This window comes from Amphibalanus amphitrite, unplaced genomic scaffold (genome assembly GCF_019059575.1).
Source record: "Amphibalanus amphitrite isolate SeventyFive unplaced genomic scaffold, NRLGWU_Aamphi_draft 001616F_arrow, whole genome shotgun sequence".
NCBI classification, from domain to species: domain Eukaryota; kingdom Metazoa; phylum Arthropoda; class Thecostraca; order Balanomorpha; family Balanidae; genus Amphibalanus; species Amphibalanus amphitrite.
Window position 1 is genome coordinate 1 of NW_024883109.1, and position 138,594 is coordinate 138,594.

General features: G+C 49.2%; 10 protein-coding genes, 2 long non-coding RNA genes and 1 other non-coding gene across 22 annotated transcripts; 8 read left to right on the forward strand and 5 right to left on the reverse strand.

The window, feature by feature from the left end:
• Nucleotides 1-19,059: 19,059 nt before the first annotated feature.
• On the forward strand, nt 19,060-27,604 carry LOC122374175 (basic salivary proline-rich protein 2-like). 2 transcript variants are annotated; one of them, XM_043352773.1, is made up of 5 exons: nt 19,060-19,188; nt 19,788-19,946; nt 20,271-20,400; nt 24,878-25,070; nt 25,411-27,604. In XM_043352773.1, exons 1-5 carry the CDS (start codon nt 19,175-19,177, stop codon nt 27,114-27,116), a joined length of 2,202 nt encoding a protein of 733 aa, XP_043208708.1. In that variant the 5' UTR covers nt 19,060-19,174; the 3' UTR covers nt 27,117-27,604. The 2 variants fall into 2 exon arrangements, with proteins under 2 accessions (XP_043208708.1, XP_043208709.1); XM_043352774.1 differs by lacking the exons at nt 19,060-19,188; nt 19,788-19,946 and adding an exon at nt 21,971-24,663.
• On the reverse strand, nt 27,462-52,728 carry LOC122374176 (zinc finger protein 764-like). Of its 3 annotated transcripts, XM_043352779.1 has the most exons (7): nt 37,869-37,899; nt 37,384-37,448; nt 31,586-31,867; nt 30,745-30,974; nt 30,205-30,317; nt 29,624-29,841; nt 27,462-29,223 (listed from the first exon to the last, which is right to left on the reverse strand). In XM_043352779.1, the coding sequence occupies exons 3-7, from the start codon at nt 31,742-31,744 to the stop codon at nt 28,528-28,530; spliced, it is 1,416 nt and encodes a 471-aa protein (XP_043208714.1). In that variant the 5' UTR covers nt 31,745-31,867; nt 37,384-37,448; nt 37,869-37,899; the 3' UTR covers nt 27,462-28,527. The 3 variants fall into 3 exon arrangements, with proteins under 3 accessions (XP_043208714.1, XP_043208713.1, XP_043208710.1); XM_043352778.1 differs by lacking the exons at nt 37,384-37,448; nt 37,869-37,899 and adding an exon at nt 51,506-52,728; XM_043352775.1 differs by lacking the exon at nt 37,384-37,448 and having other exon boundaries at nt 37,869-37,934.
• Nucleotides 52,729-54,629: 1,901 nt separating this feature from the next.
• LOC122374183 lies at nt 54,630-58,566 on the reverse strand. The gene is made up of 2 exons (XM_043352787.1): nt 57,558-58,566; nt 54,630-55,164 (listed from the first exon to the last, which is right to left on the reverse strand). Exons 1-2 carry the CDS (start codon nt 58,564-58,566, stop codon nt 55,112-55,114), a joined length of 1,062 nt encoding a protein of 353 aa, XP_043208722.1. The 3' UTR covers nt 54,630-55,111.
• A 1,721-nt stretch (nt 58,567-60,287) lies between these two features.
• Nucleotides 60,288-64,300, forward strand: LOC122374177. The gene is made up of 4 exons (XR_006255168.1): nt 60,288-60,754; nt 61,822-61,985; nt 62,354-62,431; nt 63,222-64,300. It is a non-coding gene; the product is annotated as an uncharacterized LOC122374177 (long non-coding RNA).
• A 9,643-nt stretch (nt 64,301-73,943) lies between these two features.
• Nucleotides 73,944-74,995, forward strand: LOC122374179 (CCAAT/enhancer-binding protein alpha-like). The gene has a single exon (XM_043352783.1). The coding sequence runs from the start codon at nt 74,188-74,190 to the stop codon at nt 74,689-74,691; it is 504 nt and encodes a 167-aa protein (XP_043208718.1). The 5' UTR covers nt 73,944-74,187; the 3' UTR covers nt 74,692-74,995.
• A 49-nt stretch (nt 74,996-75,044) lies between these two features.
• Nucleotides 75,045-83,202, reverse strand: LOC122374178 (trimethylguanosine synthase-like). 3 transcript variants are annotated; one of them, XM_043352782.1, is made up of 8 exons: nt 83,050-83,202; nt 79,828-79,951; nt 79,451-79,594; nt 78,840-79,118; nt 78,488-78,648; nt 76,772-76,930; nt 76,431-76,570; nt 75,045-75,261 (listed from the first exon to the last, which is right to left on the reverse strand). In XM_043352782.1, the coding sequence occupies exons 2-8, from the start codon at nt 79,926-79,928 to the stop codon at nt 75,145-75,147; spliced, it is 1,101 nt and encodes a 366-aa protein (XP_043208717.1). In that variant the 5' UTR covers nt 79,929-79,951; nt 83,050-83,202; the 3' UTR covers nt 75,045-75,144. The 3 variants fall into 3 exon arrangements, with proteins under 3 accessions (XP_043208717.1, XP_043208715.1, XP_043208716.1); XM_043352780.1 differs by having other exon boundaries at nt 83,041-83,200; XM_043352781.1 differs by lacking the exon at nt 83,050-83,202 and adding an exon at nt 80,271-80,455.
• A 2,926-nt stretch (nt 83,203-86,128) lies between these two features.
• LOC122374180 (protein FAR1-RELATED SEQUENCE 2-like) lies at nt 86,129-97,480 on the reverse strand. 2 transcript variants are annotated; one of them, XM_043352784.1, is made up of 4 exons: nt 97,053-97,480; nt 89,692-90,620; nt 87,499-89,377; nt 86,129-86,873 (listed from the first exon to the last, which is right to left on the reverse strand). In XM_043352784.1, the coding sequence occupies exons 2-3, from the start codon at nt 90,589-90,591 to the stop codon at nt 87,500-87,502; spliced, it is 2,778 nt and encodes a 925-aa protein (XP_043208719.1). In that variant the 5' UTR covers nt 90,592-90,620; nt 97,053-97,480; the 3' UTR covers nt 86,129-86,873; nt 87,499. The 2 variants fall into 2 exon arrangements, with proteins under 2 accessions (XP_043208719.1, XP_043208720.1); XM_043352785.1 differs by having other exon boundaries at nt 96,977-97,294.
• A 9,760-nt stretch (nt 97,481-107,240) lies between these two features.
• LOC122374182 (E3 ubiquitin-protein ligase MSL2-like) lies at nt 107,241-109,487 on the forward strand. The gene has a single exon (XM_043352786.1). It carries the CDS (start codon nt 107,348-107,350, stop codon nt 108,770-108,772), a length of 1,425 nt encoding a protein of 474 aa, XP_043208721.1. The 5' UTR covers nt 107,241-107,347; the 3' UTR covers nt 108,773-109,487.
• Nucleotides 109,488-110,019: 532 nt separating this feature from the next.
• Trnar-ucu lies at nt 110,020-110,094 on the reverse strand. Its single transcript has one exon. It is a non-coding gene; the product is annotated as a tRNA-Arg (tRNA).
• Nucleotides 110,095-110,415: 321 nt separating this feature from the next.
• On the forward strand, nt 110,416-111,392 carry LOC122374186. 2 transcript variants are annotated; one of them, XR_006255169.1, is made up of 3 exons: nt 110,416-110,559; nt 110,987-111,136; nt 111,310-111,392. It is a non-coding gene; the product is annotated as an uncharacterized LOC122374186 (long non-coding RNA). The 2 variants fall into 2 exon arrangements; XR_006255170.1 differs by lacking the exon at nt 110,416-110,559 and adding an exon at nt 110,625-110,690.
• Nucleotides 111,393-111,394: 2 nt separating this feature from the next.
• Nucleotides 111,395-120,404, forward strand: LOC122374187 (skin secretory protein xP2-like). 3 transcript variants are annotated; one of them, XR_006255171.1, is made up of 9 exons: nt 111,401-112,283; nt 113,413-113,642; nt 113,913-114,091; nt 116,729-117,214; nt 117,531-117,707; nt 117,864-118,013; nt 118,139-118,404; nt 118,796-119,044; nt 119,573-120,404. XR_006255171.1 is itself a non-coding variant. In XM_043352791.1 (6 exons), the coding sequence occupies exons 3-6, from the start codon at nt 113,468-113,470 to the stop codon at nt 117,792-117,794; spliced, it is 1,104 nt and encodes a 367-aa protein (XP_043208726.1). In that variant the 5' UTR covers nt 111,395-111,407; nt 111,650-112,283; nt 113,413-113,467; the 3' UTR covers nt 117,795-117,833. The 3 variants fall into 3 exon arrangements, 2 of the variants coding, with proteins under 2 accessions (XP_043208726.1, XP_043208727.1); XM_043352791.1 differs by lacking the exons at nt 117,864-118,013; nt 118,139-118,404; nt 118,796-119,044; nt 119,573-120,404 and having other exon boundaries at nt 111,395-111,407; nt 111,650-112,283; nt 117,531-117,833; XM_043352792.1 differs by lacking the exons at nt 117,864-118,013; nt 118,139-118,404; nt 118,796-119,044; nt 119,573-120,404 and having other exon boundaries at nt 117,531-117,834.
• Nucleotides 120,405-126,652: 6,248 nt separating this feature from the next.
• On the forward strand, nt 126,653-129,182 carry LOC122374184. Its single transcript, XM_043352788.1, has 4 exons — nt 126,653-126,890; nt 127,060-127,155; nt 127,897-128,022; nt 129,144-129,182. Exons 1-4 carry the CDS (start codon nt 126,834-126,836, stop codon nt 129,180-129,182), a joined length of 318 nt encoding a protein of 105 aa, XP_043208723.1. The 5' UTR covers nt 126,653-126,833.
• Nucleotides 129,183-129,734: 552 nt separating this feature from the next.
• On the forward strand, nt 129,735-133,582 carry LOC122374185 (extensin-like). Its single transcript, XM_043352790.1, has 4 exons — nt 129,735-129,809; nt 132,439-132,924; nt 133,241-133,364; nt 133,571-133,582. The coding sequence occupies exons 1-4, from the start codon at nt 129,793-129,795 to the stop codon at nt 133,580-133,582; spliced, it is 639 nt and encodes a 212-aa protein (XP_043208725.1). The 5' UTR covers nt 129,735-129,792.
• The last annotated feature ends 5,012 nt before the right edge of the window (nt 133,583-138,594 follow it).

Here is a 138,594-nt window from a genome sequence, read left to right on the forward strand (position 1 = left end):
TGGAATGATAGATGACAAGGATGCTGGCCAGAGATAACATTGTTGATTATTTATGAAAAACTTAATTGCGATGTCTTACGCTTATCATTGAAACGTATACGCTTTCAGGATCAAGCGTCATTGGTCAAGTGTGTTTCGATCTTAGTCATGTTCGTGTAAATGTGAACAGCTATGAGCCGAAGAAATGATTGCATTTGGATTTATTTCATGTGTTTTAATCACTGATCAGATTGTTTCTGTCTGGTCTCTGGAAACGCGGTTGATTGCGAAATCAACTGCACCTACATCTCACCCAAACACACTCCTGTTTCAAGCCCTCCACGGGCCCAAGAACTAACCTATCTGCGTGACGCGACTCACCCACAAACAATTATCCCATGCAAAAATCACTGTCGTCTAAAAACAAACAAGGGTCTGGAAGGGTGCACATTACGCGCTCTGGCGTGGCGTGGGCAGCCTGATGGCGGCCACGAGCGAACCGAACGCTCCAAATGCCGCCACTAATTGGAAAATGACAGGGTATCGGCCATAAACAAGGCGGAGGGCGGACACGGCAATGTCGGCCTGACGGCTCGACTGGCTGCCGACCGCAGAACTGCCCCCGGGGCGGGAGGGAGGTGCTCCCGTGGCCCGCCCAGAGACCCAGTGGCCGCGGTGGGCCGGCACGGTCAGCGTGAGAGGAGTTACTCAAATGAATGGGGTAGGAGTTGCAAGGAACATGTTTTATTTTGTTGAACGGAGCTAATATTTAAATCGCTTTAGTTGTATTTATAGATTCCTACTCAATTTGTGTTTTAAATCCATTTGCACACAATGCGCACCAATTAATCGACAAAGTAGTAAATACTACAGTTATCGGTAAGCAGCATAAAGTGCTATCTAATGCTATAACATGATAAGGCATCATTCACTTCTGAGCTACAACCAGACACTGGGCAGCTCCCTGGTGAGGGACATTAACTGACCGTTTCATGAACTAACCTCGCCAAGACAAAGATCGACGCACTCTTATTTCTCTGCAGTTACGCTGGAAAACAGAAGCCAGAAATTGATGGGATTTACCTGGTTCACTTCGCCTTCTAAAAGATTCGATCGATCTCTAAAGGAGAAACTGAAACCTGATAAATCGCATAACCTGTGTTACGGATGTGGGCGAGCCGGTTGCCATGGTTACCATGTAGCAGGGGTCAGTCGGCTATCTCCCGCGGCGATTCGGAACTGCTACTGGATTCTACCTAGGAACAAAAACGCTCAGATAAATTGCCCATGAAAATCGCCGCAATTAATAACCATGGCTGAACAAAAACGAGCCATAAATTGTTTGGCAAAAGATGGCATGAAATCATTTGCTAGCTTTCTTTTATGGATGGGCTCGAATGCACGTCCGAAGTGCTACAATGATGCTTATTGAGATAGGCATTGCAAACCTAAGAAAGTCACGTAACAATCATAATACTATCATATACTATAGGCAGTTAAAGTGAAGCGATTTCGACATAGAAATGCCATAAAACACAATGGACGCTGTACACTATAATATACACTGTGCTGTACACGATGGACAAAAAAAAAACTTTATTCCATCCAGACGCAAGGCTCGTTTCGGTTGCGTTTGCGGATGAGTCGCTAGCTCCTGGGGACAGCGACTGCACGAATGGTGACGCTTGGTGTGTTGGTAAGGCTGACGGCAGCTAATTCGCCCTTTTCCGTCGAGGTTTTCAGCACAGCACCATTTGTTTTAGTATACACAACCTACATATTTAACGAATAAGGCACTGCCATTCTTGAATATAATCACTGATCACTTTGTAAACAAACGGACACCTTTTTAGGCCAGAAGATGCATAGCCTAACCACCCGGACATATTTCACGAGTCATGACCCACTGTGTCCAATTTGGAATCTAGTCCAAACAAGGCACGGCGGTCGGAATTCGCGGGCTGATCAGGCCACTGATTACATTCCTAGGCGCGGTGGACGGTACTGGCCCGACTGACCCCTGTTTATCCGGCCATTTATACACGGGCGAGCCCCTCTGTGGACGGGTTGTGTGCGAGGAGGCGCGCGTCTCCACTCGGCATGGCGTCTGCCCGGAGAATGTGTGGTGCGCGTGGCACGCAGGGTGCGGTCTCCGCTCATCTGCAAGTAAAGTAAAGCACTCAGTCGACATGTCTGTGCTCTCTCTGGTCTCTGGGAGTTAACCACGCAGTCACCGTAAGCTGTGCGGCCGCCGTTGGACCATAGCACCGCGAGCCGCCCTCATACCCGTGGGAAGAAACCAGCACCGGCCCAGATTGTATCTCCGTGACTCACTACGACACACTACGACACGGTACGACACGGTACGACACGGCCCGACATGGTGTGACGACGAGTGGCGCGGCGTCATATGGCAGCCGGGAGCTCAGAGACGGATATGGCAGCGTCGTTCATCACCGTAATCAGTGGGATGTGGAGCGTGGAGGAAACTGAGTGGGTGTAGGCATGCAAATTGGTATAGGAGATATGCCACTAGAGAAAGAGAAACTTTTAGATTTAAACAAAAATGAGTTTTATTTGATTTAGATACTCCCGAACATAAACCTCTGAATGCCGCGCACCGACTGGGGTCTGCGCCAACTTCGCACCGACGGGGGGGCGGATGACCGCCCCCCCCCCCCCCTGAGATCTCGAGAACGAAGCAAGATAGCGACAAGCGGTAAACGGTAAGGGATACGCACGGACAAGGTCTACAATTTTTACTAAGGTCATTTTCAGGTCAGGTCAAAGATGACGTCACAGGGGTCAAAAAAGTCAAAATGGCGGCGCTAGGTATGGAGAGAGTTTTTCTCGAATAACTTTCGAACTAAAACTAAGGGCAGCATCGTGATCCTCTCGTCAATCCGCATCGAATTATATATATATATATATATATATATATATATATATATATATATATATATATATATATATATATATATATATATATATATATATATATATATATATATATATATATATATATATATATATATATACATATATATATATATATACATATATATATATATATATACATATACATATATATATACATATATATATATATATATATATATATATATATATATATATATATATATATATATATGTTGACCTCGAAAGGTCAAGGTCAAAGGTTGACCTCAGGTCACGTGACCTCGAGGTCATCATGTATTTCATTCGATGCGCCTTGACGAGCTGAACACAATGAGACCATCCGCGCAGCTGTAGCTTGTTCCTGTACGGAGTTATTGTCAAAAAACCGCTGGTGACCTTTGATGACGTCACATGACCTTACAGCTGCCCAACAGCAAAACAGACCTCAAGGTAGTGAAGGTTGATCGTAAATGAGGTCATGTATGGTTTATGGGGCCATTCCGACCCGTTTTAGAGGTAAAAACAGGGAGTTGATTTTTCCCCCATTGACTTATAATGGGGAGGTCGAAAAATTGACCTGACCTTAGGTCACCGATATCAAAATTCCGAGATAAAAAATTGTAGCTACTAATGACTTAATAACATCCTGCGACTTTCAAAGGCCTCCGACATCTACTGTAGCTCTGGCACGGTGACAAAGTTGCAAAAAAGTGACTTGAGGTTGGGTCATTTAAAGTGACCTGGTGACCTGACCTTAAAAGTTAGGAGGTTCAAACTTGCACACCATGTGTAAAATTGATGAGAAAATAGTCGTACGAAATTTCGTGGCGCTACGCGTCGCGGTTTTTCCGCTATTCGCGAAAAACCTCAGGGGGGGGGGCGGATATCCGCCCCCCCCCCCGTCGGTGCGCGGGTTAACGAGCGGGCTGCCTTTATCAGCGATATACAAAGCGCGATCTATTTGTTAATTAATTTCAGTGACTAATCGACTTGTTTTCAGCACTAAATCACGTCTCTTTTTCATAAGAGTACAAGCTGCAGTGCCATCCTGCTCAGCAGGTCAGCTGCCGTCAGTCGTCAACAAATCATCCAACATTCACAACCTCCAACGTCTATACATCGCCCAGCAAACTCTGAGCTTCATGAATCCGACCCTCTACCACTCTCCACACCCCCGTGGTGGCCCCCCTCGACCCCAGCGGACCTCTCTCGCTGTACCGCCTCCCGACAACACAATACGACAAAAAATCACCCGCGACACACGCACAATGGTGTAGACGGCCGGCGCCGAGACACAATGCGGGGGCGGCACAAAGGGCACCCTGCCCTCAGGTAAATTAACTGTATCAAAAGTGTCGCCGGGACGCCGTGGGGGATGGTAGGGGGAGGGAGGGGTGGCGGGATGGGGAGTGATGGGAGAATGGTGGGAAGGGATGGGAGAGTGGCCACGCTTGCTGGTGAGCCAGCGCGGTCGTTAGAGGGAAGGGGTTGTTAGCGTGATACTGTGAAGAGTCCGCATGGGCTTAGGTCAAGGATAGGCATTAGGCACATTACGAAACAAAGTTGGAACTCTTCGGAGATGTTCTTGAAAGAGACTTCTATTTAGAAGTAAAAATACCGGCAGACGGCTATTTCGCTGTTGGTAAAACTGGCCTCGGTTTCCTTTCCTGGTGTGACACACTTCTGGCTCGAATAACAAAAAGGTGCCATTAGGTCAGCGGTTACACGAGGTCATTACAGGTCAGACATCACGTAAGGTGGTCATGCTAACCAAAGGTCTACGGTTTCCATGAAGGAGTTTAGCTGTTCAGATGATTGCTGCACCCACGGGTCACTTGCCTGATATTCCTGTCAAGCGGTAACTCGCGTGTATCGGAGTCCGCTCGCCCCCATGAGTCGACCCGGTGCGGCGGCGCGGCTCTTCACCTTCCCACGGCCGGACCGCCGCGCGCCGCGTCACAATCGTCACAATAGCGGCGCGGCACCATCCATCGCGGCGCGGTCACAACACGCGGCCATTTTGGCGCGGCGGCGGCAGGTGACGCGCCGCCGCGTCAAGATGGGTTCATCTGGCCAGCGCACGGCGCCGATTCGTCACCGGTGCTTTATCCGCGCCACTATTACCGGCGCCGCATGAAAACTCGGCCGCCGCGCCGGCGCGCCACTTTTGTGCCACCTTTGTGACGCGCCGCGGCCGCGACAATCGCGCCGCGGCGCCGCACCAGCCGGCCGGCGACGTCAATGGCGCACCGGTGGCAATTAATCGCCGCCGACAATCGACGCTCGCCAACGATGAAAACCGGGTCGCGATGAAACTGCGCTTTGCCGCGGCGGAAACGGAGCCGTCTCTGAAAAGTCGCCGCCCGTGGAATGTCTGCCATCGCTTCCTGCGACGTCCGCCGTCCGTATATCTCTTTATTCGCTGTCGGTGAGACTCGTTTGGAGCGCCACTGAATGTTTGGGGCCCGACGAGGGTGGTTTGGAGGCGAGGGGAAGGCTCACTTCACACTGAGCATTCAGGGGGTGGGACAGTCAAGGGCGAGAAGTAATGACTGTAACTGGGGAGCGAACGGTGAAATATGACTACGGGACAGCGCTGAGCGTCACCGGACGTGGAGGCAAGCCATTCACCGGGGCAACGAAATGGGTCATCTCGATTAATTTAGACTTCTGTGGAAGAAAAATATTGCAGGAAAAGTGTGAGAAAAAGTCATACATCCTGTATTGGATATATAGACAACTGGTGATCACAAAGGAACGCCTTTTAATTATGTTACTCTCCACGCCATTAAAAAATTGCTGACCTCGGCGCATATGCAAGGTGGTCAAGTATGTAACTTTCAAATATCTATGCGTGATGCACTGCCACTGAGCGGAGACGGCAAAATTTGTTGCGTCGAAATGCTTTTCCAAAAGGCATCTAGCTTTTGTATGTGAGATAAACATCTTATAGAAACAACATTCTCTCCTCCGAGTTGGGTACCTAAGTAAAGTAAAGTATAAGTAAGTAAAGTACCTGAGTAATGACTAATGATTAAGTATAGGTACGTCGATGTTATCTAGTAAAAGACAACTCTGTCTAATTCGTATGTGCGGCACTCGAAACCATTACTCCTAGAGCCAGACATTTTACAACTTCCCAAAGGAGGCGCGGGCGGTAATGGTTTGTGTCCACCGCTCCCGGGCCGCGGCACTCGGTGACTTCAGCTCGAAAATACGACCATCATCATTGTGCTTCCTCGGTGTCCGATTGATAGGGGGAACGATTAGGGCGGCGGCGGCGAGTACCCAGTGGCGGGCGGCGAACGGGGACCACCCAGCGAGACACCCGCCCCCCCCCCCCTCCCCGCCCCCGACCCCTCAGAGACCCAGCGTATGGGCAGTGTGCACGCATTGGTCCTATGTGAATACTTGCAAACAACATGTTAAACACTGGACAACAGAGGGTGATGAAGCAAGGAGCTGCAAAAATTGTTGATTTATTTTTATGCATGAGAATCGACGTTGTGACAATAATCGAGACACGAAGTGGATGTCATAGGACTTGGGCCAAAGTCCCCTGCGGTCCCCCGTTTCCACCAGTGCGTGCTGGAAGACATAAAGGCACGCTACTTGAAAAAGAATACCTAGCATCTACGAACCTAGCCAACCTATAGGTACTCGCACATATGGCAAATAAAATGCCGACGAACAAAATTATGCGCCGTTCGAGTAGGTTTTACAACTGAAGAGCTATATCAGTGGTTATATGGCAATACGCGACCGTACGTAACCCCACCCAACCAACATCCCTGCTGAGATTTTGGGTCTCCATATCACATCAGCCGGTGTGTGTGTTGACCGTTCCTCTCGTGCTACCTGCAAACAAAAGAAGCCTCAGCGCCATCTAGCTCGCTAGGCATACTCGTAATTGTGCTGCCACCTGGAAAAGAGCCGGCCTCAATGCGAGGCGAGGGTCTCACTGACGTGGCTGTTACATAGGTACATTTTCCAGGAATGTGTCGCAGCTAACAGCTGCATAGCTACACGCGACTTCAGTGCATTCCTCAGACGCCTTTGCATCATCGGGATCAACCAATCATGCTTTCGTTCAAGTCATTCATCAATTCATTCATTCCATCATCCATTTAGTCAATGGTTTACCTATTCATTCAGTTCATTTATTCTGTCAGTGAGTACTGTACCTTTTTACCTACCTTATTAAGCTTATGTATTCAGCAATTTGTACAATGCATGCCATCGCTGCCTTTAATTTGATGGGTACCCGCTACCCATTCAACCATTTCCTTACGAGGAGGAGGCCGGTCCTATCCACAATTTTCACGATAGCTTAAAACGCGTTGGCGACCGAGAGCTGAAAGTTCGCCGCCGAGGCTTTTCACACTAGCCGCTTTTTAAGGCCTATCATTCATTTTTAGGTTAGGTCGAAGGACAGTTCACCAGAGGCCACCAAAGGTCAAATTTTGACTATCTCAACTTTTTCTCTACAAATTGACGCATTATTAGGAACTAATAGAAACGAATATAGGGAACGAAAAGAGCTATATCGGCGCAGAAAAGTCCATTCAATAGCTATTTTGTCGTTCTTTCTGGATTACCTAACTCTCAGATTTGGCCTGAGATAAAGAACTTGCCTTATTAGGCCAAAAGCTCTTACAATTGACGTTCTTAGGGAACAAAACTTTTTCTGCAATGCCTTTGTCTCAAAACTGGTAAGACATTGATTTCGCCGGCATCGAGTTCCTCTTGTCGAGGCGCGGCGAATACACTATGATTTGACCTTTAAAAATAATTTGGAAAATACGACTTCAGATCAAGGTCATTTTGCATATCAGTTGATCCGTATTGTCGAGCTGACCCATGCAAGGTCTCTATCAAATGGTCAATTAAAATGACGTTAACCTGCGCCGTGCTGGGAGTGGGACGTATTTTCGCCCCCCCCCCTCTCACTCAGGTTTTTCGCGAATCTCTCAGAAACGGCGGTGCGCAGCGCCGTCGTTTTCAGTACACCTGTTTGTGTTTATACATCATCTCCGCACATGTGAAAATTTCAGACCCGGGTCGTTCAAGGTCAGGTCACCAGGTCACGTCAAGTGACCTTACCTAAGAAAAAGTACAAAGTCTCGCTTTAGCTACACCGACCGAACGAGCACTCTAATACTTTCAGCGGTTAACCCGCGCCCCGTAGGGCTATCGGCGGACCCTAACACCCGTAGCGGGGGGGGGGCTTTCGGCCACCCCCCTAATATCTCGGAAATTTACCGGCCGATTTTCAAAATTCAAACGGCGTTCGATAGCCCCACCAGGGTTCTACCTTGTGACCGAATTTCATTGAAATAGGTCAAACCGATGACGTCACAGGTCAGGACAAAGGTCGGATTTTCACCGTTCACAGGCATTTCAAGAAATGTGTTGTGAAATCGAGTAAATAGGTAATTTATTGAAAACCATCGATGGTATATTGTTCGTCAAACACATACTTTGCTATCTGAGGTCACTGATGCCAGGTCAGGTCACAGCGAGGTCAGGTCACTGGGGGTCACAATATGAAAGTGTCGTGTGATACATGTTTTATGGTCCATTTTACATGAAAAATGCGATTATGTGGGTTAGGCAGTCTTTGGGGCCAGCCTAGGTCCCGTTTTGGTGAAGGTCAGGTCAAGGTCAGGTCAAATTAGGTCAAATTTCAAAGTTGTTATTTTTGCAAAAAAAAAATGGGTATCGATTCGATGCAGCTCGTCACGGGGAGTCTAATCGTGGTCTTTGTTTTGCTCTACGTGGTCTAGAATTGCCAAAAATTGAGTTTGAAAATTTGACGTCATGATTTTTGAACAGTTTTTTTCGCTATACCTAACTTGGCCAAAAAAACAAAGTATGGATCTGAAGTTTGGTATGTAGATAGAAGACGGTAGGTTCTATCTCATATGTTCCGTTTTTTTTTTTTAACTCATAAAACTTTTTGGACTTTTTGGCTAATATAGGTATCCAAAAAAACAACACTTTTTTAATTTTTGGGGGGTCAAAACTCAAAAAAATTTAAAAATCCGAGATATCAGTTTTGTAGCCCTGTCAATTCTACACCTCTTATGTCTTTATCATTTTTCTGTATCTTCAAAGCTGTAGGCCTGACAGGTCTTCTCGCGAAGGTCTTTTTTCGGTCGAAAATGACAGAACATGACGTCATTCTGACGTCATTTGTGGCCAACCTATCACAACCTCTGAAAAAAATTCTCACAATGTGTAAAATTGATGCCCGGAAGGGTCCTGAAAGTTTGGTGACGATATCTTCAGCCGTTTAGGAGATATCGACGGAAAAGGACAGGGGGGCCGTTTCGCCCCCCCCCCCCCCTACGGGGCGCGGGTTAATAGGAGTAACAGTATGTATAAAATGAGCATCTCGGACTTCTAATAACTGTGACCAAAGGCCAGGTCAATTTTACGACCTCTCCATCATAAGTCAATGGGAGAAAATTGAAAACGCCTCTTTCGAACCAATGTTGTTCAAAACCCTCTCAAACATCGGTTCATATAGGTAAACGTGACACACTGAACCGAAAAAAAATGCACCTGTGACCCCTATGTATGCCTCTGAGGTCATCTCAGGTCATGAACGGTCACCAGCAGCTTTTTGGCTATAACTTTCGATAGAGACTCGCATAAGCGGTGAAAACATGTCAGATGTGTTCAGCCCGACGATACAGATCGACTGATATGTAACATGACACTTCCCAGCCAGGTTGTGAACTTGATCTGACGTCAAATTTTCAAAATGACCTTTCAAGATCAACAAATAATTCATTCGACGCGTCTCGACGAAAGGAACTCGATGCTGCCAAAAGTACCTAATGTCGTGACTCTTTTGAGTCAAAAGTTATGGTCGAAAAACAATTTTCTTGAAAACGGCTATTTTTTACAGTTTTTGCCCTCTGGAGGCTAAACCGTTGACCTGAGGTAAAATCTGAGGGCATTCATTGCTCAGACAGTCTGTAAAAGTGCTATCGAATGCGCTTTTCCGCGGCGCTGTAGCTCCATTGGTTCCCGAGTTAGCCGTTGGCAGTTTCCAAAATGATTGAAATGGACTAAATTTGATCTTTGATGACCTCTGGCGACCTGACTTTTGACCTGATTTAAGAAATGACCGAGGTGTTCCGTCATTATTTTGACACTCCTTCGATTGCCGCTCACCACGTGTCGCTGCGTGGCCCAGGAGCCGAGCTAGAGGGGGCCTGAAGACCCCCACCCCCCAGCACGACACGGAAAGCACAGGCCACCAGCACGGCGCGGGTTACTTTTGAACCGGGCCTTTGCTCTGACCTGGTCTTTACCTTTGTCATACGAAAGCCAAAATTAGTCATGAGAATTGAGAAAGCATATCAAATGCACTGCCACCATCTTTCTAGTTGTTTGCTCAATGCACGCATTGAATGTACTTGAACTGCAGTTCATATTTATCTTGGTCCTTTGGTTGAACTACCTACATATTGCTAGCAAAGCACCCGTTGCGCATGTTTATGCTCCGTCGCCTGTGGTGATGGATTCAATCCATATTTAAAGCGGCGTGCCGAAAGGACATCTATGTGCGTCATACTGCATGTTCTTATGTATAATGTAGTCACCTTGCTCTACATAGGTGATAAATGGCTGCCAATGTGTTGTATGAGGCTTTCAATAGATTCGATCTTACAAATCGCGTGTCCGCTCCGTTGTACTTTTCAGGGGTATTCACGAAGCTTATGTGATTTGTTATCAATTGTAGCCATTTCAGTATACCGAATGAACTATTATGTAATCGTGATGAGTCACGATTACATAATATAGTCAACTTTCCGATATACCGATAGTCAACTTTCGAAGAGCACCCATGCTCACATGATTTACAGAGCTTGTGGCAATGCTTGTCACACAAGCCCACGCAGTGCGAATATGAACGCCCGGCGGGACCGGTAAATCGGTGAAAATAAGCCGGTTTGTAGACTACCCTGTTATTTAGTGCAATTTTTCAAAGTTTGCTTTTCAAACCCTCACAATACCTACACATACTTTATCAAACAATTCAGTGTCGATGAAAAGAAGCTCCTGCAAATACACAAACGAACTGGTGCATGGCGTTATACATAGTTAGATATAAAGACGGCACCACTGCGTTTATGTGCTGTCGGCGGACTGGGCGCGGACACACGCTCCATCGCCGTCAGCGCGGCAGGTTGTGTCACGGGACGGCCATTGCAGCTGTAACACACGTACCGAGGGGAGCATACTAAAGGTGTTCTCCGTCAGAGGGGGCACGTTGCGCACTTCACCAGTGCATTCCAGCCCTGAGGTGATGAGTCTCCTGGCGCATGGAGCGCTGCTTTTGCTGGGGACGCTACTGGCCAGTACTGATGCCAAGTACGGTAGCGGCGCGCGTCGGTCAGGTCTCAAGCTGTTGACCGAGCCCCTGGAAGAGCGGCACGCGGCCTCTGTCACACAGTGTCTGGTGCTGTGCGGCGCACTGGCCGGCTGTGTGGCGCTCAACTCAGGCACCATCTCCGAAGGGATCAACTGCCAGCTGCTCGGTCAGCGCGCCTGCGATGGCCTGCCGCTCGTCGCCGACGCCGCCGTCGACTACTACGACGTGTACGACGGGCCTCAGAACCTGACCGCCGAGACCCAGATGCCATTCTGGGACGACCCCGGCTGTGTGCAGGACGGATACTGTGCGGTGGACTGCGCGGCGAAGGAGGCCGGCGAGTTCTGCACGGTGGACGCCCATTGCCGCGTACACCTGCCTATAGGCGTTTACGGATGCGTAAATGACAAGTGCCAGTTTTTCGGAGGAGCGTAATAATGGGAGTTTCGCCCCGGAGTTGCACTGCCGCGCTGGCGGATCTTGAGGATGGACCTGGAAGTTTGGACCTGGAAGACACTTAAACCTGGCTTTTGCACTCTCGACATCTATGTTAAACTGGGCGGCAACGCTGAAGTAACTATCACGTCCACGGTTATAGATGACTTGGTTGAATCTCGGCATGCATTCACGTTCGGTATGAAGTTCACCAGTCTCCATTTCTTTGACAGTAACAGCCAAGGACATTTACTGAATATGAGCACCAACGCCACAAGAATGATAAGCGATATACAGGCCTCACTCTGCTGCGGCTCTCCTGGTATGGAGGAAACATGGCCATCGGACCTAAAACCAACCCAAACCTGGTCACGGCAAACGCGGCACTCACTCAGTCAATCAACTTCGTGGCGGCGGTCAGTCACGGGGCAGACTCGTGGCTGTACGTGGACTCTGGTATGGCCGACCGCTGGCTGTTCGAGGACATCGATCTGTCGGTGTCGTCATGGAGATTCCTCCCATTCAACTCGTATGCCTTTCGCGGGATCAGCCCTGCCAACAACGTCATCCTCAAGTACGACTGCATGGCAGGAGATGAGTGCAACATCAAGCTGCGCGGAGACGAGTCCCACACGCTTTCAATTTTCCTCGGGTACCAAACGAACTACAGCAACGGTAACGTGCCGCCACCGCCTACTGAGGCGTAGACGATCCCATGGAACGCCGCTCGGGAGCCGAACGACGCAACGAGGCACCAAGAGGGACGGACGGACGGCGATCGCTGCTCGTGTTATTTGAAAGATGCACTCCGAGAGCACTGTTCGACCCGAGGGGGGATATTTAGGACATTCGCTTCTCCCACAGCGCCCGACATTGACGATGATTTGCAGTTTTCTTCGCGCAGAACGCTTCTATTGTGATCAACTTTGTAGTTAACTGAACAGCAAGGCACAAGGAAGCGGAATGCGAGAAGTTTTTTGGGGGGAAATTGAGGAACTTCTTTGGGCGAGCATAGCTACTCCTCCCCCCCCCCCATGCAACATCGGAGGCCACTTTTTCTGAAGCCGCCAGTGTCCGAGAGTTATCCTAGTTTGAGTTAGGGTGTATCGCAGTGTATCCGAGGCTGACGTTTATCACTGTTACATTAACAAGCAGGTACCTAAGGCACTATTCAATTAAGCAGTTACCACTTGTAACTACACAAGTAGGTACTCCTCACACATAGGTCGGCACCTAAAAGGCACCATATCCCAGCCATATCCTACCTTACAGGTGCTTTCTAGGTATGGGTACAATACAATATTGCACCCTGCATTTTGTCGGATGTCATTTAGATTTATTGATAGACGTGTTAGATCACTGAAAAGCAGCCTACATATATGTAGGTTTAGAAATTAGAAACAAGAAGCCTTTCGTATTGTTTTCAGTCGATGATTGGGCTTACGGACGTCAATGAATTGCAATGTGTTCAAATTCAATAACTTACCTACCTAAAGCCGCAAGCTAAATCGCTTAATAAACGTTTACCTATAAGAGCACGAAAAGAGCGAAAAAAGACTTGACGGCTTAGACGTTCATCGTTCATAGGATGAAGAGGCCCACTCGACAGGCGCTGATGAGTCAGGATACTGTACTTTCGCTTTGGTCAGGTTACTTCAATCAGGCGACGCTGACTGAAAGGTTCTGAAGAAGGTGACACTGCAAGATGATACGCACAAGTAGGTAATCGTAGCTGCCTTGATTGATCCTGGAAGGTATTCGAGGTAGTGTGAACGAGTGCCCCTCAGGTCTAAGTCCAAAATCTCCTTTTTAGGACTCTAGTCCGAATGTTATGCATATGGACTTCTAAGCCGACAGCATAGGCATACAGCCTACAGAGCTTGCTGCTCACAGTTCGACCCACGAGCTCATACTCTGGAAAATTAGGGTAGGAAATTAGGTAGGCCGACGCTGCCCAAACACGATCATCCCCCCCCCCCCCAGCAATTTTGTCTCGTTATGCGCCAGGCGCGGCCATAGCGCGGGACGCGACGCCAGCGCCGCCTATCGGCAACGCCAGAGAACTAAGGTCGGTGAGAGCACGGATTTTGATGGGTGATAGCGCAGTGTGAAAAAATAGGAAAGTTACATGAAAATGTCGCTATACTACGGTATAGTTCACCATCTGAGCGACATATTTATGTATTTTTATCCATGGCGGATAAAAATTGGACCCGGGATCTGGCCATGGAAGAAAAAAATATTGGTCAGTGTAAGCACGGATTTTCGTGGAAATGAGCACAGTATGAGAAAATAGGGAAGTTACATAAAAATGTCGCTATACTACGTTGTAGTTCGCTATCTGAGCAACATATCTATGTATTTGTTATCCATGACGGATAAAAATTGGACCTGGGATCTGGCCATGGAAGAGAAAAATGTTGGTCAGCGTAAGCACGGATTTTCGTGGAAATGAGCACAGTATGAAAAAATAGGGTAGTTACATAAAAATGTCGCTATACTACGCTGTAGATTACCATCTGAGCAACATATTTATGCATTTTTTATCCATAGCGGATAAAAATTGGACCTGGGATCTGGCCATGGAAGAAAAAATATTGGTCAGTGTATGCACGGATTTTCGTGGAAACTAGCACAGTATGAAAAAATAGGCAGCTTACATAAAAATGTCGCTATACTACGCTGTAGCTCACTAACTGAGCAACACATCTCTGCACTTTTTATCCATAGGAGAGAAAAATTCGACCCGGGATTGGGACATGGAAGGAAAAAATATTTGCACCACCAAATGAAATTAAGATACATCACTCCCGTTATATTTGTATTGAGTCTTTCATGAAACAATTTCGCTATACTACGGCAAACAGCATGACGTCTCGCATATATTGAGACATATTTTGACAATGCAATGTAGGTATAATACAATTTGGAATGTTCATAAACATTTTATCTTCTCCTGCCAAATCCCGGTGCCAATTCTCCCCGAATATTGGTAAAAAATACGTCAGGGTAAACGCATATTACTGAATTGAATTGCATTATATCGCATTTTTCAGTTTATCGTTAAGTCTCCACACAGGGACGTTTTCATCTGAAGTTTGGCCGCCGGAGCCACCGCGAGGCCTAGTTGCACGAGTAGCCGATAGTCGGCGCCACCGTCGCACTCGGCCGCAGCCAGTATAGGGGAGAGCGGGGCCAGTTGAACCACTTTTTATATATTGACATGCACAGCGAGATCTAGTTGTCATATCGAAAAATGCACAATACCATGAAGAAATATGCTCTTTTGGCTTTATTTTAAGATATGTAAAATTATGTTTCAAACATATTTTACTGCCAAACGCATGCTTATAAAACAGCTCTACGCCCGTTTCAAATGACCCCGATGCGAGGGTCAATTGAACCAGCCCATGGGGTCAATTGCACCTATCCTTAACAATGGGATGTTTTCCTCTTTAAGGCCACTTTCTTAAGGAGATATTTTGTCCGGTTTACTTTTCCAAATGCTACATTCAATAGGTCTTTGGAAAGCTAAAAGTGCAAAGTTCCTCATAATAGGTGACATAAAGTACATAGACTATGGTAAAGTGGGCTGATGAGGAAAATGAGAAATATCTCAGGCTATAGTGTGCTTTCAAGCAAAAGACTGGAGAAAAAGGGGTCAAAAATTAAGCTCTATTAAACTACTATTTCAGTTTAAAAGCTCATTTCAAAGGTGGACTATTTCCTTTAATGTTTACAGCCCCTGAACAATAACCATAGCAAAGGTCACCGGGGTCCATTGAAACGGATTGTGGCCCTGTTTCAACTGACCCTCAGAGAAGCGTTTCAATTGACCCCATCCGCTCCCGCCATCTCGCACGCGCCGTGAAGCACATGTCAAACGAGCTGGAGGGACGGCATCATGCTGAATGAAGGGCCAAATAAGGTGTTATTCCGGAGCCAGGAGTTCTTCTTTCAGCAAACAAAGGTATATGCGATATCACAAAATATTCATAAAAACGATTTCTCCCAAACGCCCCTCAAAAACACAAAAACAAGTGTCAAATCTAAATTACCGTCCGTTTGCCGCCCAAACGCCGTTGACAAAGGAAGTGGTCGAGCGCGGATGCGCAGTGGTGTCGGCAACGCCATATGTTGCATACTGTTGAAAATAAAGCCATGTTTCATCTGACCCCGTGTTTCAACTGGCCCCGCTCTCCCCTACTGCCAAAAATGGAGCTATTATGATATCGCTCGTTGGTAACTAAGTGTGGCGTGCTTCATAAATGATCGCCGCATAGAGAAACAACCGTTTAATGAAGAAAATGACTTATATTTTACTCATAATAACAATCTGAACCCCAATGTCCGCTTCTATATGGAGTTTGGCGCATAACGTTGCCTATTTACCACACTCACTCCTAATGACCTGAGACCATTAGGCAATAGGTAGGGGTAAGTACCAACCAGAGGTGCCCTTTTTCGACCCGCCAGCCCGCAATGAGCGGGTAGACAAAACCCGCATGGGTTTAAGCGGGTTGCATCACCAGAGAATACCTTGGTGTGGGTTTTATACGGGTACCAAAAATATCAGAAACTTCTCAACTAAAACAAAAACAAATTTCCTCTTTAACCCACGCCGGGCCGGTGCTCCGAGACTTCTGCGGGGCCGGGGGGTGTCTGAACACCCCCCCCCCCTTCTAACTAGGCTCCTGGGCCACGTAGCGACACGCGGTAAGCGGCAATCGAAAGAACGTCCAAAATAAGGACGAAAACACATCAGTCATTTTCTGAGTCAGGTCAAAGGTCAGGTCACCAGAGGTCACCAAAAGAAAAATGTTGGCTATTTCAACAATTTGGAAACTGCCAACGGTTAACTCGGGAACCGATAGAGCCACAGCGCCGAAAAAGCGCATTCAATAGCTCTTTTAGCGCTCTTTCGCTTATAAGTCATCAGATTTGACCTCAGGTCAACGGTCTAGACTGCAGAGGGCAAAAACTCCAAAAATAGCCGTTTTACGAGAAGTGTTTTTTCGGCAATAACTTTTGACTCAAAAAAGCCACGACATTACTTTTGCCGGCATCGTGTTCCTCTCGTCGATACGCTTTGAATGATCTATAATTGGACCTTGAAAGGTCAACTTGAAAATTTGACCTCAGGTCAAGGTCATAACCCGACCGGAAAAGGTCATGTTGCATATCAGTCGATCCGCATCGTCGAGCCGAACACATCTAAGGCGTTTTCATCGCTTTAGCATGCCTCTATCAGAAGTTATTAGCGAAAAACTGTTAGATACTATTCGTGACCAGAGATGACCTCGGGGACATAACGAGGGGTCACAGGTGCCAGTTTCCGGTTCAGGGTGTCAATTTTATTTGCATTCCGATGTTTGAGATAGTCTAGAACGGCGTTTGTGCAAAAGAGACGCTTTTCAATTTTCTCCCATTGACTTACCTACCTATACCTAATGGAGGAGAGGCCGCAAAATTGACCTGACCTTAGGTCACCGATATTAAAATTCCGAGATAACATTTTATAGATACTGCTACTCTTATCAATCGCTGAAAGTTTGAAGGCAATCATTCACTCGGTGTAGTTATAACGAGCATTCTAATTTTTTCTGAGGTGGGCGTCACTTGACGTGACCTGACCTTGAGCGACCTATAGGTCTGAAATTTTCACATCATGTGCGGAAAAGGTCACGAACATTTCCATTTTAACCCGCGCCGGGCCGGGGGGGGGGTGTAACACCCCCGCCACCCCCCCCCCCCCGGCCCGGCGCGGGTTAAAATGGAAATTGAATATGCTCGAGCATGGCCTTAGAATACTTAGCATATGCAGTCAGATGTCCTGGAAAAATATGGCTAGAAAATGGAAAAGGTATTTGGCTGCTATGCGGGTTTTTGCGGGCTGCTACCACTGAAGTTCCCCATGCGGGTAGTTGTGGGTACGGGGACCCGCAGTTGCTACTGTACAGCGACCCTGAGTAAATTGTCCCAGCGCACTCACAGGGAACAAAAATAAGCTGTCAGAGGGCACGCACATAAAATCTCAGCTGCTCTTGTAGAGGGACCAGCAATCGATATCAATGTTATCGGTTGTTACTGGACAGGACAGACGGCTAGAGTTGGGGTTCGTGTACAGTAGCAACTGCGGGTCCCCGTACCTAAATGGTGAAGGGTTGCGGGGCGAGGCTGGTTACCTGGATCCCCAAAAAGGACACCTCTTTTACCTACCTATCGTCGGGAACAAATAGCGACTGATACGGCAGTTGAACCGGGCCCCGGAACAAAATCACATTATCACCGTTCCCTCTTTTCCATGAACACTCAAATCCTTCTTCTCTACACAACAACAACAACAACAAGGCCCCCTGTTCCAGGCTAGGCGGGCAACTTTATACCATGCGGTAATGCCTGCATAGAACGCGCCCGTAGCCAGTGGTGGCGGAACACCCTCAATTAACCCGCGCTCCGCTGGGCTTTTCAGCCATAGGTACGCGCCCTGCTGGGCGGGGGAGGGGCAGATTCTGTCCCCCCCCCCTTGTCTAACTTCCGAACCGATGGTCGTAGAAAGACTGGGAAAACGGCAATCGAAAGCTCTCAACAAGGCGGATCTTAAGAGCCCAATTTTTTTGCTCAAGTAGGTCAGAGGTCAGGTCAAGGTCAGGTCAAGGGTACAAAATGCAAGTTTCTACAGTATCGGCCTTGCACCGTAGTTGCCGAAGAACGGACTGAGACTGATTGCCCATTGCCCAAAACGTGTTCTTAGGCTACCAAGACAATATTCGTTGCATACAATATCATTCAAAGGACAAGCTCAAGGTCAGGTCAGGTCAGGTCAGGTCAGGTCACCAAAAGCAAAATATAGAAAAGGACATGTGCGACACATGTTTTATGGGTCATTTCATTCATATAATTCAATAAGCACACTCAATAAGTGGTATGGACCACCTCTGGATGAATTTCAGGTCGAGGTCAGGTCAAGGTCATGTCAAGTGAGGTCAAATTTTGAAGTTGGTTGTTAAGGCCGAAAAAGGTGTCTAGCTGATGCAGTTTTCCACGGCGAATCGAATGGTGCTATTTTTTGTTTCCGTGCGAGATCAACTTCCAAAAAAATCATTTTTCAATAAATTTGTGTGTCATGACGTCATAAAATGTTGAAAAACTCCCGCATTTTTGAACCAATTCTTCTAAAAATTGGTATCTAGGCATGGACGTATAAATAAACATACGATATCATCCGTCATCGTGCTCATGGTATATAGATCGTGCTATTGTAAGGAGCGGCTTTCAGAATTTGCTTGCATTTTTACTAGTACATTAATAAATGCCACCTAACAACGTCTTGCGCTGCATTCGTCCCATTCGTCTACAGTCTAGTTTTGAAAGTTTTTGCGTGTGTTGTCTTGTGATAATATGCAATTGTTTAATTATTAATTGACGTAGGACCCAGGATATCGCATAAAAATGAATCCCCTTACGTAAGTATTGTCCTGTGCATGCTTTTTTACCATTTTGTATCGGTGTAGACTCTGTAGAGTGTGGACTGTACTGGGATCAGGGATATCAATGTGGTCATTGCTCATTTCCCTTCCTGTTTTCACAAAAGTAAATCAAAATCAGTAACTAGGGTTATATTTTCGGAGAGCACACATGATATTTATTACAGAAGAAACAGTTTATCACAACCATTGCATTCAAATGCTGTTGTTGGACATATTTGGTGATCTGGGACTTGGAGTGTGTGTATTTTGTTCTATATGACAATCGGATTGGTTTGTCTCAATTTTGTTTGATTTGTTTTGATTCGTACCATCTATCTAAGCATGCTATAATATTTTAACAGCCAACACAAAATATATAGCAATGCATTTCTTTATTTGCCTTGATTACCTTAACTTGAACTGGCACCAATGGTTGCACCTTGGGGCTTGGTCCCTTTGTAGGTAGGTACGTACTTACTACGTATGCAGGTACAGCGAGGTATTATTTGAAAAATAGTTGGGGTTGTGTTAATATTGTTTGTCACAAGAATTTGAATATGAATTTCCTTCTCTAACCCATATTTTTTTTTCCTCAGGAATATCAAGAACATCAGGAAATTGAATGAGAGGGAAATTGAACTAGGGATTGATGAGAAGTCATCCTGGCACAACCAGTACAAAGACAGTGCCTGGATCTTCATTGGAGGACTTCCCTTTGATCTGACAGAGGGAGATGTCATCTGTGTCTTCTCACAGTAAATATTTTTATTTGCTTGCAGTTATTTTTACATGGTGATGTGCTTCAATTTTAATCTGCAGTTTGCATTGTGCTATGCTATATTTCCTTCCAAGTTCCAGTGTGAAGTTATTCATGAGATAAATTAGAAACAAGCATTAGAGACAATGTTCTATAAAAACTGTTTTTTGTTATTTTTGATTGAGATAGGTAACATCAAAATAGGTACCTACCATTTAATTTAATACCATGCAACTTCCTTTCAGATGTCTGCTGTGCTATTAGAAATCACTACATACCTAATTTTCTTTGATTTGATCTGTACATTTTCCTTTCCCAACAGGTATGGTGAAATAGTAAATATCAACCTGATAAGAGATGCCAAAACAGGCAAATCTAAAGGGTACTGTTTCCTGTGCTATGAAGATCAGCGGAGCACCAACCTTGCTGTGGACAACTTCAATGGCATAAAGGTAAATAGGCTTTGTCTCAGGCCACATCACATTACATCATAGCATTGCTTCCATTACATAATGGCATACCTACTATCAATTTTCCATTGCCCACATTGTTATTCTCAATCTTTCATTCATTTTTTACTTACAATGATATCGCATACTTGTTGACTTATTATCAATGGCATTTATGCATTTATTTTTCTTTGCGATTTTTAATTTTCTCGTTTGTTTTCATTTCTATAGATTTTGAATAGATCTGTGTAAGAGTGACAGGTCAGAAAGCAAATTAAAAGGCACATTACCTATTGGTATTTGATTGTTCATAACACCCATAAATTGCTGGTGTGTGTTGATTTTCATTGTGAAATATCATAGTCCATTGTATATTTCATTTCATATCATTGTTTATCATTTCAGCAGGCATGCATCCATTTCGCAGCCTTAAGGTTACAGTTCTTTTTCTTTTGTTATTGGGAATCTGGATTTGTGAACACATACACATATGTACTACATAGCTTCCTGGCTTTACATGCCAATAATACTGATTGCAACAATAAGGTCAGATAATTATCAGTGCTGTTTTTGCTTGTGAATTGTCCAGATATCAGAGCACATTGATACATGATTGTCAGTAAATAACAAAACCTTAACTTTGCTGTCACAAAGAGTGTCTGAATTTAGCTGGACCAAGTGCACAATCAGCAGGGTGGCACACACAGTTAATTTTGCACTATTCAAGCATTGCTCAATCTGCAAAAGGATTTTACAGGGCACACACAGCGTCATCAAATCTGAGGTGTGTAGGTAGGTATGTCCTAATTTAGTTGAGGATGCAAGCAACCCACGTGAAAAGTTACAGGCACAAAACGTCCACTGACAACTGCTTTGACGTCCAACACACTTGGAAAGCTGAAGTTTATCACCTTGCCAGCTTTACATATTTTTGTCTATTTTTTATCATGGCCAATAGTCCTCAGTGAATGAATTAAGTTTCTATTTAGGTTATGTAAAATGCGGCTGTAATGCAATTTAAGTACATCAAGAACAATGACCTCATCACTCATGGCATTGAGAAACTTGACTGTCGGATTTGATGTGGGTGCATTAATTGTTTGTTTTGGAGTTAAGCCAATGGTCTAACCACGCCCATGCTTATTAACTTGGCTTGAAGCAGATCTTTGCTATTGTAAACAGTTAGGATTATTTATGATTTGTTCGTAAATGAACACATCAAATTGATAATTGAGATGAGCACCTCATCACACATTTTACTTTTGTTGGTATTTAACATTGGTGAATAAAGGGCAGAATTTTTTATGGCTTGCATGCTATCCAGAGCCCTTCCAGTGACTTTCTCTCATTATTTGGGAGTTTGAAACCAAAGCTCATGTAGTTACCTATGCTAGGTGGAACACTGGCTATGTTGGACACAGGTTATGTCAGATTGTGTGCACTGACCACTGTGCACCTTGACTATGATTTACATATGTCGCTGTCACGTTAATCTTCAATTGTCAGACTGTCAGCAGCTGTTTGGTGTTTGCTCCGTCCCGAGCCACGAGTGACGCTGCGTCGAATCCCACAGAGGTCAAACTCCCCATTGGTGGGCCGATGCCCCCGGCAGATCGTCCACGTCTCGGCTGCGCCCGGGCGACGACAGCCGCGGCGCGGCGCGCCCGCCACGTACGCCGCACTGGCGCGACGCCGCCGCCGCCGCGCGACCTGGCCGACCGCGTGTCGAGGCCGCCCGTCCGACCGGCACGCGCGCTGAGCCCCAGCGCAGGGCCGAGCCGGTGCTGCCTGGTGCGTCCGCTAAGGGAGAGCGCCCCTGGGCTGTGCTCTCCACAGCGCGGCGCGAGGAGGCTCCTGAGAGCCCTACCGGCGCCGCATGGCGGCAGCCAGCGGCGCTGACTGCCCGCAGACCCTGCTGAGGTCCGCCGTCAACGACGGAGCGCTGGCTGGCTGGATGGAGCTCTCGCACACGGAGTTTGACTCCCACGGAGCTTCCGATGCAGCAGCGAGGACAACAATGGCAGCAGCAGCAGCTGTATCAGCGCGGTGGCGGTGAGGGCAGCGGCGGAGGCGGTGGTAACAACACGAGGAGCACTGACCAGCTACGAGTTCAACGGAGCAGCACCTACATTCTGCAAACAGAAGCTGAAGAGGGCAGCAGACCGGCAGGCAACACAAACGCTGTCTGCCTGTTCCTGAACTAGCAGCAACAGCAGAAGCGAGAGGTTCGACAGGATCCTTTTTCGTCAGCAGCTGGACCAAGCGCCTGCGGCTTCCCCGGAGCCAGGCGGAGTGAGGAGCTTCCGCCCGAGCGGAGAGACTCCGCACGCTCCGCCGGAGGGCCCGCAGCGCCGCCATCTGCCGTCTCCCGCTTACCGCTCTCCGCCCGCGCCGTCCACTGCTCTCCGCTTACCGCTCTCCGCCCGCGCCGTCCACCGCCCGCTGCCAAACGCCCACCGCCGCCGCCCGGCCCTGAGACGGTGACCAGGCCTCTCCGGTCCTGGGGTGGCGGTGGTCAGTCTGCTTGGCTGGACCTGCCTCTCCGCTCATCACAGCGAGCTGTCGGCCGCCCGGCCTGCCCGAGACCGCACGGCACCACGACCGCAGTCGCCAAGGCTGGCGGCAGTCCCAGCTGCAGCAGCTGCTGAACTGATGTCACCAGAGCTGCCATAGCGGACCAACGAGTCACTGGAGCTGTTTGCTTTGACTTTGGTAGACCTACCCAGAATATTGCCAGGTGTGCATAGTTTTGGTACCGTTATTTTCTTTCATTGAGCGAATTCATCAAATGATTTTAAAAGAACATTATTTGGAAAGTTTTTTTTTGTAACCGTCTTACTGAATATCAAGTTATACAACGATGCGTCACCAGCGCTGTATAAAATATGCATTATTTTATGACACTGTCCTATTCAACTCAATTAAACCTCGAACGTGAACCTAAAATAATTCAGCCTCACTTTTTCATTCACCATCCCCAAAGTTTTTAAACGGGCTCAGTTAAATATTCAGAAATTTCAACTTAAGAGGTATAACCGGCTGCAGCTTCCAGTCAACATAGGATGCTGTCGCCTGTCACCAACGCTTTTCGCCGTGGCTACCATCGCGACTAGCTTCAGTCGTTGGCACTCGACACCTTCGCCTTCATCAAGACTCCGTCGCCCGTCCCGGCTGCTCTCCGGATATTCGTCTCCCCGAGACCCGAGCTCCGGGCGTGGCTGCCGGGCCGGCGGCCTGTTCTTCGCAACTCCAAGTGGAGCATCTCGACATCAAGTCACCGAGTCGTCGACGCCAAATAACCGCTTTCTCCAAGGAGCAACGCGTGCTGCTGTCCTCTCCGAGCTGTGAAGCTCGGAGCGGAGCGGCCTTGCCGCTCGCCAGTCTACCGCTCTAACGCGACTGACTCCGCCATCCCGACACCGCCGTCTCCTCCGTCGTCGCAGCTGACTGAGGCTTGGCTAGCGGCGGCACCTGATCAGCGCCCGGCTCGGCCTGGTGGTGAGACGGAGTCGGTGAGCTGAGCTCTGCGCCTGATGGTCAGTCTTCGAGGAGGACCACCACCGGCCGCCGATGAGCTTCCAGATCAACCCTGGCTACACGTCTAGCCAGACACCGGCTGGGCCTCCCAGCGACGCTCAGCAGGCTTTTGGACCTCACGTCCCCCGCGCTGGAGACATGCCTGGAGCGGGGCCAGTCGCGATGGTCAAGTCCAGCTCGCCTGTTCCCGCTGCGGCGGTGTGGACCGGTGGCTCCGCGGACGCCGGGTGACGCTGGTCACGCTCTGGCGAACACTATAATTCTTCCCTGATGTCTTGGGGCATCGTCGCCCGCCGCCGGCGTCTGGTACGCTCGGTCCTCTAGACGCAGCGGACAGCCGGCGTCAGAACAGGACTGGAGCGGAACTGGTGGACTTCTGACGAGCTGATCGCGAAGGCAGCCGAGGCAACCCCTGACAACAGCTGGTGTGTCCCGGCGCCCTGTCACCGCCGCCGCCGCTGGCACCCGAGCCGTAGAGACCTTGTCTCCGGCCGACGCAGCGGCGACTGGACGACGCCGATGCCGGTGCGGACGCCTCCCGCCGCTGCAGCTGGCCTCGGCGCCGTCCCAGGCCCGGCCACGCCGGCCGCGGGCTCTGCCGACACCCCAACCAGCTGGGTGAAACACATCGCTGAGTATCACCACCCCTGGTTGCTCAGAGTGGCGTCGGATCGGCGCGAGCCGCGTCTGAGCTGAGTCGGATGGCCTCGCCGAAGGGTGGGTAAGATGGTGAGTAGAGTCGCGCACCAGCGACCGGTGAGTATCGTGCGTTAGAGTATCCCGCGCTGTTATTCGATATGACCCAAAATGTGGGTCCTCCCAGACCGATCCCTTGCGACCGCCCTTCTGAGGGTGGTCTAACGCAGTCAGTCCCGCCACCCGCCCGGCCGGAGCGGCCTGCTGGTACCTCCCTCGCTGACATACGTTCACGTGCTGCCGCCAGCTGCTGAAGCGGACCATCCGGGTGGACCACGTGCGAGACTACAAGCCGCCCAAGGACAACGAGGATCTGGACGACATCACGCGTCGGCTGCACGAGGAGGGCGTGGCGCCGCGCACACCGAGCCCGACGCGGCCGGCCGAGCCGCCCCCGGAGCCGGAGCCGGAGCACAAGTCGCCGGCCAGCGCGCACAAAGGTGGGTGGAAAGTGGGATAGGGGCGACTGGAGGTTTTTGACAGGTTAATCGCAAGGAGTCACTTTTTATCTCATGACTAGATCATTCGAATAACTGAGGGTGGATTTATTTGAAAGCGGAAATGGCGAAGATAGACAGCGTAAGCCTCGCCGTGTTAGAATCATGCAGTTTTTATATGGGAACGTTAGTGGCTTGAATTCCATTGCGTGCCCGCTGTGCTTAGGCATCAGCTATCAACATCAACGTCGTAAAGTTCATAGAGCGTGTTTAAACGTCATTGGTGTTTTACGACACATTGGCAAGTGTCCAATGATTTGATGCCATTTTTTATGTTTTATAGTCAAAAAGGAGAAGAAGAAAAAGAAGAAAGTAAAGAAAGAGTCTGACGAGTCTTCGGACGAAGAGCGCTCCCCGAAGAAAAAGAAGTCAAAGAAGAAGAAGAAAAAGAGGGAAGTTTCATCTGATTCTGAAGACTCACTAGATTCTGACTCTGAGGAGGAGCGCCGACGGAAGAAGAAAAAGAAACAGAAGAAGAAAAAGAAGCGTCGCCATTCATCGAGCAGTGAGACGGAGTCGAGTGCCGAGCAGTCGGAGGCCGACTCGTCACAGAGCGAGGACGAGAGTCGCAGCAGTCGCCGTCGCAAGAAGAAGTCGCACCGTCACCGGCGCCACAGCTCCTCACAGGAAGAGGAAGAGGAGGAGGAGTCTGTGTCTGAGAGGAGCGAGTCTCCGTCCCCTCCGCCGCGCGAACTGGAGCGGCGCGACTCGAGCGGTGCGCGCCGCGGCCCGCCGATGCGCTCCGGCGTCCAACAACCCAACGGGAATGGTCGGCCGTTCCCGGGCCGGCAGGCCAGAGGACGCGGCGGTGGAGGCGGCGGCGGCGGCGGAGGAGGAGGCGGAGGCGGCGGTGGCGGTGGCGGCGCCAAGAGACGGGCGCGAGGCGGGCGGGCGCGTTTCAGGCCCCGGGACATGCAGCAGGAGCAGCAGCGGCAGATGCGTGAGGCCCAGCTGCCTCCGCCGCGTATGCACATTGAAATGGACCAGGTGAACGCTCGTGACCGGCGTCTTCTGGAGCTGGCCGAGTACGTCCCGAGCCACCCTGTGCTGGAGCGGCACCGACAGGCGCCAGAGTCGCTCGACCAGCTCCGCGAGGAGGTAGAGTCACTCAGGGAGCTGGTCAGCTCGCAGGCCGCGCCCTCTCCGCCTCCACCGCCGCCCAAACGCAGGATGCTGTCGCCGGAGTGGCGTGGCCGCTCCCCGTCGCCGCCGCCGCCGCAGCGAGGCCGCTCGCCCCCGCCGCCGCCCCGCGGCCGGTCACCTCCGCCCAGAGGGAGGTCACCGCCCCCGCCGCCGCGGGGCAGGAGGGGTGGGCCGCGCTCGCCGCCGATGCCGCCGCCACCCCCTCCCAGGAGCGAGGGGAGACCCATGGAGCGCAGAGATCGTCCGCCAAAGATAAGACCCGCGAGCCCGCCGCCAGACCGGCGCGACCGCGGCCCGGGCCAGCGCTACAGGAGTCCGGACGGGCCGCCCGATCGGAGAGACCGTGGACCAAACGGACCACCGGATCGGAGAGACCGTGGACCAAACGGGCCACCGGACAGGCGGGATCGCGGACCGAACGGACCACCAGACCGGCGGGATCGAGGACCGAATGGACCACCGGACAGACGAGATCGAGGGCCAAACGGACCACCGGATCGTCGAGATCGAGGACCAAATGGACCACCAGACCGGCGAGATAGGGGGCCTAATGGACCACCGGACCGTCGAGACAGGGGTCGCCCCATGTCACCCGACCGTCGCGACAGAGGACGCCCAATCACCCCCGACAAACGCGACAGGGGCCGGCCGAGCTCCCCCGACAGACGCGAGCGGGAGCGTTCCCCCGTCCGGAAGAAGGCGTCTGAAAGCAGCAGGCGAGGTTCAGAGGACTCTCGGCGGGGAAAGCCATCCAATGGCAGGGCAGAACACCGCTCCGGCTCCCGGTCCCGGTCTCCGGTCCGACGCGAGTCGTCTGCGTCGGACGGTCGTCGAGGGCGACGCTGATCGACGCAGCGGCGCAGGAGGCGAGCCGGGAAACAAGTTTGAGACTGCCAGAACTTTTGTTGGGCCGGGGTGGAGATGCGAGTTGGGGACGTTAGCGACTATCGTAAGTCGGAACGTTGTTGAGTATCAGTTATAAACGTTGCGAGTATGGAGTCGAAATGCGAATGGGATGTTCTCGACCACCATATGCCGGGTTGATGTTTGTATGCGAGATGTTGTGCGAAGTCGAGTGTGAGAGTGCGTGGATGATCGTACTGTAGCGATCAGGTGGGGCGTCTCGATGAGGGCGGGTTTTGATCGGGGTTTGCCGGGCGGGGTGGGCGGAGTGTTCCAGAGACGCACTTCTCTTCTCCAGCTGGTGTATTTAGCCGGCGACATGAACACGACGCACGCGCTCACCACATAGGAAAACACCAAGCATGTGTGTAGGCATAAGAGTGTGTGCTACATGCAGTTCTGGGACGAATACATATGGCTTCACTGGACTAGCACTGTAATTTGGTTCGGTTTTCGGGAGAACCGTCGCGCTTTGCCCGTTACGCAACTCACGCCGAATGACACCGGTGACCAGCAAAAGCTATGACTAGATTTCACGCGACAGTCCGGTGGGCTTCAACACATGCACGCACACAAACATACACACACAGCGCTATTCTAACGAAACAGAAACGCACACACGAGTCGGACGCAGCACCCGCCGGCCGCGGTCGGCTGGCGGGGCGCGGTCGACTGACTAGATACGCTACAAGGACTAGCTACGTGCATGGCGGGCGCGCCATTTGACTTCCCGCGCACACTGCGCGGACGCGACAACAAAAAGAGGTGCGACAAACACAAACACGACGCGGGCGCGACACAGGCGGCGCAATGAGTGAGAGGGTCCGCCGAGCGGCACCCCCTAATTGACGATCAACGATTGACTAGTATGGGTTATTTGTGCTCGACGTCAAAGCCTCGCATTTCATGACTAGGGGTCTGTCTGACATTTCTTCAGAGTCACCGTCTCGCACATACACACACAGACAAAGGCGAGAGCGGTATGCACGGTAAACATGCGAATTAAGTTAGAAAATAAAGATTCAGAATAACTTAAGTAAGCGCGAAAGGCGACGGGCGCCAGCGATCTGAGGTGTAATCGACTACAACCCAGTATCGTGGGCGCTCTACCTGATCGGTTCGTCCATGACTCTCCTCTCTCCAAGGCGTGCTCTGTTTTCAAGCGTCACACTCGCACGTGGGGACGCCGCGAGGTCTGCCCGCGGCAGCCGCGGCCCGAGGCTGTTTGATGATGATCTGACTGGGCCGCTCGCGCTGGCCTCTGGAACCCGTGCTAGTCCGTCTCGGCGCCTCAGCTGACGGCCGTCAGGGGCAGCGCGGCTCGTCTGTCTCCGTTTTCTCCGCTCTCCGCGCGCTAGTTGACGTTGAGCACGTGCTCGGCGATGAGCGGCGCCTCAGCGAACACTGTGCTCTCTCCGTCCTGCAGACAGACGAACCGGTGGCCGTTGCTCTCGCCTGCCGGGTACAGGGTGACGTAAACATCCTGTCCGCCGGCCACCAGCGGCTCGGCCAGGGTCAGCGGCAGCAGTACGGTCGGCTGCTCGACGGCCACGGCGGCGGCCTCGGCGGCCGGCAGCTCGGCCGGGACAGCCGGCTCCAGCGCGTGCAGCTCAACGGCGTCCACCGGCTGCAGCTCCACGTGGTCTCCGGCCGGCGCCGCCTCGCCGTAGCGCCGCGCAAACTCGGCGAACTCGTCCTCAGCCGAGGCGGCCGCGAATTCGTTGGTCTCGTCGGCGTCCAGTTCCATCTCGGCGGCGGCGGCGGCGGCGGCCGGGTCGGCCTGCTCAGCGCCGGCCGGCGCCGGCTCCAGCGGCTGCAGCGGCTCCAGCTTCACCGGCTCCAGCTTGATGGTCTCGCCGGTCACCCCGGTGACGGCCGTCACGGCTGTGACGGCCGTAACGCCCGTCACGACGCTGGCGGCCGGGGCGGCCACGACAGAGATCGTCGGCGCCTCCTGCAGGTCCACGCTGACGGCGGCCACGCACGACTTGGCGTCCCGGTGTCGGGTGTAGTTGCTCAGGTCGTAGAATCGACGCAGGCACGTCTCACACTGCCGAGATAGACGCACGGCTTAGAATAGTTTTCTCGGCATTCAAAACATTGCATTTATCAGAAAAAAAAACATCAGCCTTGACAGCATAGAGTTATTCCACTCGCACACAACACAACACATCGTGGCTTCAGCCTCATCAAAACCGTGGTGGTAGGCCAAATATAAATTAATCCACATAGTGTGCGTAGTCACGATAGAAATATAATGTCTGCAGCTGCTAGGAAGTCAATATAAAACTCGCGCAAGCTATGGGACACGCTCAGGTTTCCAATCAATATATTCGTCATCACACCCCATGGCCAGTCCTGAGTACCCTTTATCATGATATGGCACGTCCAGTGCCCACCCAACCATCCCTTCACCTCTAAAAAGCACAACTCACCATCCCCTCCCTCACCTGATACTGGGCGTGTCGGTGCATGCTCTGCACGTGCTTCCGCAGAGCCTCGGCCGATGAGAACGGTTTCAGGCAGAGCTGACAGTTGTGCTCGGAGGCGGTCGGCGGCGCCGGAGCTGCCGCCGGTCCCGTCGAGTGGCGCCGCTTCACGTGCCGGTTCAAACTGTGGCTGGCGCCGAACCGCTCCTGGCAGTACTGGCACACGTGCGGCTTCTCACCTGTGGGAACGGAGCGATGCAGCAGGGCATGATTGGGCTGATTGAGATAACCCGGGATAAGATTATAGCAAATACAGAAGGTAGAACAATGACTGATTTTGACGGCAATTTTGAGTTTCATTGTAAGTAACGAAAAAGAGGAAATTGACAACGCCGTCCACCATCTACGATTCCATCTCTCAAGTATCTAAAGCCTATCATACAAATTTCGCAGGCAGGTGTTCAAGATGCTTCACGAATATCCAAATTCCAGAATAATATCACCAAAGAGAAACATCAGTAAAATCGATCCCGCGTTCGTAGCAACAGTCCGTCCATTGCACCGACCGCACCCCTCAGCATCCCTCCCACTGCGTCACGTACCCATGTGGACCTGCTGTCTGTGACGACGCAGGCTGTCCCGGGTCGGGTAGGTCTTCTCACAGTCCTCACACACGTACACACCGCCGAAATGGGAGCGGGCGTGCCGCACCAGGCTGGGGGCGGCCGGGCGGGGAGAGAGTGTCACGCAGGGTAGTGTGGTGGTTGTGTGTGTGGGCACGCTCTGCTCAACGTATCGACACAGCGAGTGATGAAAGTGTGGTGACATCGGGCAGGTCAGAATATGACTCGGCGCACTCATGAAGTCACCCAGCATATCCTGATGAGTCAAAGGAACAGACAAGACACTGTTGCATACCAAAACCACACACAAATCAACAAATCAGCCCAGCAAACCAAACAAGAGAAAACATCGCTGACCAGTCGAGAGACAGTGCTTCTTCAACGACCTAGCTCAGTCACATATTAATAATCATTATCAATGGGTGCACCATTCTAAGAGAATCCACTCTCATCCATCCATATTGACCGCTACAGCTACCCCACCCTCTCAGCTCCCCGCGCTCACAGCTCCCCACTCACCCGGGCTTAGTCATGAACCTCTTGCCGCACGTTTTGCACGCGTGTACCACTCCCCGATGGGTGGTCAGACGGTGGTAGTTGAGTGCGCCCAGCATCGAGTACCTCTTACCACACTCGTCGCAGTCAAACGGCTTGGTGATGCCGTGCGCCTCGCGCATGTGCTCGTGCCACGTGCTGCGCAGAGCAAACAGCTGGTGGCACACCGAGCACGGGTGGCGCGGCTTCAGCTTCTGTCGAGGGAGAACAAACGTACGGGAGGGTTAGATTGAGATCTTAGGGGCGGATCGCGGGTTGCTTTTTTAGGAGGCCAAGAAGGAGAATTGCGCAATGTACGTAGAATGATACTCTGTTCGCTCTATGTGTATATGTGTATATGTGAAGTGTGATCAAGAAGTCTAGATTTCTGCGATACAGTCGGATGCTAACTATCTGTTGGGGAATGATGCAAATGTTTGTGAAAAGTAAGCAGTGCAATGAGCAATAAGTAGTAATTCACCCCGTAAAAATGAAAGAGGTAGCGTCAACATCTGTTCCTAAAGCCGAAACTTGCGGCTGGGTGAAAGGCTCCACTGATATGTAATTGTGCTGGCAATCGTGTTGTGTGTGTTTTTTTAGATTCAGATTTTTCTTAAACTGTTATGTGATGGGTCGTATATTATAATGTCATCGATTAAACGCGTTTAAGAACGCGGCGGGCCGGTGATGATAACTTTAATTGTCGATATAAATTGGGCACAGTTCAAACCATTTTGGCGCACTGACTGAGATTCACCAACATAATACCCCGAGCCCCCAAAAATAACCCGAGGGTTCAGTCGTCCCGATGTCGCCCATTACGTACCGGATCCTCGGGCGTGTGCAGTGTCTTCAGGGGCCGGTCGTGGCCGTTGGAGGGCTGCGCCGGTGCCGACAGCAGCTCGTCGTCGATGGGGCTGCCGCTGTCGGCAGAGTCGGACGAGGTCGCCGGCCCCGAGCGGCAGTGTCGCACTGGTCGCATCATGCCGAGCGCTGCTGGCGCCGCCGGGCGGTCTGTTCCGTGACTAGTGTCGCGCTGCTCTCCTCCGCCGCCGCTCGCCGCCGCTCGGTCCTGACGGGTACGTGCAGCCACCGGACCACCCCCGCCCTGCGGCACAGCGGCACCATATGATCACAGTGTGACCAAATTGGTTTAGCGTTAGGGGGAGGATGTATAAAAGTCATACGAGGATGTCACTATTTAAAAAAAAACTCGTCTTCAGCCTCATTTTAGGTGCAGTTTTTACAGATAATGTGGAAAAAACTATACCTGACGTCAAGTTCTGGTGGAAAGTAAAAAAAAAATAACAAAAACAAATATTATCATTAAAGATGTAAAAAACGACATTGCAAGCGCGACAGTACGAGTATGACGATGCGAATCGTACATTGGAACATTTTCAGTCTTTATTCCTACACTGGGTAGGTATGCTTTCACGACAAAAACGTTGTGATGATGTATGTAATTTTAAAATTTCTGAGGATGTCATTATACTTTTCATTGGGGGTGACTTTCCCCACTACATCACCAATTTGGCCACACTGTATGATCAGTTCACTGTTCAGTGCATACAGATGTGTGTATTGGGACCTTTACACTTATTTGAAATTGTTGCATACACTCAAACAATCTAGCATTGTTACTAATTATGTTGATTCTCCAAATGCTGCCTGAAAGGTAAAGCATTGGAGAAAGCAAAAGTACATGGTAATGGCCAATGGGCACATGATATCAGGCATGCACCTAGACCAAAAATATTATAATCAAACAAGAATAGGATGGGGAAAAATAAGTGATGAGGTAAATACAAGGTGGGCAAACATTGTCACTTTTCAATTTTCAGCAGTAACTTTTCGAAAGTGGTACCTAACAGGTATGAAGAAAAAACTTTCACAACATAAATCGTTTGACAAATTATATAACACACATTTTATGGAAAAGTTTTAATCGAACTGATGTCGACATCATCATTTAAAGGTAGTGTGCCACCTTTGAAAGATTTCCCATTTTATTTTTCCTAGGATAAGAAGCTTCTGTTTTTACCTAATATCGCAAAAAAAATCAAAAATGGGCCTGGAATAGTGCCTTTTTCGCCTAAAAGTTTATCGGTTTTTCGATATGTATAACAACTGTAGTGGGATGACCTGCAAACAGGCGTCGGCAACAATCGCGAATGGGGCGCACAGCAAAGGTCATTATAGAGTTACGACGTACGGGAATGAGTTATCAGCTGTCTAATCGTAGACAACACAATGTCGAGCCTTAAACTGTAAGCCTGTATTGGTATTGTTTCTTTTATTTGGCTGTCAAACATTATTTATGGTTTGAAATATGATTTTATGTAAAATAATTTATATGAAAAAGCCGTCTCTTAAGTTATGACCCCATTTCACCACACGCAAGTGGCAGAAATGACAATGATCAGCTGACGCATTTATCTTGGCCGAAGTCAGAGCGCGCGGCCCGACGCACCACCACCGCACCACAAAGTATGAGCAGAAGCCGCGCCCAAAGCCAGGGCCCCGCCGCCCCGGTAACGTGAGGTAGCCGAGTCGGGGCAGCGTGCGCTGACCCAAGCCGGGGCCGCAGCTTTGGGCGCGGTCTACCGCATCCCCGCGGGCAGCCCCGGGCTATCACATGACACCGGGAGGACGCGCGGCCCCGGCTTGGGTCAGCGCACGCTGCCCCGACTCGGCTACCTCACGTTACCGGGGCCCTGGCTTTGGGCGCGGTCTACCGCACCACCTAACAGGCGTGTTCGAAACCGCAGGAGATGATGATGAACGGGTTTATCGAAACTTGATTGGATGAGCATATCGGTAATAGCGATTTCAGTGTGTGCATTTTTTGTTCATAGTGGTGTGAAATGTGGTTGGGGTACGACCGACAACCCGTCGGGGCGAATTTCGCACTGGGGTACTCAAAATTTGAAGAATTTAAGACGTTTCCATGAGTTTTGAAGGTATGGATAAGTTCTAAAAATCCGGTTTTCCTTATCTGGGCCATTAACTCCATACGGTCCAGGAAAGCTGGCACACTACCTTTAAAAACAGGGTCTGCGCGTCTCACTTTTATTTGCGCATGTGCGCGAAGAGGGGCACCTCCACGCTCAAGGCACATCTGAACGCGCCCCAGGAAGCTGACACCCACCCTCTCCGCGTGGCAGCTGGCACTTAACGCACGTACTGCTCGACGCTGAGACGCAGCTCCTCCAGGCCACCGGGCTTGTTGTGGTGCCGCTGTCCTTGCAGGCTCCCCAAAACCAGTAGTCCAAGTGCTTGAGGTCAGGACTGTGAGGACAGCGTCTACCGCAACAGCGGTAGAACCAGGGTTGCGGAGTCGGAGTCGGAGTCGGAGTTGGAGTCGGTCGTAGTCGACAGTTCTGCCCGGAGTCGGAGTCGGAGTTGGAGTCGCCAGTCTTACCGACTCCGACTCCGGAGTCGGAGTTAACGCTGCATGTCTCAAGGACATGCACTGCACCTATTTGATTGGCGGTACTGCGCTCGAGATTAGGTTTTGTCGAAAAAATGTCATTTTGTTGTTTTGGACGAACGTTTTCAGCGATAGAACCAGAAGACGGTGAATTCCCTTCCCTAGAACCTGCTTTTTAATTCTGCATGTTATTTTTAATGCATATTTGCAACGCAAAGCCTGGGAACGCACAAGGGATCGTTTGAGGCAAAATAAGAACATCTCCAATCTCCATTATGAACTTCAATATCATGATATGGATTTTAATAGGACCGTCCGGAGTCGGAGTTGAAGTCGGAGTTGGAGTCGGAGTCAGAGTCGATTTTTTAAGGCAGAGTCGGAGTCGGAGTCGGAGTCACCCTAAAATCCATCGACTCCGCAGCCCTGGGTAGAACAGCGTCTACCGCAACAAGCCCGGTAGCCTGAAGGAGCTGCGTGTCAGCGTCGAGCAGTACGTGCGTTAAGTGCCAGCAGACACCGCGGAGAGGGTGGGCGCCAGCTTCCTGGAGCGCGTTCAGATGTGCCTTGAGCGTGGAGGTGCCCACTTCGCGCACATGCGCAAATAAAAGTGAGACGCACAGACACCATTTTTAAAATGATAATGGCAACATCAGTTCCAATGAAACTTTTCCATAAAATTGGTATCATATAATTTTTCAAACGATTTCCTTAAAGTTGTGAAAGTTTCTTCTTTGTATCTTTTGCCACTTTCGAGAAATCACTGCTGAAAAGTGACACACTTCTTTCCCGCCATCTATAAGTGATAGCACAGCTGTGCCTACCTTCTTTAAGTTAGGTACTTTCGTTTTCTTTTGATAAAGCTATTGAAAAATTTTCGAGCTCCTAGAAGTCAGCAAATATCTACAGACTATCATGCAAAAAAGTGTCACCAGACAGCATCCACAGAATCAGATAACTTGACTTATAATTAAGTAAATATACTTTAAATGCAGGCATAATTTGTCAATTTTCTAAGCCAAATAATGACTCTTAAAATTCAGGAGACAAGTGATTGAAAAGCAGAAAAAAGGTTTCAATAAAATAAACATGAAAGGCACAGCCTACAACATTCAAAAAGAAAAAGAACAAAGTGATTTATTGAGAAGCAAATAAACATTAGATACTGAAGCCACAGAACATGACAACATTGTCATGTTAGCATGATAGCTCAAAATATCAAGTCATTTGTGATTTTTTAAGTTAAGGCAAGCATATATTTACTATGCAGCTAGTGGCTACAATAAGTAATTGCCATTCGTTCAGATAATTACAGGTGATTCCACATTTATTCATAAAAAAAAATTAACTGTTATTGAACAGAATTAATATTGTGTGTGTAACCTCACCGAAAACAATTAGGGGAGAGTGGGGCACATTCGTGCATGGGGCACATTCGTTTTCAGCAGTTTATGGGAACACGAGTGACTGCACGAGCTCAAGGTAAATTATGGAAATATGTCTATCATTGCCGCCCTTCGTTCACCGTAGAAGACAACACTGTACCTGCTGTCATGCTTGATAAAAACGCAAATTTGTAATATTCGTGAGCTTTCCAAACTTTTCTCATATCATCCATTTTCGTGATCCTGACTCGGAAATGTGGTTCAGCTTTTCAAAATTGGGGGTGAAGAAGCCCACTCTATTCACGGAACTGCTGCAAACTTGTTTGTTGAAAAAGTGTCATTTTTTCCAAAAGAAATTTTGAAATATATTACTAATAACGTTGTGGGGCAGGTTCGTGTACGCACTGCCTGGGGGCACATTCGTGCATATTTTTTTAGTTTTTGCGATTCATGACTTTATCTGTAGTAGGTTTCTCTAATGACGCTCGCCTGACTCAGTCTCGACTGCTTGCGACGTCGTGACGAGCAATTCACGCGAACTTGGCGAGGTCACGGAGGCCGGCAGTTGGCACATTCTTGTTGGCCAGCCCATTCTTTCTACATTTGTTGTGCAATGCATTCTTGTCGAAAGGAATCAAGTGAAATGACCCCCTGCCAATTTCCTTTGGTAAATTTCTGGTAATGCCCGGTAATTTCTCGAATTTTGCCGGGTGAACGGAAGTGCCCCATCTCTTGAACGAATGTGCCCCATAGGTGGGGCAGTTTCGTGCAAATGTTCAGAGTTAATAAAAGTCATTTTTTCTAATGGAAGCAATAATTTTATAGGATAACTTTTAAAGAGGAAAACTATCTGCAATAGTTCCTTTCCATACTACAATCAACAATTTTGCCATTGCACTAACCAAAGAACAGATATATGGGTTTATCCATTTTTTGCACGAATGTGCCCCACTCTCCCCTACATTACCATCTGCAGAAAAGTTCAACATCTTTTAGATGAATAAGTAATAGGTGTAAAGTACCATTGGTATCTTGAAAAAACTTAGTAATGTACCTGCATATTTGATGGATAAGCTTTTCCAAAATGCAATTTCTACTTGTTGTTTTACATAAAAGGAGAAATATTAGCATTGTTTAACATCAAACATGTGCCATCATAGCCATATTTATTGGTTGAAAGCTTTTTAGTTAAAAAAAAACTATTATGTAAGTAGGTAGTGTAGCTAGGTAGGTAGATAAATACCATGCACCCATTAACAAAATCAAACATAGTTTGCTAATGTGTCTTCTTGATTCAGTAACTGGTAAGCAGTATGAATCCCCATTACAATCATGTGTAAAAATCCTGGCTAATGTATGGATATCAATCAAATCTTTGACACCAGTATTTCTCTATGGTTTGCAGGATTCATGAACCATGAATTTCATGGTACCTAAAACTAAAGCAGAGGTCAACAATAAAATGATTTTCAAAAGATAAAATTGGAACCAACATATATTTTTAAGTCCTTGTAAGTGAATGGCCACAAAGTCAAATCTTATATTTTTGTTTTCATGACTATGAGCAGTACCTACTATTAACGACCATCAAATATTGAATCAGTATGTTGAAACATAGGTACCATATCCATAGTGAATTTGAGGCTGCTGCTGACTGAATGTGGACCTCAGCTTTGGAAATTCATATCTTTCTGGGCTTACTCCAGCAATGCAAAATCATAAGCTTTGAGTGAAATGGTCCATCTAAAATTGGCCAAAGATTGTCACAAGTTTGAATGGCTCATGCAAGTCTACGGGTAAGTTACTTGCCTCTAGATTCAGCCATACGGGTTCGATTCCTGGGCAATGCACGTGGCGTTGCCACTACCTGACCTCTTGGAACAGCGTGAGAGTTCCGGTTAGCACCTTGGTCCACCGGATATGGTGCTTAGCCCAAACCAACCAACCAACCAACCGAATACCTTATGCCTTTTCAGTCCAATTGGGACACATTCAGGAAACATTCATTAAAATTACAGTTAACATTCAATCTTTCAAACACAGTACAGATAAAAATTGAAAATTGCTCCCAAGAAAATTCAGTCCCTATATTTTTATTTGTGATGACCTATGACAAATGCATAACAAAACACGCCATCTTGCATCCAAAACAGCACCGCCAGAAAACGGCTACTTTTCAAAGCTTCAAGGCAAAGATAGTATCAACAAACTGGACAGCGAAAAAATCGTGATTTTACCCACGCATGAGAAAAATAATTAACAGATATTATCTAAAAATATAGCTAAAAACCTACTGATCCCCCGCAGCTCTCTTCGATCCCTGAGTGATTTCTCGACAAATACGACGCATATGCTCTGAATCGGATCAGCTGTCTGTTCAATAGCAGGTATCGACAGCTATCTAGCATTCGTAAGCCAACAGCGACCAATCAGAGCATCGCGTTTAGTTCTTCCCAAATTTATCTCAATATATTCAATATAATATTCATCGCTGTATTTTCCAAAGTATTTTCCTATTTACACCCAACATTTGTTCTAGCATCGCCATGGCCATTTGCCATCGTAATTTCCTTGACGCAAAGTATACTTTCATCTGTGGGCTTCGAAATAAAGTAAAGTCTAGTGCCATGGGCCATGGCAATCGGTACCGCTTGCCGACCGCCGTTACAAGACGCAGCGACTGGTTGATCTCTGGTCTCGGATCAACCAGTGGCGGTCGCATGGGGGGCATCAGGGCCATGCCCCCCCCCCAAGGCAAATCAGGGGGGCCATCATATCACTTGCCCCCCCCCCCCAAAAAAAAACCGACAGGCTCCTATGGGCGTATGGGGCCCTCACCCTGGCCCGTATTCGATTGTCACGAGGCTCGAGAAATCCACGCCAGCTATGAACAGCTCCCATACCGGTCTTTGAGGGTCCTACACTGACCTCTGAGGGCCCTTCAGTGGCGGTCAAGCACCCACATAAATTGACCGCTGAAGACCCACGTTGACCTCTGAGGGCCCTCCACTGACCTTTGGGTGCCCCTAAACCGGCCTCAGGGGCCCAACCAGTGGCTGAGGGCCTCACACCGGCCTCCGGTGGCCTCATTACTGTCTTAACTAGCCTTTAATTAAGTGCCTCTGGGGGCCCGCACTGGATTCTGAAGACCCGATGTCTGTCTCTAAGAGCACGGGTCGGCCTCTGAGGGCCCATCTTGGCCTTTGAGGGCCCTCCGCTGGTCTCTGGGGTCCAACGCCGGCCCATGCCGGTCTTTTGCCCCACACTGACCTCTAAGGGCCCCATGCTGGCCTGTAAGACTAAGGACCCACATAAGCCTCTGAGGCCCCCCCCCCCGCATTGGATTCTGAAGAGCCAATGCCTGCCTATAAGGGCCCGCATCGGCCTGAGGGCCCATCTTGGCCTTTGAGGGCCCTCTGCTGGCCTCTGGGGTCCAACGCCGGCCCATGCCGGTCTTTTAACCCGCGCCCCGCTGGGCTATTCAGCTATACGCGCCCTGCTGGGGGGGGGGCATATTCTGCCCCCCCCCCCTGTCTAACTTCCGAACCGATGGTCGTAGAAAGACGGGGAAAACGGCAATCGAAAGCTCTCAACGAGGCGAATCTTAAGAGCTTAAATTTTTTGCTTAAGTAGGTCAGAGGTCAGGTCAGGGTCAGGTCAAGGGTACAAAATGCAAGTTTCTACAGTATCGGCCTTGCACCGTAATTGCCGAAGAATGGACTGAGACTGATTGCCCAAAACGTGTTCTTAGGCTACCAAGACAATATTCGTTGCACACAATATCATTCAAAGGTCAAGGTCAGGGTCAGGTCAGGTCAGGTCAGGTCACCAAAAACAAAATATAGAAAGGGGTATATGCGACACATGTTTTATGGGTCATTTTATTCATAGAATTCAATAGGCACACTCAATTAGTGATATGGACCACCTCTGGATGAAGTTCAGGTCAAGGTCAGGTCAAGGTCAGGTCAAGTGAGGTCAAATTTTGAAGTTGGTTGTTAAGGCCTAAAAAGGTGTCTATCTGATGCAGTTTTTCACGGCGAGTCGAATGGTGCTATTTTTGTTTCCGTACGAGGTCTAGAACTTCCAAAAAAGTCATTTTTCAAAAATTTTGTGTGTCGTGACGTCATAAAATTTCAAATAACTCCCACATTTTTGAACCGATTCTTCTCAAAATTGGTATGTAGGTGCACATAGACCACTTCTCTGATATATATTCCGGTTTTTTCGATACACTCAAAATTCTGGATTTTATAATTATTTTCCCAAAAAAGTCGGTTTTTTGAAAAAAATTGGGCCAAAATCCAAAATTTTCAAAAAAACCGAGATAGCCATTTGATAGACAAAGTAGAATCACGTATAACCTTTTTTGTTACGTCTTGATCCCTTTAAAAATGAAGATGTTAGCGGCGTATGAAATTTTGCGATTTTTGAGGCGAAAATGGCGAACATGACGTCACTAAAACGTCATTTTCTTAAAAATTTTCCGACGGATTTCGCTCAAATTTTCAGGGAACGTGTCAAATTGATGTATGATAAGGTACTGAAAGTTTGACGTCGCTGGCGTAACGCGTTTAGAAGTTATTGGCGAAAAACGGGAGGGGGGGCAGATTCTGCCCCCCCCCCAGCGGGGCGCGGGTTAAGATCCCACCCACGCTAACTTCTAAGGGTCCCATGCTGGCCTGTAAGAACCCACATTAGCTACAGCGCCAAGTAAATAGGTACGCATTCGATAGCTCTTTCAAAGTTCTTTCTGTTTGCTATTCCCAGATTTGATCTAGACTCAACGGTTAAGCCTCCAAGTCCAGAGTCCAGTGAGCAACAACTCAAGATTTGACGTTTTTGCGGAACACGTTTTTCTGCAGTAACTTTTGACACCAAGGTCAAGCATATTACGTTAATTTTACCGGCATCGCGGTTCTCTCGCCGACGGCCGAGACGCGTCGAAGAAACTATAAGTTGACCCTGAAAAGATCAACTTAAAGTTTGATCTTAGGTCGAGGTCACGTATGCCTACCTTAAAGGTAATGCGCATATCAGTCAATATTTGGTGACACTTAAGCTGAACGCAACTTCAAGGTGTTTTCATCGCTTTAGCGTGTTTCTAGCTAAAGTTATTGTAAAGAAAACTGTTATAGACGTTGCATGACCTGAGGTGATTTCAGGGGTATAAAAGGGGTCACGGGTGTAATTTTCTGATTCAGTGTGTGTGTCATGCTGACCCTTTTCCGACAGTGTGTGTGTCATCTGACAGTGATGTTCGAGTGTCTTTTCGTCCAAAAGAAAGGGAGTTCAAATTTCTTCCATTGACTTATACGACACTTAGGTATACCCATCTTATATATAGTGAAGAGATCGCAAAATTGAGGTCTAGCTTTAGGTCACCGATATCTAAATTCTAAGATAAACAAATTATTGATGATGATTCCATTGTCAATTGCCCAAGCCTTCAAACAGGATATAGTCTGTAAGAATGCCAGATTCACAAAGTTTTTAGAGGTATGGTTACTTACCTTGCCCTGGTGACATGGGTTTACTCAGAGGTCATCTGCGAAGCGCTCCAAAGACCTTGGCGGTAGCGTGCTTAAAATATTCGACCGTCAAGTAATCAGAAGGCAGTGCCGGCAGTGCGCATTTATGAGCAGTGAGCAGCAATTGTTTCTATTATCTATATACTCTGGTGGCTGGTAAGTGCAAACAGAGCGTAGAAGAAAACCCTTTATTGTACCTCACATTATTTCGCAGGGGATTTAGACAGACCCTCCGACCGCCATTGACGCACAAGTAAAGAGGGTCTCGGGCTAGCTCAGGCTTAACCCATTTACGCCCTTCGTTGCGTTTTCGCAACACAAGCAAGCGTCGACGTGATCAAATCTTGAGAAGTGTGTAATGGCGTCTCACCGATGAGACAAGTTTCAGCGCGTTTAGCATGGTTGTGCGCATGATGCTACGCAGTTACAAGTCTGTGCGGCCGGTAACTTACCGTCCAGAGCTCCCAGAGGGAAGTCGAAGGTCCCGTCAGTGATGACGTCACGAAAACCAAAATAAGTAGATTAAGTGATTAATTATATCGTAATGAATAATGTGTGAACATATTCTGCAGAGTCCCTACAATAGCTAGAATATGCATTTTATTAACAAATTATGTTGCAAATAGGGTTTGTGACTATTTTCAAATATGACTACAGTCGTGTTGCGGTAACGCAACGTTGGGCACATCGGAAAGACAGGGGTGTTGCGAAAACGCAACGAGGGGCAAATTGGCAGCAGTGGCGGATCCTGGGGGGGGTCCACGGGGTCATGACCCCCCCCAAAAGGTCTGAGAGGGTCATTTGACCCCCCCCAAAAGCCGAAGACCTAAATGCGCTATAGACGCCGTCTTGCATACTCAAAATCACCTATCAAACACTTCTGAGCTAATACCTTTGTTTTTCTGGATCGTGTTGCGTGAAAAGGCGTATTGAAGGCCAGAATCTTACTCGTTTTTGTCTCAAACGTGCGAGCACCAGGGGATGATCCAGGAAAACTCCAAGGGGATGGTCATGAATTTAATTCGTGGTGCCCCTACCTATACGCAAAATTAAAAACTCAACGGATTTCGGCCACTTAATTTTGGTGATGTCCTATTTCCATTATTCTTATTTTGTTTGTTTTATTTTTAGTGCTCCTGGGCCCTGGCAGGTCAAAATCACGTCGGAGGCGAAAGAAATTCACGGGAATCCCAAAAATCACGTCAGGACATTCAGGGCCCTCTGACCAGCCTGACAGCTAGGGCCCTTCTTACTTCCTGGGGCCTCCAGTGAATAACCGCTATAGTGTCTGTGTCTGACCGCTAGGGTCCCTCTGACTCCTCAGTAGGTAGGAGGCCCTCTGTAGAGGAGGCCCTCTGTAGAAAGGAGGCCCTCAGTAGAGAGGAGACCCCTTTAGAGAGGAGGCCCTCTGTAGAGAGGAGACCATCTGTAGAGAGAAGGCTCTATGTAGAGAGGAGGCCCTGTGTAGAGAGGAGGCCCTCTGTGGAAAGGAGACCACCTGAATGCAGAAGGCCCTCTGAAGAGAGGAGACCCGCTGTAGAGAGGAGGCTCTCTGAAGAAAGGAGGCTCTCTGTAGAGAAGAGGCCCTCTGAAGAGAGGAGGCCCTTTGCAGAGATGAGGTCCTCTGGCTCTTTGAAGAGAGGAGGCCCTCTGTAAAGGAGGCCCTCTGAAAGGGAGAGACCCTCAGTAGAGAGGAAGCCCTCTGTAGAGAGGAGGCCTTCTGTAGTTAAGAGGCCCTGTGAAAAGAGGAGATGAAAAGAGGAGGCCCGCAGTAGAGATCGGTGGTCCTCTGTAGAGAGGAGGCCCCCTCTGTGTTTTGACAAATGTTTTTGCAAATTTTTCGCGGCGCTTCGCGCCGCCGATTCATGTACATACGTACAGGTCAATACGAAATCGTGACTGTAATTACATAAACCAACCGTGTCAAATTGAATCAGAATTCATATATGTACTGTGAAGGAATTCCGGCTTGTACTGCCATGCTAAAAGGGTGGTAAAATTTGTGTTTTGGAACTGTGTTTTGACACAGTCTTTTGCAAATTTTCTCGGCGCTTCGCGCCGCCGATTTGTACACCAATCAATAAGAGAGATCGTGACTGTAATAACACCAACAGTGTCAAATTAAATCGGAATTCATATGTGTACTGTGAAGGAACTCCGGCTTGTACTAGCATGCTAAAAGGGTTGCAATATTTGTGTTTTAGAGCTGTGTTTTGACAACTTTTTTTGCAAATTTTTGCGGCGCTTCGCGCCGCCGATTCATACACAAGTCAATAAGAGAGATCGTGACTGTATGCTAGTAATGCATTGGGCTAAAAGTGAGGTAACTATATCTACTTCTGGGTTTTTAAGTCGGTCGATCCACCCCCACCGTCCCCCCCCCCCAGTAAAAAATCCGTGGCGACGGGTTTCACTAACAACTACTGAGCCAAGTGACTTACGATAAAACTTCATCTTAGAAACGACGAAGATCAAATGTCATTTGATCTCGACATACTCGCTCCCTACCCCCCCCCCCCCCCCCGGTCGTCAGAATTCATTCATCAGACCTGGCATGTCGGCCGACTGGTGACCCCCCCCAAAACGTTCCCCTAGATCCGCCCTTGATTGGCAGTGCAGCGGAAGTATAGGAACATCAAATAGACTTCACTTGTGGTACGCTGTGGGTTCTTTCCTTCTCTCCCCAATCTTCCTCCCTCTCTTCCACGCTTCCCCAACTCTCTCTCCTTCCCTCCCCCCTCCCCCCCTCTCTCTCTCTCTCTCTCTCTCTCTCTCTCTCTCTCTCTCTCTCTCTCTCTCTCTCGTTTTGTAGTCGTGAGGGACGTGTAGGTATGTAAAGTGCAAGGTGCATTTGCACGTGAATGTTGCGACACGTTTCACATTAACTCACTTAAACAGCTATCAAACACTCATTTCTTTTTCTCTCGCAGATTATCGGGCTGTTCACTAACTGCAATGGGTTTTCGAGCATCTGAAAATCGTATGGTAGGAAAAGGACCTGCATCAAATGGTCGGCGATGCTAACGGAGCTGAGAGATAGCGAGGTACTTTGAAAATTGGATCTACTATGTACTAAATAATGGGGACGTAGTCTGGTATCAGACGACAGATAGGCATTGTCATTCTCTGGATACAATCCGCTGACCCTTACTTTAGAAAAGATAACTCCCAGATTCGGCAAATGTGGGATATGCCCCCTCGGGGGGGGGGGCAACAGACCCCTTCGGCAGGGGTGATGAGGGCGTCTGGGAAAATAATAGTTTATTTTTAGAATTCATGGTTTGCACGGATTGATAAGGTGGTTGATGTGAAGCATTGCTTGTTTGTTTACTGAGGGTAGGCCTGTCTAATCAGACCATTTTAGAGCTAGAAGCATTATTGGAATTAGGGAAAACATTGGTCTGAGCGGGCATGGTGAATCGTCGAGGCTGAGCCCATCCATCCAGGCCACCCATGAACCAGCCCCACCCCCCTTCCCAAGCACTTACTGCATCCGGCTACAGACCTGTGCTCCATGGGAGCTGCTCGAATGCGATATAGTTGCCCGTCCAGCTCGAAACAGGGGTTGAGGCATGGAGGAGAAGGATTCTACTATCCTGGAGATGGAAAGGACGGATTAACGGAACACTTGGAAAGTGTGAACTGCGTCGAATCACTGGTCTGCCCTGGCATTGTCTCGAGAGAGAGGTTGCAAGTGAAGGTCGCTTAGAGTGGGACAATGACAATTTTGTATTAGGTATAAAAGTGATAAAATGGGTCCTGGGAGACACTTTAAGCCGAGTTGCTATGACGCGCTACGCCTTACGCGGGTAATTTGTGAAAGCCGGATAGGTTCTTTTTTTTTTTTTGCTAAGAGTAGGCATGACTACCCTGCATTTGAATTTAACTTTACTCCTAGGAGGGTGGTTAACAATGATATTGCGGATAGGCGCTTAGGCGAGGCACAGATTTACTCCCAATCCTCGGTTAAATTGTTTTCTGTTTGGGGTTCTCGTATGAGAGGCTAATGGGCTAATGGCTCGGCTCTGTCTAGCTTCCAAAAAGAAAGCACCGCCCAGGGTACGTGCCAACCACTAGGTACTTTAAATGGACAATTGTTGTTGTAATGACCGTTTGTTGCCATCTCCCCGTTCGCGAACCCGTTATGCTTCCTCATTCAGGCTCTTAGGCGGGTAATAAAGCATGAGGGATGTGGGTTCCGCATTCTCCAGCAATATTTGTCAACAGTTGGTGAATTATATGTTAACCCTCGCATGTGTAGGGGGGGGGGTCGGATGGACCCCCCCCCATGGTTTTTCGCGAATAACTCGCGTAAAAAGCGGCCGATCGCGACCAAACTTTCAGTACCCTCTCATTGATCAATTTTACACCTACCCTGAAAATTTCATGACCCTGACCCAAATGACCTTTGACCTGCGACCTCTTTTCCGAGACCATGTTTGGCCGGAATCGCGATTTCGCGTATGTCGGCTCGCACTAGCCGCGTGTTTGCAAGCTTTTCGTGGTTTCAAACGTTCAAACATGTGATTTGATGTTACTCCCGTGTGTGTCAAGGTCACCTGAAGGTCAGGTCAGGTCATTGACCTTTGGTGACCTCGGGTGACCTCGGGTCACTTTTTCGAGTTTTACATGTTTCTAGGCTAGTTTTTGGAGCTGAATTCGAATTTAGCAACCATTTGAACATTTACGAAGTAGTTTTGGTGACTTCGTAACATGTTACGAAGCTGTCAGAGGCGGTTGACACGTACTACGAATACCCGTCACGACGCCTACTGGTTGACCTGACCTGACCTGACCCGACCTGGTCTAAATGCTTCAAGACATCATCTGTGATCAAAACTAACACGATATTCGTGATCAGCACCCCGAAAAACCCCTTAGCGGCCACACTTTACGACTTTCTAACAGGTCCCGATTTTCCCGACTTTGGGTCATTGACCTGACCTGGAAGGTCAACCAATGACCTAGGACCTTAAAATTGGGTATCATCGGCTTCCTCTCGTCACGGGCAACACGCTCGTTTTTTCCGCGAAGCTCTAGCTCGATCAGGAGCCAAACGGCAAGGGGGGGGGTCCAACCGACCCCCCCCCCCTACACATTAGAAGCTGGCAAACGCCGCACACATGCGAGGGTTAAAACAAACTAGCATAGGGGAAAGTGGGGTAAGACGGGCACCTTAACTTTGGAGCCATTTTTCGGCCGGTTAGAAACATCATAGAAACGGGAAACTGGGTGAAAACCTTTTTCAGACATTTTACTTTCATTTGCCAGAAGATGAGACTTAGACCTGATTCAACAAATAAACTGCAGCTATTTTTGCAAAACCTTGCAAAAACCCGTCTTACCCCACCCCATGGGGTAAGACGGTCACATGGGTAGGGCAAGACGGCCAGCTTCTTTCACCGATCAGCGCAGCTCGCAACAAATGCCCGAGATTAGCCGCATTTATACAGTCGCTCGTTGGTCTCAAGTGCTTCGGAAATGGCAGTATACGAGATTCGTGCAGAAGGCGTATGCTCCTATATAGGCCCTAGTTCAGAAGCCATGTAGAACCGTTTTTCACATTCATTATTCGAGAATAAACTGTGCCGAAGGAATATTGCTAACATGTCTGTGAGTATCGGAATCGAACATATTCTTATTAGAAATGCTTCTTTTTTCCTACAGCAACAAAAATATTTTCACCATTACAGACCCATTGGGTTCATAGTTGCCCGTCTTACCCCAAACTCAATGTCAGAAGTTCAGCACGATTTTTCGCTGTGGACAATTTGATGCAGACAAAGCAAATCCGCCGTAAATGAACACTGTTGGCATATGAGTGTACCACAAGTGATTGCGAGTTTTTAACTCTATAGTGCTGTACACAAAAGCTTGCACAATACATTATGGATGTTTTCAATGAAATGAGTGTTTTAAAGAAATCAAAATAAAAGATTATCGACTGAACACAAATTCACCAGACTTGAATGGTGGTGTGTAGTGGGAAAGGCAATTCTGGTCCTAACTTTTCTTGCTCGTAGCGCTATTGGTTTGGTCTGCAGAAGGGGTGCCCGTCTTACCTACCCTGACCGTCTTACCCCACTTTCCCCTATACGGCGGTTTAGTGTACTTTATGTCCGTCTGATGTGCCCGTCGTTGCGTTTTCGCAACGCTGATGGCGCCCGGTGTGCCCTTCGTTGCGATTTCGCAACGCACGTTTTTTACGTTTTTCTCGAAAAACTTTTGCTGCCGGCAAAAATTATTTTCGATTCCATGCAAGGCCCTGGTAGAAGCGTAACATATCTTGATTTCATCGATTTTCATGATGGTCAATATTCCTGGGCATAAATGGGTTAAAAAGTCCTATCGTCGGTCCTCAAGCTCAGATAGCCCAATTTATAGTTACTACTTATTGATATTGGACACGACACGAGGTTCTTTTGTCACTCTATTGGAGAAGATAAGCAAACGCGAACTGGAGGCTAGCCTCCAGCTATTACACAGGAAGGTAATTATCTTGGATTTGGATCGATGAAAGGCGGCAGCCCACTGGCCGTCTAAAAAAATGATTTGGTTTTCTCACAGTTCACACTGTTCTTCTGTCGTCTTCCAGCTCGATGAATGCTATGGGGAGCCGCTAGTCAGCCGTAGTACTCTGTAGGCTTGCAGAATCGTAGGATTACTTTGATATAAGATCAGAATTTTATGTAAATAGCGGCATAAGAGCCCGTCATAGAGTAACGCGGGTTCACATTACCTTCCTCTCATTACTCCGCACCAACTCTTGCAGGACCGACTACGCGTATGTTATTTCCATGGCCGATAGATGGCAGGGCAGTGGAGCGCCTGATACATGCTGTACCGCAATACACGGCTATGAAGTCGGCCGGTTGCCTCGGACACCGGCGATATCATTCGGTATGGACGATTGACTGGCGACTGTTCAGTTCAGAAGCTGAGCAACCTAAACCACCAGAAGATGCGACAATATTCAGGAAAACGGGTAGAGACTATGTGATATCAGAGTCAGCATCCGTTGTCACAAGCGGTTAGCGCCACTTCGCAGTTCATCAGTCATGTCCGCTAAGAAACAGGCATTAGCACTTGTCAGATGTTATGCAGCGGCAGTATCAGTTGTCAGTTGAAGAACATTCCCACTGAATATTAACCCTATTAGTGGCAGGGGGGTTGTTTTCATCCACCCCTCAGGTTTTTCGGGAATATCTCCGAAACCGCTGAAGCTACGATGCTGAAATTTTCTGACTTTTCCTAAAACTAAATTGGGCACATTCCCTGAAAATTTCAAGCTCATAACTTTACCAGGGGCGGCTCCAGAGCACTGGGAATTGGGGGGTCCTATTCGTGAAGCGAGTCATTTGGGCGAAGATCACGATGCTGATGTATTATAACTGTATGCACCAGTTTTACGAACAGTGAATGAAAGGTATCATGTGATAACATATACAAAGTTATTGTGCATCCTCTTTTGACACGTTTTTGCTATAATAGGCGGATCCAGGCGTCCAAAAAGGGGGGTTATGTTCTACCTCCCAACATAGGTGCCCTGACACCGCCTATGCATGACCAATACAATTGCAGTCGTTCTCTCATAAGAAAATTGTAACATAACAAGACTATTACCACCCTTTTTAGAAACAGTACCAACAAAAACCTTATTTACTATACTTTTTGTGTACCCCCAATCTCAATGATCTGTATCCGCCTATGATTTTTGAAAATTCATATTTTTAGGATCCATGTGAATTCCTGGTTCATTCTCTATCGATCGGCAAAAGTTGCGTTAAAACCCGCGCCCCACTGGGGGGGCTATTTATAGCCCCCCCTCCCGTTTTTCTGCAATAACTTCCAAACCGCTTGTCGTATCGACGCCAAACTTTCAGTACCTTAGGCTGCATCAATTTGACACCTTGTGTCAAAATTTGAACTTCGTACCTACTATAGGTCGGCCGGAAATGACGTCAGAGTGACGTCATGTTCGGCCGATTTCGACGCAAAACATTGAACCACGGCAATCGCTCCCAAGAGCTCAGTTTTTAAGCTAGATCCAATTTCTTTGCATGAGAGGACTCAGAATAGACTGCGCTATCAAACTGCTATCTCGGATTTTCGAAATTTTGAAAATTCCGAAAATTTTATATAATAATATCCAAAATTTATATTTTCACATTTTTTTCAAAAAGTTTCTGACTTTTCGAAAAAACCGGAATATATGTGATAGAACGCATTATTTTGACTAACTCTAGCAAGTTTTAGCTAAATATCTTCAAAAATGGCCAAGTTTTACGCATTATTGCAAAAAATTCACAATTATTAATTTTTCAAATCAATTTTTCAGCACGTATTTGACATCGTACGCCAATATAAATAGCACCATCGTGTTCCTGAGATCAAACTGCATCCAATAGACACCTTTTTTGTTAAAAAATTTTAACTTCAAAATTTGACCTTTTTTGACCTGAAAGTGACCTAACATAAGCTAAATTCGACTCAAAATGACCTCGAATAACACAGACGACATCAAATTCGAAATCTCTGACCTAAATGGACCATAAAACATGTGTCACGTGACCGACGCATGATATAATATTTTCGTGACCTGTGATGACCTGACCTTGACCTGAAAATCAAAGTACAAGTTTGGTACCCTCAGGGTAACTAGAGCATCTGTTCCCGAGTGTGTGATCCAAAAATGAGCCTGGTCTGACTTGTAAGACGGCGGCCAGAGCCCAAAACGTGATCAAGCCAAAATGCTAATAATTTTTACTTTGACCTGACCTGTGACGTCATCGGTGACCTCGAGGTCAATGAAATTAGGTTTCGCTCGACAGTTTTTCCGGGGCTATCAGACGCCGTTTGAATTTTGACAATCGGCCCAGTAGTTTCGGAGTTAGGAGGGGGGGGCTATGAATAGCCCCCCCCCCCAGTAGGGCGTGTTATACGCAGACCCCAGTGGGGCGCGGGTTAAGATTGGTTCAGAAACCTGGCCGTGATAAACAGTCTAAAATGTATCTGCAATTTGCCCGTTTTTACCCCCCCCCCCCCCCCTCTACCCCCCTATTGACATTTTTTAATTTTTATTTTTAGAAATATAGATCACGTTGAGCGAAATCGAATGCCGTTTGAATTTTGAAAATCTCGAGATAGATCTCGAGATATCAGGGGGGGGTCATAAACAGCCCCCCCCCTGCCACTAATAGGGGTAGCCAGGAGCCTGCCACTAATAGGGTTAAAAGGAAGTTACTTTGCTTACGGGCATATCAGCTTTGATTCGACTGTCACAATTCGACATTGAGGATTGCTAAAACGCATTGATGCATCGCTTCCATTGCCTCTTTCAGTATAGTGAAGTGGATTCAGGAGTCGACCCATAATCCTGATTACGCAACGTAACGCGGGCTGAGATCACAATCGAAAACCGTAGAAAGGCTATAACTCTAATAGAGCTGCACCCCTGCGGGGTCCGGGGTGTCCGCTTGCGTGACTGGTCCTGTCTCAACACAACCGGCCAAACAGGGCGGGCTCAGTAAATACGGTACACCTGTCGGTAGTCGACTCAGCCCAATGTCTCAGATGCTTCTATTCTCCTAATCCACGGTCCGTTACTGGTCTAAGTAGAGGGAAAGGGTCTAACCTAATAAAGGAAATAATGAAAGTCAACGATTGTGAAGCTGGGTTGGCTTAGAGGTTTAGGTGCATACAGTCGCTCTCATGAGAATACGATATCGATGTGTGATTCCCGTGCGATTGTGCCAAATTAGAATGCTCTGACCAGAGGGCACTTTTCGTTATGAACCGCCATATGAGGTATGCACATATGTATGTCCGTATGACACGGACAAAACATCACTTTCAACAGAAACAATGTCTAGAACATGGTAAGAAGGTAAAATAACAGGTTATGTGGCAATCCTTTAACACACTTAGCTAGGATGTTTAAATGGACGGATTGACAGAGCCGGTGCCAGCGCTAAGCAGAGCTTGTTCCGCAGGTTCCAACCCCTACTGCCCGAATGGTAATCTTTGGTTATCTGTAAATTTTAGACGCCGAAGTCTACAGCGTGCTCGTCAAAGCAAGACACGGTCCGTCGCACTTCGCGTCGCAATGAAATGACTTGAACCGGCTGCGCTGCGGCTACTCCCACCAACAGCAGACCATCCCTGTCACGAATCTCAAATGTTGAGCACCGGAGCAACTCAAACCCGGGCTCTCAGTTCTCACCACCAGTGATCTTCTCCTTTACCAACTGAGCTATGGGACAGAAAATGGTCGTACAATTTGCATCTTTTAGGCTGAGGAACAGAATGACGATAAATTTTAAGAAAAAAGGCAAAGGGCAGCAACTATCGCATGGTATAAAGTAATAATGGTGATCTAACACGTCAGTGGAGGTACTCACATTTTGTAGCAATTCTCTGATCATCATTTTTCAGTCCAGCAATGCAATGCAATCAATCGTCGCGTTTTCAACTTGGGGCTATATACACTGCACAGGTATTAGGAAGGCTTCGTTCATTTGTAACCGTTTGAAACTTGACACAGTAGTGCTATTTACATGTCTATTCGCCAAAGAATCCACCACTGATCACCAGAAAATTTGAGAAGACAAAGACCAAGTATTAACGATATAACCTCGAACACTATAAGAGTTACGGTCATATTGGTGAGAACCGTTGGATCACTGAATTGCTTCCACATTCGATGGTCATAATCTATCGCCGCCGCCTTCCGTGAGGTTATGAGAGATGTTAATCCTGATTTCTTCTTTTGATGGCGGATATTTGGGACGTATCCATCAAAATACGTTTCATTGTAGGAAACAATAAATGACCGTCGAAACCTTTCGGGATCGACCGTCCACACTGATGTGTCATTGTCCAGAGCTCCATGAAGTATCACACCTCCAGTACCGATGATGCCACACAATGTCAAGCACAACGCCAAAGACAGCAGAGCACAATATATCCAAAGAGTTTGTTTATGAATGTCCTCGGCGCCTCCAAATCCAACAATGCACGAAGTCATTCCAATGTAGCAGCCGGCGTAGAAGAAACGGCTTGGATCCAATATGGGTTTCGATATAACTCCAAGATATGTCGTTACTCCACACGCGATGATAAATGATATCCAAGTAATTGCTACCGTAACCATAACAAAGTATCTAACGAGGCTTGTGCGAGCAGGCAGCGCAATAAAGTCAGCTTCTTCGGACGGAAGCTCCTCATCACTGTCATGACTTTCACCTGCCTCCTGCTTGTGTTCAGTTTCATCATTGCCATCTGTCACACCAGTCGATTTTTCTTCATCATCAGACTTGTCCATGCGTACTAAGCAGATTTAGGTTGCTGACTTGCATACTTGAATTGGTGTCTAAATATACGTTTAACACCTGTATGTTTATCGTAAACGGGAGCTCCATGTTGACATGATAATAAGGCACGTAGAATTTAACGGTAAACAGCCGGAACCAAGCCGGAACCCAATGCACAATATTTTGGGCGCATTTACGCATCTTGTTAGGCTATCAACGCACGTGACGTGTATGAAAAAGCTATCATCATCTTCCAGAATTTCGTCAAAAACACGCCTTGGATGAAGAAAAATAAATATAATTCGTGTTACGACAAATTATAATCGGTTATTTTTCGCCAAGGCAGCTGTTTTAATGAAATACAAGAACCCTTCCATCAGTGTTTAAAAATATGACGTATCACGTAGCGTGTGACGCTACAAACATTATGAATGCTCAGTCACGCTGCATTTGTCAACATAAAATGATAATCATTGTCCCTCAGGCGGCCAGGCCTCCCGCAAATAGTTTAGCGGCACGCCTGTTGATGCATCTTTTCGAATAAGTTACGAAAAAATCAGCCTCAAAGCAAAAATGTCACTTTTAACCCGCGCCCCGTAGGGGGAGGGGGCTAAACGGCCCCCGTCATTTTCCGTAGATATCTCCTAAACGACTGCAGATATCGTCACTAAACTTTGAGGACCACTCCGGGCATCAATTTTACATAAAGTGACCAAATATTTTTCCAGAGGCTATGATAGGTTGGCCACGAATGATGTCAGAATGACGTCGTGTTCTGCCATTTTCGACCCAAAAAAGGTTTGGCGGGAAGAACTGTCAGGCCTGCAGCTTTGAAGATATACAGAAAAATGTTTTTGACATAGGTAAACGATTTAGGGTTGGTAGGACTATAAACTGCTATATCGGATTTTTATGTTTATTTTTGGATTTTGACCCAAAAAAATCAAAAAAGTAATTTTTTGGATAAAATAGCCAAAAAATCCCAAATGTTTGACTATGTAATTTCGAAAACAACGGAATATATATAATAGTCTCTACCGTCTCCAGGGGCGCGGGAACTACTTTCCGACTGGGGGGGCACACCATAATAGAGGTCAACCTAGGGTACCCCCAAATCTAGTTTTCCCACCGGTTTTAGGCCACTTATTTTTCACCCCTCGGCTTTTTCAACAAAAAAAGAAAACATTTGCAAAAAAAGTGTGGTATTCCGCCTCAAAGCTGTGGGGGAACCGCCCCCACGGCCCCAGAGTTGGGGGGGGGGCAAGCTGCCCCCACAGCCCCCCCCCCCGGCTCCCGCGCCTATGACCGTCTCCTATCCACATAACAAATTTGAGATCGATGTCTCTTTTTGGCCAAGTTATAGCGAGAAAAAAAAACTGTTCAAAATGATGAAGTCAAGTTTTCAAAATTAATTTTTAGCAATTCTACACCACGTAGCGCAAAACAAAGGACCACCATTAGACTCCTCATGACGAGAGCTGCATCGAAACGATACCCATTTTATGCAAAAATATCAGCTTTGAAATTTGACCTAATTTGACCTGACCTTCACCAGAAGTCAGAACATAACCTAAACTGGCCACAAAGGCTGCCTGACCAACATAATCGCATTTGTCATGTAAAATGGACCATAAAACATGTTTCACACGACACTTTCATATTGTGACCCTCAGTGACCTGACCTCTGTGACCTGACCTGGCAGCAGTGACCCCAAATAGCAAAATATGTGCTTGACGAACAATTATCCATCGATGATTTGAAAACTTCCCACACTAAACAACGGAAATTGAAGAAAAAAAATACATTGTTTCTCTTCAGGTAGGAAGCACCATCCATTCAGTGCGGGTGGGTTCATATATGTAATAAAGGGGGAATGTTTGTTTCTGGTCCCTAAAAAGCTGTTTCTGGCACCTAATTGCTGATCAGCCCCAAAATGCTTATTCGACCCTAATATCTGAATCTGGCACCTAAATGCTTCCACACAGCCTAAAGTTGCCAAATCGTCTAGTTGAACTCCGTATTTGCTTTTTGCTGATTCAGCACCAAAACCAAAACATCCAGCACCTATCTTATTCCACGTTTGCTTACCTAATTCGCGTAATCTTCCTGATTTTATGTATCCTAACAACATGAACGTTGTATTCGGTGATGTCAAGTGCCATTTTCGCCAGTGGAGATAATGATTTATGCCATTTGTAATAGTCGACGTGCCTCGGTTCCAACTGGCTGTATTCGTCTCAGACACCACGGAATTCACCCTACCGCCGCAGGCGGTCACGTGACAGTGCACAGTGGACAGCGGCGGCGCCAGGTGCACCGCGGCGGTGAGCGCGGACGGTGCACAGCACAGTGGCGGCGCCAGACACACAACCGCAGGGTGGCGGGACAGCGCGCAAGGGCGGCAAACTATAACATCCCTCCACCACGGCTAACAAAGACGTAACACACTTCTGTTCACAACGCAGATATCACGGATGACACCAACACGAATAAACAATGGTCACTCATACACGAGCCGATCGGGCCGCGGTATACGGGTTCGGTCCCGCAGACGATATCGCGGCGACACGACGGCGCGGCTGGGGTCCCGGCTCACCGACGAATCACCGTCGCCGGCCTCGGACGGCCTGGGCAGATCAGCAGCCGGCAGCGGAGCGACTGGTGACCGGTCCCGCAGCCGCACCGCCGCGGCCTCAGGCGGCTCCCGATCTACGGGCTCCTCCGGAGGTGCCGGCGGGGACGTCTCCTGGGGGAGAGGTCGCTCGTTAGGCACCGAAGGCACGTCACAGTGACGCTTCCGAACCTTATCAGCATGTCTGACAACAAGCCGCCTATCTGTCAGCTCAACAGTCAGCTTTAAACCATCGCGACATACGACGTGACCAGGGACCCAGCGACATTTACCGAGACCCCTAAGATTCTCCACAGATGAAACCCACACCTTGTCACCGACAGACACATGGCGGTCCTGACACCCGCGGTCTTTGTACGCCTTCTGAGCCTCCTGCCGCATCCGCACTCTATCCTCTCTGCCTGGAAGCAAAGCATCCAAATGCGTGCGAGGGACCCGGCCCAAAAACAGCTCAGCGGGGGTACACTGAGTGGTACTCTGAGGTGTCGTTCGGTACCGAAAAAGGAAGCGTGACACTTTGGTCTGTACTGATCCAGCTCTCTGTTTATATAAACCTCTTTTTAGAATATCTACCGCTTTCTCGGCCGCACCGTTGGATTTCGGGGACAGACAGGGCGTAGTCAGGTGGCGGATACCATTGACTCTGCAAAAAGAAGCAAATTCTTTTGACACGAACGCCTGAGCGTTGTCAGTCACCAGTACCTGTGGTATTCCCCAAGCTGCAAACGATATACGAAGCTTCTCAATCGTCGTAACAGTGTCTGATGAGTGTGTGGGATAAACATCCATCCACTTTGAATGAGCACAAACCAAAACCAGAAAAAGAGTTCCGTTCATGCTGCAGTAGTCCATATGAACTCTCTGCCAGGGACGGGTCGGCCAAACCCAGGGATGAAGAGGAACGTCAGGCGAACTGTTTTTGAGCTCCTGACACCTGCTACACGCTCCCACCACGTCCCCGATATCCTCATCCAAGCGCGGCCACCATAGATACATTCGAGCCAACATTTTGGTGCGCGTTTCCCCCGGGTGACCCTCGTGCAAAAGTCTCAGCACATCCGCTCGGCCCTGGGGCGGCACTACCACCCGCGCTCCCCACAGAATGCACCCATCTTCAACGCTCAACTCGCCGATACGGGACTTATACGGTTGGAATTCCGGACCGAGGATCCCGCCGGTGGACGGCCAGCCGTCACGCACGAACCGATACACCTGTGAGAGAACCGGGTCCACGCTGGTCCACCGACGGATCTGAGCGACACTCACCGGGGAGGAGTCCAAAAACTCCATCAGATGCAGCGACTCAGCCGGCCGGGGAACGGTCTCGGGCGCCGGGTTCACAGCAGGTAAGCGGCTCAGCGCATCGCAGTGAACCTGCTTCGAACCAGGCCGGTACTCTAACCTATAGTCATAGGCCCCGAGCATGAGAGCCCAGCGCACCATGCGGGGAGATGCCATCACAGGCAGCGCCCTCTGTTCACCGATGATACCCAGCAGGGGTTTGTGATCCGTTTGTATGGTGAATGCCCGCCCGGCTAGGTAATAATGCCACTTTTTCACCTCCGTGATCACCGCCAGAGCCTCGCGATCTGTTTGTGAATATCGTGTCTCCGTATCGTTCAGCGTTCGTGAATAAAATGCTACGGGCCTCTCCCCCTCCCTGGTTCGCTGACTGAGCACACAACCGACCGCGCGGGGCCCCGCGTCGCACGCTACAATGACCGGCAGGGCCGGGTCAAAGTGGGCCAAAACGGGAGGTCTCACCAACAACGCCTTAGCCTTTGCGAAAGCAGCGCTCTCCACATCCGTCCACTTCCATGCCTGACCCGTACGCAACAGCTGATACAAAGGGGCTAAACAGGTAGCCAGGTTCTGGAGGAACCGGCCGTAGTAGTTAATGAGGCCCAGCCACATACGAAGCTCCTTGATGTTTTGTGGATCAGGAGCTTTCAGTATGGCGTCTACTTTGTCTGTAGAGGTCTCCACGCCCCTGCTGCTGAGTCTAAAACCTAAGTACGTGATCTCGCTTACAGAGAAGCTGCACTTTGCTCTGTTGACACGGAAACCAGCCTCCTGCAGTCGCTGCAGTACCTGACGGAGGCTAGCGTCATGCGCCTCCTGATCACGACCCGCACACACTATGTCGTCTAAAAACAGACCGACCCCGGGGATGCCAGCCAACACTGACTCCATAGTGCGTTGAAACAAAGACACAGCGCTAGCATACCCAAAACCCAGCCGACAAGGCCGCAGCAAGCCCTTTGTGGTGTTCACCGTGAGATATTCACGTGAGCGCTGGTCGAGCACTAGCTGGTTATATGCGCTTTTCAAGTCTATCTTAGAGAAAACTGTACAGCCTGCCATCTTAGAACACAGCTCCTCAATTCGGGGCAAGGGGTACTGCTCAACTTTAGCTGCTTTGTTTATTGTGAGACGATAATCGCCACAAATCCGCACAGATTTCCCCCCATCCTTGGGCACTACTACTAGAGGTGCCGCCCACTTACTGTGTCGAACAGGTTCCCAGAGACCGTCTCTGATCCCCTGCTCCAGCTGGGCGTCGACCTCTTCACGGTAGGCCAGTGGAACGGTGCGCGGCTTAAAAAAGCGCGGCTGGACGTCAGGGTCGACCTCGATGTTGACCTCTCCTCCGGTGTAGCACCCCAGCCCATCTTGGAAAACTTCCGGGAACTCCTCCAGGATGCCATCCACCCGAGCCTGCTCCTGGACCCGGCAGATGGCCGGCCAGTCCAGCCGGATGTGGTCCAGCCAGTTCCGTCCGAGCAGGAGCGGTCCGGCTCCGTCGACCACGACGAGAGGTAGACGGACCACCCGACCAGCGTAGTCCACGTCCACCAACACCTGGCCCAGCACGGAGAGTGCCTCCTCGCTGTAGGTCTTCAGGTGTACAGAGCAGGGCAGCAGATCGGGCCCGTGGTCGGGCCACAGACGTCTGAAGCCGGCAGCAGAACAGACGGAGACAGCTGCCCCCGTGTCCACCTCCATCTTCACCGGCCGTCCGTCCAGCGCGAGGTCCACCAGCAGCGGCGGGCGCCGCTTCACCGCCTCCGGACGCAGGTTGAACAGGGCATACACCTCGCTGTCCACCAGAGCGACGGACTCACCCGGCGGGTCCTCGCCACCGGACCGGGTCTCAGTGGTCGCCACCGCACCGCTGTCGTCCTCTTCTAGCTGACGTAGATGCTGCGGCTGACTCCATCTGGCACAGACCGCCCGGATGTGTCCCAACTGACCGCATCGAAAGCACTGCTTTGTGCGGAAGGGACACGACTCCGGACGGTGGCGGCGCAGACAGCGGCTGCAGGATCCAGCGGGCCGGCCCCGGCCACCGCCACCACCACCGTCCCGGCCGGCAGCCTGCCGCCGCCGCGCCTGCAGTGTCTGGGCCGGCAGCTCCGATCCGCCAACACGATGAACAGCTGACTCACCGGCGGACTCTGCCGCCAGAGTAGAGCTCAGCTCCGCCGCACTGGTAGCAGCAGACTCCTGAGCCATCGCTAGCCCCACCGCCGACTGCAGAGTCAGCTGCGGTTCGCTCAACAGCCGGGACTGCAGCTGCTCGTGACGAATTCCACAGACGAGACGATCTCGAAGTAGCTCGTCTAGAAGCTCCGAAGGAAACCGACAAGGCTTCGCCAGTTTCCGAAGTCGCGCCAGGAAACCACTCACGGACTCGGTTTCTTCGCGCACGCACGTATGGAAACGGAAACGTGCTACGATCGTCGAGGTGCCAGGCTCAAAATGCTGCTTAAGCACGGCCACTAGCTCCTCATAAGTCCTCTCTTCCACTGACGCCGGTGCGATCAAGTCCTCCAGAAGGCCGAATGTCTTTGCACCGATCGCACACAAAAACACCGCACGTTTTTTAATGCTATCACTCACGTCATTCGACACAAAATATTGCTGCAGCCGCCTCGCGTACGCACTAAAATCCTCCACGGTCCCGTCGAAGTCCGGCACACGCCCCGCCATACTCGCTGTCCGGGACGTCTCGTCGCCAATGTAATAGTCGACGTGCCTCGGTTCCAACTGGCTGTATTCGTCTCAGACACCACGGAATTCACCCTACCGCCGCAGGCGGTCACGTGACAGTGCACAGTGGACAGCGGCGGCGCCAGGTGCACCGCGGCGGTGAGCGCGGACGGTGCACAGCACAGTGGCGGCGCCAGACACACAACCGCAGGGTGGCGGGACAGCGCGCAAGGGCGGCAAACTATAACACCATTTCTAGCCAAAAGAAAATCACTAGCCAGCTATGGTGCAGCATAGCAAGACGCTCCTATACCAGCCCGCTATGTAGAGAACAGACTACACATTATTGCACCTTCAGCCATTTTAACGTGAAAAGTTTGGATCCGTCACTTCCAGCCAGGCTCTCAGGTCATAAACTGGAGTAAAGCAAAATGTCAACTCTGAACAGACATGCCACGCAACCGGCCCTCTTTTCAATATTATTAGCTTTCTGCAATCATCGTCTGACAGGACTCCATCTCGATCAAACGCAGCATCCGGTTTCTACAGGGGCGTTTGACTGACCGGCCACACAATAACCAAAAACAAAATCAAAGCTTCATGCACACATATGACATAAGTAATAAACGGATGAAAAAGGCACAACCACGGCACAACTCTGCACGGCTAACAACGGACAATGTCCCACGCAAGATCCCGCGTTTCTTCAGCGGCCTTGAACGGAATGAAAACATTACATTTCTTTTTTGGAGCTATTTGATGACGTCAAAAAATACAATACCCGTTTTAATGGTCAAAATCGAGACAATTACTCACAAAAATGTTTCCCTTTAAGCATTACAAATAAATACTTTTAAATATTTAAATGACATTGTTTTTTTCAAACAAATCAATATTATTTGCTTACTTAACCCGCGCGGGGCTGGGGTCTCCAGCCGAACGCGCGGGGCTGGGGGGGGTAAATTTTACCCCCCCCTGTTATCTCCCGAACTAATGGTCCGATTTGGAAAATTCAAACGCCAATCGAAAGCTCTCATCACGAACTACTAAAAACATGTACTTAAAGGAAAAGGGCCACCTTTAACATGGGGATTTAAACTGAGATAGCCATCTTGTAGCCCGTGTCCGAAAACCTATTTGCCTACCCTCTTACGGCCGATTTCGGCCTCCATTCGAAGTTATCGGCAATTTTAAAAGAAAATATGCCAGGAATGCGTCCTTATCCCAGGAATGCGTTCTTATCCGACAATACAGCCACCCGCGGCGAGGCTTTGGTTTTTAACCAATCAGCTTGCAGCAGTACTGATCAGGCACGGATCCCTGTACTAGCGAGCAGACCATGAGCAGTTGCGTTATTTTTCGTTGTCTGTTCTGGCAATCGGCCGGCGGATGAACATCCGCAATCGAATCTTGAAATCCGTCGCGCTGATTGGTGATGAGTTTCATGAGCTACTTTCATGAGGTCTATGAAAGTAAACCTATGCTATGCCCTGAACAGATGACATCTCGTTTGGTAGCCAATTGCTAAAATGTATTTTTATCTTACGCAAATGTATCTTTTATCTTTATCATATTTTATACCGTGGCTCTGATCCGAAATCAGGGCATTTTTGTTCGAACAAATACCTATAATAACGATGAAGAAGTGTGTGATCCGCGGAGCAAACGACCTACGTCGGGTCGGGACTGATATGCGTGTGACTGTGCACAAGTAAGTAGGTACCTAGGTACCTAAATTCTTATTTATTGCAATGGCTCTTCTATTACTTTTGTTTTCACAGAACTCTCCCCTGGATTAGCAAATCCTTTTGAACTGTTCAGGCTTTCACAACTGAAATGCCAGACTGGATAAAAAAACAAGTTGTGCCGAATATGTCAGGCGAAGTGGCGTGATTGCGGCATTGCCCCGAAAATTTCATCGCACATCCAGCATAATTTTGCATGCGTCAAATTCAGCGCATGGTGGCAGCTGAATTTTTAGGCGCAGGGTGACCGCATGGCGCATAATGTTCATGCAAATGGCTGTCACCGAATTTTTTGACACGCTATGGTCAATCTAGCAGCAGACTTGCCCTGCGGGTGCTGGCAGGTCTGAAGAGAGTCGGAACTTCTGGCCTGGGCCTTGTTTCACAGTGTGCCACACATATTGTGGTATTGGGTTTTCATGGGAACATTAACTAATTCAGACGCTCAGAAAGGGAATAGCGTCTGACTCTGAGGCCCCGGAACGATCTGTCTGGTTGATATAGCCTTGGTCGGTAGATATGCACATGTGCTTTATGTAAAAGTGGCTTAATTTTGGTGCAAACAGGCACCCAACTTCCAGTGGAAATCATGCACTGGAATTTCAGCTCAAAATTGCTTGCTTCAAATTTTGGCGCATGAGGGGCTCACGGGCGTCCGGCGTAGTGTATGGATGTTTTCCAGTCTGCCTGAAAGGTAGAACTCAGACACATTTATCCATCCCTTCAAATCCCATTTCCTGGTTGTGGTAACACCTACCTTTCCATGGGGGTTTGGTTTATCTCTTGTCTACACAGTTTTCTTTCACTTATGTGCTGACAAGAAAAGGAAACTCACCAGAGCCCAGTTTCACCAAGTGCGGTAAACTCAATTTGGGGTAAACTACCAAACTACCCCACTACTTAACTACAAAAACTACCCCAAAATTAAGTTTACCGCACTTGGTGAAACTGGGCTCAGTGGAACTATTCAGCTTAATACACAAAGTATGTGTTGCATGGACTAAGCATGTGTTGACCCTTTTTTTACTTTTAGGTTCCCGCTAAAAAAAGAAGTACAGAGAAAAGTGGATGAGGGTGTGTGGCATGACCAATGAGCCAAGACCACATGACCACTTAAACTTAACAAGAAGTGCGCACCATGATAAGCACAGTCAAAAACGTTTGTGTCTAAAGAACAGTGCTGTGCCGGATCAGAATGTAAGTTATTTTTTAGAAGTAATGAAAATGCCTGCTATATTGTTTTAGAAAAAAAATTATCAAAAGACTCTGAATATTGTTTTTATAACACTACTCTAAAGTTATTCCTAGTACCAGACATTACAGCTTTAGTGCAGAGTCTTTATTTGTGATATTTTTAGCCAAAAATTATTACTAGTACCGAGCCCTTTCAGCTTTACAGCCCTAGTACCTTCCCCTTATTTTTTATATTTTTTAGCCATTTCAACCTAACCGAATATCTGTATGTTTGTATGTTATTGTTTTGATCAGTATTTTAACTCGTATGCTACCTCCCTATAGGTAAGTTTTATTAAAACATGTGGTAACGGTGTGCTGATTTTTTACAGATTCCGTATACGCCTTGGGTTGCTGTCGCTGCTCGGTCATCCACAGATGAAAGTGATCAAGAAATGGACATCACTCAGGTAAGATTCAAGCGTCCTTTATTTTACGTCCAAATTTGAACGCAATCGGCCCAGCCGTTCTCGAGATCTGGAAGCGCCCCCCCCCCCTGCACGTGCGCACGTGCAGTAGCACCCTAACCGCAACATATGGGAATGCATTGCCTGGTGGGTGCCTACTGCCTACCTGTATGCCAAGTTTCAGCTAAATCGCCCCAGTAATAACAGAGTTATTGAAATGGGAACAAATTCGGCACCTCTTCTTTTTGCATTTTGCACGTGCAGTGGGGGTCACTCACATAGATCAAGAGCATCCGACCTTTGGTTGAAGGGGTGCAGCTACCCTACAAAATTTACCGCAAGACCGCCCAAGCGGCTGCTGAGATATGAGCCTCTCAAAATCACTTCTTTTGCAATTTTGACAAATAACACCCTTGACTTTTCACGTGGCACGTGCCACGACGGTCCCTGAAATGTATCAAGAGTAGTCAATTACGGGGTAGAGGGAATAGGACTACCCAACAAAAAAAAAAGACCGCAGGCCAATCGGTCCAGCGGTTGCTGAGATGTAAGCCTCTCAAAAGCGTTACAGGCCGGGCCGGGTCGGGCCGCTCATACTGAGCTTTTTCCGTGATATTGAAAAGACTTCGCTTCGCTCGCTCGCTCGTAATTAACAATTCATGGTTGACTCTATATGGATTAAGCTAAGTGATTGCGCTCTATTAGCACACTATCTAAGTAGCCCTTAATTGCTGCCGGTGCGTGGACTGTGAAAGTGAGCCGAGCTGTGACGCAAACCGTGCGCCTTTTTCAGGTGTGGGATCACTCGTGGAAGTTCACGGCGGATACGGAGCCGTGCATGCAGCTCTGGTTCGATCCTGCTCAGGGAAGCCCCAATGACGCCGTGGCGCGCATCTCGGCTGAGCGGGTGATGGCGGCCGGTGCCGCGTGGCTGGTGGCCGCGGCCCTGGCGGCAGCGGCCCGCTCCTGACCCGGTCGCCCTGTGCCGAGCACAGCGCCGACTGAGGTCAGTCTTGTGATCGAGCTTCCGCGCCGGAGGTGGAACAGGTGGAGCTGGCGGTCACCTGCGCGGGCACGGCGGCCTGTAAGCCGTGCCGAGACGAACCGCGACACTCTTGCTAGATCTGCACCCCATTGTAATCTTCTGTAGTCGATATTCGGTAGGTACTCAATGCTCATTTTTCTGATATTAGACGAGTGGCGTGTTTTGATGTTACATTGGAGACTGCTGTCTCGGGTGGCCCGACAGTGTTCGATTGTGGTGTAATGTAGATACATAGACGGGATGCCCCGGCTCGGATTCGTAGCTGGACTACCATGTGCCTGTCGATTGAGATGCTTTGCCTGGCGATTGCGATGATTCGGGGCGCGGCCCCACACTGACGCCATGGTGCAATGAGTGACTGGCGACAACTAAGCAATTATGTACTTTTGTAGAGCACATGTTTTCATGGATACGAGAGGCAGTCCTTTTTTCGCTAGCAGTCATTTGGTTCACGATACTTTCGATACCGACAAATATGTTCGGGCGGCCGGTCCGTCCACAGCTAATGTGTGCTTGCCCGCCGATGCCTAACGGAGCGCTGTGCTGTCTACGCTCACTGGTCGCTGGCCCGAGAGCCGTTCGGTTGCTGCTGTTAAAACAGTTCTCACAAAAACACGCTGGCTGGCTGCCAGTTCTTCACCAATGAGAGGCCCAGTAGCATCAGCAGGTAGCATTGTTTAATATTACTATTCCATTTTGTTTACCCATATGTCCGACCTAGAGCCGACTGGTAAAAAGCGGCAACCGAGCAGCCCTCCGCAGCGCTGCAGATCATGTACGCTCGATTATACACAATATATGTGTCTTTCTTGCACACAGAGACATGACGTTTTGTAGAGCTTTTATATCGCTTGCGGCTGAAATGAATATTGTACATTTTAGAGCTTTCATATACGCGAGAAAATATGGTGCAAAAAAACATTTATGAAGCCTGTTGAATTTTAAAGGTTGTTGGGGCATTTCACAGACTGTGTCGGTGGTCAGGGCAGCCCGGCCCCGGCCGCCGCCGCCGGCGCCGCCGCCTCCTTCACTGGTATGTGGCAGGGACGGAAGCTTCGTATTGATATACCGGGGTGCAACTCGAGCAGCATATCACCTATCAAACAACCTTCGGTTATGAAGTGAATGAAAACTAAATATTATGTATAACTGTGGTCTGCGCTGCGGTGTTTCCAAAGTGGAGGAAGTACGGGGAGCTGGACCCAGACTCGATGAGCCCTCTACTACGGATCTGGGTCTTCGCAGCTGATCGTCTGTGAATGAGAGATCATATGATACCAATGCATACCGAACGGATCAAAAACAGTGCCATTATATATTTGCAATTCTACAGCTTTACGTAAGCCCATCCTAGTGAATGCATCAATACGCGTTGATTTGACAACTGACATCCGGTTGAAGGCGTTTTTTTTTTCGGCCAACAGCCGGCCAGCAGTTGTTGCAGGCCGGCCTCGTTGGGAAGCAGGTTCATTTTCCGACAGCCACTGCGTGCGGAAGCACTCTCTGATGGCGCGGACGGCGCGCGCCGGCTCCTGTTTCTGTGACGTGTAGAGGCGGGTGTCGAGCAGCTGGGCGCGTAGCGGGCGGTCCTCGAGCACGCGGAACGCGGCCGGCTGGCGCGGGTACAGGCGCTCCCTAAACAGCAGGCCCGATTGGTGGCAGAGTCGAGCGTCGCGGCGCGGCAGAGTCGAGCGTCGCGGCGCGGCAGAGCGCGCGGCGCGGCCGCCGTCTGTTCCAGCTCGGCGTCGGCGCGCCCCTCGGCGAACAGCAGGTGCAGCTGACGGTCGGCCAGGCAGAAGCCGCTGATGCCAGGTGTGCTGACGTCGCCCGGCCGGCGCGGCGCGGTGCCCTCGGCCGCCGCCGGGCTGGGCGGCTCGTTGAGCTGTTGGATGAGCTGCAGCACGCCGCTGCGCTGCAGGCCGCGCTGCGAGACCACGGCCAGCAGTCGGCCATAGGCGCAGCGCGCCGGCGCCGGCCGCGGCAGCAGGTCCAGCGGCACGGCCAGTGACACGGAGACGGACAGCTGCGCCGCCGACTGGAGCAGCTGCAGCGGCCCGAACGGCGGCTGACACGTGCCGCGCTCAATGTCGGCCGCCGGCGAGGCAGCCGCTCCGGCTGGCACCGCTGTTAGCGGCACCTCCACACTGAGCAGGCGCACGCCGCGCGTCAGAGCAGAGACATCCACCACCACCTGCCGCGCACACAGAGGGCCGACAGTGGTGACAGCGCGCGGCGGGTCAGACCTCACAGTGGGGATAGCGGCAGCGGGTCAGACACCCTTATAGAAACAGCACGGGGCGGAGCCGACAAAAGAGGACGAGGAGACGGTCATACAGCCGACTGAGGTCCGGGCACCGACTGACTCAAAGTGCTGAACATGTCACACATTTCTAAATGGCTTCTGTAGGACGGAATAGTGTCTCTTCCTTCCAAGGCTTCCTTGCAGAATAATATGGAAAGACACAATTTTACAAGTTGTTTTTATGACATAAGTTCTTTATAACATTTCAACACGCAAACATCATACCTTGACAATTGTTCACGATGAAGATCATGCAGGAGCATTTCATATTTAGTCACCCCTGATTATTTTGTTGATAGGTAGTGATGCGAAAGGCAAATTACCAAAGTATATATTTGCAATTATTTGAGTTAATAATTTCAACTTTTTTGTGTTGAAAATTGACTTTTGAAACAATAAAGGCAAATGAATTATCAGTGTCTGGAAAGGTGCAATGCTGAAAGCTTCTTATTACATTCTAATTTATATCTAAAGCTTTGTGATATCCAAACTCTCAGAAATAACCAAGGACGTAACCAAGGAGGGGGGAGGGGCACGGGAGCCATGCCCTCGTGCCCCTTCCCCCCTCGGCGATGGCGAATTTTTTTTTTAATAAAAACAGCTGTGACACACCCCCAAAATAGTGGGCCTAATCCGAGAAATTTTCCTTTTTTTGGAGGGGGTACAACACTAAGCCACAACCTGTGACCCCCCCCCCTCAGCAAAATCCTGGCTACGTGCCTGGAAATAACAAAGCACATCCCATCCTTTGATGCCACTTACCAGCAGCTTTGCGCACTACCAAACAGCCACCTTTGGGCCTTTGTTGTTCTTGTTTTGGGCATTGTCAGTGGTAACTGGAAATAATCAGACATGATGGTCAGAGTAGGGAATGTGACTACAACAAAAATCATTTGATTCCTACAATATAGACATGATTTAATAGAAGACCTTCTTCTTAAGAAAGTGTGTCATGGATACCAGCTAATCCGTATGGTATTTATATCCAGTATTATCATATAGGTACATATAACAATTATCACCACCCGCCACCATTGAATGTAGGTTTTAGGTTGTAGGTTGTAGGTGGTAGGTCGGGTATCGGTAAAGCTGGTGTCACCGTCAGCGCTAACCGGTAAATGTAAAGATAAAAGGAAGCTTAAAAACAATCTAACCTAACCTAACCTTACCTAGTACCTACTGACCTACAACCTACAACCTACCTACCTACAACCTACCAAACTAATATACGCTGACAGTGATGCCAGCTTTACCAATGCCGTACGTTGTAGGTTGTAGGTAAGGCTAGGTCAGGTAAGATTCATTATATATTTACTGAGAAGACGGCTGGATGCTCTTGAGACGTGGCTATACATTTACATTTTGTAAGTACCTAATTTTCAGGTTTCAATGAATATTTCCTAGTGGAATGTTTTGAAAACCATTCTAAATGACCTTTAGCATTCAATAGTACTTTAAAGCTAATTAACCACATCGCCAATGCTAGGTCACATTGCATGCCTACTTTCACCGGCAGCTCCATGGGATATATGATAGGCAGGGGTAAATGAAATATTTTTTTATTAATATTCTTGAAGAAAATTATAGACATGAAAAGAAGATGATCTGCCTTTGAGATTGATATGTGATGCCTACTTTGGAGGAACATAATCATAATAATTACACAATCATAAAAATGCAATGTAACCAAACAGCCGCTTATGCCGCAAAATGAGAATCAAGCCAATCACTGAGGACAAACAATTTCAAACCACCAAAACTATATTCTTGCTATTCACCAATAATCCTAAAATAGCGTTCCATGGCCATTATATGCACCTTTCACCCTTACCTCCGACAGATAACTAGCGCCACGGGCAGACACACGGGGCGACAAGTTGTTTACAACCGCTACAGTCCGACGAGTCTATCCTCCTCAAGGCTGATTGGCTTGAGTGTGACGTCATTGCTATGACATCATACAGTAGCTGCGGTAGAGAGTATAAACATAGTACCAATATGTTAAATAGTTTGAAATACTTTTTAGCGAATTATGCACTTCTGGCACCGGTTTTGAAAAGAAAATGAAAAATAATAATGTCAAAATAAAAACCAACGATATCTTCATATTTCAGGAAGGTGGCACTTTTCCTTTAATTTAAAGTTTGAGGTCAAGGTCAAGGTCAGGTCAAGGGTACAAATTGCAAGTTTCTACAGTATCGGCCTTGCACCGTAGTTGCCGAAGAATGGAGTCATGGACTGAGACTGATCGCCCAAAACGTGTTCTTAGGCTACCAAGACAATATTCGTTGCATACAATATCATTCAGAGGTCAAGGTCAAGGTCAGGTCAGGTCAGGTCAGGTCACCAAAAAACAAAATATAGAAAAGGGCATGTGCGACCACGGGCGTAGGAACGTCATGAAAAGTGGGTGGGCAACCCTGTCAAGGGGCCTCCTTTTCCAGGGGCCTCCCATTTTCAGGGGCCTCCAACTTTTGCCTCGTCCTGCTGGCTGCTTTCAAGTATGACATCCAAATCTAGCTTCTCAGATCGGGCAGATGTACCCAGGGGCGTAACCGCTTAAGCGAACAGTGCGGAAAGTCCGCACCAGTTTTTAAAACTTATCCCCCCTCCGATTTTTTTAAAGAATCTATTTGCCGCAAAGAACAGAACAGAACAGATTTATTTGAATAAGATCCACGATTACATGGCTTTTCACTTACTCGCGTCTGAATGGTAATACAATGGGAAGTTGGAACAGACACACGGAAATGACTACAACCATTCGCATACCATGCATACACTCGCACCAGGAACGATATCGTAAATCAGAGAGATCCAGCGAACAGCCTGGCATCTGCCCGGAAAGACAAAGTGCCAGGCTCAATGCCGCTGTCGTTCAGCAGCGACACACCGCGGTAACAGAGTCGCCGCCTGCCGGCCTCCACACGGATGGCCGGAAGGGTAAACGAGTCCGCTCGCCTGGTGTTATGATCATGCCGCTGGTGGGCTCGCTGTCCGAAGGTCTTAAGAAGAAAGTCCGGATGACCTGACTTCATCGCCCGCTCGACTGCACACAAGGTATGGTAAGCCACCAACTGTTCGGCCGTGAGCCAGCCGAGGCTTGATATGGCACCCGAGATGTGATCACATCGCCTTTTCCCGGTCACGACACGTGCGCAGAAGTTGATGGTCTTCTGTACACGGTGCAGCTGTGTGCTAGTGCAAGACCCATACACCGACATGCAGTAGCGCACAATGGATAACACTAGAGCTTCTGTGATGCCCTTTAACACAGGTCTAGGTATGACGTGACGTGCGTGACTTAGGGCTATCAGAATACCGGCGCACTTATGGGACATATTGTCTATCTGAGCCTCAAAATTTAGATACCTGTCAAGTTGAACACCGAGGTTTTTAACTACTCCTGAGTCTGGAATGACATCTCCATTGAAGGTCAACGTCACAGGTGGTACATTGCGCAGCATTGAGGGGGTACCTAGCACTAACATCTGCGTCTTCTTGGAGTTGAGCTTCATCCGGTTGAAGCAAAACCATTGGTACAACATGTCGAGTCCGTGCTCCATACGGGCGACGAGCTGCGGTAAGTCACACTTTCTGCCTGTCACTATCAGTTGTGTGTCGTCAGCATACTGGACAACACTAACACCGTCCGGCACATGCAAGCTAAGGTCGTTCGCAAACAGCATGTACAGAATGCAACTGAGGGCGCCGCCCTGGTATACACCGATCACATTGCTCTTTTCATCGGAAAGTAGCATCCTTCCGTCTGCGCACCGTACCTGCACCTGCTGCGCGTGGTCTGCCAAATAGTCACGGAACCATTTGGTAGTGATGCCGTAGAGAGACAGCTTTTCTAGCAGCTTGTCATGCGGAACAACGTCAAAACATTTAGATAAATCGAGAAGTACTAGAATACTTATCTCGCCGTTGTCCATAGCGTGAAGCGCCAGATCGGTGATCACGTGCAGTGCGGTTTCAGTGGAACGGAATTTACGGTACCCGTGTTGACAATCGGAGAGCAGGCAATTGTCCTCGAGATAAGCAATGAGCTGCGCCTGTACAACGCGCTCGACAATTTTCATTATTGCTGGCAGAATCGAGATGGGTCGAGTATCGGACGGTTCGGTGGCAATTCCGGCTTTAGGAATGGGTGTGACTAGCGCATGCTTCCAGGCGTGCGGCACTGTACCGGTGACAAGGCTCGAGTTTACAACGTCAAGCAGAGCATGTCTCACACCCAAGAAAAACTTTTGCAGCATCAGCACGCTAATGCCGTCAATTCCTGTTGAATTGGACGGTTTCATCATCGCGAGCGTGGCACACAAAGTATCCAGTAAACGGCGCATGACCCCTGAAAACCCTAACACAAATGTCTTCCTCGTTTCCCAGGTGCCCCCATTAGCTTCATAGGCGCCCTCTTTGGCATATAAGCGCCCTATGTATGGGCCGCGGCCTGTCGGGAGCAAAATTCAAAAAAAAAAAAAGTCATCAGAGACATCCCCATACGTGCCACAGTCGCCCCGTTGTCGCATACAATGTGCGCTTATCATAGGCGTCTCTCTTTTAAGGACACTTGAAGGCGCCTCTCTTTGCCATGCCGGCGCCCCTTTTTCTTATGAATGCACCCCCATGGCATTGATCAATTGCAATTTGCAGACCTCTATTGCATGTGGACGCCCATATATGTAAGCCTCAGAGGTGCCCCTCTTTCGGATTGAGGCGCCCCTATGGGCTTCATAGGCGCCCCTCTATTGCACGTAGGTGCCCTACTGTCTCAGAACCGCTCCCCTTTGGCATGCAGACGCCCATCTTTCGTACGGAGGAGCCGCTGTGGTTCTTAAAGACGGCATGGTGCTCCCAGACGCAGATGGGGCTCTCGGAGTCGACAGTGTGGGACCTTCAGTCGCTGATGGGTGCCCGCCGGATGTGGACCCTTGGAGACGCCGGTATGGGGCCCTCAGAGATGCCGGTATGTGGCCCTTAGAGACACCGGTGTGGAACCCTCAGATACTTCAGTGTGAAGCCCTTACAATTGCTGGTGTGGAGCTATGAATGCGCTGGCTTAAATCCCTCAGAGGCCGGTACATGGACATTAGAGCTAAGTGAGAGCTTGTGTGGTGCCTTCAGTGGCCTTGTGGAGCCGTTAGACATCAACATGGTGCTCTCGGGAGCCGGTGAGTCCTCAAAGTCACCGGTGTGGGGCCTTCAGAGCTCCGAGATACTGGTGTGGGCCCTCAGAGGTGTCGGTGTGGGTCCTTCAGATGTGCCTATAGAGCCTTGAGATGCACAGGTGTGGTGGCCCACTGAGGCGCCGGTGTGGGGCCCCCAGAGCCACCGATATAGGGCCCTAAGAGACACTAGTATGACCCTCAAAGGCGCCGCTGTGTGGCGCTCATAAACACTGGTGTGGAGCCATCACAGGCGGGTGGAGCCGTTAGAGGCCGGAAAGGGCCCTTAGATGCCTACAAGGAGCCTTCAGAAGCCGGCGTGGCACCCTTATGGGAATAAGCGTGTCTACTTAGGAGCCCTTGAGGTGCTCTCATGAGCTCTGTGGGGCCCTACTGAGCCGAAATATGGACACGGCCAGTTGCCGCGCATGGCTCTTCGGACTATCATTCTCAGGGGCCTCATCTGCCTAGTTTGAATAGAAGGGCCTCTCAGAGACCATCAGTCTCATGGGCCTCCTCTGGCTAGTATAAATAGAAGGGCCTGTTAGACCATCAATGCTAGGGGCCTCCTTTGGTTAGTATAAATAGAAGAGCCTCTCAGACCATTAATCTCAGGGGCTCCTGTGAACAGTATAAATAAAAGGGCCTCTCAGACCATCAGTCTCGGGGGGGGGGCCTCCCTAGAAAAGTGTAAATGTGGATAGAGGGCCCCCCTCAGATTCATTAGGAGTGGACCTCTCTGACTATCAGCCTCAGGGGCCTCTTGTGGCTAGTATGAATATAAGAGCCTCTCAGACCATCGGTCTCAGGGGCCTCTTCTGACTAGTGTGTATAGAGGGCCCTCCCAGACCAACGGTTTCAGGGGCCTCAAGTGGCCAGTTATATGAACAGAAGGGCCTCACAGCCATCAGTCTCATGGGCCTCTTCTGACTGGTGTGATTATAAGGGCCTCTCAGGTCATCAGTCTCAGGGGCCTCCTCTGACTACAGTGTAGATGGATAGGCCTCCCAGACCATTAGTCTCAGGGGCCTCTTCTGACTATTGAGGATAGAGGGGCCTCCTCTGACTAGTGAGGGTAGGGGGCCTCGGCTAGACCGCCAGTGTCAGGGGCCTATTCTGACTAGTGTGGATGGAGGGGCCTCCCAGACCACCAGTCTCAAACCTCTGACTAGTGTGGATAGAGGGGCCTCCCAGACCGCCGGTGTCAGGGGCCTCCCCAGACCAGTGTGGATATTGGGGCCTCCTCAGATCCACTAGGGCCTCTCAGGCCATCATTCTCAGGGGCTTCGACTGACAAGTATGAACAGAGGGCCTCCTTGGATCCATCACGGCCCCTTGGAGTCCAAGCGTGGGGATCCGTGGAACTTATTTTTACCGAGTTTGTTTATTCTGGAAGGTGACGACGTCCTCTCCAATCGAGACGAGGGGCCTCGAGTAAAAAGTGGGTGGGCCAAAACACATGGTTGGCCCCCCCACCTCGAAAAGTGGGTGGGCACTTGCCCACCTGGCCCCCCCTGTTCCTACGCCTATGTGTGCGACACATGTTTTATGGGTCATTTTACTCATAGAATTCAATAGGCACACTCAATAAGTGATATGGACCACCTCTGGATGAATTTCAGGTCGAGGTCAGGTCAAGGTCAGGTCAAGTGAGGTCAAATTTTGAAGTTGGTTGTTAAGGCCTAAAAAGGTGTCTATCTGATGCAGTTTTTCACGGCGAATCGAATAGTGCTATTTTTGTTTTCGTACGAGGTCTAGAACTTCCAAAAAAGTCATTTTTCAAAAAATTTGTGTGTCGTGACGTCATAAAATTTTGAATAACTCCCACATTTTTGAACCGATTCTTCTAAAATTTGGTATGTAGGTGCACATAGACCACTTCTCTGACATATATTCCGGTTTTTTTCGATAGACTCAAAATTTTGGATTTTATAATGATTTTACCAAAAAAGGCAGTTTTTTGAAAAAATTTAGGCCAAAATCCAAAATTTTCAAAAAACCGAGATACCCATTTGATAGACAAAGTAAAATTACGTATAACCTTTTTTGTTACGTCTTGATTCCTTTAAAAATGAAGATGTTAGCGGCGTTTGAACTTTTGCCGTTTTTGAGGCGAAAATGGCGAACATGACGTCACTAAAACGTCAATTTCTCAAAAATTTTCCGACGGATTTCGCTCAAATTTTCAGGGAACGTGTCAAATTGATGTAAGAAAAGGTACAGAAAGTTTGGCGGCGCTGTGCGCCGCCGTTTTTGAGATATCGCAAAAATTCGCGAGGGGGGTAAAATTTACCCCCCCCCCCAGCCCCGCGCGGGTTAAACGTCATATACAATGCTGAGATCACTACGGGGCTGTCTTAGAGTGTAGCTGCACTGGCAACCTTTAGGCTAGACTACAGGGGTCATTATACCAGAACAACATGATTCTACCAGCCAGTAGTTCATTTTTCTACTAGATTGGTGCTACGCTCAGCATTTAGGTGCCAGATTCAGAAAAAAAGAGTAAGGCGTACCGATGAATAGGTGCCAGAAACAGCTAATTAAGGTCATTTTCCATGATTGGTGCTGGTATCCACCAAATAGGTGCTGAGGACCAATTTTGGGGCGAGTCAGCTTTTACGTGCCAGAAATAGCTTTTCTGGGACGCAATTAAATGGCGTCCGTAATAAAGCAGGTCTGTCACTACGTCATTGGTGTAAAGCTCCAGCGATACATCTTCGAGCGATACCCAAGCCACTTCAAATCTGTTAGTGCTCAATGCCAACTGCCAAGCGCATGGTAGAGGGTAATAAAAGCTCTCTAAAATAACTCGATCATGCCAACCGGCTCCCAACTAAGATTTACCTCAGCGAATAGCAAAACAATCACTAGTTACAGGTACAGATATCATAAATCGATCGGGTGGAGCCACCACCAGCACCGGCCGGACCGGGCCGAAATCAGCGGCCACCAGCCAGGCAGCTGCGGTTGCTCCCACGCTGCGATCAATGCGCATCGCCAATTAGCCCGAGGCAATCCGAAGCGGCATTGGTGTCACCACAGTCGGCATTCTGCGCATTCACCTCGCGCCGGTCGCAGTGACTGGGTTTCGGTGGTGATTCACGCCTGATTACGACCAAGAGGTAGCGTTGGGTGAGATTTCGGTGAGCAGGAGTGATACTGAAGAAGATCTTAGATCCTTGGCCTTTCCGCCATCTTCAAAGAAATCGCCACTCTGCTGAATAAGTGACCATTGTCATTGATGGCAATAGAAGACAAAAACAAAGTGCCATTCTTCTATTTTCCGGTGAACATGTCGGGCGAGGCGGAGATGTCGGTGGCTGGGACGCCCGTGGCGCCGCCCTCCTTGGCTCCTCTCTCACTGCTGCCTCCGGGAGTGGTGGGTCTCAGCAGTCCGCTGGTGGCGCGGGCGCTGCAGGGCGCCGGCGCCCGACGCCCCCGGGGCGCCAAACGCGCCATCCCGGACGCCCTCAAGGACCAGAAGTACTTCGAGCGCCGCAGAAGAAACAACTTGGCCGCCAAGCGGTCGCGCGACAGTCGGAAGGCGCGTGAAGATCAGATCAACTTGCGCGCCTGCTGGCTGGACGGCGAGAACGCGGTGCTGCGCGCGCGGGTGGCCCGTCTGAGGGAGGAGGCGTTCTGCCTCCGCCGCCTGCTGGCAGCACGCCAGGCGGAGCGTCTGCGCCTGCTGAGTGAGGCGGAACGGCCGGTGCCTCCAGGTGCCACCCCGTCCACCTCCGAGTGAAGCCATTGTAGGTTGTTAGAGTGAGTTAGCAAAAAGTAGGTACCTAATTTATAGTTCGGAAGTTCCTGCTGTACAGTCCTCACGACGTTTGTGAAGCTCTGTTGATGTTCAATACTCCTCGCCGGTCACATTATCTGCGTGTCAGATATTCGTTGCAAAGTATGCTGATAAATAAGCCTTTGAACAAATGTGAAGTCATCATTTCTCAGAGCCAGGAGTGAGTATTACGGAACGATTCGAAATGCAAGTGAATGACAAATACATGTGGTCACTCATGCATTGTAGTATTGCCGTTACGTCCCATGAACTATTAACTTGTTCAACATCCATCTTCAGTGCATATCAAAAGCATATTACAACACAGCATGGCTTTTCTTTATTCATGTCATCACAATACATCACAAGAGCACCATCTGGCCATTCCGCCTTCAGAAGCACCGTTTCACCGCTGTCTCATGACTCGCCCGTGCCGATCAGGTCCCCGTAGTACGCCGTGATGGTCTTGGCCCGGCCGTTGAGGAGATTCTGTTCCACCTCCACCCGACCGCCCGGGCCGGCCATCGCCGCCAGCTGAGGTAGATATGGTCCGTCAGTATAGCGATAAGGAAAGGTACTAATGCTCATTACCACATGCCGAGATATCCCTTTAACATTAGCACGTGCATTTGGGAAATGGCTTCGGCCCGCCTCGGCTAATGTTGAAGGTATTTGGGAAACGATTCGGCCCTAGGGCTTTTTGATTTTCCCAGACAAAGTTTTACTGAATATTCTGAGCGGAAGAACCAATTTCAAAGAAGATATTTACGGATTGTGTGTTCACTAACAGCAACAGCAAAAGTAAGTGACTGCGTGTTTACATGCTTTTGCTGTCAACGTAATTCAACTAAACAAGGTTATCGTTCCAATGCCAATGTATTTATTGCTGCAGAACATGGTCGGAATAATCATTATTTCTACATAATGCACGCAAAAAACGAACAATTTAAATGCGTGAAGCATCTTAACGTGCCACAATGAAACATTTGATATTGTTCCAGCAGGGATCCAAGACGCGTTTGATTCAGCGTTTCACCCAATTTTTTAATTTTCCTCACGGTTTCCTCACTCCTGCTGGACTCCATATCTTTATTCTAACTTCTGGCGTTTCACCATCTTCATCCTCAGCTTTTTCAAACCCTAAATAAGGGGGAAGTAGGAATTTCATCTTTCATACTCAACGCAGCCTAATAATGAAAAACACAAACAAATAATCACGGTGACTATAAATATGAGCATAGTATCAATATGATATTAACACAATATTAAGATTAAAGTGTAAAATATCAAATGAATATGATATTAACTGTTGCGCCGGTACGGCATGTGGTAAATCTCTTCCCAACCTTGGGCTGTGAAAATGCAGTTTTATTCACCTCGGTTTTTGGCTACGGACCTCGTGCCTACCGGCACTCGGTCCTCCGCACAAAAACCTCGGTGAATAAAACGCATTTTCCCAGCCCCGGTCGGGAATATATATTCCACTGATAGCGCCGCACACTTCGACTATGATGAGTTTTGAACTAGAAAGAGTCCCTATAGAAACCATATAGTTAGAACCTAATTAAATTGATAAGGTTATCCGTTAACGGTTCAAAACGATCAAGAAGCAAGATCAAACATTTAATAGATATGGAATCGGTCTAATTCCCAGACGCTGCTAAATTTGACCACAGGCTATCAGGAACAGAAGTCGATCTCACCTGATCTACATCGGCGCTGCGCGGCGCCAGGAGGGCAATGTTCTTGGAGATGGAGCGGGCGGCTCGCATCATCTCCCGGCCATCCATTGTACCGTCCAGTCGGTACATGTCGTACACCTCAGCATTCGAGTACTCAGGACCTGTGACAAACGGCGGAGGGTCAAATGAAGCGAACGACACATAATAAAAATGGATGAAAAAGATGTGTTGATAACATGCTTCTCCACATGCTCAATATTGAGCCACTAGTTTGGGCCACATAGGCAGCATGTCACCGTATTTGCTATTTCATATCCAGCATGAGCCATGAGAAAAATCGTTATGTTTTATATTTCACTCACCGCCCCACGGAGGCGAAAGAAACACGGCGTCGGCCCGCAGCCGCGGTGCCAGCTCGAAAAAGTCGCCGACCACAAACTGGATACGGTCCTGCACACCGTACACGCCGGCGTTAAACCGAGCCAGCTCCACACGCTCGGGACATATGTCCACGGCGATCACTGTCGGAGAAAAAACATGTGTCAAAACACTACCTCTCTGAGCACTGATCTTCGGTTCAATAGTATTTCGTTAGTAGCTAAGTCGGTAATATCAAAACGTGGAGACTTCCACGGCTCATTTACTAACAAATGTCTGTATATAACCAATTTACCACATGCCGAGATATCCCTTTAACATTAGCACGTGCATTTGGGAAATGGCTTCGGCCCGCCTCGGCTAATGTTGAAGGTATTTGGGAAACGATTCGGCCCTAGGGCTTTTTGATTTTCCCAGACAAAGTTTTACTGAATATTCTGAGCGGAAGATCCTATTTCAAAGAAGATATTTACGGATTGTGTGTTCACTAACAGAAACAGCAAAAGTAAGTGACTGCGTGTTTACATACTTTTGCTGTCAACGTAATTCAACTAAACAAGGTTATCGTTCCAATGCCAATGTATTTATTGCTGCAGAACATGGTCGGAATAATCATTATTTCCAGGGGCGTCGACACCGGTCCGACTTTTCCGACTAGTCGGACCACTTTTTCGACTAGGCGGTGCCCTGCTGTGGCTCGCGGGGGCCCCTGCTGCAGACCGCGGGGGCCCTACTGCGGCTCGGGGGGCCCTGCTAGAGACCGCGGGGGCCCTGCTGCGCCTCTGGGGCCCTGCTAGACACCGCGGGGCCCTGCTGCGGCCCGCGGGGTCCCCTACTGCGGCCGCGGGGGCCCCTGTTGGGGCTCTCGGGGGGCCCTGCTGCGGCCACGGGGGCCCCTGCTGCGGCAACGGGGGCCCCCCGCTGCGGCTCGCGGGGGCCCTGCTGCGCCTCGCGGGGCCCTCGCGACACCTGGGGGCCCCCACCGGTGGGGGCCCCCCGAGAAAAAGTCGGACCAGTTTTCCTTACGCGTCGACGCCCCTGATTATTTCTACATAATGCACGCAAAAAACGAACAATTTAAATGCGTGAAGCATCTTAACGTGCCACAATGAAACATTGATATTGTTCCAGCTGGGATCCAAGACGCGTTTGATTCAGCGTTTCACCCAATTTTTAGTTTTCCTCACGGTTTCCTCACTGCTGCTGGACTCCATATCTTTATTCTAACTTCTGGCGTTTCACCATCTTCATCCTCAGCTTTTTCATTCCTAAATAAAGGGAAGTAGGAATTTCATCTTTCATACTCAACGCAGCCTAATAATGAAAAACACAAACAAATAATCACGGTGACTATAAATATGAACATAGTATTAATATAATATTAACACAATATTAAGATTAAAGTGTAAAATATCAAATGAATATGATATTAACTGTTGCGCCTATACGGCATGTGGTAAATCTCTTCCCAACCTTGGGCTGTGAAAATGCAGCTTTATTCACCTCGGTTTTTTGCTACGGACCTCGTGCCTACCGGCACTCGGTCCTCCGCACAAAAACCTCGGTGAATAAAACGCATTTTCCCAGCCCCGGTCGGGAATATATAAACCATGTCAGCCCGTACGTCATTAGGATTTCGTGCCTCACGCTCATTCATGTCTTCTCTGTCAGCCCAGGTCCCGTTGTATGTGTAGTCTCACCGAGCCGGCAGGTGGCGGCGAACTGGATGGCGTTGCCCCCGACGCCGCAAAACGCGTCCACGATGACGTCCGAGCGACACCGGTCGGCGATGTGCCGCGCGATTCGCTCGGGCGTCACCGAGAACCAGCCCTCCCGGTCCAGACGAACTCCCTCGTCAAACCTGTCGAAGACGAGAGGTGTCACCCCTAAACATCACTCGCAATTGGGTCAGGGAAGAGTTAATCACTCGTCAACTAATCTAGTTTCCATAGCATCGGCATCCCGACTTTTGTGGAAACACTTAGCACCTATTGAGCTTATAAAAAAAAACATGGCATTTCATCTGATACGATAAAAATGTCTTCTCCTTACCTAGAGAAGAGACGGTAGCGTTGCTGCCAATATTTTCGTAATTCCGGACTTTTTCGAACAAGCGCAGTCATTTTCCTCTTAAAGGCATTCTTTCCGCCACTTTCTTTGACACCTTCCTCTTGTTGGGCTAGCCTTTTGTCCAACTTCGGAATGCTGACAGGTGGATGCGCCGGAGAGCTGCAACTATCCTTTATTGGGGGTTGAGCTTGTTCCGCCAGAGGCCGACCTTCTTGCTCGGATGAATCGGACTTCCTAGCCGGGTTAAGCGCTTTGATCTCCCTGAAAGTAGTTGACATGTCAATGGTTATGTTAAACATGTTAAATGTTAATGTGATCGTACATCGTAAAACTAAACACGTCAAAATTGGTTGGTCTTCAAAGCAAAGTTTTGTTGTTTTTTTAACCAAGACTCAAGAGCCAATTGAGATGTCCATTGTCCAGGGTTTAGTCCCACCCTTCACGCGCATTCTAGGTTGGCGAAACCGTATGCAAGGACAAAAAAAAAATGTGTTGAGCTCAAAAGTTTAAACGTCCTGCACTGAGAAACTGAGATGGTCTTCCCGTATCCGTTAAATGAGCAGACAGAGGCACACGCAGGGCATATTACTTACAACTTCTCTGCATTGTGCGAGATTCTCTGAACAGGATCGGTTCTTTCACCCTCTAGGTGACCTGATGGTGTGGGATCCTGTCCAGCACAGCCATCTGGCTGCAGTTGCTTCAGCAAGGCACCGATGCCACGTCCCTTTAGTCGCCTGTCAATTACGGTAAATAATCAAGACATCTTTACATAAGGTAGCTAGCATAACGTATAATTCCTTTTTAAACTGTCCTAAAATCTTGATAAAGCGCAAGCTATTGTCTTTCATGCCTTCTTTAGCATTTCATTTCTTTAGATGGCATTGATGCCATACATCAGATAGGTATGACATCAATACCACCCAGTACCACGCAGCACATTTGAATAAAATACATTATTAGTACCTACCTGATTTTCCACGATGGCATTCGATAAGTTTTCTTCTTAGTTATTTGGGTTGAAGGCTGTCCTGGGCCTTCCTTTACAGTGTTCTCTGATGTCGATGGCATGCTACCTGTTTCCCTTGCTAGATCTGTAGGAAAAGCAGAAAGTTCACCTAGTAATTTTGACACATATTTGCAAATTATAAAGAAGAAGCAGTTTTTTATCATTAGGACATATGATCACCAGAACAAAAATCAATTTAGTGATACAAACAGGCTGGCTGGTCAGCTGGTATGACTGACTTTTATCTAGCAATCAGCCTATCTTGGAAGGAAAAATAAATTTACATGTGAATTTACCGACATGCAGATTCACTAAACATGAAAACCATATAGGTATTTAGTTACAATGCTTGAATGCTGTTCTACAATGCATGGATTCAGAGGCTTTGTATGTTAGGTACTTACCAGCTTTTCAATTTATATCATTTTTATTATCCATAATGATGCACATCAATATAACCAGCACTAATACAAGATATTTTTTCTGCAGATGACAATCATGGCACAAGAAAGACTTACTTGTGCTCATAAGTCATAACTATTCTCCATACCTACATGAAAGTAACTTCCAGCACCATATAACAGGAAGTATGCCATTTTATCAAGCACATCATTCTTGGCAGCTGTCATTATCACCTTTTCAGTTACACAATGTTGGGGCTTATAGGAATATAGAACCTGGCCTAGGTGAGCTGATTTCACACAAAGTTCAGCCAGCTTCATCCATGGCCCAGCTGCTGGGCATTGGGCCTGGCCTTGAATCTAGTAGACCCATTGACCTCTATAGTAACCTAGTTACTATAAAGGTCAATGAGTAGACCAGAACTGCTGGAGAGCATCAGCTGAGAGCTTATCTTATAAATTAATGGGTCATCATCAATCATCATCAATCCCCCCTTAACTTGGGGGAAGCTTCAGCTTGAAGGCTGTTTAAAACAAGCTTGAAAAGGTACCTGCCTCCAGAACCCTAATATATAGGTTAGATATCACCACTCTGGACAGCAGGATACTGAGTGAGAGGCTGCAGGGAAGACCAAAAAGAGGACACAGCTCAGGCACTATGCCATGTTGCAATGGTATGGTAAGTACGCAACTAGGCTCAATAGTGAGCTTTCACCTTTCCATCTAGCCTAAATTGGTTCACAAGATGGCTGGTTGAGAGCAGGCAGGCAGGTCAGCTATGGCCTTGAGGCTAGTTGGTTAGTGACAAGTTCATAACTAAGAAGTTGATGACTAATGAGTTGTGACCAAATATTATACAATGGGCTAATCTGATCTGCTGAAACTATTGGTGGATCTAAGTGAACATTTGAGGCATTTACCCCACCCTCAGTATAAAACAAAAATGATGAAGTTTGTAGTTATTTTCATTCTCTCATTAGTCATTTAAATTTCATAGTCATTCAGTTATAGTCATTTATATCAAGCATTGATATGGTACCAATACCAAGCTCTGCTGGCACCACCATATCAGTCGGGCGCACTGTGGTATCTCCGATTCATTTATGGAGACGTTTCTATTATTGGAAACGTTTCCAATTTTGACTACTCTTCTGTTCCAAAAATGGAAACGCTCGTTCCATAAATAGAAACGCTAACATCTCCGCACATTTTTTCTTGCCAAGGGTGGCTGGATTTGATGTATAACAACTGTTTCGCGTAAAACAAGCTCAGATACACCAAAAGCACTTATCTTCTTGCATGGAAAGCTGTCGTATGCATTCAAATTCACGTCTTTAAAATGCTCCTGAATCGTATCCATTTATGGAGACTTAGTTTCCAAAAATGGAAACGCCGATGTTCCAAAAATAGAAACGCTGAAGTTCAAATGTGTGCAAACTTAGCTTAAATGTGTTTTTAAAATTCACATGCGACTAAAAATTTGATGTTTTGGGACTGGTTTAGCATCTCGGCTCTCGGCAGTTACCTTGGATACCTTGGTTCGATAATAATACATTACGCGCCGCAACTTCAGCACATTCAAAAGTCAACTAAAACTAAGATTTCCCAGGAACTACTGGACAGATGTGGTCCAAAGTGGGCAATACATAAAGCGTAGATATCATTTCAATATATAAAATTGATATCAATGTTACACATGAGCTAGAATGAATAAATTCATTGTCAGAATACAACGGTATTTGGTGTGACGACGGTGCAGACCTTATTTCCATCCTGCTTTTTACGTATTTGCACGGAGATTTACGTTGATCCGAGCCTACGAGCATATTCAGTACATTTGAAATATCATAAAATGCCCACTAAAGTCTCCAAATAGGGCTTTGCAACAACTTTCATGCGATTTAATCAAAGATTGACGACCACCAGGCCGCTGGTACACCGGAAAACGCAGCGTGATAATGAATGAAAAACTGAAGTTCCCGGTGATGTGGTTGTTCCAATCAATGGGCCAGTCTTTCAGTAGTCTGTTAAAAACGTTATTTTTTGTTCAAAACATTCATAAATGTTATTATTTTCGATTAGAAAAACGTGTGAATTTTTTATCACGTCAACATGTTATAAACATCGCCTCGTTCGTCAACTTTCGGTTTTCTGATCGGAAAGTCGGAGATCAGGAACATAAACTAGAATGCTGGCTGTCGATTGGTGGCATCCTGCTCATGCCAAATTGCACCTATCAATGCCCAGTTTGCTTTAAAGGTAGCGATGCATACAGCGTCTCCATTTATGGAACAGACCGTTTCTATTTTTGGAAACGGCGTATCCATTTATGGAACATTGTTCCAAAAATGGAAACGTTTCCATAAATGGATCGGAAATACCACAGTGTGCCCGACTGATATGGCACAGCTGGCAAATAATCCAGTTAATAGTATGGCCCAAAATATCTTGAAATCATGCCATGGTTGTTAATTTCTGCCGAGTTGGGAGTGCCCCGGCGTAACAAATCTGCTGCCGCCCCAATGGTTACCTCGACCTGAGCCGTCTGTTGATGTTGAGGCTCCAAAGCCAAGCCGGCTGAACTGGCGGGGAACTTGGGCAATGGGCACCCCAAACCGGTGGAAATCAACCATGAATCATGAAGCAGCACAAGTTGAACTTTGAAGTGTACATGCTTAGAATATTTCAAAATCAATCAGTTGTTTCATGCAGCAACGATAAAAGCAAATTATATCTATGCTCCACAATGACAACAGACTGAGACATCACATACAGCACCTACCCTTGAGACGACAGTTCAAACTGGTTCAAACAATCAACATTACTCAAAACTTGTTTTATAATTCAACAAAACCACAGTAAAACAACTTCAACTACAAGGTTGTGAAAAACCTGAAAGCCCCAGAAAGCATGCGTCCCTTCATGTGTTCTAATAACAAAGTTTTTACGGATATGGTGTCAATATTCCTTCATTCAATCAAGGACGCGTGTATTTCGAGTCTAGAACGTCATTTAATAACTGGCAGCCTGTTGCGTAAATCAACTTCGAAGTAGATTTACACAAAGCAGGTCTCCTGATTAGATCGACTCAGATTGGAGTAGAAATACACAGGAAACCGCTTTTCAGTAGATCGACTTCTGCATGTCGATTTACACACGGACCGGTCGCGCGCTAAAATCTACTCGGATCTGAGTCGATTTACACCATGACGACTCTATGCGTATGTTACGTCGGGAGTTTACACAAGGACCGGTCGCGCTAAAATCTACTCGGATCTGAGTCGATTTACACCATGACGCCTCCATGCGTATGTTACGTCGGGAGTAGTTCTGACGTGATTTAATCAGGAAGACTGATTGGTGTTTCTGAAGTGCGGAGTAGTTTTGACGTGATTTAATCAGGAAGGCTAACTGGTGTTTCTGAAGTGCGGAGTATAGTTCTGACGTGATTTACTCGGGAAGGCTGACTGGTGTTTCTGAAGTGCGGAGTAGTTTTGACGTGATTTAATCAGGAAGGCTGACTGGTGTTTTTGAAGTGCGGAGTAGTTCTGACGTGATTTAATCAGGAAGGCTGACTGGTGTTTCTGAAGTGCGGAGTACTTCTGACGTGATTTAACCCGTGATTTGCTCGTATTGATGTTTTGTAAGCCGCGAATGTATAAGGGGGTCCAACGACGCCCCCCACCCCCACCCCATTGCCTTTTGGCCCCTGATCGAGCTAGAGCTTCGCGGAAAAAACGAGCGTGTTGCCCGTGACGGGAGGAAGCCGATGATACCCAATTTTAAGATCTTAGGTCATTGGTCAGGTCAATGACCCAAACGGGAACATCGGGACCTGTTAGAACGTCGTTAAGTGTGGCTGCCATGAGGTTTTTCGGGGTGCTGATGCCTGATCACGAATATCATGGTTGTTTTGTTCCCCGGGGAGCTAGGAAAGACACCATGCCGTGGGCCCTCCACGCGGACCTCCAGAAGGCGATCCAGGAGCGCCGGGCAGCCAGAGACAACGTGAAGTCGGGAGACCCGCGCAATCGAAAACCCGCTGGATCGAGGCGAAGCTCCGGGCCAGCCAGGTGGAGAAACGAGTAACCACTTAACCAGGGAGCAATTCCGGGACTTCGTTACGTTATACCGCCGTAGTCAGCTCCCCTCCCCTTCCCAGGCGCCGCGTGTGGGCGGCGGGAAGAACGCAGTGTCCGACGCAGTGGCGGCGGAACACCTTTTAAGGGAGTGGGGGGGGGGGCACTGCCGACTTTTGGTCCCATTTTTTCCATGCAACGCCCATAGGGCTAATGTTAAAATGCCAAAATCAAAGGGGGCACGGTGCCCCGGTGCCCTCCCCGTTTCGCCGCCGATGGTCTGACGGACGGTACATGCCGTCTCGCTGATCAGCTGGTGTCCTAGCATTGCGGTATCTGCAGTTGCGGCTAGGCCTGACACAATTTGGGGGAGGGGGGGGGGTAAGCGTTCCTCCTTGCTCAAAATGAACACTTTCACCCGGAGCCCAGGGCCCCAGGTACAGCAAAATCCGATAGTGTGGTCCCGGACTTGCCGCACCCGCACTCCGCAGGACGTTATGCATGGGTATACCGGACCCACTTGCCAGGTCACCACGAACAGTGTCACAGGTGGTAACGGTGGTAACAGCAACGCAATGTCTAAGCGAAATGTTAGGATTGGAAGTGCTGATTGCAGTAGGCGATGCCCCGAGACGTAAATGAGGTGCAGTATTTGCTTGCGGAACCTTTCTCACGCTTGTCCGATATTCAGATGTATGAACATATGAGAGGCTATACGAACGGAAGGTAAAATGGTCATTTTCTACGACATGCTAACTATGTATCGACGCTAAGTGGCCTAGTTGTTCTCTTTTACTTCGTCTTCCTGTTGCCCATGCCAAAATCTTGGCCGACAAGGCATCCCTTAGAACGGTAGGCAACGCCTCAGACTACGGAAGGCGGTCTTTGTGTGAGCTTACGATGGAGCTTTAGTTTGTCTTACGATGTGGGTTTGGTGGTGAAGCACCAACCACCGTAAATCGGTCGGGTGGTGTCGTAATGAAAGAGCAAGGCAGTAGGATACACATGCGCTAGCAACAGGAACGAGTTTCTTAAAATCGCAAACCGGCTACGAACGGTTTTACAAGAATCTCCAAACTGAAAACCACGAAGTCAGCGCCCCGGCATGCAGTTCAATATCGGGATTGTGCATTGTCGCAGCGATTGAGCTTCCACTTTTGGAAAGAGCTGTTACTGCTCGGGTGCGTGATGCAGTACCTAAGCTTCGTCATCGGTTGATAATGCCCCGGTAAGAAATGAGCATGGGATTGGGGTGTAATGGTGTTACGTGCTTTCAGTCACCTGAAACAGCGGATAATCTGGACTGGTTGGTCATATTTGGAAATCGGTCTCGTTATATAGGATACTTCATCCATGATATAGGTCTGGTCGTCCTCGAGTTAATCCAATGTTTTCGACATTTGGCTTTGATATTCTCAAACCAGTCATGAGACCCATACCAATAAAAGCAGGTGACGCCTGTGCATTTACGTATGTATAATCATTCGAGTGTACGGTAACGGGACCATCGTGTGCACGTTTATGTTCGACCCGTGAGTTCGAGCTAGGTACGCTTCTGCCATCGGAGCGGCGCGGGGCGCGATCATGGCGTGAGTCAGCTGTTGCGAGGCCTGCGAGGGGCGTGGGTCACGGGCCAAGGCCAAATACACAGATGGGTATCGACTCTCGGTGTGTGTGGACCGCGGTCGTACGTGCGGAGCTCAAGGAAGTCTAACATATCGCGCCGTGAAACCTTTAGCGAACCCATCACAATCATGTGCCATCCATGCTCAAAGTTCGGTCGACTTTTCTGATTTATATTAAAGCTTTGGACCAAAGGCCCAACTTGGATAATCAGACGTGAGCTCGCACCCATTCCATTCACTCATACAACACATTTCGATGCATCCCATTCTAAACAGCAGCAGTCGGCGGAAATTCCAGATGTCTACATACATTCCAATCTACATTAAGCAAACAAAACACGGAAGAAGGCGAAGAGAGATACTTTTGGATTTGTTAGAATGTACATTATGGAAAGAACGGGTTTTTTTGCACGGCCGTATCCCATGTTGACTCCAAAAAAGGTAATTCGCTCTAAACTTAACTGGCACAGTAAAGATAAGTTGGCAAATGAATAAACCAAAGCGATGTGCGAGGTTTAATCCAGTCATATGTACAAAACAGTAAACACGGTCGTAACTTGTCCTGAGTGGGTGGCAGGCAGAGATCAACGCTTTTGAGAGATACACAAGATTTCTTCGCGACATCGCGGCACTGCTTGACTAGATATGTTGTTCTAATCAAATTGAAAGACAACACATTTAAGCTCATAAAAGCTACAGGTACAAAACGGTACAAATTGCGTATATACAAATAGGTTCGTTGTCGTAGGTATTCGTCGTTGTCTTGGCTGGTGTCATTTCGCGCGGGATTGTCATTTGATGCGAGACGAGGCCGGCGTCCTCGGGTCAACTGAAGAGCTTCTGCTACTGCTACGGTCTGCCTGTCGCCTTCAGGTCCACCAGCTCGCCAGCACCCGGATCGGCTGAAGACGTAGTCGGCAATTAACAAAACAACACATTTACAGAAATGCCAGTGGGTATGGAGATAACCATCATCGTTTAAATACGGACACACACACACAATGATAAAAGCACCACAAAACAAATTACTCAACGGAAATGTGCTACGCTTTTAGGAGTCATGCTACCAATGCCGCGGTTTTCGAAGTGACATAATTTGAATGTATGCATAACTATATCATTTGACATTTAGGTCGTGCTTCACAAGGTACGGAATGGTATTAAACCCAAGGCCATATTAAACCCACAGACATTACGCACGTTGTTCTAGTATTAGGTAGATTAAGACGAATTGTATTGTGTTGTATTGTAATTTGTAGTACAGTCTGTCTTAACAGTACCGCGCAAAGTAACAGTGGATCCATCGAGCCTGACCGAGGAAGGACTGCTGGATTTGTGTCACCGAAACAATGGATATCCTCGTCCATTCCCCAGGTCAATTGATTCGGTGACTTTTAAATTATAGCAGGCCCTTCCTCGGTCAGGGTTCATGGATCCACCGTCACTTTGCGCGGTACTTTTAAGACAGACTGTACAATACAATAAAATCAGTAACAAACGCTATAGTATCCGTTTACATGAGCATACCTTATTTTCTTAGCGCTCCTATCACAGTCGTCTTGCTGCCTTTGGGTCGTCCGCGGTTCTTAGCTACCCTTGGTGGCATGGTGAGCGTGTGCAGCTGCACGTTCCTCGCATCATGAGTTGAGATCCGAGAGGTGGATGGACCCGTGGATGGACCTGCAACGGAAGGTGGCACAGTCACCGTCCTTACGGGGGGGACCCCAACTATGGGAGACGGGCCGATGCCGATAATCGGGGACAGGGAAACTTCCGCCCGACCAGCGTCATCACACTGTGACGGAGACTGCGACTGCGACCTGTGGACAAGCCCGGAGCCAGACGGCGCGTCAGAGGGGCCACACGGGAACACAAGATTTCTGCGAGCTGCAAGAGGCTTGGTGGCGCCGTGTGAGCCAGCCCGAGGGGCGACCACTGACGGCGACATTACCCCTGTAAAAATGCCGCGATTAGGGGTTTCCGCCGGCGATCCAGCCCACGAAGGAGACACCACTACGCGGCGTGGTGTCATTCGACCGCTGTAATCAGGCGTACGTGTTTTGGTCAGTGGCGATGGTACTGCCGGCTGATAACCCTGAGCGGTGGGACGAGAAGAGCAAGACACCTGATCAGGAGATGGGATCTCAGCAGGTGGAGCAGCGCCAAGCCGCAGTGGACTGTCGAAAAAGCCGGCAAATATGTCAAAGTTAGGTCGCTCATCTTCTGCTGGCCTTGATCTGCTGGTTGCAGTGAGCAGAGCTCTCCCGGTCGGCTGTGACTGTCCACCTGTTGGAGAGTGGAGATCAGTCAGGTCGGCGTCGGCTACATCGCTGGGCGGTGCATCTGTGGGCAAATCAGAGTCGTTAGTTGGCACGCCATCGACTTCTTCTACGATGAGGAAGGAGCGGCGCTGCTGTAAAAAGTGGAGCATGGTGGTAAGTTTATCCAGGAGTTGGCGGTGCTCTGCTCCGGTGAGCTCGCAGCCCACGGATGCGATCTGCGAGGTGACGTTGAGCAGCTGCCGGTACCGCTCACGCTCCGTCCGTGGAGGCTTCCCTGGTGGCAGTGAGCGGGTGGACACAGACGGAGCGAATGGTACTCGACAATCCAGCTGGGCCTCCAGGTGATCGGCAGCGAACGACAAAAGCCATTTCTGCCCCACCAGCTCCTGAGAAAATAGACACATGCCTTGCTCGAGTCGTACTGCCATGATATGGCGACAGGGCAGGCTGTAGTGCCGGTAGAAGAGGCAGTCGCACGCTGTGGAGCTAACGGCCACCCTTCCCGCCCGGTCACATGCAGTCAGCCCTCCCGGTGAGTCGACCAGTGTTACGGTGGCAGACTCCACCAGCTCGTCCTGCAAAAGAGACAAGGCAAACGAGGTTACGTGACGCTGGTATTGGTCCAGTTCGGCGAAGCGACAGCTGGTTGGTCGTTTGTTGACCTCTGCATGAATCTCCGCGTTCCTGTCGGCACGCACTGTGGTCAAGACGGTCAGGTAGGACTGAATGAAGTTTGGCAGAGTGTCGTTAGTTCTGCAGACAGACTTCATTTTGCCGTGAAGCGACTCTAGGTGGTTGTTTGTGAAGACACCAGACATGGCTGCCCCAGACAGACCTCGCACCCATTCCCCTCTAATTTCGTCCCAGTTGTCCTTAAGATATCTGTCTGTGGCAGGATGTCTGATGTCTTCACGGAGACGCCTATACTCAGTCTCGGAACTGGCGAAGACGAGCTGCTGCAGAACCCCCAGGATCCGCTCTCGCTCTCCCTTCTCCACGCTGGCGAGGTTCAGCTCTCTTCTGAAGGACTGCAGGACGTGGAAGCTGCAGAGAAACTGGTCGCAGTCCGGGAAGACGTCCTTGATGGCAGCTTTCTCCGCACGGTCCTTGTCGGTCAGCCACACCTGAAAACAGAAGTTGCAGCTCATTAATTGACACTTGTGAAACAGCTCTTATCCTTACACCTAACCAGGCTTAGCCTCTGAACGTGATGATCGACATAAGGCAGATTTCGAATTTATTCGCCCTGCAACATGGCATAGCGCAGGGTACTAGTTGGACGATATTCTATGAAAAAAGCATAATAACGCGTGAATGCCGAAAAGTATTTGATGCATGTACCTTATACAATATACATCTTAAGCCAGCCGAGTAACTGATCTTACATGATCAAATAGTATCAATTTGTATGACCCATTTATTCTACACGCATGTTTACTTTGGTGATAGATGCTGCAGCTGTGTTGTGTTCCCGGAAAACACGAAGCATGGCGCCAATCATGTGAGCCGTCTCGTTGGTCACCAGGAAGACGGCGAGAGGGACGCCACGTCCAAACGAATCTACAGTGAGAATCGTGAAGACTGGCGTCCGGATGTCCAGAAGTTTGTAGGTCGAGTCCATGAGGAGAAGGTCAGGAAACTTCTCGTAGGCGCTCCGCATCTCCTGGTCCTGAAAGAAAAGGCCGCAGACAGTACCGGCATCCTCGACGACAGTGGATGCAAATCCGCGCTCGCTCAGAATGGAAATAGCGGCTTCCAGATCAGGTTGTCCATTTTTCGGTACGCGCAACACGTTGTTCAGGTCGTGGCGAGTAAGCACTTTCCCATACTGATCTAGCATGTGCTGGCGGATACGCTTTTTGTCAGCACCGACCCGATGGAACTGTCGGGCAACTTCCTTTTCGTCCTCCGTGAGGCGGCGGTTCTCAGGCTCGAGCATGAAACTAGCCTTGGAAACTGTGTGAGAATGCTCGAGGTTAAGTTCTTTCACCACAAGTTTCAAGGACTTGTCCAATATCACGGTGATGAGCACGGGACAGTCTAACTTCTTAGTCTTTGTGCTTCGCACACGATCGGCTTTACCGGCGTACTTCCGTCCCCCGTGAGTGCACGCCAACTTAATCAAACGATACTTCTTTTCCTCTATGAAAGCATCCTTGTCATCCCTGTTTGAGATTGTCTTTGAAATGTAGTGACCAGGGGACGATTGCAAGAAGCTACGAAGTGTCACTGAACTGGACTTGAAAAATTTTGAATTTGTTTCCTTTTCCAGAACACTAATGCACGCTTCCAGATCGCCAAAAGAAGAGAAAGAGTCACCTGCCTTTAACGCGGCCATGTCTTTGCTGTCCACAAGATGCCGGTCGTCTGAAACAGCAAAACATAAACATTAAACATGTACAGCAAAAGCAACATTCTGCGATTTGTGACATGACATCAGACATGACAGAGACATAGCATTGATAGTGGCCGGGGGGCGGGTACACTAGCATGGAAAGCCGAAAATCAACAGGACTAGACCAGAAGCTAGGAACAGAGTCACCAGGGGCAGAGGCAGAGCCGTAATAGGGCAGCTAAAAGCATGTAGAACCAACAGTGGGTCCAAGTAAGCCAGGACCAGGGCTAAACGAAGGATCACACGGAACAAGGGGAGCGCATGGTCCCCCGGAGCATTGACTGGATCACCAGGAGCAAGAGTTGGGCGGGCGGGCGGACGGACGGACGGACGGACGGAACGACCGACAGGCAGACAGTGACAGGCAGACAGACAGTGTGAGTGCCAGGGCTGTAAGAGCCGCCAGAGGCAGGGGTAGGACTACCAGGGCAGGGTTAGGGCAACTAGGGACAGAGTCAGGGAAACCAGGGCAGGGGTATGGCTAGGACCACCAGGGGCAGGGACGGGGACACCATGGACCAGGGTAGGACCACCAGAGGCAGGGATAGGGAGGGAGGGCCACCAGGGGCATGGATAGGGCCACCAGGAGCTGGGGGGGGGGGGCAATCAGGGAAAGGGTAGGGGCTAGGTCAACCAATACCCATTCGTGCAAAACTATCACCTTTAAAATTTGACCTTTTTTGACCTTTTTTGACCTCACCTTGACCAGAAAGTGACCTAAGCCGTACCTGATAGTCTTATAAACAACACCATTGAGTTGGAAATGAAAAATTGGCCATAAAACATGCATCACACAGCCTTAGTACCTAAAGTTAGGTTCATGTGACCTGACCTGTGACCCTTGGTGACCTGACCTGGTAATGTCAGTGACCTCTTATAGCAACATATGTACTAGGCAACTGACGCCCTATCGCTGATTCTCGACAAAATGCGTTTTCTTCGGTGTTATAGCGCATTCCCTAGATGACCCGTGAACGGTGAAACATTTCATCTTTGACCTGACCTGTGACGTCATCGGTGACCCCGAGGTCAATGAAATTTGGTTTTCCTCGACAAATTTGACAGGCCTTTCGAACGCCGTTTGAATTTTGCGGATCCGTCCAGTAGTTTCGGAGATACGAGAGGGGGGCAAAAAATAGCCCCCCACCAGGTCGCGTTATAAACAGACCCCACCAGGGCGCGGGTTAAGGTCACCAGGGACAGGGTTAGGGCCAATAAGGGCAAGGGTAGGACTACAGGGGCAGGAGTAGGTACTAGGGCAGCCAGGGGCATGGATAGGACCACCAGGGACAGGGATAGGGTCATAAGGAGCTAGGACAACCAGGGGCAGGGCCGCCAGGGGCAGGAGTAGGTGCTAGGGCAACCAGGGGCAGGGGTAGGACCACCAGGGACAGGGATAGGTGCTAGGGCAACCAGGGGCAGGGGTAGGACCACCAGGGGCAGGGGTAGGACCACCAGGGACAGGGATAGGTGCTAGGGCAACCAGGGGCAGGGTAGGACCACCAGGGACAGGGAAAGGGCCATAAGGAGCTAGGGCAACCAGGGGCAGGGGTATAGTTAGGGCCACCAGGGGCAAGGGGTTAAGGCCACCAGGGACAGGGGGTTAAGGCCAACAAGGGAGGGGCAGGGATGGGCCGCCAGGGACAAGAGTGGGAGCTAGGGCAAGCAGGGGCAGGGGCAGGGATGGTGCCACCAGGGACAAGAGTGGGTCCCACCAGGCCCAGGAGCAAGGTCAGGGCCACCAAGGGCAGGGCAAGGTGCTACGTTAACCAGGGGCAGGGATAGGGCCAACAGAGGCTGGAGTAGGACCACCAGGGGCAGGAATAGGGCCACCAGGAGCTAGGGCAGCCTGGGCAAGGGTAAGGGCTAAGGAAACCAATACAGGGTTAGGGGTTCTGGCAACCAATGCAGGGTTAGAGGCTATGGCAACCAATGCAGGGTTAGGGGCTATGACAACCAGGGGCAGGGTAAGGGCCACCAGACACATGGATAGTCCCATCAGGAGCTAGGTCAACCAGGCCAGCGGTAGGGGCTTGGGCGCCCCACCAAAGGCAGGACGAGGGCCTAGGACAGCCAGGGGCAGAGATAGGGCCACCAGGGGCAGGGGTAGGTCCACCAGTGACCAGGGGCAGGGTTAGGGCAGCCAGGGGCAGGGTTAGGGCAGCCAGGGGCAGGGTTAGGGGACAGGGACAGGGGTAGGGCAACCAGGGGCAGGGGTAGGGCAACCAGGGGCAGGGCTAGGGCAGCCAGGGGCAGGGAAACCATGGCCAGGGTAGGGCTAGGACCAGCAGTAGGTAGAGCGACCAGGGGCACGACCACTAGGGGCAGGGACGGGGACACCATGGAGCAGGGTAGGACCACCAGGAGCAGGGATAGGGCCATCAGGGGCATGGATAGGGTCACCAGGAGCTGGGGGCAATCAGGGAAAGGGTAGGGGCTAGGGCAGCCAGGGGGTGGGGGTGGGGATAGAGCTGCCATGGGCAGGAGTAGGTGCTAGGGCAACCAGGGGCATGGATAGGGTCACCAGGGGAGGAGTAGGGTACTAGGGCAACTAGGGGCAGGGTAAGGCCATCAAAGGCAGGGAGAGGGCCTGGGACAGCCAGGGGCAGAGATAGGGCCACCAGGGGCAGGGCTAGGGCAACCAAGGGGCACCGGGCAGGGGTAGGGCAACCAGGAGCAGGGCAGTGCTAGGGCAGCCAGGGACAGGGGCTAGGGCAGCCAGGGGCAGGGAAACCATGGCCGGGGTAGGGCTAGGACCACCAGTAGGTAGGGCAACCAGGGGCCGGAATGGGGACACCATGGAGCAGGGTACTGGGTAGGACCACCAGGAGCAGGGATAGGGCCATCGGGCCTCGGGGGCATGGATAGGGCCACCAAGAGCTGGAGGCATTCAGATTCAGGGAAAGTGTAGGGGCTAGGACAGCCAGGGGAGGGGTGGGGATAGGGCTGCCATGGGCAAGGGTAGGGCTAGGGCAACCAGGGGCAGGGATAGGGCCACCAGGAGCTAGGACAACCAGGGCCACCAGGAGCTAGGACAACCAGGGACAGCAGTAAGGGCTAGGGCAGCCAGGGGCAGGAGTAAGACCACCAGGGGCAGGGGTAGGACCACCAGGGGCAGGGATAGGGTCACCAGGGGAGGAGTAGGGTACTAGGGCATCTATAGGCAGGGTAGGGCCACCAAAGGCAGGGCGAGGGCCTAGGACAGCCAGGGGCAGAGATAGGGCCACCAGGGGCAGGGGTAGGTCCACTAGTGACTAGGGGCAGGGTTAGGGCAGCCAGGGGCAGGGTTAGGGCAGCCAGGGGCAGGGTTAGGGCAGCCAGGGGCAGGGTTAGGGCAGCCAGGGGCAGGGTTAGGGCAACCAGGGGCAGGGCTAGGGCAGCCAGGGGCAGGGAAACCATGGCCAGGGTAGGGCTAGAACCAGGGGCATGACCACTAGGGGCAGGGACGGGGACACCATGGAGCAGGGTAGGACCACCAGGAGCATGGATAGGGCCATCAGGGGCATGGATAGGGCCACCAGGAGCTGGGGGCAATCAGGGAAAGGGTAGGGGCTAGGGCAGCCAGGAGGGGGTGGGGATAGGGCTGCCATGGGCAGGAGTAGGTGCTAGGGCAACCAGGGGCAGGGATAGGGTCACCAGGGGAGTAGGGTACTAGGGCAACTAGGGGCAGGGTAAGGCCATCAAAGGCAGGGAGAGGGCCTAGGACAGCCAGGGGCAGAGATAGGACCACCATGGGCAGGGCTAGGGCAACCAAGGGGCACCGGGCAGAGGTAGGGCAACCAGGAGCAGGGCAGTGCTAGGGCAGCCAGGGACAGGGGCTAGGGCAGCCAGGGGCAGGGAAACCATGGCCGGGGTAGGGCTAGGACCACCAGTAGGTAGGGCAACCAGGGGCCGGAATGGGGACACCATGGAGCAGAGTACGGGGTAGGACCACCAGGAGCAGGGATAGGGCCACCAGGAGCTGGAGGCATTCAGGGAAAGTGTAGGGGCTAGGACAGCCAGGGGAGGGGTGGGGATAGGGCTGCCATGGGCAAGGGTAGGGCTAGGGCAACCAGGGGCAGGGATAGGGCCACCAGGAGCTAGGATAACCAGGGACAGCAGTATGGGCTAGGGCAACCAGGGGCAGGAGTAAGACCACCAGGGGCAGGGATAGGGTCACCAGGGGAGGAGTAGGGTACTAGGGCAGCTATGGGCAGGGTAGGGCCACCAAAGGCAGGGCGAGGGCCTAGGACAGCCAGGGTCAGAGATAGGGCCACCAGGGGCAGGGGTAGGTCCACCAGTGACTAGGAGCAGGGTTAGGGCAGCCAGGGGCAGGGTTAGGGCAGCCAGGGGCAGGGTTAGGGCAGCCAGGGGCAGGGTTAGGGCAGCCAGAGGCAGGGAAACCATGGCCAGGGTAGGGCTAGGACCAGCAGTAGGTAGGGCGACCAGGGGCACGACCACTAGGGGCAGGGATGGGGACACCATGGAGCAGGGTAGGACCACCAGGAGCAGGGATAGGGCCATCAGGGGCATGGATAGGGCCACCAGGAGCTAGGGGCAATCAGGGAAAGGGTAGGGGCTAGGGCAGCCAAGGGGAGGGGTGGGGATAGGGCTGCCATGGGCAGGAGTAGGTGCTAGGGCAACCAGGGCCGGGGCAGGGATAGGGCCACCAGGAGCTTGGACAACCAGGGGCAGCAGTAAGGGCTAGGGCAACCAGGGGCAGGAGTAAGACCACCAGGGGCAGGGATGGGACCACCAGGGGCATGATTAGGGCCACCAGTGGCAGAGTTCGGTACACCAGGGGCACAGGGTTAAGGCCAACAAGGGCAGGGGAGAACCACCTGGGGCAGGGATGGGGCCACCAGAGACAGGAGTAGGTGCTGGGGCAACCAGGGCCAGAGGCTAGAACAACCAGGGGCAGGGATAGGACCACCACTAGAAGGGCCACCATGGGCAGGGGTAGACCAGGCAGAGGCAGGGGAGGGACCACCAGGGGCAGGGCAGGGACCAACAGGGGCAGAGCAAGGGCTGTAATGGACAGGGGTGTTGTGAGTGTCAGGAGCAGGAGTAGATCTAGGAGCAAAGGAAGGGCCATGTGTTACAGGGCCAGGGCTGTAAGGAACTGGGATGTGAGTGCAATCACTGTATGGGTCTGAAGGGGCAAGGACAGATTTTCCAGGAGCATGGGTAAAACCAACAGGGCCAGGGGCAAGGCCACCAGGAGCAGATATGGGGCCACAAGGGCCAGGGTGTGAGTGAAATGGTCAGCAGCACTAATGACGGAGGTTTGGCCACATCCAGGGGCAGAGGTAAATCCATCTTCCATGCGCAGGGGTTAGCTGCCGAGGGCAGGGTGAGGGTTTTTGCATGCAGAGGGGCGAGGGCAGGGGTGGGCCAACTGCCAAGCCTTGGGACTTGCAGTGGCACTGGCAAGTGGCAGGAAGGTTTATAGCAGCTAGAATTTGACTGGTGAATTTGAAGATGGTTAAAGGATGCATTTTGCATTGGACATTCCAATTGTAAAAACAAGTAATACAAAGAAAGTTCTTTTTATAGTAAGGGTCAATTTTGGGAAAGTTGAATAAAATACATTAAGTGGGAGATCATTCATTTTATTAGATTAATTTTATTTTTACTACGACGCTGCAAAATATTTTAAGCCATATCAACAAAACTATTATGAGCACACATCACTTACACATTTGGATTTTTCTGGGGCCCTGTTTCATGACAACACTGACCCTACCCAGGTATTGGCACTGAGGTTCCATGGAAACTAAAGCAGAATTGCCAATTTTGTTTTACATTTCCATAGAAACTGAACACCAGTGCCTGCTAGCATCGGGTAGCATAACACATTAAAACATGGCCCAGGTGCCACACAAGGGGTGCTCCTTACAATACCTAGTCCTAGTAGGTGCTGGCAGCATGTCACTCATGGCACAGGGTTTTGATTTAGCAGTAATATTTTTAATTGATTGTTCCGCACATATCGACTTAGGATGAAATGAATGATAGCTCAGAGAGACGAGACCACAAACTAGCTAGGTAATGCAATGCAAAGATAAGTACCAGGTGGCATCACAAAAAAAATTACGCACAGGCCATGCTGGCGTCACAGTGTAAACACCGAGCTGCCTGGATAATACTATTTTACGAGAAAGCTATCTCATCAACTGGGCCACAAAGAAAACTGCTAGCTTACAAAAAAGCATAGCAAAATAGCAAACAAATAACACAACTTTTGTATCATAGCCTCAGCCTCCCTTGGGTCAATCAAGCCAACTGAAACTGCCTGCAATTAATTCTACATTGACATTGATCAAATGGAAGTACAGGAAGTACTTACGCTAGGAATTCAAGCATCATTTGTGTACTACACTAACCATTGTCTACAAAAATCATGCTTTCAGCAAATTGCTCACCCTCAACACTCCAGATTCACCACAGACGCCTCCAGCTCGCCAACCGGTCCCCAGCCGAACGGACGCGGAAAGACCGGCGCGCACCCCTTGTCCCGCGGCCGACGCAACCCTTTCTTTGTTAAAATTCGCGCGGGACTTTGTGCGCATGCGCAGGCCCCATTACGTCACAGACTGGACGTGATTTTAGCACGTCAAGCCGCTGGAGTAAATCTACTTCGATCTGACGTGATTTTGGTCGCATTTTCCCCTGTGCTTAAAACTACTCCAGTCCGACGTCATTTAATCCCATGCAAAGCCGTGTGTAAAACTACTCAGAACCGAGAGTTGACGTGAAATAAGCAGGTACCGGTTGGTGTGTAAATCTACTCAGAACCGACGTGAAATACACAGTCGGTGGCGTTTTGAGTAATTGTACTTCTGACTTCATAAACACGCTTCCTTCAATCAAATGGATGCATTTTAGACAGATGTGGCGCATGTTTGCATCAAAAGCATTATAGAGTTCACGTCCATCAATTGAGCAGCAGATTGATATTCGCGAATATCAAACTAAAAATTCGATATTCGGACGGGAAACGCAATAACTCAAGAACCAGTGAACCGATTTTGATGAAAATGCCCTCATTCGATTCCTCGTTCCTTATTGCAGGTTGACAGCGATTTCCAGGTCACTAGGTCATGACCTTCAAGGTCAAGGTCAAGGTCAAAGGACGGGGAACGCTCTACAGCCTAAAGTTACCGTCCGATTGGCTTGTAAATGGTCTCAATCGATTCCTCGACCCCGATTCCAGGTTGACAGCGATTTCCAGGTCACTAGGTCATGACCTTCAAGGTCAAGGTCAAGGTCAAAGGACGGGGAACGCTCTACAGCCTAAAGTTACCGTCCGATTGGCTTGTAAATGGTCTCAATCGATTCCTCGACCCCGATTCCAGGTTGACAGCAATTTCCAGGTCACTAGGTCATGACCTTCAAGGTCAAGGTCAAGGTCAAAGGACGGGGAACGCTCTACAGCCTAAAGTTACCGTCCGATTGGCTTGTAAATGGTCTCAATCGATTCCTCGACCCCGATTCCAGGTTGACAGCGATTTCCAGGTCACTAGGTCATGACCTTCAAGGTCAAGGTCAAGGTCAAAGGACGGGGAACGCTCTACAGCCTAAAGTTACCGTCCGATTGGCTTCTAAATGGTCTCAATCGATTCCTCGACCCCGATTCTAGGTTGACAGCGATTTCCAGGTCACTAGGTCATGACCTTTAAGGTCAAGGTCAAGGTCAAAGGACGGGGAACGCTCTATAGCCTAAAGTTACCGTCCGATTGGCTTGTAAATGGTCTCAATCGATTCCTCGACCCCGATTCCAGGTTGACAGCGATTTCCAGGTCACTAGGTCATGACCTTCAAGGTCAAGGTCAAGGTCAAAGGACGGGGAACGCTCTACAGCCTAAAGTTACCGTCCGATTGGCTTGTTAATGGTCTCAATCGATTCCTCGACCCCGATTCCAGGTTGACAGCGATTTCCAGGTCACTAGGTCATGACCTTCAAGGTCAAGGTCAAGGTCAAAGGACGGGGAACGCTCTACAGCCTAAAGTTACCGTCCGATTGGCTTGTAAATGGTCTCAATCGATTCCTCGACCCCGATTTCAGGTTGACAACAATTTCCGGGTCACTAGGTCATGACCTTCAAGGTCAAGGTCAAGGTTCGCGAATATCAAACTAACAATTCGATATTCGGACGGGGAACGCAATAACTCAAGAACCAGTGAACCGATTTTGATGAAAAGACCCTCATTCGATTCCTCGTTCCTCATTGCAGGTTGACAGCGATTTCCAGGTCACTAGGTCATGACCTTCAAGGTCAAGGTCAAGGTCAAAGGACGGGGAACGCTCTACAGCCTAAAGTTACCGTCCGATTGGCTTGTAAATGGTCTCAATCGATTCCTCGACCCCGATTCCAAGTTGACAGCGATTTCCAGGTCACTAGGTCATGACCTTCAAGGTCAAGGTCAAGGTCAAAGGACGGGGAACGCTCTACAGCCTAAAGTTACCGTCCGATTGGCTTGTAAATGGTCTCAATCGATTCCTCGACCCCGATTCCAGGTTGACAGCGATTTCCAGGTCACTAGGTCATGACCTTCAAGGTCAAGGTCAAGGTCAAAGGACGGGGAACGCTCTACAGCCTAAAGTTACCGTCCGATTGGCTTGTAAATAGTCTCAATCGATTCCTCGACCCCGATTCCAGGTTGACAGCGATTTCCAGGTCACTAGGTCATGACCTTCAAGGTCAAGGTCAAGGTCAAAGGACGGGGAACGCTCTACAGCCTAAAGTTACCGTCCGATTGGCTTGTTAATGGTCTCAATCGATTCCTCGACCCCGATTCCAGGTTGACAGCGATTTCCAGGTCACTCGGTAATGACCTTCAAGGTCAAGGTCAAGGTCAAAGGACGGGGAACGCTCTACAGCCTAAAGTTACCGTCCGATTGGCTTGTAAATGTTCTCAATCGATTCCTCGACCCCGATTCCAGGTTGACAGCGATTTCCAGATCACTAGGTCATGACCTTCAAGGTCAAGGTCAAGGTCAAAGGACGGGGAACGCTCTACAGCCTAAAGTTACCGTCCGATTGGCTTGTAAATGGTCTCAATCGATTCCTCGACCCCGATTCCAGGTTGACAGCGATTTCCAGGTCACTAGGTCATGACCTTCAAGGTCAAGGTCAAGGTCAAAGGACGGGGAACGCTCTACAGCCTAAAGTTACCGTCTGATTGGCTTGTAAATGGTCTCAATCGATTCCTCGACCCCGATTCCAGGTTGACAGTGATTTCCAGGTCACTAGGTCATGACCTTCAAGGTCAAGGTCAAGGTCAAAGGACGGGGAACGCTCTACAGCCTAAAGTTACCGTCCGATTGGCTTGTAAATGGTCTCAATCGATTCCTCGACCCCGATTCCAGGTTGACAGAGATTTCCAGGTCACTAGGTCATGACCTTCAAGGTCAAGGTCAAGGTCAAAGGACGGGGAACGCTCTACAGCCTAAAGTTACCGTCCGATTGGCTTGTAAATGGTCTCAATCGATTCCTCGACCCCGATTCCAGGTTGACAGCGATTTCCAGGTCACTAGGTCATGACCTTCAAGGTCAAGGTCAAGGTCAAAGGACGGGGAACGCTCTACAGCCTAAAGTTACCGTCCGATTGGCTTGTAAATGGTCTCAATCGATTCCTCGACCCTGATTCCAGATTGACAGCGATTTCCAGGTCACTAGGTCATGACCTTCAAGGTCAAGGTCAAGGTCAAAGGACGGGGAACGCTCTACAGCCTAAAGTTACCGTCCGATTGGCTTGTAAATGGTCTCAATCGATTCCTCGACCCCGATTCCAAGTTGACAGCGATTTCCAGGTCACTAGGTCATGACCTTCAAGGTCAAGGTCAAGGTCAAAGGACGGGGAACGCTCTACAGCCTAAAGTTACCGTCCGATTGGCTTGTAAATGGTCTCAATCGATTCCTCGACCCCGATTCCAGGTTGACAGCGATTTCCAGGTCACTAGGTCATGACCTTCAAGGTCAAGGTCAAGGTCAAAGGACGGGGAACGCTCTACAGCCTAAAGTTACCGTCCGATTGGCTTGTTAATGGTCTCAATCGATTCCTCGACCCCGATTCCAAGTTGACAGCGATTTCCAGGTCACTAGGTCATGACCTTCAAGGTCAAGGTCAAGGTCAAAGGACGGGGAACGCTCTACAGCCTAAAGTTACCGTCCGATTGGCTTGTAAATGGTCTCAATCGATTCCTCGACCCCGATTCTAGGTTGACAGCGATTTCCAGGTCACTAGGTCATGACCTTCAAGGTCAAGGTCAAGGTCAAAGGACGGGGAACGCTCTACAGCCTAAAGTTACCGTCCGATTGGCTTGTAAATGGTCTCAATCGATTCCTCGACCCCGATTCCAGGTTGACAGCAATTTCCAGGTCACTAGGTCATGACCTTCAAGGTCAAGGTCAAGGTCAAAGGACGGGGAACGCTCTACAGCCTAAAGTTACCGTCCGATTGGCTTGTAAATGGTCTCAATCGATTCCTCGACCCCGATTCCAGGTTGACAGCGATTTCCAGGTCACTAGGTCATGACCTTCAAGGTCAAGGTCAAGGTCAAAGGACGGGGAACGCTCTACAGCCTAAAGTTACCGTCCGATTGGCTTCTAAATGGTCTCAATCGATTCCTCGACCCCGATTCTAGGTTGACAGCGATTTCCAGGTCACTAGGTCATGACCTTTAAGGTCAAGGTCAAGGTCAAAGGACGGGGAACGCTCTACAGCCTAAAGTTACCGTCCGATTGGCTTGTAAATGGTCTCAATCGATTCCTCGACCCCGATTCCAGGTTGACAGCGATTTCCAGGTCACTAGGTCATGACCTTCAAGGTCAAGGTCAAGGTCAAAGGACGGGGAACGCTCTACAGCCTAAAGTTACCGTCCGATTGGCTTGTTAATGGTCTCAATCGATTCCTCGACCCCGATTCCAGGTTGACAGCGATTTCCAGGTCACTAGGTCATGACCTTCAAGGCCAAGGTCAAGGTCAAAGGACGGGGAACGCTCTACAGCCTAAAGTTACCGTCCGATTGGCTTGTAAATGGTCTCAATCGATTCCTCGACCCCGATTTCAGGTTGACAACAATTTCCGGGTCACTAGGTCATGACCTTCAAGGTCAAGGTCAAGGTTCGCGAATATCAAACTAACAATTCGATATTCGGACGGGGAACGCAATAACTCAAGAACCAGTGAACCGATTTTGATGAAAAGACCCTCATTCGATTCCTCGTTCCTCATTGCAGGTTGACAGCGATTTCCAGGTCACTAGGTCATGACCTTCAAGGTCAAGGTCAAGGTCAAAGGACGGGGAACGCTCTACAGCCTAAAGTTACCGTCCGATTGGCTTGTAAATGGTCTCAATCGATTCCTCGACCCCGATTCCAGGTTGACAGCGATTTCCAGGTCACTAGGTCATGACCTTCAAGGTCAAGGTCAAGGTCAAAGGACGGGGAACGCTCTACAGCCTAAAGTTACCGTCCGATTGGCTTGTAAATGGTCTCAATCGATTCCTCGACCCCGATTCCAGGTTGACAGCGATTTCCAGGTCACTAGGTCATGACCTTCAAGGTCAAGGTCAAGGTCAAAGGACGGGGAACGCTCTACAGCCTAAAGTTACCGTCCGATTGGCTTGTAAATAGTCTCAATCGATTCCTCGACCCCGATTCCAGGTTGACAGCGATTTCCAGGTCACTAGGTCATGACCTTCAAGGTCAAGGTCAAGGTCAAAGGACGGGGAACGCTCTACAGCCTAAAGTTACCGTCCGATTGGCTTGTTAATGGTCTCAATCGATTCCTCGACCCCGATTCCAGGTTGACAGCGATTTCCAGGTCACTCGGTAATGACCTTCAAGGTCAAGGTCAAGGTCAAAGGACGGGGAACGCTCTACAGCCTAAAGTTACCGTCCGATTGGCTTGTAAATGTTCTCAATCGATTCCTCGACCCCGATTCCAGGTTGACAGCGATTTCCAGGTCACTAGGTCATGACCTTCAAGGTCAAGGTCAAGGTCAAAGGACGGGGAACGCTCTACAGCCTAAAGTTACCGTCCGATTGGCTTGTAAATGGTCTCAATCGATTCCTCGACCCCGATTCCAGGTTGACAGCGATTTCCAGGTCACTAGGTCATGACCTTCAAGGTCAAGGTCAAGGTCAAAGGACGGGGAACGCTCTACAGCCTAAAGTTACCGTCTGATTGGCTTGTAAATGGTCTCAATCGATTCCTCGACCCCGATTCCAGGTTGACAGTGATTTCCAGGTCACTAGGTCATGACCTTCAAGGTCAAGGTCAAGGTCAAAGGACGGGGAACGCTCTACAGCCTAAAGTTACCGTCCGATTGGCTTGTAAATGGTCTCAATCGATTCCTCGACCCCGATTCCAGGTTGACAGCGATTTCCAGGTCACTAGGTCATGACCTTCAAGGTCAAGGTCAAGGTCAAAGGACGGGGAACGCTCTATTACAAGCCAATCGGACGGTAACTTTAGGCTGTAGAGCGTTCCCCGTCCTTTGACCTTGACCTTGACCTTGAAGGTCATGACCTAGTGACCTGGAAATCGCTGTCAACCTGGAATCGGGGTCGAGGAATCGATTGAGACCATTTACAAGCCAATCGGACGGTAACTTTAGGCTGTAGAGCGTTCCCCGTCCTTTGACCTTGACCTTGACCTTGAAGGTCATGACCTAGTGACCTGGAAATCGCTGTCAACCTGGAATCGGGGTCGAGGAATCGATTGAGACCATTTACAAGCCAATCGGACGGTAACTTTAGGCTGTAGAGCGTTCCCCGTCCTTTGACCTTGACCTTGACCTTGAAGGTCATGACCTAGTGACCTGGAAATCGCTGTCAACCTGGAATCGGGGTCGAGGAATCGATTGAGACCATTTACAAGCCAATCGGACGGTAACTTTAGGCTGTAGAGCGTTCCCCGTCCTTTGACCTTGACCTTGACCTTGAAGGTCATGACCTAGTGACCTGGAAATCGCTGTCAACCTGAAATCGGGGTCGAGGAATCGATTGAGACCATTTACAAGCCAATCGGACGGTAACTTTAGGCTGTAGAGCGTTCCCCGTCCTTTGACCTTGACCTTGACCTTGAAGGTCATGACCTAGTGACCTGGAAATCGCTGTCAACCTGGAATCGGGGTCGAGGAATCGATTGAGACCATTTACAAGCCAATCGGACGGTAACTTTAGGCTGTAGAGCGTTCCCCGTCCTTTGACCTTGACCTTGACCTTGAAGGTCATGACCTAGTGACCTGGAAATCGCTGTGAACCTGAAATCGGGGTCGAGGAATCGATTGAGACCATTTACAAGCCAATCGGACGGTAACTTTAGGCTGTAGAGCGTTCCCCGTCCTTTGACCTTGACCTTGACCTTGAAGGTCATGACCTAGTGACCTGGAAATCGCTGTCAACCTGCAATGAGGAACGAGGAATCGAATGAGGGTCTTTTCATCAAAATCGGTTCACTGGTTCTTGAGTTATTGCGTTCCCCGTCCGAATATCGAATTGTTAGTTTGATATTCGCAAACCTTGACCTTGACCTTGAAGGTCATGACCTAGTGACCCGGAAATTGTTGTCAACATGGAATCGGGGTCGAGGAATCGATTGAGACCATTTACAAGCCAATCGGACGGTAACTTTAGGCTGTAGAGCGTTCCCCGTCCTTTGACCTTGACCTTGACCTTGAAGGTCATGACCTAGTGACCTGGAAATCGCTGTCAACCTGGAATCGGGGTCGAGGAATCGATTGAGACCATTTACAAGCCAATCGGACGGTAACTTTAGGCTGTAGAGCGTTCCCCGTCCTTTGACCTTGACCTTGACCTTGAAGGTCATGACCTAGTGACCTGGAAATCGCTGTCAACCTAGAATCGGGGTCGAGGAATCGATTGAGACCATTTACAAGCCAATCGGACGGTAACTTTAGGCTGTAGAGCGTTCCCCGTCCTTTGACCTTGACCTTGACCTTGAAGGTCATGACCTAGTGACCTGGAAATCGCTGTCAACTTGGAATCGGGGTCGAGGAATCGATTGAGACCATTAACAAGCCAATCGGACGGTAACTTTAGGCTGTAGAGCGTTCCCCGTCCTTTGACCTTGACCTTGACCTTGAAGGTCATGACCTAGTGACCTGGAAATCGCTGTCAACCTGGAATCGGGGTCGAGGAATCGATTGAGACCATTTACAAGCCAATCGGACGGTAACTTTAGGCTGTAGAGCGTTCCCCGTCCTTTGACCTTGACCTTGACCTTGAAGGTCATGACCTAGTGACCTGGAAATCGCTGTCAACCTAGAATCGGGGTCGAGGAATCGATTGAGACCATTTACAAGCCAATCGGACGGTAACTTTAGGCTGTAGAGCGTTCCCCGTCCTTTGACCTTGACCTTGACCTTGAAGGTCATGACCTAGTGACCTGGAAATCGCTGTCAACCTGGAATCGGGGTCGAGGAATCGATTGAGACCATTAACAAGCCAATCGGACGGTAACTTTAGGCTGTAGAGCGTTCCCCGTCCTTTGACCTTGACCTTGACCTTGAAGGTCATGACCTAGTGACCTGGAAATCGCTGTCAACCTGGAATCGGGGTCGAGGAATCGATTGAGACCATTTACAAGCCAATCGGACGGTAACTTTAGGCTGTAGAGCGTTCCCCGTCCTTTGACCTTGACCTTGACCTTGAAGGTCATGACCTAGTGACCTGGAAATCGCTGTCAACCTGGAATCGGGGTCGAGGAATCGATTGAGACTATTTACAAGCCAATCGGACGGTAACTTTAGGCTGTAGAGCGTTCCCCGTCCTTTGACCTTGACCTTGACCTTGAAGGTCATGACCTAGTGACCTGGAAATCGCTGTCAATCTGGAATCGGGGTCGAGGAATCGATTGAGACCATTTACAAGCCAATCGGACGGTAACTTTAGGCTGTAGAGCGTTCCCCGTCCTTTGACCTTGACCTTGACCTTGAAGGTCATGACCTAGTGACCTGGAAATCGCTGTCAACCTGGAATCGGGGTCGAGGAATCGATTGAGACCATTTACAAGCCAATCGGACGGTAACTTTAGGCTGTAGAGCGTTCCCCGTCCTTTGACCTTGACCTTGACCTTGAAGGTCATGACCTAGTGACCTGGAAATCTCTGTCAACCTGGAATCGGGGTCGAGGAATCGATTGAGACCATTTACAAGCCAATCGGACGGTAACTTTAGGCTGTAGAGCGTTCCCCGTCCTTTGACCTTGACCTTGACCTTGAAGGTCATGACCTAGTGACCTGGAAATCGCTGTCAACCTGCAATGAGGAACGAGGAATCGAATGAGGGTCTTTTCATCAAAATCGGTTCACTGGTTCTTGAGTTATTGCGTTCCCCGTCCGAATATCGAATTGTTAGTTTGATATTCGCAAACCTTGACCTTGACCTTGAAGGTCATGACCTAGTGACCCGGAAATTGTTGTCAACCTGGAATCGGGGTCGAGGAATCGATTGAGACCATTTACAAGCCAATCGGACGGTAACTTTAGGCTGTAGAGCGTTCCCCGTCCTTTGACCTTGACCTTGACCTTGAAGGTCATGACCTAGTGACCTGGAAATCGCTGTCAACCTGGAATCGGGGTCGAGGAATCGATTGAGACCATTTACAAGCCAATCGGACGGTAACTTTAGGCTGTAGAGCGTTCCCCGTCCTTTGACCTTGACCTTGACCTTGAAGGTCATGACCTAGTGACCTGGAAATCGCTGTCAACCTAGAATCGGGGTCGAGGAATCGATTGAGACCATTTACAAGCCAATCGGACGGTAACTTTAGGCTGTAGAGCGTTCCCCGTCCTTTGACCTTGACCTTGACCTTGAAGGTCATGACCTAGTGACCTGGAAATCGCTGTCAACTTGGAATCGGGGTCGAGGAATCGATTGAGACCATTAACAAGCCAATCGGACGGTAACTTTAGGCTGTAGAGCGTTCCCCGTCCTTTGACCTTGACCTTGACCTTGAAGGTCATGACCTAGTGACCTGGAAATCGCTGTCAACCTGGAATCGGGGTCGAGGAATCGATTGAGACTATTTACAAGCCAATCGGACGGTAACTTTAGGCTGTATAGCGTTCCCCGTCCTTTGACCTTGACCTTGACCTTGAAGGTCATGACCTAGTGACCTGGAAATCGCTGTCAACCTGGAATCGGGGTCGAGGAATCGATTGAGACCATTTACAAGCCAATCGGACGGTAACTTTAGGCTGTAGAGCGTTCCCCGTCCTTTGACCTTGACCTTGACCTTGAAGGTCATGACCTAGTGACCTGGAAATCGCTGTCAACCTGGAATCGGGGTCGAGGAATCGATTGAGACCATTTACAAGCCAATCGGACGGTAACTTTAGGCTGTAGAGCGTTCCCCGTCCTTTGACCTTGACCTTGACCTTGAAGGTCATGACCTAGTGACCTGGAAATCGCTGTCAACCTGCAATAAGGAACGAGGAATCGAATGAGGGCATTTTCATCAAAATCGGTTCACTGGTTCTTGAGTTATTGCGTTCCCCGTCCGAATATCGAATTTTTAGTTTGATATTCGCGAATATCAATCTGCTGCTCAATTGATGGACGTATAGAGTTCAGTGATCAAAAGTGACATTCGCGAAACACGGCGTGCCCCGTGCGATTTGTTGGTATTATTGAAATTTGATATGTGATGCACGAGGCAGTTGAAAGACTTTGAACCGGGTTTGCATGATGTCATCAAGTCATGCTCTTTCACTTCACCTGAAAATGTGCAAGCTTGTCGTGGAGGCATCCGTTGAGGAAAGTACGAGCTGGGGAGACCTGTACAAGCTTTTGCCGCAATTGCGCCATGCGCTGGCCTGCACAGTTTGTGGGTGCATTATCGAGGAACCAAGAAGTCCATCAGATCAGCATTGTCAACATAGTGTGTGCAAGAGCTGTGTTGGCGGAAAGAAGCGCTTGAAGCCATCATGCAGTTACTGCAAGGACTACCAATTATATGTTCCGAACCAGCAACTGAAGCTCATCGTTGATGCCTTCAGGAAGACATGTCAGTATCTGCAACATACTAAAATATATGAAAGGTTAAACTCTTTTTCTCTGAATGGTGGCAAGTCAAGTCTTGTTGAACTGATTCAAGAAGGAGCAGACAATGAGCAACCAAATGAGTGGGCTGTGAAGGAAGATGGAGATACCATGAGAGAAGTCCCTGTGGTGAAAAGTGAGATTGTTGACTCAGAACATTCCTCCAATGAAGGGGTTTCCTACCATGCCAACATCCATATATCCAGCCAAGTGAGTATGCCTCTGGTCACTTCTCCTCAGATCATTCCCTCACCATCACCTGGCATTCAGTCACAACCATGTCCAAGCCCTGAGGTTCATTTTGCCCATCAGCCTGTCATGTCCCATGTGCCTCCTTCCCCACAACCTCCCTCCTTGCCTCCCCCACCCACATCGACACCAGTGTCTCATCCATTTTACTCCATGTTCTTTTCAAGTGATGGAGGAAGAACTGCGAAACTTAAAGCACCCTCAGAGCACCCTAACCACCACAGGCTTCCTGTGGCAGCGGCATTCAGCCAACCTGCGGAGCGCATCCCGAGCAGGTTGGGGCCCGTCGGTGGTATCAGTGGATCAAGGATGGTACCCAGGAAGAAGGTGCAGAGGGGCTGCCGATGTGGAAATGCAACCCCCACTCCAGGCAAGCTCACTTGCTGTGGACAAAGGTGCCCCTGCTATGTTGAGTCAAGGGCCTGTCTAGACTGCAAGTGCAGAGGATGCAGAAATCCTCACAGGCCTGGTGGGAAAAAAGTGAGACCACATATTCCAAATCAAGAAAGCATCAAGGTTCATGAGCTTCACCAACCACTGCACCAGACAGTTGTTCCAGAAGCTGCGCCCAACTCACAGCAGCCTCAGCAGCAGCAGCAGCAGCAGCAGCAGCAGCCTCAGCAGCCTGTGTTCCAGCCCATGAGGATAGACTCTCCCCATCACCCAGCTGGTGGGTTGCCACCAGTCCATCATGTCATTCACATGCAGCATCCCATGTTTCAAGCACCCATGTTCATCAACACAGTTCCAGTGGCAACCATTGCCAATAGTGTATTCATGACAGACTCATCCCAGAACAGTGATTCAATAGAGGTGTGACACAGTGCATCATCCTAGGCTTTAGTCTTGCTGCTAACTTACAACATTACTCAGGCCATCTTCACTGTGGTGAGTAGATGTTTGCACTGTTGCTGTGAATTTGAGCTGTAAGGGTGGGCTGGAGGCTTGAGTAGCGGTGGCTGAATGGCTTGCTATGTACAAATTAAAACTCTGAGTGGAGTTTCTCATTTGTTATGTACCTATCTGATGTGCCACTGTGCTAGTTCAGATGCATTCTTATGTTCCCTTGTGCTAAAGATGTGTCTTGCCTGGTACCTTTTAGAAGCATGACTGAAGTGTATTGACTTGTCTGGAGAATGACAGTGGTCTTATTTGCAGGCACGTACTGAGTAGGACAAGTTTTAACATTGTCAGCTCTCTGGATAATTTTAGCATTTATGCATTGATTTTCATCACATCCAGAACCTTTCGTTAACAAGGCGTCTCAGAATCCTTATCATCGTCACTGTCAAGTTATGTATTTGTGTGTGTCAAGCTGGTATACCTAGTCCATGTTATGGACTGTTGCGTACTGTCCAGAATGGCATTAGGTTCTTACAATTATGTGCATTTTTGTCCTATGATCTTTATTTGCATTTTGTTTTCATCAGGCGGCTTTGCCGATCCATCTCATAGTTACCTTTTAAAGGCATAAGACTTCTTCCACTCAGGCATCAGTTGTGAAGAAATCGAAGTAATATATTGTGCAATTGTACTTCTGTTTTTAATGTTGACCTTACTACTGGCTATCGAGGGTCTGAGGGTGGTCGATCCGACTGACGAGCGTACTCCGTGTGCCAACGCCATCTGTGGCATTGGCCCGGCGCTGTACCGTCGCGCTGGGCGAACCGTTGGCGCTACTGAAACGGCCTTGGGCGCCTGGTGATGATCCAACTGCAGTTACCCAGCCGGGGCGACAGATGGCACCGCAGTGCCGGCCTCGGAGACGCACCCGAGGCTGCCCATCTGTCGGTCGTAGTACTTAGGTGAATCAGCAATGTCTGGCTTACGGGGTTCAAGGCAGCTGCTGCTAAGGCTCAAATATAACTTGTGCGAAAATTATTTGATCCATGGCGTAGGAACTGGAAAAATGTATGCGGATACTTTACTGCATACTTCTTACGCCCGAGGACACTCAGTAGGCACCATGAATGCGTGCTGCCAATCTATCGGCGCATGCACGCTATGTTGATGGGAATTCGACCCGTCGTTTTCTCTCTACTCCATATTTTGTTGGTCTTTTAAAATCCATCCCTGCCGGGATTCGAACCCGGGACCTTTGGATTAGAAGTCCAACGCGCTATCCACTGCGCCAAAGCTGGGGAACATTAGTGTTGCCAGCGGGGGAACTCCAAACGGAAAGAGGGAAGGAGAAAGAAAAGATTTTGTAATACATTTCGGCCCAATGTAAGGCACTCATTCTCAACTACGAGCATCCAAGAGCTCACTGAGTCAATATCGTCGCCCTCCCTTAATTCCGTCGGGAGATATTCCACGCGAAAGCCATGGTTCCTTTCTTGTGATCGGGAGGTATCAATTGAAGTCTTTGATGATAGTTTCCTATGCTGGGGAATGGGCGTTGCAGTCTCTCCCTCGACCAATCAGAGGGCGGAACCGATCGACGATCTACCGGTTTCGAGTCTGGTGGAGCAGTGGACCTCTTATGAGCTTTAGCAAAAGGTGCTGGAGATGCCGGAGATGCGTATGCTCTACTGAAGCAAGATTCAGTCGTATCGGTAGAATGCATCCCGGAGCCAGCAAATGTAAACAAACGTTGGACAAAGCACGTGAGTCTGGCGAACATACGGCGCCAAGTGTAGGTCATTAATTTTTTTACATCAATGGCATGCATGGGCAGTGTTATGCTGAATATATTTATGTTGAAAGTCTTGAAAGTGGGTAGAGAAGAAGGTACCTTGTCAGTATCGATTTCTGTTTCAGTTTTGCATCGACATTGTTAGAGGTTCCAACGTATTTGATTGGTATCACCGGAGTTGTCATAATGATAAGGTTTGCATGGAGGATGTCAAATAAAAGGACATTATATTTTAGTCAAAATAAATGCATTGTTCATAGGTTTATTAAGTATGATTTAATTTTATTGAGAGCAAGCATTTTTGAAATAATTACACTGTTTAAGCTTAAAACAGTAGACGCCTAAAACATGGAAATTTTATATGAAGGCCCTCTGAAGCACCGTACTACTGTTGACAGAAAACAATGGGGAAAAGTCACAAAGCCTTTGGACAAGCCATCTGGGCCCAGCGCCTGAAAAAATTCGCACAACAAAAATGCTGGACGCCGGACATGGGCAGCAGGCCCGGTCCGAGACAGCCAAGGGCTGTCCTTGACCTGTATAACAAGGTGAGTTGGAGACATATTGAGCTTAGATCGCCTACCATCAATTGTTAACTTTCCGAAAAATCTACATTTTCTTAGTCTCTTATCTTAGTCTTCTTAGTCAGAGGTATACAGAGGTCTATGGTAATTGGTATGTATTATCATTAACATAATATATGATTGTATTTGTGTTTCAGGTCCAAAGATGCCCACGGCAGTGCGGCAGCCAGCAGCCGCTGACCTTCCGGGGGGTGGCTGCGCTGCAAAGAGGCTGTAACTGACTGGACTGCACAGTGTAAGAGCAGACAATTCATGGAGAACTTCTTGATGCCTAGTTCCCATATACTTGTGGTTTTAAATGACTTCTTTTTGGTACAGGGATGCAAACATACACCATAGAGTATGAGAAAGCCCTTATGAACTCATGTTCACATGTGTTTGATTAAATTATTTTTTTTTTAAGAGAATCCTGCTCAATACGCATACCATAACAGTGCACCATTTTTCAGTGAGTAACTAGGTCTCATTCTTTTTCAGAGCCCCAGTCATCATGCACCATTCTTGCATCCTCACTAGAATGTCAGCTGTGACTGGGTGGTCCTATTTGATGCTTCTAATCACTATTTCTGACTAATTTATTTGCTTGGTGTTGGACATGTCGCTGTTTTGCTGTTTTGCTGTTGTTTTTTTTTTTGGGGTGGTGGATGGCTTGGACAATAGCACAGTATAGTATTTTGAGTACATCTGTGGTGTCCTGGGCTGAGAGTTGTACCTATTACTTATAAAGGTGTGCTGTGTTGTTGCACAGGTCCCCAGGCTTAGTGCTGGTGCTTGCGAGCTAACACAACAGTGCAATGGTGTGGTGGCTGGTTAACTTATGTTCACAAGTTTGTTTTATCCCATTTATTGTTAACCTCACTGCTTTTCATGACATTTTTATTTCCTTGGTTTTGCAAATGCTTTGCTTGGGCTGCATACTTAGAGCATGATGGTCATGATGGTGGCTGAATTCAGTACGCTGAGCTGCATCCAACCCATGCTCTAGGACCCCCATGACAGGGCTGGGATCCAGCGGATCCGGCAATATGTTGAGTCCGGCCGTCTGGCGGAGCTGAGGCAGCGCCCCAACATCCAGCCCAATCTGCAGCTTGAGCGGCATGCTGCAGGCCAGGTAATTATAAACATAATATGTCATTGCCACCCAAACTGGCTGTTCACTTGTGTTGTTTGCTCTTAGAGTACCTCATTGTGTGGGCATTTCTTGTTCTTTGCTGCCAAAACATGATTACGGAGCGAACGAAGCGAGCGGAGTCTTTCGTAGATTAACGGAAATTTATGGGTATGAGCGGCCGGCCGGCCGGCCGTGCGGACGCTTTTGCGAGGCTTACATATATCTCAGCAACCACTTGACCGATTTACCTGCGGTAATTTTTGTAGGGTAGCTTCATTCCTTCTTCCAAGCAGACATGGGCATGGATCCCAGACAACCAATCACGAAAATCGAGATGGTCATTAGATGCATGTGGATGATCCCTTATGTAGGTGCCACGTGCAAAAAGAAGAGGTGTCAGTTTTGTAATAGTTGCAATACCGTAGCTTCGTGCAACTTTGGCCCACTTTTTTCGTTGAGCCTCAATAATTAAGTCATCTTTTATGTACAATGTTAAGCAACATGGTCTGGATAGAGGTCACCCCTTTTCCAGGCATGGGCCAAAGTTGCCCTTGGTGGCCAAAGTTGCACGAAACTACGGTATCTCGGTAACTACTCGGCCGATTGCGCTAAAAGTTGGCATGTAGGTAGGCACCCACTATGCAATGCATATCCATGTGCCAGAGTTGGGGTGCTGCTGCACGTGCGCACGTGCAGGGGTCGATTCCAGATCTCGAGAACGGCTGGACCGATGGCGCTCAAATTTGGTACGTGGTTAGGGACCGGTTAGTAGGGTGCCGTGCAAAAGTCAGTTGGGACCCATTTTGCACGTGCGCACGTGCAGGGTGCCGCTTCCAGATCTCGAGAACGGCTGGGCCGATTGTGCTCAAATTTGGCACATCGCTAGAGACCGGTTAGTAGGGTGCCGTGCACAACTCAGTTGGAGGTACCCCCTCGCAATTTCGCACGTGCAAGGCTCACCCTCTCGCTCGCTCCGTTAGTCGCCCCAAAAGGCGTTATACTGGTTATCTAATATCGCTTGGCAATGACACAATAGAAACCTGAAGGGTGGTCGAAAGCCTTCTGGAATAGGGTTAAGCTAAGCACTTTATCCTGTATCTCATTAATACTTAATTCTATTCTTTTCCAGGGACTACAGCCAGCGACCTCCACTTCCAGGCCTTCCTGATCGATGGTCTGGTTAGATGGAACGCGGATCGTCACCTGGCGGCGATCGGACAGGACAGCGCCCGCGAGGTCCGGTGCTACGGACGAGTACAGGGTGCTACGACGGCCGGATACGGGCAGCCGTCATCGACCTGTCGCAGAGGGTGCTCAAGAGGGACCTAGTCACCAGAAGCGAGCCTCTTCGATACACGGGTAAAAAGTCGCATGCTACAGTCACACAAATTATACAGTACAAAAACTGCCAACTAATGCCAATGATCGAATGCAGTTAAGTCCGCTAGCCTCCATTGAATTTGAACTTATGAAAAGGTTGCCGCTGCCGCGACAACCGATCAGCTAAAATTATTTACTACCTAATACCTATATACATAAAACGAACTTACGTACCAAGAGTCCAAGACGTGTCAAGTTGTCACAAGTCGTGAAACATAATGTTTCACACATGCTTCTGTTTACATTCAGGTGAGCTCGTCGGGGTCGCCTACCTGTACGGACAGGGCCGTAGGCTCGACGAGTACAGGGTGGGTGACCCCGACACGCAGCACGGCGAGGATGACGATGTTGGCGATGACCTCGACGAGGGATTCGAGGACGTCGAGGACATCTTCGTGACCGACGCGTACGATGGTCTCGAAATGCCAGTAAGTTAATTAAAGAGTACCGGAGGGTGTGTCGACAGAGGTGTTTTTCTCACAGATTCGCGTTAGACAAAGATATAAAGTGGCGCGAGCATGCCAAAACATTAGCCCTGCAGTTGGTTTTGCGTAATAGTGCGATTTGACGAGGCTCGTGCGGGTCGAAGTTACAGCGAAAAAGTCGCAGTCGACGGTGCTGCCACCTACATTGCCAATAACGGACACTATCATATCGTGATAATTGGGGTAGTTTCAAATGAGAAATGACTTCTATTTTTGTTCAAACTGCTTTAGAAGAAATGAAACAATTCGGAAACATACATTTTTCCCAAATATCGCGTTCCATTTTTTCCTGTTGAGTTGTTAGGAAAGTGGTAAATTTCAAGGTTGACGGCTAAAAAACGAAACAGGAGGAACAGAGCAGGAATCACGAAGACGTGTGCCGCGCCGATGCTGTAGCCTGTAGATAAGGGGTGAGCAACAGAACCAGCATACCTAACGATTTTGATTAGTGATAGATATTTTTCTCTAAATGAAAGACTATTAGTAACTCAGGCAAGCCCTCTAATATAGGTATCGACAGGGTTGCGGTAAAAGGTACAATCGATGGCACATTACAATTATTCTGAGTTGGGAAACAACACTCTTCAGATACCTACCATCAACAACCTCACTATCTCCTATATGGGAGCTATATCATCTGATTCCAGCGCCCTGAAAACAAACAGGTTATCACCAAATATCTCTGTATTAGCGCCTACCGATATATGCTGAATGACGCTATCAATACCCGACATTTGTAAAAGGTGATTCGCCACACAGACCGCCGGCGTCTGAGGGGTTGAATCAGTGAGCCAGATTGCCAGCGACTCACCGCTGAACTACCGGGCATAACAAAACGGACGATGCGACATGACTCAGAGATCATCACAGACGCGACGGTAAGCCGCCAACAGCTCCTCTGATGTTTGCTTTAAAAATGTTGGCCAAAATTTAAGATCGATGTAATCTAGTGCTAATATTTGGGTTTTCGGTTTTCTAATTCCCTCTATTTCGCGTATTGCTTGAAAATAGCTAGAAGGTTTCTTTTCACCGATAGCAAGTGATTTAGTTCAAAAGATTGGTGGTGCTGCTACTGGCAACATTATTGGCGCAATATAACCGTTCTTTAGTCACCGTGTCAATAATATTGACACAGTGAATGACCACCGACTCTCACTGAATGTATCTTCCTGTTCCGCAGGAAGCTGAGCTGTGACTGACTGGCCATTACGTGTCATCAGTTCGGCCAGTAGCGGCGGAATACCTTCAATTAAGAGGGGCACTGCCGACTTTTGGTCCCATATTCTTTCTATGCAACGCCCATAGGGCTAATGTTAAAATGCCAAAATCAAAGGGGGCACGGTGCCGCGGTGCCCTCCCCGTTCCGTCGCCTATGAGTTCGGCTTGACAAGGGAACCGCGAGGTGGCAGATAGCGATATTACGTATCTGAACGAGGGTTCCGCACGAGATTAGATGGCCTTCGGTTACATTTGTCGTTGCGTCTGTGATGATCTCTGAGTCATGTCGCATCGTCCGTTTTGTTATGCCCGGTAGTTCAGCGGTGAGTCGCTGGCAATCTGGCTCACTGATTCAACCCCTCAGACGCCGGCGGTCTGTGTGGCGAATCACCTTTTACAAATGTCAGGTATTGATAGCGTCATTCAGCATATGTCGGTAGGCGCTAATACAGAGATTTTTGGTGATAACCTGTTTGTTTTCAGGGCGCTGGAATCAGATGATATAGCTCCCATATAGGAGATAGTGAGGTTGTTGATGGTAGGTATCTGAATAGTGTTGTTTCCCAACTCAGAATAATTGTATTGTGCCATCGATTGTACCTTTTACCGCAACCCTGTTGATACCTATATTAGAAGGCTTGCCTGAGTTACTAATAGTCTTTCATTTAGAGAAAAATATCTATCACTAATCAAAATCGTTAGGTATGCTGGTTCTGTTGCTCACCCCTTATCTACAGGCTACAACATCGGCGCGGCACACGTCTTGGTGATTCCTGCTCTGTTCCTCCTGTTTCGTTTTTTAGCCGTCAACCTTGAAATTTACCACTTTCCTAACAACTCAACAGGAAAAAATGGAACGCGATATTTGGGAAAAATGTATGTTTCCGAATTGTTTTATTTCTTCTCAAGCAGTTTGAACAAAAATAGAAGTCATTTCTCATTTGAAACTACCCCAATTATCACGATATGATAGTGCCCGTTATTGGCAATGTAGGTGGCAGCACCGTCCACTGCGACTTTTTCGCTGTAACTTCGACCTGCCCGAGCCTCGTCAAATCGCATTTACGCAAAACCAACGGCAGGGCTAGTGTTTTGGCATGCTCGCGCCACTTTTATCTTTGTCTAACGCGAATCTGCGACTATCGACACACCCACTACCCAAAACATAACAATATGATTAAAAATTAAAGCTAAATGCAACTACTTCAATTTTGCGATATACTGCACCCTTTGATGGATGTTATTTACCCTATTACTTTCTGCATCCCAAATGAAGCAAGCATATAACTTATTTCATAGGTGTACAGGTAACTTAGGATCGCGAAACATACTGAGCTCATGACTACATCGCTTGTGTTTCAGCTTCAGACGCCTCTCCCGGCCGCTCCCGTCGGAGTCCCCAGCCTCGCCGCCGCCGGACCTCAGGGACCCGCTACCGCCCGAGTCCCCAGCTCCGCCGACGCTGGGCCTCAGAGTCCCGCCGACGCTGGGCCTCAGAATCCCGCCGCCGGACCTCAGAGTCCCGCCGCCGCTGCAGCTCCGGGCTCCGCCGCCGCTGCAGCCGCAGCCGCCGTCGCTGGAGCTCCGGGCCCGGCCGCCGCTGCAGCTCCGGGGCCCGCTGCTGCTGCAGCCGCCGCAGCTGCACCTTCAGGACCGGGCTCCGCTACCGCTGCCGCTGCAGCCCCGCGGCCTGCTGCCGCTGCAGCTCCGGGGCCCGCTGCCGCTGCGGCTCGGGGGCCCGCTGCTGCTGCAGCCGCCACAGCTGCTGCTCCGGGGCCCGCTGCAGCCGCAGCCGCCGCAGCTGCAGCCTCGTGGCCCGCCGCCGCTAGAGCTCACAACCTCTCACGGGTAGGTAGTCAGCCTCGTTTGATCTAAGGACGGGACTTCTCAGTCATTCAGACCGTTTTGAGTCCAATCAAATAAAACCATTAAGCTCCCCAGGATTGGAAGTGATCACCTGCGACCTCAAAAGTTTCCATAGTTACACTTCCAGTAGCGATATGCAAATCAGCGTTAATTCAGACAGCTAATTGCTCGCTTACATAGTCCCGTGTGTTCCACCTCAAACGGATGAATGGTCCATCAGTTAGCTATACACCGGGCGCAAGCACATATTAATCATGCCAATCACCCTGAGCGCTAAATTCGCCCGTTCTACTTTCAGCATGGTAACCAGCCTCCACCGGCTCCTCCTGCCGTCGACGCTGCCAGCTGGTCACCAGCTGACGCACAGCCGGACCTGGAGGGACGCAGCTCACCCGGCCCTGGTGCAGTAGTGGCCGCCGCTCAGTCGCCCGCCATCCCACTGACGCCAGACTGGGCAGCCGAGGGTCTTCCGGAGGTGCGGCTGCTTCGAGTTGCTTCGACCTTTCTGTTTCACTCGGGATCTTTTTTTCTTCTTAATTATGAAATTAGGTATCTCGGCTGACACGAGTGTAAATGCACCCCGGCCCGGTCACACCAGTCTGCTATAAAAGGATAAATCGTCTGTTCTCAGCACGGCGTTTAGCTGCTGTCGGCTCCTCCGACTACCGCCGGAGCCCCTGGCCCGGTCCCTGCCGGCGTCCCGGGCACAGCCACCGCGCCACCCACCGTCGCTGGCTCCGCCACCACCTCAAGTTTCGGGAACCGCGACCCGGCTCGCCAGGTATGTTGTAACTTGTCTCACAATCAAATTGCTTTAACTGTAAGTGCACAAAATGCATGTTCTGATGTGTTCATGAAGGTGACATGCTCTTGTCAGACACCCTCGTTTTCCATGTATGTTTTAAGGACGTGACCGGCCCCGACCACCAGCCGGGGTACGCCGAGTGCCACCGCCTGGCGCAGGTGCTCGTCGGCCTAGACTGCTCGCGGGGGTATGTCGCCGACGAAGAGGCCGAGTCCATCGTCCACCTGTGGCACCAGCTATCCGCCGGCGACAGAGCCAAGGTGGCGGCCTCCCCGCGGTACCAGCACCGGCTGACGACTGGCCGGTTTAAACAGCCGAAGACCAGTCGGCTGTCTGGTGTCGTGCCGGGCGTGCACAGCGCACGGAGGTAAGGATCCCGCATTTTAAAATAGGACTATCATTGTAAGCGTTGTTCTCAAATGAAACACCATCGGGCAGAATAATTGGGGTTTGCACGCATATTATTGGAACTATTAAATTATGTCATATTTATTAAAAGGCAATAAAAGTGAGATATTGTCCATGCTGGTAGGATTTTGTACGCATGTTAGTCACAACCTGGACATGCTGATGTGATGAAAAAGAAATACGAAACGCGTCCACGTCATCACATAATTTAATTATTGATTTTCACGAAACACAACTTGCATACTGCTTGCCAGGGACCTTCAATTTGGAAGGTATGTCCAACGTGTGCTCCGTAGAATTTCGTAGAACACATGTGAAAGTGAACTTAATGATGGATTTCTATTTGACAGAGTCTCACTCAAGCGAGGAGCGGTTCCCGCGCAACGACCCGACTTGAACCGGCTCGCTGAGACGGTCGTCCGCCTGCTCTGCGAGCGGTACCGAAACCCCAGGCGCAGCGGAGGGTCGGTCCAGTCGCGCTGGGCGCAGATCCTGGCCCACCACTCCAGCCTGCGGGACATTCTCCTCAAATGTCCCGCAATCACCCAGCGGACTGGAGTCAACCTGGCGGCTCTGAACCAGCACACGCTCACGTCCTGGTGAGTTATATGTTCGCTCGATCCTGCAGATGCAGAGACTTGATAGAATGTCCAGTGTCCATCCTCTCATTAATAATGGTGTAAGATATGTTATAAAAATACTACCATCATATTCGCCCGTGTGCGGCTTTACTGCTGGGGGGGGGGGGGGGGCGGACCCGTTCATTACCTGATTTTGCTAAATTTATCAGCGAGTGTTAAAGCCAGAACAATACACGCATTCAGTGTTGTAACAATTACGTTTCACAATACTTCTGAGTATCAGAAAATTAAAATTGTTCGCACTGGGAAACCGGCGCGCATCTACCGCATGGTCTTCCTACTGAGGACGCCAATGCTGACGGGATACATCCAGACTCTGTCCCTAAATGCGCTGAACCGAGTTGGGATGAGGCGGTGAGATGCAAGTCGACATCCTGAGAGATCGGAGCGTCAAAAGAGGAGCTCTGGAATACAAGGACCCCAACGAACATTTCAATCAACAGTATAAAGTAAACCCCTCAATTTTTGTTTTTGTTTCGCCGCCAGGTTCAACGAGCACCAGAAGGAGACGGAGCGGAGAGCTCTTCTCCAGGGCGTGCAGCTGCCGCCAGCCCGTCCGATCGCCGCAGTCGCCCTGCCAGCACCGGCGCCGCGGCTGATGCAGGTGCAGGTGGTGCGGGTGGACTGTCGCCGCCCACCGCACCACTTCGTCCTGCCTGCCGACACGGTCGGACAGGCGCAGACCCGCCGTCGCCCGGCCGAGGACACCGGCCACGACACCGCCGCCAAGAGGCCCTACACGCGCCGGCAGCCCACCAACACCTGCGGCCAGTGCAAAGGCGCTCTGACGGCGGACACGGGGCACAGACGGGGGAAGGGCGGCCCAAGCCGAAACAAGGTTTTCTGTCCCGTTGCCAACCCTGATCTAACATACGATCAGTGGTTGGCAAAGTTCAAGTGAGGAGTATGTCTTGTACCTATGTATGTATGTCTTGTCTATGTTTTGTGTCCTGTATGCCTGGCAAGTCCAACGCCAGACACCGGCGGAACTGCTTCAGGGCCGCTCTCTCCGGCCGCAGCTCAGGCGCTGCGGCCCCCCCCCCCCCATGATCGCCGCTGGCGCCACCTTTCGGCGCCCCGCCGCCGTCGATGGGGAGAAAAATAAACCAGATCTGACTTCGGATGCCGTCATGGTGTTTGTGTGGCGTAGAACAACGACGATAATAGCGAGTTAAAACCGCCTGACACTGTTTCAGGGTTTGGCGTTTTTGTTCGTGAATGTTTGCTTGTTCCTTTGATACTTAGGTTTACGATTCCCTTCCTTCGTTTGTTTGTTTGGTCGTTAAACATTAAATATACCAGTGTATAATGCAGGCGTACTTCGTCCGGGTGAGGCATCGTAGTCCCTTCGTCCTCGCACCTAAGGTTCACGCTATTCAGGCATGCCAAAAACTTGACCTGTGTGTCTTCCAGGTAGGTATCACACATTCGTGCGCGGGTGGGTGCGTTGAATGCTAGTTAGATTATGCGACAGTGCAGCTAACAGCGACTTCGGACAGCTTCCACGGTCGCAGAACACGGCAGGCAAACTCACTTAAGGCACCGGCCATTCGCTCGAAGCCCGGGCGCCGTCGATTTTGTCGGATTCCACTGTATACCCAACGCATTTATCCTAAGCAATACAATTAATGGTGCAAAGTAGCTGCAGCACGGCATGGGTAGCTTTCATATTCTGTCAATTAACCCGCGCCGGGCCGGTGCTCCGCGACTTCCACGCCGGGCCGGGAGGGGGGGTCTGAACTCTGAACCCCCCCCCCCCGTCTAACTCGGCTCCTGGGCCACGTAGCGAGACGCAGTAAGCGGCATTCGAAAGAACGCCAAAAATAACACTTCGGTCATTTTTAGATCAGGTCAAAGCTCGGGGCCCTGTTTCACCGGTGATAGCAGCACGCTGCTATCACACGTGTCAAATTGGGTTTCCATGGAAACATCAACAAACCATGACGCCGTCAATCTGTGTGATGTCATCAAATATTGCTGCTAACATCTTTACGGCCGTGCGATCAGACAAATGTTATCAAACGCATTCAACGAGACAGCAACTCTGTTCCAAACGCAGCTCACGGATTACACGAAACGTCAGTAGTGTGACCTCATCACATTACGTCAGCTCGCGCGAAACCATTACGTCACCGGCGAAACAGGGCCCAGGTCGCCAGAGGCCATCAAAGGTAACATTTTGTCCATTTCAACAATTTTGGAAACTGCCAGCGGCTAACTTGGGAACCGATAGAGCTACAGCGGCGCGGAAAAGCGCATTCGATAGCTCTTTTAATGCTATTTTGCCATAATGTCCCCAGATTTGACCTCGGAAAAGCGCATTCGATAGCTCTTTTAACGCGATTTCGCAATAATGTCCTCAGATTTGACCTCAGGTCAACGGTTTAGCCTCCAGAGGGCAAGAACTCCAAAAATGGCGGTTTTATGAAAAACATTTTTCTGCAATAACTTTTGACTCAGGGAAAAGACGACATTTAATTTGCCAGCGCATCGTGTTCCCCTCGTCGAGACGCGTCGAAAGAATTATAATTTAACCTTGTAAGGTCATTTTGAAAATGTGACCTCAGGTCAAAGTCATGGCCTGACCGGAAAAGGTCATGTTGCATATCAGTCGATCCGTATCGTCGAGCTTAACACATCTGAGGTGTTCTCATCGCTCTAGCTGTCTCTATCAAAAGTTATTGTCAGAGAAAACTCCTGGGGGCCTGATATGACCTGATATGACCTCTGGGTCAAAAGGAGGGGTCACAGGTGCCATTTTTCGGTTCAGCTTGTCGAGTTTACCGGTAACACGATGTTTGAGAATGTTTGGAATGACGTTCGTCCAAAAAAGGCGCCTTTCAATTATCTCCCATTAACTTACCTGAAATGGAGAGGTCGCAAAATTGGCCTGACCTTAGGTCACCAATATCAAAATTCCGAGATATGCATTTTGTATACACTGTTACTATTATCAATCGCTGAAAGTTTCAAGGTGATCGTTTGGTCGTTACAGATATGACGAGGATTCTAACTTTTCTGAGGTGCTTGAGTTACCTGGGTCTGAAATTTTCACATGTGCGGAAAAGATGCATGAACAGGTGTACCAAAAATGGCGGCGCAGCGCCGCCGCTTTCGATATATCTGCGAAAAAACCGCAAGAGGGTAACACCCAACCCCCGGCCCGGCGCGGATTAATTTAAGGTTATTTTTGTATGACTGAAGCTGATGTCCACATGGTTTTCAAAGGGTAAATATCGCTGCTTTGAAGCTTTCCATGTTTCTTTCATGAAGCTTTCCAGGCAGTCATTTTTGAAAATGACTGCTACCAGTCAATGGAGGAAAAAAAGAACAACTTATATCAATTATGGAGATATAGAAATAGCAAATGAACGCCAAAGAGGAAGATCACAAGAATCGATAGAATATCAGACGAAGATAATACGGAAGGGGTGGCGTTGCAAAGCAACACCCCGAGAAAAATCTGATCTGATCTGATGTTTTTCAATATCCTGAATCCAAGAATGATACTCATTAGTGCAAGGAGTATCATGATAATCCATTGAGGGAGGTCACCCAACACTCATCAGACCCAACCCATCCTGGGCTTATGCAAAGGTAGGTGAGGTGTTAGGTTTTGGGTGGTGTAGGGTTGGGTTGTCAGGCTTGGTCAGGGTAAGTTTGGTTAAGTTAGGTTAGGTTGGATTAGGCTGAGCTTACTCAGATTTGCTAGGCAAGGTCAGGTAACTTCACTTCAATGAATTATAATGATACCTATTTGCTGCCAGACATGTGCATGGATCCGAGAAAATGGATCTGGGATCTGATCCCCCGAATACTGATCTCGGATCCGTCGGGACCATAGATCCAGCTCTGTAATTTATCGAGAGATCCATGGGGATCACAGATCCGAGTCTCATTTTTTGCTTGAGATCCAGTGAGATCATAGATCCTCACTTATTTTTTTTGTTAAAACATATAAAAAAACTTGTTTCAAGTTTCAACTCACAAACGTTCTGTTTTAGTGATTTTATGTGATCGCACGTCATAATCCACAGTTTTGTGTCACTTATTGGCATAGAAACCCATTAAACATGTTTCAAATGTGGTACATGGTGGGATCCACTCAGATCATAGATCCATGTTCTTAATTTATCGTCAGATCATATGTCATAGATTCAAGATGTATTTTTCCCGATCCGGGGGTCATAGATCCCAACCTGTACTTTGCTTCGACATCCACTGAGATCATAGATCCATTACTCGGATACATGCACATGTCTGTTTGCTGCACTTATTAACATTTTTTTGGGATCCCAAGTATTGAAAAACATGGAAAAAGAGCAAATTTAATCTTGGAAAAATCTGGTGCTTTAGTGTTCAGTAATTCTTTCTTAACCCCACCATTCATTGCATTTGATGTGTTGTGTTTCATTGCAAAATGTTGCTTGTTTTACATAGCATTTAATAAAGAAATTAAATCAACACAAAGAGCATTTACAAGTTGCAAGATCAAGGAATGTGACTGGAAAACGTAATCATGGGCTCTGTCAATGGGGGGGGGAGGGTTGCAGGGGTTAAAGCCACCCATAATTTGCTTCTGCAATGCAACCAATAGGTAGTGATGCATTTACGGATCCAACCCCCCATCCTGAATGTGTCAGAGCGCCCAAGTGGAATGAATATATGCTGCTCAAAATGAACTTTTCAAACAACAGTTGATCATAAACAGTGACGTTTAACAAATTTCAAGGCTTTGGGTCAGAACTTTAAATGGCTTAAGATTTTGCTCAATGCCAACCAATTAGGTACCTATGCTTTAGTGCAGGGTACATAATAAGTGCCTACTGCCTAAGCTGGAACCTGAGATATACCTAAGCCAAAAGCAAAGAAGCTCGGGTGGGGTTACTTCAGAAGTGCTCATGAATCAAGTTATCCTGGCCTGTCAATACCCTGGTTTTAAAGCAGCCCTGTTTTACAGTACAAAGTTTAAATATGTAAATAACATGTAATGTGTATGCCTGACACAATTTGTATGATAAAATCCAGGATTCTTTGGTTGGCATTAACAGCAAAATAGGTACCAATACCTATAACCATCTTTGAGCCATATAAGATCAGGGCCCTGTTTCACGGTGATAGCAGCACGCTGCTATCAAATTGCGCGAGCTGACGTAATGTGATGACGTCGTACTGCTGACGTAAGGGGCAATTCTGGGCACGATTGCCGCAATATTGTTTACGTCATCAACTAAATGGTCGAAGTTTAAGTCCAAATTTTCCTTAAACCCAACTTCTTTAAATACATCATATTAAAAAATATATGTTACAATAAATATACTATCATGACTGTGTAAACTCTTACTTTTAAGCACAAGTCACTAATGCCGTGGCCAAGGTCGCGGCATTCGTACGCCAGAACTGCCCATCACGTCAACAGTATGGCGTCATGACATGACGTCAGCCGTGCTGCTATCACCAGTGAAACAGGGCCCAGAGTAGCTATATTATCTATGTTGATTTGCACTTGCCAAACTGATGATGTAAAGCAAAAGATGAAACATGAAAATTTCAATTCTGAATGCAAAATGTATTTTGATGAAAAAATGTACCATAAGAATACCAGCCAACACTTCTACAAAGGCCCTGTTTCACGGGCTAGCAACGCGCTGCAAACGTTTCACGAGCTGACGTCATATGGTCACGTGACACTAAGGGCGGTTTGTGTCATCCGTCAGCTCCTTCATAGCTGCGAATGGAACAGAGTTGCCGATACATTTGCATTCAAGGCGACAGCAACTCTGTTCCATTCGCAGCTATGAAGAAGCTCACGGATGACACAACCCGTCCTCTAGTGTCACCCACGTGACCATATGACGTCAGCTCGCAAAAAGCGCTGCTAGGGCCCATGAAACAGGGCCAGAATGCACAAGACCTGGACTTAGCTGTTAAAGAATTACATTCTTTTCTAAATAAATAGCCACTGTGTAATACCTTATTGTTATGAACAAAAGGAAACAAATATGAACGCCTTATGAAACGAGAGGAAACATAAATATGAACGATTTTCTTCCAATATATTTGCATTGAACTCAGTGAAATATAGGTAATAAAAATGAGGGTGCATCGGAGAGGATATTCACGGCTTGGTCTCCCTTTATTATGCTAACTATGAACATTAATAGGGCATTTCCAGGCAAGGTGGGTCGGTCAATGCCATACCTACCTGACCAACTAAATAAAAACGAATTTCACCGAACTGTGCTTCGATAATGCAAAAAACATAATTATAAACCAAATGAAAACAAAACCTTACGGAGTTTGTTACTCAGCCTTGGGTCTCCTAACGCACAAAATTAATTGGACGCTGAACGAGGACTGTGACGTTTGCGCCTCTATATTCAATAAAGCTGTGAACTTTCCCACTTGTGTCCGTTATTATAAATTTATAGGTACGTACTATTTGTAAATAATAGTTTCAATGCTTAAAACTTCTCGTTAAACATAACTATCTCAACCCAGTTTTGTCAAACGTCACTGAAATCAAGGCCATACTGAAATAAGCGAGTGCCCACTCCAGCTCTACCGGTATCCGAAGAGCCTGGCGGTCTTCTCAGCTCAGTGTACGTATTGGGCGAATACGCCCGGAAACGGTAGAGCATTTTTCTACCAGGAGACTCCACTCAATGCTTGCACGTGATTGGCTGCCGCTATTCCAATCGAAGCAACGTGATTGGCTGGCGGCATCTCCACTCGAAGCAACACGATCCAGCGCCACGGAGCGCCAAAGCTGGGGAACATTAGTGTTGCCAGGGGGAACTCCAACGGAAGAGGGAAGGAGAAAGAAAAGATTTTGTAATACATTTCGGCCCAATGTAAGGCACTCATTCTCAACTACGAGCATCCAAGAGCTCACTGAGTCAATATCGTCGCCTCCCTTAATTCCGTCGGGGATATTCCACGCGAAAGCTATGGTTCCTTTCTTGTGATCGGGAGGTATCAATTGAAGTCTTTGATGATAGTTTCCTATGCTGGGGAATGGGCGTTGCAGTCTCTCCCTCGACCAATCAGAGGGCGGAACCGATCGATGATCTACCGGTTCCGAGTCTGGTGGAGCAGTGGACCTCTTATGAGCTTTAGCAAAAGGTGCTGGAGATGCCGGAGATGCGTATGCTCTACTGAAGCAAGATTCAGTCGTATCGGTAGAATGCATGCCCGGAGCCAGCAAATGTAAACAAACGTTGGACAAAGCACGTGAGTCTGGCGAACATACAGCGCCAAGTGTAGGTCATTAATTTTTTACAATGGCATGCATGGGCAGTGTTATGCTGAATATATTTATGTTGAAAGTCTTGAAAGTGGGTAGAGAAGAAGGTACCTTGTCAGTATCGATTTCTGTTTCAGTTTTGCATCGACATTGTTAGAGGTTCCAACGTATTTGATTGGTATCACCGGAGTTGTCATAATGATAAGGTTTGCATGGAGGATGTCAAATAAAAGGACATTACATTTTAGTCAAAATAAATGCATTGTTCATAGGTTTATTAATATGATTTAATTTTATTGAGAGCAAGCATTTTTGAAATAATTACACTGTTTAAGCTTAAAACAGTAGACGCCTAAAACATGGAAATTTTATATGAAGGCCCTCTGAAGCACCGTACTACTGTTGACAGAAAACAATGGGGAAAAGTCACAAAGCCTTTGGACAAGCCATCTGGGCCCAGCGCCTGAAAAAATTCGCACAACAAAATGCTGGACGCCGGACATGGGCAGCAGGCCCGGTCCGAGACAGCCAAGGGCTGTCCTTGACCTGTATAACAAGGTGAGTTGGAGACATATTGAGCTTAGATCGCCTACCATCAATTGTTAACTTTCCGAAAAATCTACATTTTCTTAGTCTCTTATCTTAGTTCTTAGTCAGAGGTATACAGAGGTCTATGGTAATTGGTATGTATTATCATTAACATAATATGATTGTATTTGTGTTTCAGGTCCAAAGATGCCCACGGCAGTGCGGCAGCCAGCAGCCGCTGACCTTCCGGGGGGTGGCTGCGCTGCAAAGAGGCTGTAACTGTGGACTGCACAGTGTAAGAGCAGACAATTCATGGAGAACTTCTTGATGCCTAGTTCCCATATACTTGTGGTTTTAAATGACTTCTTTTGGTACAGGGATGCAAACATACACCATAGAGTATGAGAAAGCCCTTATGAACTCATGTTCACATGTGTTTGATTAAATTATTTTTTTTTAAGAGAATCCTGCTCAATACGCATACCATAACAGTGCACCATTTTTCAGTGAGTAACTAGGTCTCATTCTTTTTCAGAGCCCCAGTCATCATGCACCATTCTTGCATCCTCACTAGAATGTCAGCTGTGACTGGGTGGTCCTATTTGATGCTTCTAATCACTATTTCTGACTAATTTATTTGCTTGGTGTTGGACATGTCGCTTTTGCTGTTTTGCTGTTTTTTTTTGGGGGGGTGGTGGATGGCTTGGACAATAGCACAGTATAGTATTTTGAGTACATCTGTGGTGTCCTGGGCTGAGAGTTGTACCTATTACTTGTAAAGGTGTGCTGTGTTGTTGCACAGGTCCCCAGGCTTAGTGCTGGTGCTTGCGAGCTAACACAACAGTGCAATGGTGTGGTGGCTGGTTAACTTATGTTCACAAGTTTTTTTATCCCATTTATTGTTAACCTCACTGCTTTTCATGACATTTTTTTCCTTGGTTTTGCAAATGCTTTGCTTGGGCTGCATACTTAGAGCATGATGGTCATGATGGTGGCTGAATTCAGTACGCTGAGCTGCATCCAACCCATGCTCTAGGACCCCCATGACAGGGCTGGGATCCAGCGGATCCGGCAATATGTTGAGTCCGGCCGTCTGGCGGAGCTGAGGCAGCGCCCCAACATCCAGCCCAATCTGCAGCTTGAGCGGCATGCTGCAGGCCAGGTAATTATAAACATAATATGTCATTGCCACCCAAACTGGCTGTTCACTTGTTGTTTGCTCTTAGAGTACCTCATTGTGTGGGCATTTCTTGTTCTTTGCTGCCAAAACATGATTACGGAGCGAGCGAAGCGAGCGGAGTCTTTCGTAGATTAACGGAAATTCTGGGTATGAGCGGCCGGCCGGCCGGCCGTGCGGACGCTTTTGCGAGGCTTATATCTCAGCAACCACTTGACCGATTTACCTGCGGTAATTTTTGTAGGGTAGCTTCATTCCTTCTTCCAAGCAGACATGGGCATGGATCCAGACAACCAATCACGAAAATCGAGATGGTCATTAGATGCATGTGGATGATCCCTTATGTAGGTGCCACGTGCAAAAAGAAGAGGTGTCAGTTTTGTAATAGTTGCAATACCGTAGCTTCGTGCAACTTTGGCCCACTTTTTTCGTTGAGCCTCAATAATTAAGTCATCTTTTATGTACAATGTTAAGCAACATGGTCTGGATAGAGGTCACCCCTTTTCCAGGCATGGGCCAAAGTTGCCCTTGGTGGCCAAAGTTGCACGAAACTACGGTATCTCGGTAACTACTCGGCCGATTGCGCTAAAAGTTGGCATGTAGGTAGGCACCCACTATGCAATGCATATCCATGTGCCAGAGTTGGGGTGCTGCTGCACGTGCGCACGTGCAGGGGTCGATTCCAGATCTCGAGAACGGCTGGACCGATGGCGCTCAAATTTGGTACGTGGTTAGGGACCGGTTAGTAGGGTGCCGTGCAAAAGTCAGTTGGGACCCATTTTGCACGTGCGCACGTGCAGGGTGCCGCTTCCAGATCTCGAGAACGGCTGGGCCGATTGTGCTCAAATTTGGCACATCGCTAGAGACCGGTTAGTAGGGTGCCGTGCACAACTCAGTTGGAGGTACCCCCTCGCAATTTCGCACGTGCAAGGCTCACCCTCTCGCTCGCTCCGTTAGTCGCCCCAAAAGGCGTTATACTGGTTATCTAATATCGCTTGGCAATGACACAATAGAAACCTGAAGGGTGGTCGAAAGCCTTCTGGAATAGGGTTAAGCTAAGCACTTTATCCTGTATCTCATTAATACTTAATTCTATTCTTTTCCAGGGACTACAGCCAGCGACCTCCACTTCCATGCCTTCCTGATCGGGTCTGGTTAGATGGAACGCGGATCGTCACCTGGCGGCGATCGGACAGGACAGCGCCCGCGAGGTCCGGTGCTACGGACGAGTACAGGGTGCTACGACGGCCGGATACGGGCAGCCGTCAACGACCTGTCGCAGAGGGTGCTCAAGAGGGACCTAGTCACCAGAAGCGAGCCTCTTCGATACACGGGTAAAAAGTCGCATGCTACAGTCACACAAATTATACAGTACAAAAACTGCCAACTAATGCCAATGATCGAATGCAGTTAAGTCCGCTAGCCTCCATTGAATTTGAACTTATGAAAAGGTTGCCGCTGCCGCGACAACCGATCAGCTAAAATTATTTACTACCTAATACCTATAACATAAAACGAACTTACGTACCAAGACGTGTCAAGTTGTCACAAGTCGTGAAACATAATGTTTCACACATGCTTCTGTTTACATTCAGGTGAGCTCGTCGGGGTCGCCTACCTGTACGGACGGGCCGTAGGCTCGACGAGTACAGGGTGGGTGACCCCGACACGCAGCACGGCGAGGATGACGATGTTGGCGATGACTCGACGAGGGATTCGAGGACGTCGAGGACATCTTCGTGACCGACGCGTACGATGGTCTCGAAATGCCAGTAAGTTAATTAAAGAGTACCGGAGGGTGTGTCGACAGAGGTGTTTTTCTCACAGATTCGCGTTAGACAAAGATATAAAGTGGCGCGAGCATGCCAAAACACTAGCCCTGCAGTTGGTTTTGCGTAAGTAGTGCGATTTGACGAGGCTCGTGCGGGTCGAAGTTACAGCGAAAAAGTCGCAGTCGACGGTGCTGCCACCTACATTGCCAATAACGGACACTATCATATCGTGATAATTGGGGTAGTTTCAAATGAGAAATGACTTCTATTTTTGTTCAAACTGCTTAGAAGAAATGAAACAATTCGGAAACATACATTTTTCCCAAATATCGCGTTCCATTTTTTCCTGTTGAGTTGTTAGGAAAGTGGTAAATTTCAAGGTTGACGGCTAAAAAACGAAACAGGAGGAACAGAGCAGGAATCACGAAGACGTGTGCCGCGCCGATGCTGTAGCCTGTAGATAAGGGGTGAGCAACAGAACCAGCATACCTAACGATTTTGATTAGTGATAGATATTTTTCTCTAAATGAAAGACTATTAGTAACTCAGGCAAGCCCTCTAATATAGGTATCGACAGGGTTGCGGTAAAAGGTACAATCGATGGCACATTACAATTATTCTGAGTTGGGAAACAACACTCTTCAGATACCTACCATCAACAACCTCACTATCTCCTATATGGGAGCTATATCATCTGATTCCAGCGCCCTGAAAACAAACAGGTTATCACCAAATATCTCTGTATTAGCGCCTACCGATATATGCTGAATGACGCTATCAATACCCGACATTTGTAAAAGGTGATTCGCCACACAGACCGCCGGCGTCTGAGGGGTTGAATCAGTGAGCCAGATTGCCAGCGACTCACCGCTGAACTACCGGGCATAACAAAACGGACGATGCGACATGACTCAGAGATCATCACAGACGCGACGGTAAGCCGCCAACAGCTCCTCTGATGTTGCTTTAAAAATGTTGGCCAAAATTTAAGATCGATGTAATCTAGTGCTAATATTTGGGTTTTCGGTTTTCTAATTCCCTCTATTTCGCGTATTGCTTGAAAATAGCTAGAAGGTTTCTTTCACCGATAGCAAGTGATTTAGTTCAAAAGATTGGTGGTGCTGCTACTGGCAACATTATTGGCGCAATATAACCGTTCTTTAGTCACCGTGTCAATAATATTGACACAGTGAATGACCACGACTCTCACTGAATGTGTCTTCCTGTTCCGCAGGAAGCTGAGCTGTGACTGACTGGCCATTGCGTGTCATCAGTTCGGCCAGTAGCGGCGGAATACCTTCAATTAAGGGGCACTGCCGACTTTTGGTCCCATATTCTTTCTATGCAACGCCCATAGGGCTAATGTTAAAATGCCAAAATCAAAGGGGGCACGGTGCCGCGGTGCCCTCCCCGTTCCGTCGCCTATGAGTTCGGCTTGACAAGGGAACCGCGAGGTGGCAGATAGCGATATTACGTATCTGAACGAGGGTTCCGCACGAGATAGATGGCCTTCGGTTACATTTGTCGTTGCGTCTGTGATGATCTCTGAGTCATGTCGCATCGTCCGTTTTGTTATGCCCGGTAGTTCAGCGGTGAGTCGCTGGCAATCTGGCTCACTGATTCAACCCCTCAGACGCCGGCGGTCTGTGTGGCGAATCACCTTTTACAAATGTCGGGTATTGATAGCGTCATTCAGCATATGTCGGTAGGCGCTAATACAGAGATTTTTGGTGATAACCTGTTTGTTTTCAGGGCGCTGGAATCAGATGATATAGCTCCCATATAGGAGATAGTGAGGTTGTTGATGGTAGGTATCTGAAGAGTGTTGTTTCCCAACTCAGAATAATTGTATTGTGCCATCGATTGTACCTTTTACCGCAACCCTGTTGATACCTATATTAGAAGGCTTGCCTGAGTTACTAATAGTCTTTCATTTAGAGAAAAATATCTATCACTAATCAAAATCGTTAGGTATGCTGGTTCTGTTGCTCCCCTTATCTACAGGCTACAACATCGGCGCGGCACACGTCTTGGTGATTCCTGCTCTGTTCCTCCTGTTTCGTTTTTTAGCCGTCAACCTTGAAATTTACCACTTTCCTAACAACTCAACAGGAAAAAATGGAACGCGATATTTGGGAAAAATGTATGTTTCCGAATTGTTTTATTTCTTCTCAAGCAGTTTGAACAAAAATAGAAGTCATTTCTCATTTGAAACTACCCCAATTATCACGATATGATAGTGCCCGTTATTGGCAATGTAGGTGGCAGCACCGTCCACTGCGACTTTTTCGCTGTAACTTCGACCTGCCCGAGCCTCGTCAAATCGCATTTACGCAAAACCAACGGCAGGGCTAGTGTTTTGGCATGCTCGCGCCACTTTTATCTTTGTCTAACGCGAATCTGCGACTATCGACACACCCACTACCCAAAACATAACAATATGATTAAAAATTAAAGCTAAATGCAACTACTTCAATTTTGCGATATACTGCACCCTTTGATGGATGTTATTTACCCTATTACTTTCTGCATCCCAAATGAAGCAAGCATATAACTTATTTCATAGGTGTACAGGTAACTTAGGATCGCGAAACATACTGAGCTCATGACTACATCGCTTGTGTTTCAGCTTCAGACGCCTCTCCCGGCCGCTCCCGTCGGAGTCCCCAGCCTCGCCGCCGCCGGACCTCAGGGACCCGCTACCGCCCGAGTCCCCAGCTCCGCCGACGCTGGGCCTCAGAGTCCCGCCGACGCTGGGCCTCAGAATCCCGCCGCCGGACCTCAGAGTCCCGCCGCCGCTGCAGCTCCGGGCTCCGCCGCCGCTGCAGCCGCAGCCGCCGTCGCTGGAGCTCCGGGCCCGGCCGCCGCTGCAGCTCCGGGGCCCGCTGCTGCTGCAGCCGCCGCAGCTGCACCTTCAGGACCGGGCTCCGCTACCGCTGCCGCTGCAGCCCCGCGGCCTGCTGCCGCTGCAGCTCCGGGGCCCGCTGCCGCTGCGGCTCGGGGGCCCGCTGCTGCTGCAGCCGCCACAGCTGCTGCTCCGGGGCCCGCTGCAGCCGCAGCCGCCGCAGCTGCAGCCTCGTGGCCCGCCGCCGCTAGAGCTCACAACCTCTCACGGGTAGGTAGTCAGCCTCGTTTGATCTAAGGACGGGACTTCTCAGTCATTCAGACCGTTTTGAGTCCAATCAAATAAAACCATTAAGCTCCCCAGGATTGGAAGTGATCACCTGCGACCTCAAAAGTTTCCATAGTTACACTTCCAGTAGCGATATGCAAATCAGCGTTAATTCAGACAGCTAATTGCTCGCTTACATAGTCCCGTGTGTTCCACCTCAAACGGATGAATGGTCCATCAGTTAGCTATACACCGGGCGCAAGCACATATTAATCATGCCAATCACCCTGAGCGCTAAATTCGCCCGTTCTACTTTCAGCATGGTAACCAGCCTCCACCGGCTCCTCCTGCCGTCGACGCTGCCAGCTGGTCACCAGCTGACGCACAGCCGGACCTGGAGGGACGCAGCTCACCCGGCCTGGTGCAGTAGTGGCCGCCGCTCAGTCGCCCGCCATCCCACTGACGCCAGACTGGGCAGCCGAGGGTCTTCCGGAGGTGCGGCTGCTTCGAGTTGCTTCGACCTTTCTGTTTCACTCGGGATCTTTTTTCTTCTAATTATGAAATTAGGTATCTCGGCTGACACGAGTGTAAATGCACCCCGGCCCGGTCACACCAGTCTGCTATAAAAGGATAAATCGTCTGTTCTCAGCACGGCGTTTAGCTGCTGTCGGCTCCTCCGACTACCGCCGGAGCCCCTGGCCCGGTCCCTGCCGGCGTCCCGGGCACAGCCACCGCGCCACCCACCGTCGCTGGCTCCGCCACCACCTCAAGTTTCGGGAACCGCGACCCGGCTCGCCAGGTATGTTGTAACTTGTCTCACAATCAAATTGCTTTAACTGTAAGTGCACAAATGCATGTTCTGATGTGTTCATGAAGGTGACATGCTCTTGTCAGACACCCTCGTTTTCCATGTATGTTTTAAGGACGTGACCGGCCCCGACACCAGCCGGGGTACGCCGAGTGCCACCGCCTGGCGCAGGTGCTCGTCGGCCTAGACTGCTCGCGGGGGTATGTCGCCGACGAAGAGGCCGAGTCCATCGTCCACCTGTGGCACCAGCTATCCGCCGGCGACAGAGCCAAGGTGGCGGCTCCCCGCGGTACCAGCACCGGCTGACGACTGGCCGGTTTAAACAGCCGAAGACCAGTCGGCTGTCTGGTGTCGTGCCGGGCGTGCACAGCGCACGGAGGTAAGGATCCCGCATTTTAAAATAGGACTATCATTGTAAGCGTTGTTCTCAAATGAAACACCATCGGGCAGAATAATTGGGGTTTGCACGCATATTATTGGAACTATTAAATTATGTCATATTTATTAAAAGGCAATAAAAGTGAGATATTGTCCATGCTGGTAGGATTTTGTACGCATGTTAGTCACAACCTGGACATGCTGATGTGATGAAAAAGAAATACGAAACGCGTCCACGTCATCACATAATTTAATTATTGATTTTCACGAAACCAACTTGCATACTGCTTGCCAGGGACCTTCAATTTGGAAGGTATGTCCAACGTGTGCTCCGTAGAATTTCGTAGAACACATGTGAAAGTGAACTTAATGATGGATTTCTATTTGACAGAGTCTCACTCAGCGAGGAGCGGTTCCCGCGCAACGACCCGACTTGAACCGGCTCGCTGAGACGGTCGTCCGCCTGCTCTGCGAGCGGGTACCGAAACCCCAGGCGCAGCGGAGGGTCGGTCCAGTCGCGCTGGGCGCAGATCCTGGCCCACCACTCCAGCCTGCGGGACATTCCTCAAATGTCCCGCAATCACCCAGCGGACTGGAGTCAACCTGGCGGCTCTGAACCAGCACACGCTCACGTCCTGGTGTTATATGTTCGCTCGATCCTGCAGATGCAGAGACTTGATAGAATGTCCAGTGTCCATCCTCTCATTAATAATGGTGTAAGATATGTTATAAAATACTACCATCATATTCGCCGTGTGCGGCTTTACTGCTGGGGGGGGGGGGGGGCGGACCCGTTCATTACCTGATTTGCTAAATTTATCAGCGAGTGTTAAAGCCAGAACAATACACGCATTCAGTGTTGTAACAATTACGTTTCACAATACTTCTGAGTATCAGAAAATTAAAATTGTTCGCACTGGGAAACCGGCGCGCATCTACCGCATGGTCTTCCTACTGGGACGCCAATGCTGACGGGATACATCAGACTCTGTCCCTAAATGCGCTGAACCGAGTTGGGATGAGGCGGTGAGATGCAAGTCGACATCCTGAGAGATCGGAGCGTCAAAAGAGGAGCTCTGGAATACAAGGACCCCAACGAACATTTCAATCAACAGTATAAAGTAAACCCCTCAATTTTGTTTTGTTTCGCCGCCAGGTTCAACGAGCACCAGAAGGAGACGGAGCGGAGAGCTCTTCCCAGGGCGTGCAGCTGCCGCCAGCCCGTCCGATCGCCGCAGTCGCCCTGCCAGCACCGGCGCCGCGGCTGATGCAGGTGCAGGTGGTGCGGGTGGACTGTCGCCGCCCACCGCACCACTTCGTCCTGCCTGCCGACACGGTCGGACAGGCGCAGACCGCCGTCGCCCGGCCGAGGACACCGGCCACGACACCGCCGCCAAGAGGCCCTACACGCGCCGGCAGCCCACCAACACCTGCGGCCAGTGCAAAGGCGCTCTGACGGCGGACACGGGGCACAGACGGGGGAAGGGCGGCCCAAGCCGAAACAAGGTTTTCTGTCCCGTTGCCAACCCTGATCTAACATACGATCAGTGGTTGGCAAAGTTCAAGTGAGGAGTATGTCTTGTACCTATGTATGTATGTCTTGTCTATGTTTTGTGTCCTGTATGCCTGGCAAGTCCAACGCCAGACACCGGCGGAACTGCTTCAGGGCCGCTCTCTCCGGCCGCAGCTCAGGCGCTGCGGCCCCCCCCCCCCATGATCGCCGCTGGCGCCACCTTTCGGCGCCCCGCCGCCGTCGATGGGGAGAAAAATAAACCAGATCTGACTTCGGATGCCGTCATGGTGTTTGTGTGGCGTAGAACAACGACGATAATAGCGAGTTAAACCGCCTGACACTGTTTCAGGGTTTGGCGTTTTTGTTCGTGAATGTTTGCTTGTTCCTTTGATACTTAGGTTTACGATTCCCTTCCTTCGTTGTTTGTTTGGTCGTTAAACATTAAATATACCAGTGTATAATGCAGGCGTACTTCGTCCGGGTGAGGCATCGTAGTCCCTTCGTCCTCGCACCTAAGGTTCACGCTATTCAGGCATGCCAAAAACTTGACCTGTGTGTCTTCCAGGTAGGTATCACACATTCGTGCGCGGGTGGGTGCGTTGAATGCTAGTTAGATTATGCGACAGTGCAGCTAACAGCGACTTCGGACAGCTTCCACGGTCGCAGAACACGGCAGGCAAACTCACTTAAGGCACCGGCCATTCGCTCGAAGCCCGGGCGCCGTCGATTTTGTCGGATTCCACTGTATACCCAACGCATTTATCCTAAGCAATACAATTAATGGTGCAAAGTAGCTGCAGCACGGCATGGGTAGCTTTCATATTCTGTCAATTAACCCGCCGGGCCGGTGCTCCGCGACTTCCACGCCGGGCCGGGAGGGGGGGTCTGAACTCTGAACCCCCCCCCCCGTCTAACTCGGCTCCTGGGCCACGTAGCGAGACGCAGTAAGCGGCATTCGAAAGAACGCCAAAAATAACACTTCGTTTTAGATCAGGTCAAAGCTCGGGGCCATGTTTCACCGGTGATAGCAGCACGCTGCTATCACACGTGTCAAATTGGGTTTCCATGGAAACATCAACAAACCATGACGCCGTCAATCTGTGTGATGTCATCAAATATTGCTGCTAACATCTTTACGGCCGTGCGATCAGAAAATGTTATCAAACGCATTCAACGAGACAGCAACTCTGTTCCAAACGCAGCTCACGGATTACACGAAACGTCAGTAGTGTGACCATCAATCACATTACGTCAGCTCGCGCGAAACCATTACGTCACCGGCGAAACAGGGCCCAGGTCGCCAGAGGCCATCAAAGGTAACATTTTGTCCATTTCAACAATTTTGGAAACTGCCAGCGGCTAACTTGGGAACCGATAGAGCTACAGCGGCGCGGAAAAGCGCATTCGATAGCTTTTAATGCTATTTTGCCATAATGTCCCCAGATTTGACCTCGGAAAAGCGCATTCGATAGCTCTTTTAACGCGATTTCGCAATAATGTCCTCAGATTTGACCTCAGGTCAACGGTTTAGCCTCCAGAGGGCAAGAACTCCAAAAATGGCGGTTTTATGAAAAACATTTTTCTGCATAACTTTTGACTCAGGGAAAAGACGACATTTAATTTGCCAGCGCATCGTGTTCCCCTCGTCGAGACGCGTCGAAAGAATTATAATTTAACCTTGTAAGGTCATTTTGAAAATGTGACCTCAGGTCAAAGTCATGGCCTGACCGGAAAGGTTGTTGCATATCAGTCGATCCGTATCGTCGAGCTTAACACCATCTGAGGTGTTCTCATCGCTCTAGCGTCTCTATCAAAAGTATTGTCAGAGAAAACTCCTGGGGGCCTGATATGACTGATATGACCTCGGGTCAAAAGGAGGGGTCACAGGTGCCATTTTTCGGTTCAGCTTGTCGAGTTTACCGGTAACACGATGTTTGAGAATGTTTGGAATGAGTTCGTCCAAAAAAGGCGCTTTCAATTATCTCCCATTAACTTACCTGAAATGGAGAGGTCGCAAAATTGGCCTGACCTTAGGTCACCAATATCAAATTCCGAGATATGCATTTGTATACACTGTTACTATTATCAATCGCTGAAAGTTTCAAGGTGATCGTTTGGTCGTTACAGATATGACGAGGATTCTAACTTTTCTGAGGTGCTTGAGTTACCTGGGTCTGAAATTTTCACATGTGCGGAAAAGATGCAGAACGGTGTACCAAAAATGGCGGCGCAGCGCCGCCGCTTTCGATATATCTGCGAAAAACCGCAAGAGGGTAACACCCAACCCCCGGCCCGGCGCGGATTAATTTAAGGTTATTTTTGTATGACTGAAGCTGATGTCCACATGGTTTTCAAAGGGTAAATATCGCTGCTTTGAAGCTTTCCATGTTTCTTTCATGAAGCTTTCCAGGCGTCATTTTGAAACTGCGCTACCAGTCAATGGAGGAAAAAAAGAAAACAACTTATATCAATTATGGAGATATAGAAATAGCAAATGAACGCCAAAGAGGAAGATCACAAGAATCGATAGAATATCAGACGAAGATAATACGGAAGGGGTGGCGTTGCAAAGCAACACCCGAGAAAAATCTGATCTGATCTGATGTTTTTCAATATCCTGAATCCAAGAATGATACTCATTAGTGCAAGGAGTATCATGATAATCCATTGAGGGAGGTCACCCAACCCTAACTCATCAGACCCAACCCATCCTGGGCTTATGCAAAGGTAGGTGAGGTGTTAGGTTTTGGGTGGGTGTAGGGTTGGGTTGTCAGGCTTGGTCAGGGTAAGTTTGGTTAAGTTAGGTTAGGTTGGATTAGGCTGAGCTTACTCAGATTTGCTAGGCAAGGTCAGGTAACTTCACTCATGAATATATGATACCTATTTGCTGCCAGACATGTGCATGGATCCGAGAAAATGGATCTGGATCTGATCCCCCGAATACTGATCCGGATCCGTCGGGACCAAGATCCAG

Coding starts and splice junctions, on each gene's coding strand:
- LOC122374175 (XM_043352773.1), top strand. Junction 19,947..20,270: donor GTCATCTGTGTCTTCTCACA/GTAAATATTTTT, acceptor CTTTCCCAACAG/GTATGGTGAAATAGTAAATA. Junction 25,071..25,410: donor GCCGGCCAGCGCGCACAAAG/GTGGGTGGAAAG, acceptor TATGTTTTATAG/TCAAAAAGGAGAAGAAGAAA.
- LOC122374176 (XM_043352778.1), bottom strand. CDS start 51,532: ATGATGATCAGAGAATTGCTACAAAAT. Junction 30,975..31,585: donor TGCACACGCCCGAGGATCCG/GTACGTAATGGG, acceptor CTCCCTCGACAG/AAGCTGAAGCCGCGCCACCC. Junction 29,842..30,204: donor CAGACAGCAGGTCCACATGG/GTACGTGACGCA, acceptor CCGTTCCCACAG/GTGAGAAGCCGCACGTGTGC.
- LOC122374183 (XM_043352787.1), bottom strand. CDS start 58,566: ATGGCTCAGGAGTCTGCTGCTACCAGTGCGGCGGAGCTGAGCTCTACT. Junction 55,165..57,557: donor CTGGGAACCTGTTCGACACA/GTAAGTGGGCGG, acceptor CCTCTCCCCCAG/GAGACGTCCCCGCCGGCACC.
- LOC122374179 (XM_043352783.1), top strand. CDS start 74,188: ATGGCAATAGAAGACAAAAACAAAGTGCCATTCTTCTATTTTCCGGTG.
- LOC122374178 (XM_043352782.1), bottom strand. CDS start 79,928: ATGCCATCGACATCAGAGAACACTGTAAAGGAAGGCCCAGGACAGCCT. Junction 79,595..79,827: donor ATGCCATCGTGGAAAATCAG/GTAGGTACTAAT, acceptor CGTAATTGACAG/GCGACTAAAGGGACGTGGCA. Junction 79,119..79,450: donor TCGCACAATGCAGAGAAGTT/GTAAGTAATATG, acceptor AACTACTTTCAG/GGAGATCAAAGCGCTTAACC.
- LOC122374180 (XM_043352784.1), bottom strand. CDS start 90,591: ATGGCCGCGTTAAAGGCAGGTGACTCTTTCTCTTCTTTTGGCGATCTG. Junction 89,378..89,691: donor CTGCAGCATCTATCACCAAA/GTAAACATGCGT, acceptor TTCTGTTTTCAG/GTGTGGCTGACCGACAAGGA.
- LOC122374182 (XM_043352786.1), top strand. CDS start 107,348: ATGATGTCATCAAGTCATGCTCTTTCACTTCACCTGAAAATGTGCAAG.
- LOC122374187 (XM_043352791.1), top strand. CDS start 113,468: ATGGAACGCGGATCGTCACCTGGCGGCGATCGGACAGGACAGCGCCCG. Junction 113,643..113,912: donor CGAGCCTCTTCGATACACGG/GTAAAAAGTCGC, acceptor GTTTACATTCAG/GTGAGCTCGTCGGGGTCGCC. Junction 117,215..117,530: donor GAGCTCACAACCTCTCACGG/GTAGGTAGTCAG, acceptor TTCTACTTTCAG/CATGGTAACCAGCCTCCACC.
- LOC122374184 (XM_043352788.1), top strand. CDS start 126,834: ATGGGCAGCAGGCCCGGTCCGAGACAGCCAAGGGCTGTCCTTGACCTG. Junction 126,891..127,059: donor TCCTTGACCTGTATAACAAG/GTGAGTTGGAGA, acceptor TTTGTGTTTCAG/GTCCAAAGATGCCCACGGCA. Junction 128,023..129,143: donor AGCGGCATGCTGCAGGCCAG/GTAATTATAAAC, acceptor ATTCTTTTCCAG/GGACTACAGCCAGCGACCTC.
- LOC122374185 (XM_043352790.1), top strand. Junction 132,925..133,240: donor GAGCTCACAACCTCTCACGG/GTAGGTAGTCAG, acceptor TTCTACTTTCAG/CATGGTAACCAGCCTCCACC.